At 41.0% G+C, this 144,179-nt stretch overlaps 8 protein-coding genes, 1 long non-coding RNA gene and 6 other non-coding genes across 18 annotated transcripts in view; 7 read left to right on the top strand and 8 right to left on the bottom strand.

Annotated features, from left to right (window-relative positions):
* Positions 1-2,154, bottom strand: part of LOC120573489 (pyruvate carboxylase, mitochondrial-like) — a 156,925-nt gene extending 154,771 nt beyond the window's left edge. The window contains exon 1 of the mRNA XM_039823244.1: positions 1,694-2,154. Within this exon, the coding sequence (XP_039679178.1) occupies positions 1,694-1,695 (2 nt within the window). The 5' untranslated portion in view covers positions 1,696-2,154. The remainder of the gene's footprint in view (positions 1-1,693) is intronic.
* Positions 2,155-11,576: 9,422 nt separating this feature from the next.
* si:dkey-19b23.10 lies at positions 11,577-29,901 on the bottom strand. 3 transcript variants are annotated; one of them, XM_039821352.1, is made up of 12 exons: positions 20,969-21,160; positions 20,784-20,872; positions 18,813-20,257; positions 18,165-18,406; positions 16,115-16,320; positions 15,843-16,003; positions 15,363-15,466; positions 15,037-15,097; positions 14,187-14,275; positions 12,937-13,062; positions 12,401-12,501; positions 11,577-12,265 (listed from the first exon to the last, which is right to left on the bottom strand). In XM_039821352.1, the coding sequence occupies exons 2-12, from the start codon at positions 20,789-20,791 to the stop codon at positions 11,734-11,736; spliced, it is 3,075 nt and encodes a 1,024-aa protein (XP_039677286.1). In that variant the 5' UTR covers positions 20,792-20,872; positions 20,969-21,160; the 3' UTR covers positions 11,577-11,733. The 3 variants fall into 3 exon arrangements, with proteins under 3 accessions (XP_039677286.1, XP_039677288.1, XP_039677287.1); XM_039821354.1 differs by lacking the exons at positions 20,784-20,872; positions 20,969-21,160 and adding an exon at positions 29,737-29,901; XM_039821353.1 differs by lacking the exon at positions 20,784-20,872.
* A 12,700-nt stretch (positions 29,902-42,601) lies between these two features.
* Positions 42,602-49,001, bottom strand: slc3a2a (solute carrier family 3 member 2a). Its single transcript, XM_039823145.1, has 11 exons — positions 48,845-49,001; positions 47,475-47,697; positions 47,162-47,346; positions 46,065-46,238; positions 45,856-45,956; positions 45,597-45,724; positions 44,956-45,065; positions 44,453-44,652; positions 44,287-44,361; positions 43,923-44,142; positions 42,602-43,432 (listed from the first exon to the last, which is right to left on the bottom strand). The coding sequence occupies exons 2-11, from the start codon at positions 47,669-47,671 to the stop codon at positions 43,290-43,292; spliced, it is 1,533 nt and encodes a 510-aa protein (XP_039679079.1). The 5' UTR covers positions 47,672-47,697; positions 48,845-49,001; the 3' UTR covers positions 42,602-43,289.
* Positions 49,002-53,275: 4,274 nt separating this feature from the next.
* Positions 53,276-53,347, top strand: trnam-cau. Its single transcript has one exon. It is a non-coding gene; the product is annotated as a tRNA-Met (tRNA).
* A 2,878-nt stretch (positions 53,348-56,225) lies between these two features.
* snx15 (sorting nexin 15) lies at positions 56,226-63,038 on the top strand. The gene is made up of 7 exons (XM_039822860.1): positions 56,226-56,459; positions 57,053-57,209; positions 58,126-58,241; positions 58,526-58,808; positions 58,884-59,057; positions 61,114-61,311; positions 62,859-63,038. Exons 1-7 carry the CDS (start codon positions 56,361-56,363, stop codon positions 63,002-63,004), a joined length of 1,173 nt encoding a protein of 390 aa, XP_039678794.1. The 5' UTR covers positions 56,226-56,360; the 3' UTR covers positions 63,005-63,038.
* Positions 59,634-59,715, top strand: trnal-aag. Its single transcript has one exon. It is a non-coding gene; the product is annotated as a tRNA-Leu (tRNA).
* Positions 62,489-62,570, top strand: trnal-aag. Its single transcript has one exon. It is a non-coding gene; the product is annotated as a tRNA-Leu (tRNA).
* A 7,774-nt stretch (positions 63,039-70,812) lies between the features above and the next one.
* Positions 70,813-82,817, top strand: prox3 (prospero homeobox 3). Its single transcript, XM_039822859.1, is given in 8 exon segments — positions 70,813-71,225; positions 73,635-73,724; positions 74,420-75,953; positions 75,955-76,240; positions 76,352-76,459; positions 77,098-77,210; positions 77,724-77,829; positions 80,641-82,817. Coding segments are annotated over 6 exon segments (2,319 nt in total). The 5' UTR covers positions 70,813-71,225; positions 73,635-73,724; positions 74,420-74,421; the 3' UTR covers positions 80,815-82,817.
* On the bottom strand, positions 78,593-78,666 carry trnai-aau. The gene has a single exon. It is a non-coding gene; the product is annotated as a tRNA-Ile (tRNA).
* On the bottom strand, positions 79,402-79,475 carry trnai-aau. The gene has a single exon. It is a non-coding gene; the product is annotated as a tRNA-Ile (tRNA).
* A 2,137-nt stretch (positions 82,818-84,954) lies between the features above and the next one.
* On the top strand, positions 84,955-92,220 carry tmem179ba (transmembrane protein 179Ba). The gene is made up of 5 exons (XM_039822733.1): positions 84,955-85,090; positions 86,124-86,320; positions 87,010-87,147; positions 87,642-87,720; positions 90,785-92,220. Exons 1-5 carry the CDS (start codon positions 84,995-84,997, stop codon positions 90,983-90,985), a joined length of 711 nt encoding a protein of 236 aa, XP_039678667.1. The 5' UTR covers positions 84,955-84,994; the 3' UTR covers positions 90,986-92,220.
* Positions 91,218-91,299, bottom strand: trnas-gcu. The gene has a single exon. It is a non-coding gene; the product is annotated as a tRNA-Ser (tRNA).
* Positions 92,221-97,995: 5,775 nt separating the features above from the next.
* On the top strand, positions 97,996-98,528 carry LOC120573191. The gene is made up of 2 exons (XR_005641657.1): positions 97,996-98,128; positions 98,354-98,528. It is a non-coding gene; the product is annotated as an uncharacterized LOC120573191 (long non-coding RNA).
* Positions 98,529-103,965: 5,437 nt separating this feature from the next.
* Positions 103,966-114,444, bottom strand: brms1 (BRMS1 transcriptional repressor and anoikis regulator). Of its 2 annotated transcripts, none has more exons than XM_039822731.1 (10): positions 114,323-114,444; positions 112,522-112,738; positions 112,330-112,420; positions 112,089-112,216; positions 106,955-107,034; positions 106,733-106,829; positions 104,772-104,858; positions 104,581-104,645; positions 104,347-104,386; positions 103,966-104,255 (listed from the first exon to the last, which is right to left on the bottom strand). In XM_039822731.1, the coding sequence occupies exons 2-10, from the start codon at positions 112,730-112,732 to the stop codon at positions 104,248-104,250; spliced, it is 807 nt and encodes a 268-aa protein (XP_039678665.1). In that variant the 5' UTR covers positions 112,733-112,738; positions 114,323-114,444; the 3' UTR covers positions 103,966-104,247. The 2 variants fall into 2 exon arrangements, with proteins under 2 accessions (XP_039678665.1, XP_039678664.1); XM_039822730.1 differs by having other exon boundaries at positions 114,191-114,326.
* Positions 114,445-115,580: 1,136 nt separating this feature from the next.
* ppp1r14bb (protein phosphatase 1, regulatory (inhibitor) subunit 14Bb) lies at positions 115,581-140,948 on the bottom strand. The gene is made up of 4 exons (XM_039822732.1): positions 140,306-140,948; positions 118,710-118,793; positions 118,577-118,609; positions 115,581-118,456 (listed from the first exon to the last, which is right to left on the bottom strand). The coding sequence occupies exons 1-4, from the start codon at positions 140,504-140,506 to the stop codon at positions 118,388-118,390; spliced, it is 387 nt and encodes a 128-aa protein (XP_039678666.1). The 5' UTR covers positions 140,507-140,948; the 3' UTR covers positions 115,581-118,387.
* Positions 140,949-144,179: the final 3,231 nt, after the last annotated feature.

Raw genomic sequence — 144,179 nt, 5'->3', positions numbered from 1 at the left:
TCGCCACACAAACCTCTGACTCTGAATCATCATCCGACTGTGACATATTCTGGCACTAGCACACTAGCCGCAGGTCGGAAGAACGAGTCAATAGTTGGCTTGCTCATTGTTCAGACGCACAGGGCAGGTTGTGATATCTGTCTCCTTCCCACAGACAGACGTTTACGACCCTCCCCCTCCACACATTCCATATCCTTCTCACACTCATTGGCCTGCCACAGATTACGGATTTATTGACGCGCCCCATCCACGTTTAACGTTGTTTTTTAAAAAACAAGGGGGAGGGAAGAGAAATTACTGGTCACACAGGTGCGACTGGATGTAAAATTCAGTCGCACACTCTCAAATTTTGCTCGCAAAATGCGACCACTTGGTCGCAGTCTGGAGCCCTGTACTACATAGTCCAAACTTAAGTATCTGTGTTTATCACAGTTAAAAAACAACTGATGGTAGTAACACTAGAAGTACTGTCAATTGATAAAGTACCATGTCAAATTATCTGACAACTCAAAATGGGCTAAAATAACTTTGCAAATGTCATCCTTAGAGATTCCTGAGGTGGAATGTGTGTTCATGAAAAAGGGAGCACTAAACCTCTGATAAAAAACTATGATAGATGTCATGTGTCCCAGTTGCCTTGAACATTTTCAGTCTATTACCTTGGCACTACTGCAACAAGTAATAACATCAAGGTGAATAAGCGAATGGCACATGTCCATCAAACACACAAGGCCATGGCAGTCACTTTAAGAGGGCTAATACCCCAAAAAAAGCTAACTACAGCCCTTTCCTGTCTGCATTTTTCTGAACACATCCCTGCTAGATGATTGACTACAAGTTCTGCTTATGAAAATAACCATCCTTTGCTTGATCACTACACCGCTCCCACTGTGCCTCCCTGAGGCTTGGGATGGGACAGCTGTTCTACATGGACCGCTCTTTAAAGCAGAGTAAAGGTTGCTTTGAGGATGAACAAACCGTGCAGTCAAATGATTCTGACACAACAGATACACATGCACGGGTTCAAAGGTGAAAGAGCACAGACAAAATTTCTGCAACACAGAACAGGAGGGGAAATCAGGTCACCACATAGTTACAAGCTCCTTTTGTTGTGCAATCTACAAGTTTTAACATGTAAACAGACATTTATTCCTTTCTACTGAATGGGGACGTAGTCTCTAATGCAGTGCATTCCACTCTTAAAAAACAGGATTTCCATGTAAATACCTACATCTGGTAAAGAAGCCCCACAGTAGCCTATATTATTTTTACCTCACTATCCATTCGGCAGGTGTGAAAGTAAAAGTGGGTAACCCGTGACAATGTTTGCATGCATGTTTTGCCATGCTGCAAACTCTACTAATACAAAACTCCATTTAAAAAGTTCCTAATTTTGCGAGGGACTTCTTGCAACAACCTCAGAGCCAGTTGACCCTTTGGTAACTACTGCTATAGTTTTCTTGTGGACATTTAAGGTAAATATATAGGCAGCTATGATAGCTGGACTCACTACACTTCTAACATCTTTAACAACGTTGACAGCCAGACACAAGTAACCAAAGGCTACACGAGTCGAGTTGAGACACCCAGGAAGAAAAGGGGAATGGTTTGTCTTTAAGTCAAATGCACTAAATGACACCCACGCACACGACTCATTCATACTCGTGCACACACGTTATCCAACAGTACTCACATGCTGGTGCTGAGTCGGTGTCAGTAAATGATGTGAATCCGCTGGTTACCGGACACGGAATGTTGACAGTCGACTATCAGTGTTTATGTGTGCGTTTGCTTCACTTAGTGCTAACCTCGCACACACAATCACAGAGACGATGACTGCTCAGTAGAGGAATAGGGGAGTTTATACACACACACTCGCGCATGCACACACTCACACACATGTACACACAAACACACGAAGTGACTTCGGGATGGCCAAACGGGCACTCAAGCGTCGACACACCCTATCACACACACACTCTTGCTCAAGCCCTTATATCATGTGTAGTAAAGGCGCTAAGACTCTGAAGCTAGTTGCTAACGTTAACTGTCTACTATAGCTAACTTAGCTAGCAGCTGGCACCGTCCGTCTCCGTGTCGGATATAGGAGTCTGCTACTGCGCCTGCCTGACATTAATTCTCTCTCTCTCTCTCTCTCTCTCTCTCTCTCTCTCTCTCTCTCTCTCTCTCTCACACACAAACACACATAAGCTTCATCCCTTGCTTTGACGTGACGCAACCGGCTACGCCCCCTTCTGCTCCCAACCAATCACAGAAGAGGGCATGTCAGCGCGCAACGAGCGGCACCATTTAAAGAGCTCGCGACTCAACGACCATAGACTGCTATATATACAGTCTATGCTAACGACAGACCTATGTGGTTAAATGTAACGGTGTAACAATGGAGGTTAGGCTACCGTACGGTACATGTAACAAAATATAGTGTTAAGAAGAGCCAGCATGCAGACTACCATGACCCTGAAAAAGTGAAGTCATAGCCATAGTCATTTTAACATTTACACCTGTGTTTTTTCTACTGCAGCATGTCAAAATGGCTTCAGAGGAAAATGTCAGTTAGGATTAAGTCTTTCATAAAACATTTAAAATAAATTGATAAATTGGGGACAAATGAGATTATAAAATTTTATTTTATTTAATCATCCATATGAAAATTGTATCCACATTTTGACAGCAGAAAAAGATAATAAGCGGCTGTTAGGAATATTGTTATTTCATAGTGAAAAGGCTCCAAATGGCAGAAAGACACAATTATATATTATCATAGTGGCACATTAAAGAGCCACATATTTTTTCAGGAGTCAGTGGAGACCAAAACAGAGCTTAGAGGAGGGTGAATATTGGACTTACATTCCTCGGGTGGCCAGAAGCACAACTCCTAATGAATGCAAATGTTCCGTATTTGCCGGTTGTGTAATGATTAACTGTTATTAGTTACACCAAACTGCTTTTCCTGTCATGACAAGTTATAATGTCTGCTGTAATGTGCTACTAATTATAGGGAAAATGGAGGCAGTGTTCAGCTCCAATTCATTGCTAGCCTGAGTCTTTTAGTCAGTGCATAGCAGGTGAGTTGTACATGCAAACAAGTGGTATATCTATACAGAGAAGCATTTTCAGTTCAACACAGAAAGAAAGAAAGAAAGAAAGAAAGAAAGAAAGAAAGAAAGAAAGAAAGAAAGAAAGAAAGAAAGAAAGAAAACTGGTGCAGGAAAGAGTTGAAAAGAACAGGATTTGATTACAGGCTCTTAAAATGGTTCTTTGTAAGTCCTGCTTTGTAAAGTGGACAATAGACTTTTATATCAAGAACCATGCATCACACACAGACACAACTGTGAGGACATTGCATTAAAGCAATTCATTCATTACCTCCTTATTCTAACACTGATCCTGACCTGCAACTTGATTTAAAGGGGAAATACACCCAGTAGGCTACAGCTTAATATTAATATAATATTTCAATGAAAATCAACAGTTAAGCCAGGAAGACATTTGTACAACCCTAAACCGCAATCAAGACTTTTTTTAACATTGTCTCTTATCAAAGCCAAATGTCTTTAATTTGTTGGATTTTGTGCATCTATCCACGTTTACATGTAGTGGCGTAATGACAGAAGTTCAGCACATACACAGACACAATGACACACAGGGTACACTCATACCTGATTGTTTCTCAACTCTTGTGTGTTCTCTTATCAGTTTCAGATAACAGAGTCTGTGTCAATGACATTCCAAAGAGGACGCATTCAAAATCAACCAGAATTATGGCAGGGGCAAAAATGAATGTTACAATCAGTTATGTCTTTAAAGGAGTAAATTAGAGACACAAAACTAATCTTAGTTACATTAAGATTGGAATTCCTAATCAGTTAAAATAGCCTATGATTTGTCTTAACTTTGACCTATTTTTTTCTGATAACCTTACACTGTCACTATTATAATTATACTGTTCTCTCTCTCTCTCTCTCTCTCTCTCTCTCTCTCTCTCTCTCTCTCTCTCTCTCTCTCTCTCTCTCTCTCTCTCTCTCCCTCTGCCTGTCTTTAGGCAGTCTCATTGCACCAACAAGGATTGTTAAACCCGATTAAATCATTGTTTAACTTGAAATCATTATACCAAGCTTTAAAACTAGAGATAAAATAAAAAGATTCAATTTAAACCTCTCTTGAAATGTCAGTTTAGTTATTACTCTAATAATTTAATTATGTTGCACCATAACGTTAATCTCCAATTTCAAATAAATTTTTTGATGGATTGAGACAAATATTTAAGTAACAGTAAGAGACAGACTCAACCCAATGGAGTTATTTAATGCTGCTGAATTTCTCTCAAGATACTGGTTCAGCAAGGGAACTGTTCTGGAGCTGCACAAAGATTGGACCAACTGTCAAACATGGCAGTGAAAGGATTGCAGCTGTAAAGTCACCAATGCTTCAACTCAAGGTGGCCCTGAGATCTTATGCCACCGGATTATTGCCAAATATTATTTGGCCATATTGCTCCATTAATTCAGCCAACAAGTCTTTCTCAAAGAAAGAAATTAGAGCTTCTGTGCTCTAACTGACCTTTTAGCTAGCTAGCAAACAATGTAATGTTTTGTTAAGGACAGAGCAGGCTAACTAACCGACTTTTTAGCTAGCTAGCAAACAATGTAATGTTTTGATAAGGAATAGAGCAGCCAAAAATTCTAAAACATTTTATCCTGATGGCCTACTTACTACAGCACACACAATTATTTATTTATTTTAATTTAGGTTTAGCTCCAGCTTAATTTTTGTTCACATCAATACACTTGCATTTACTAAACAAAGATTAGTTTTAAATTGTGCAACAGCGCTCTGCTTAATTTTAAATCTGGATTTACTCATTTTAAACCTAGTTTTTTAATAAGAACTAACCTTAGATTAAATTAATCCTTGTTGGTGCAACCCAGCCTTAAAGGTTGTGATTAATACCATAGTCTCATAGTTTCTAACACACCTCCTTTAGAAGCAGAGAGAGTGCTCCTAGTCATGCCAAGTGGGCCAACCATAGGATGCAAGTGTTACATCACCAGTGCTGGTGTAGCTTGGACACATTGGACCTAGCCAAAAAGAATTTGTATGGGGCCCCTCACTACACTTGAAGATCACAGGGTACGTGAAAGGGTGCACAAATGTCAGAGATGTGTTTGGCCGTGGTCAATTCTTACCGTCCAAGTGACCTTTCACCCCCCAGTGTTCACCTATGACAATGTTTTACTAATTTAGTTTTGCTATTTGTTGAACTGCTGAATAAAACAATCCATTAGAATCAGAATCAGAAAAGGTCTTATTGCCAAGTACGTTTTTTACGCATACAGGGAATTTGTCTTGGTGTTGTTGGTGCATGTCACACATTCTCTAAATATAAGAAGGATCAGAAGAACATAAACAATATAAGTATACATATATACACACAGTATGTAATAACAAAAAAATAAAAATTAGAATAAGATAAATAAAATAAGTTAAGTAAAAAGGAACGGTACAGCCATTACCTTAAAGTAAGAAACAATGATAAAATGTTTATCAGTGCCTGACCTGGTATGTAAATAAGTCACCTGAGAACACTTTTATAGAGGCTATATGTATACCAAAGTATGCTTCAGTGAGTGCAGCTACAGATATTATTAAGTATTACGCCTTGTATAGCTTTTGCAGATGCTTACCCCACCATAAGACATCAAGTGTCAGCAGCAGAGTATAGTGAATAAAACTTTAAAGTTTCCAATTTAACCATAATAATGTAATGGCTGTGCCAACTATTACATAACAGAGCCCAACCTCCACTGTGTCAATGACAGCAGTCAGCCTCCATGTACAGTATCTCACAAGTGATAAACTCTTAACTGTTCTCATATACATGTTCTCATTTGTCCATGAAAGACAAAGGAAGTTATATTCTATAAAAGTAAAACAGGAGTGAATCATTCAATCTTCTTGAAGGAATGAGATAATGTATTGGGTAAGAATGTGCAGCAGCTGTAATAAAAACCCCATAGACTTTCCAAATACGGGGTCAATTGTATGCTGACTTATTTGATTTTGTTATTATAAACATGTCCGGAATTGCATGTTAAGCAACGGGATATGCAAACTGCCATTAAATACAACTGAAAAATATATATCATGTTGTCTTTTGTTGCTATTCTTGTTTGTAACTTCATTGTTGGGTTATTTCTGAGTGACACATTCATTGTCAACAATACTTCTGTGTATGACAGTAAAAGTGCTGTATTGGTAAGGCATGCTTAAGCGTAATATCCTTGCCACAACAGGAAAATGAGTGTAAAATCTTTTTTGTTTACTGGTACCTCTCAGACCTAGGAAAAAAAGCAGAAAATAAGAGAAAGTGGGCATGGGTTGTGTTGCGGGGCATGAGCTCAGTCAACTGGCAAAGAGCTGCTCATCATGAATAGGTGAATGGCCACTGCTTAGTAACTTCTCTGTTCATTCTCTGCCCATTCCCCCCTTCCCTTGCCCCATTGGTCTGGTCTCCCTCCTCCTTTTGTATCTACATGCTTGTGCCCTCTCTCTCTCTCTCTCTCTCTCTCTCTCTCTCTCTCTCTCTCTCTCCCTCTCTCTCTCTCTGAAAAAACATTCATGATTGTTGCTGGCTGCCACTCCCCTTCTGATTTCTCCCTACTCATCTCACTCATCTAATAACTTTCCAATTAAAGTATGAGAACAAAATCTTCAATTCTGGGAAGTTAAAACTATTAAAACAGGAAGTTATGGACCAAAGAGCAAAAAAAGTGGACGAATCGGACACTTTTTAAGGACATTTATTGTCTTGACACTGCTCATGCTCTATATTACAGAAGTGGAAAGTGTCAATCAATCAATCCCTTTTATTTATTTGTCACATGAAACTGTACGAGATACAATTCCTGTGAAATGTTATCCCATCAGCTCCTTAAACTTGTGCGTGACTCATCATAAAGCAAAATGTAGCCATCAGATCGGCACACAGAAAAGCATCACTCAGTTAAATGGCACAGGCACTCTAGGATCCAGGCAAGTCTCGGTGAAAGGTCCCCACAGCTCCACACATCCCACTGGAAACTGACACAGGCATGACCCAGTGCCCCCTCTGATGTTGGGATGGAGATCGACACACAGATGGTCTTGCTTGTCCACGTAGTCACTGTGTTTACTCTGATGTTTAAATTTGAAAACTTGACAGGCCAGCAGGCTTGCTAGCCTGGGCTAAAAGAGACGGCAGGAGACTGGCAAGTTGATGTCCCGATCCTGATTACGGAATCATAATGCCATCACCATCCAACGTCAACCACATAAAGCACAACTAATATTTGTAAATTAGACAATTCAGCATAAATTTGGCGGAGCTGATAGAGAGTCAACAGGAAAGTTGCACGCCTACAGTTCGAAAGAATCTGAAAAAAAAATGGGTGTCGGACTGAGAAAAGAGGGCAGACGCTGACAAACTATGCCAGACATTTTGGACCTTTGTCAGGAGGAAGAAGTGTAACAGGATGAGGGACCCTTTTAAAGGCCGTTGTTAACTTTTAGCAGGAACACATATGGTAAACACATGATGCTCAAAAATACATGTTTACTTTAAAAAAGAATACCTTGAAGGGCATGTTGCCCATTACTGTATATAGACCACATGAACAAACAAACACACATACATACCATACACATCACTCTCACTCTCACTCTCTCACGCACACACACACACACACACACAAACACACACACAAACACACACACACACACACACACATACACACACACACACACACACACACACACACACACACACACACACACACACACATTCTAACACTGTTATCACTATCACAGTGGCAGTAACACTCTCAAAGATATGGGACCAAAGAATACTTACCGTCCTGAGAAATGCAATCGAGCCCCCAGATAGACAAATACTGTATGTAACTGATGAATCAGTACAGATGAATTGTAAGTAAACGTGAAAGAGGAGAGAGTCAATATGTAGATCCTGGAAATTTGCATCAGTTACAGTTTTTTTTATTCGCTTTGGTACTATTATCGCAAGTATGTGGTAAAACCTCACAACTGTTAGTACAAAACTCAAAGCAGATCATCAAAAAGTTTTTTTTTTCAAACATGTAATCACATGTTCAATTGACTAAGTACAACGCACAAAATTACACATTCACTTTTTCACCACACCTAATCAGTGTGTCATCAAGACTTACCTTTCATATGAAGTAATTGTCTTTCACAATGCAATGCTCACAGTACTTTTGATATGCTTCTCATCTGATTTGTGTAAATACATTTGACCAACACTTAATCCAACTGATCTTAATGGTTAATCACTTAACCATTTGGTAAACCTATATATTTCCATTTCAACAATACAGTATATGGATTTTGAGAACTATAGAAATAAAATATGTGTTTGTAAGAACATATAAAATAACCACACCTGATGAGAACTCGTTATTGCTAATTGATTTCAGATGGGGTAACCACAATTGGTCATTAGATATAAGTGAGGGTCTGAACACTGGCAGTTTCTTTCAACATGGACCAGGATAGACAGCAAGGAATTGGAAGAGCTCGAGGACGGGGGATCCGTCAGAGAGGTGGGCATGGGGCCCATCAAAGGGTTGGTCATTGGAGAGGGGGAGGCAGAACTGTTGTCTCTAATGAAGTCCGGGCCATCGTCGTTGATCATGTGGTGAACCGAGGCCTTACTATGGCAGAAGCTGCCAGATTAGTTGAGCCAAATCTAAAAAGATCAACTGTCAATTCTATCATCCGAACCTTTCGCCAAGAAAACCGGTAAGTGTGGAAGATGTATACTATTACATTCACAGTAAATTGTAATGCATGTTAACATGTTACAGTATTTGTACAGCATGATCTATTGATAGTATTCTCCGTTCTATGCTTAGAATTAACAGAAAACCCCATAGTGGTGGTCGTGGCCGTGTGCTGACCGACAAGCAAGAGTTGGCAATGGTGGAAATGGTGAGGGCCAGGAATGATATACGGCTGTCAGAAATAAAGCAGGAAATTGAGGAGAACAATGACACCTTTGCCAATGTGGCATCCATCAGCCTACCAACAGTAGCCCGCCTTTTAAAGCGGCACCAAGTATCAATGAAACACATTTACCTGGTGCCTTTTGGGAGGAAACAATGACCGGGTGAAACAACTAAGGGCTGAGTATGTTCAGGTACAGCACTATACTGTATATTGTTTTACTGTTACTATTTGAAGCATCACTTGCATCATATGTATATTGGAACAACACTGTAAAAAGAACTAACCAAATTATATTTTTCAGAGGGTTATGGTGCTTGACGCTGATGTGAACCATCACAAGTACGTTTTTGTTGATGAAGCCGGGCTTTAACCTTGCCAAAACTCGTGCCCGTGGACGCGTAACATTATCGCCAACGGGCCACTGTCCAAGTGCCTGGACAACGTGGAGGAAACATCTCTATGTGCGCAGCTATCTCTGAAGATGGTGTCCTAGGACGTAGGCCATTACTTGGCTCCTATAATGCTGCTAATCTTATTGAGTTTCTCAATGAAATTGAGCTGGCCTGTCAAGGTGAAGGGGTCACATATGTAATTGTGTGGGACAATGTCAGTTTTCACCACGCAGAGGTAGTTCAAGCATGGTTTCAGACCCATCCTCGATTCATGACCCTCTACCTGCCTCCATACTCTCCTTTCCTCAACCCTATTGAGGAATTTTTTTCAGCATGGAGGTGGAAGGTCTATGATCGCCATCCCCTTGAGTGTGCCACCCTACTTCAGGCCATGGATGATGCATGTGATGACATCAATGTAGACCAATGTCAAGCATGGATTCGTCATGCCAAAAGATTTTTTCCAAGGTGCTTGAACAATGAAAACATTCATTGTGATGTGGACGAGAATCTATGGCCAAATGCTCAAGACAGGCTTGAGCCAAATTAATGTAATGTGTGCACTAATTGTTATGTTTTGTTCTCATTTAGTTACATTATAGAAAATATAACTATGTTACAATTATATCTGAAAAATAAAAACTAATTTGCCCAAATGATTGTAGAGGATGTCTTCATTGATCCTTCACTTGATTACACATAGGAGAGATATTTTGGAAATGATAGATTATGTAAATGTTAGTGTATTGCCTAATGTGTAACTGTGTAATATGTATTTTATAGTACTATAGCATATTGATTTCAGCACTTCTAAGGCTGATTTGAAACATGTATATTGCATTGTTTGCTGTTGGATGAACTGACTGTTAAAAGTACTAAACTGAAAGAAGATCATACTGTTGTGTTTCGGTGATTAAACCAAATGTTCTCATTACAATAATCTTGTGTTTGAAACGATGACCATGTGGACTGAAAACATTACATCAGGTTTTGAAAGAATGACTAGCTGCGTTACAAGTGTGATCAGTTTGGATATTTGTACTAAGAGTTTTGAAAATGTACACCTTACTTGTGAAAATTGTACCAAAGCGATTAAAAAAAACTGTAAATAATGATGGACATGACGCTGTTTATGTATCTTTTGGATTCCATGTGTTACATGTGTTTGTGTTTATTTTACTTCATTTTAGATCAACCTCAGTCTGAATTTAGCAGGCCTACCCTGTCACACAGACACTGTACACGCTACCCACGCACACATTCACAAGGCCTCTTTCCTGGCATCTTTCACAAAACAATCACTGTAGTTAACCATCAACAGGTCAGTTCTGGGCACACACGTACTCAGACAGCTAAAAGAGAGGAGATGGTCTACCAAGGTCAATATTAGCCCATTATAGTGTTATATCAAAACCTTTCAACAAGCTTTGTGTTGAAATGGCTCTGCCAACTGTGTGTGTGTGTGTGTCTTTGTGGATGTGTGCGTGCTCATGTTTGTCTATCTTTGTGAGGACCACTTTGAGTTTTAGACTTTAAAAGCGAGGACATTACTGGAAAGTGAGGACTATTTGGCTTATCCTCACTTCTCCAATGGGCTGTGTGAAAGGAATAGAGTGTGATGTTTTGGAAGATCGATATCACTCTCATGTATGTCTGTTAAATATGAAGCCTGACTGGTGCCTGGATAGCTCACCTGGTAGAGTGTGCACCCATAGAGGTTTACTCCTTGACGCAGGGGCCGCTGGGTCGACTCCAACCTGCGGCCCTTTGCTGCATGTCATTCCCTTCCCTTTTCTCTTTCATGTCTTCAACTGTCCTATAAAAATAAAGGCCTAAAAATGCTCCCCCCCCCAAAAAAAAAATAAAAAATAAAAATATGAAGCCTGACGATTGCCTGGAAGACAGCTTAGTACAAAGACTGAGAACAGGGAGAAAAAGCTGGCCTGGCTCTCAACAAAGGTAAAAAAAAAAAAATACCCTGCCTAAGCACCTCTAAAGGTCAGAAATTAACATGATATATCTTTGTTTAATCCATGTAAACAAGTTTTTACTGAAGTCAGAAACATCGAAAACTACCATGAGTTTAAAAAATTTATTGAAATGTCAAATGCATTAAACATTTCAATATGTAACACATTTAAATACACAATTAACAATAAAAACATTTTATTATGAAGATATTTTCTTGAAATATGTTTGAAAAAAGTACTGAAGTTTGAATTGAAGTCTAGTTGGAATTAAAAAACAGTTTGCGTGACTCATACCTTGGGGGTAGTAATGCTTTTGGGAGAGTTAAACACTACTGCCAGTTGATTGGCTCTTTTCCCCCAACTGTCCCAGCTCCTACGTTGTCTTTCCCTTCTGTGTTGCAGTAGAAGATAGCAGGGTCGGAGCCATGTCCAAATGAGCCCCATGATTGGTGGAAAGGTAAGACAGTGGTGGGCTCTCTTTGATTTAAGTCACCGCCATCAATATTGGTGATTCCGTGAGAGTTTGAAGCAGCGATGTTGCTATATGTAACCATGGCGCCGGGATCGAGGACACTGGCATTGCTGCGAGTGATCCCGTTGCTATTGGTTACAGAGTTGAGGACATTGTCTGCATTGGTGTTGTTGCTTGACATTCCAGCGAGGCCAGAGGAGGGAAAGGTCAGAGCTGCTGCCTGGGGTGGGAGCAGGCTACTGCCTGGGCTAGGCATGAGGTTGGTGGGGCAACTTAGAGCCAGACGCTGGGTGAGGAGCTGGTGCTGCAGCCGCTTGTCGGTCCAATCCTCCTGAGGCTGGCGATGGATCTTCATGTGAGCATTACGGGACTTGATTTTATAGAACATCCTGTAGAGAGGAAAAACAGGTTTTAAAAAAAAAATAAAAAACTTGAAAATCTAAACCATCTGTTGGCTTGCCCTGAAATCAAACACAGAGAGAGTTTGCATTGGAGTTTCCTCGAGTATGACTGGTCCTACTCACTTGCCACACAGCTTGCAGGGGAAGAAGCTGGCCAATGGGGGCACAGGAACTGCCTCCACCAGTCCAAACTGTCTGTTCACTGGCTGACAGATGGGTATTATCTATGAGAACAGGACCAATTGTGAGAAACTGTGCTGTGACTGGCTTGTTGAGCTGCATTCCACAGCGGATAAACATTTAATGCCCTTAACCGATTACACAAGACTCCAAAATACTCCATATTCTTTCCGACGCAAAGTTAACTATTCTATTTGTTTGTTCTAGTTGTGTCTATGTATCAGACATCAGAGATCCGAAAGCATGACACAGTAGAGCCCACAGAATATTGTGGGAATAGAAAAATCCCCAGAGGGCAACAATAACCGGAAAAAAACAGAACAATAGAAAGAGGATGAGAACTAAAGCAAAGGCCTGATACTAAAACACAAACTAAAAGACACAATGAGGACATCAGTGGGGTCATAAGCTGGGACATCTTGACAAGGCCAAAAAGATTTAATACTAAATTCCGATTGCTTCTTTCAAGTGTTCCTTACACTTTTCTGCTGCTGCTCCATCAATGCATCTCTGTTCTCCTCCTCCTTTTGTTTCTTTTGCTTGTCCTGGAGCTTCTTGCTCAGGTAGTAAAATTCAACACACAGGCCCACGGTCTTAGTCCTCACCTTCCAACACACACAAACAAACACATAGTCAATACTGAATCGACCTGACATTTCTCACATCAGCTTGAGTCCAAATATAATATAACATATATCTAGAAAACATATTCAAGATGACACAGTCTGTGCCACTAGCACACTATAAATGGACATTTGCAACCTTTTATTGGGTCAGTGAGTTTTCAGGTGCTAATTTTGTGAATCAAGTTGCAACATATGTGGTGGTGCACTTTTGGTAATAGTGTAGTAGACTTAAGCTATCCTTTATTCCAACGTCTATCAAGCTGCTGAACTCCAACAGTAAATCTTAGCACAAAAGAGCAACAATAAATACACCAGCACTTTTTGCACTTCGCACTTTAATTATGACAGTTACTGTTTAAGATGTCGTATTGTTTGTACGGTCATTTGTGTCCTTCTTTTATGTCCTAAGATGTTTCGTTGATCTTATGTTCATGTTTTTATGTTGATTTTAAAATGTTTTTTCTGTTTCATGTTTGTGTTGTGAAGCAACAGATGTAGCACAATGCCTAAGACAAATTTCCCCTCAGGGACAATAAAGTGTATTCTATTCTATTCTAGTTGCTTATGACTTCCTCAAAACTGTGCTTTTTTTCAGTGCTGTTACGTGTGTCCCTGCGCCCTCATTGAAATGCACGGTGGGTCATCAAAAACCAAACGGTCGCGGGGGAGGAAAAGCACACTGCACTCACTGCACCTTAGGCAAATACTACTTCACCTTTGTGTATTGATCCTGCACACAAAAAGAACACTTTGTAGTCAAGATCAGCACAAAATAAATAACCACTAAGTGGTGTAGTGGTGGACCAGTTCATCGTGAATGCTTGACTTTCCATTTCCTATTCCATGTTGGTTTGAACATCAAATGTATCTCAGTAAAGCTGTAGTACAGTTGTCACACTGGATATATGGCTGACTGTGACAGCATCTGGTTTCACAGTACTATTTGAAAACAAAATGGGTGTAGTTATGGTTATACGTGTGCACATACATACAGTGCATGTCACATTTGGGCTAGGACAACGACATGTTAAAAGAGGAAAACATGGAAAAGGTAACCATTAAATGAATGCAGCAAAGGCACAGGCAATGAATAATAGTTATACCATTTTCTGTATGACTGAAAAGTCTTTTCCATAATTGTCCAGAGCTGCAATGAAGATACTCTTTTCATTGTCTGTCCAACATTCACTACCTACAGAGAGAGAGAGGGGGAAACCAGTTGACTTGCTAAATTACACAGATAGCACAGTCTGCTTGATGATACACACACACACACACACACACACACACACACACACACACACACACACACACACACACACACACACACACACACACACACACACACACACAAACATTATTAGAGTTCTTCCAGCATGCTTCAGACAGACAGATAACCTGGAGTCATTCAGGGGTTCAATAGCTGGAGGAGAGTCCAGAGACATGCCGGGGATTTCAAACATCCAATATGTTGTTAAGCTACCATCTGGGGGCCAAAACCTTTCACGGTACCCCTGTCTACAGGAACACACCTACCTGAGTGAACACTACTATGCAGAACAATGTCAACTCTGTACTTTACATGTCTCTTGGTGGATTTAAATGCACCAAAGAAACAGAGAGAGAGAGAGAGAGAGAGAGAGAGAGAGAGAGAGAGAGAGAGAGAGAGAGAGGAGATTGTATGTGATTAAAGTGGCAGGAGGTTTGAGCTTCTACAAAGGCGACTATTGTAAAAACAGTGGGAATGGTTACTCCTTTGCTGAATCACTTTTTGACATGCAGACAACTGTTGGCTGTTGTAGAGAAACACTATACTTCCTTCACTGCAACACCTTTTAGTTCATTTTACTTCTCTTCTAAGCCCAAGAGCTTTCTGAACGTCAGGTGATCATTTAGGAATGATCCATTAACGGGCATAGGAAACCCATGAGTTAGAATGAGGCCAAAGGTTACCAGAGTAGTGGTAGTCCCCTGTTGGCAAGGGCTGTGAGAACAGCAGCATCTCCAGTGTGGCCTGCACAGGAGAGAGGGACGGAGGAGGCAGAGAACAGACAGATGAGGCATGCAATGGCTCTGAAGAGAATCAACTGGACATGAATGTGTGAGAACGAAAGACAGGAAGAAAGAAAGAAATGAAAAAGAGAAGGAGTTGGTGAATGCATGGAAGTGAGTCATGATTGATGGAGTAAGTGTGAAAATGATTGGATGAGTGCATGGTAAAATAATTAGTGAAGAATAACAAAAGAAAGACAGCACAGATATTCCCCTGCACTGCTTACCATTGTGTTCCCCTGACAGTAGTGCAGACAGTGGAGGGCCAGCTCTGTGTTACTGCCCCCTCCTGGTACACAGCTGGAACTACACATGGACAACAGCTTCTCCACTGCACACACACACACACACACACACACACACACACACACACACACACACACACACACACACACACACACACACACACACACACACACACACACAACACACACACAACATGGGAAGTTTTAGCAGAGAGCAATAATAGCAATAATAGATAGATTTGTTTATGTTGTAATGGTCTTTCTTACACTTCTCTGCCTCAAAGTTTATTATAGGTATACTAGAATATTTGATTCATTTTCCATTGGGTCGCTAAAGCATTGACCCTTCAATCAGTTGAACGTAACAGAGAATTCAGTAGCATTTTCTGTGCAATTAATACTCCAAACAGGTCTATTCTTAAATGTTTGTGTTGGAAAGCTGTATTTTGGCATGCCATTTACCTTGGTCTTGTATGTTGGTACTCTCCTCCAGATTCTCAAATGGTTTCCAGAGCAACTGTTCCCTAGGGGAGTCCTCCTTTGGTGACCACACCCTTGACCCTTCCCCATCCACAAAGCATGGAGGAAGCTCTGCCTGGAAATCATGACCCACGTTGACATACCTGGAGAGAAGGAAAAGAAGAGGTTCTTGGCCTTACTCTTCACCATGTTTTTGAGACATCATGCTATCTAATAAGATTGTAAACAAACAAGACCTAAGGCATTTTCCTTACGGTAACACAACACACTCATCTTCTTCTTTTCCACATGCTGTTTCCTCCCCTCTGCCACTGAGAGATGAGATGGAGGAGTAAAGCCCCGACCCCCTACGAACTGGGTTGAGAAGTGGTTGAGGAGTGTACCGACCCCTCCTCTGACCTCTGCTGGAGTGAAGGATACTGGGAAATGGAGTTCCAGTGTAGATTGGAGAGGCTTGTTGCTGTAAGCGTATTAAGAAAAATAATTTTAGACAGCTATCAGACAGCGCCTCTGCAAAATAGCCTAAGGGAAGGTACTTGTTTCAGTGAAACATGTACGTTCAAAAGTTGTTTTAGTCGTGCAACAGAAAACTCAGATTGGACAGATAGTCTAGCTAGCTGTCTGGATTTACCCTGCAGAGATCTGAGAAAAGGTTAACCATAGTCCTCATAAATCGACCAGAGTTTAAAATGCCAACACAAAAGAAACCCAAGGCAACGGATATCCGGCCTAAAAGAGTCAAATCCGGCGGAATTTCTGTTGGCGACGGAGCAATCCCGGAAGTGGAACGCCGTGGATATAGACTAGTCCGTGAGAAACAGCTCGCCTGGCTCTGTTAAAGGCGAATAACATGCTCTTCACAAACTCCAAATCTGTATTATTTACACCCTTCACCCATTCAACATGTCTAAAAATACAGACCGAGACTAAGTCTGTGGTTTTAGAAACAGAAATGCAGTTGGAACTAACGTAATTTCTTGTAAACAACCATTTACAGTATGTGTCTGCCCGCCCACTACTTTTGCAAAGCTTATCCATGCTTTAACGAGTGTTGCCTGAAATGCAGTCGTTGTTCACGAAGAAGCATAATGTCTTGTTTTGACATTTTAAATTTACTTTTTACTCTGAATAAACTCATAAAGCCTGAACTTACACATTTCTGTATGTAATTAATAGATGGTTTTGGCCTGGATACTTCCTGTAAAAACACTTCCTTTAAAATGGTTTAAATAGTCAACAGAATGGTCCTTTCTGACTAATAAAAGAAAAAGAGCTAAAAGAGTCTACGGACACACTAGCGGATCTGTGAGGCTGTACTAAAGTCGTTTTTCCACAGCATGGTACTTCTCGACTCAACTCGAGTCGCTACAACTACATTTCTCTTTTTGTTTTCCACTGCGGATACTCCCTCACTGTAGGTGGAATTTTCACCTGATCGCCATGACATCATCTTCCCTGTAACACACATTGAATCCTTTCACCGGCAACCAAACAGAGAAATGTCTGCACTTTGTCAGTTGTAAGGAGTACTTCGTAGAGTACGGCGTAGCGTACAACAAATTTTGCAGGCTGCCATTGTTAGGTGAATGAAAAAAATTATAATTGTGGGCATTAGTGATGGTAGCTTGGCCATTTAAAAATACTGTGTTTGTGCAGGATGTCCAGTGTCATGCTAATGTCAATTCTCTCTGACCAATTAGTGGTCTGCAGTGTTTTGACTCCACCTTTTAGTATCAGCTCAGCCTTATTTGGAACTTTGACTGAGGTGGTACCAAAAAAGGTACCAGGTACTGTCCAGAACTTTTGCTATTGGAAAACCAAAAAAGAGTAAGTCTAGTAGAGACGCGTCAAGCCGTACCATGCAGTGGAAATGCGCCATTAGGCACAGTGGTGCTAACATCAGCATGATAACATGCTCAAAATGACAATGCTAACATGCAGCTGTTTAGCAGGTATAATGTTTACTATGTTTATCATCTTAGTTTAGCATGTAAGAATGCTAATATTTGCTAATAAGCACTAAATACCAAGTAGTTACTTGACAAAATGACATTAGCCAACTAGTAGAGGATATGCATCAACTGAAGGTTTTCTTCACTTAAATGTAGCAACCCGATAATCTAGAATTTTACCTAAAATTAATCTCACTTTTATCTTATACACACACGATATACAGTATATCACTTTTCTTGTCTCACACTCAGCAAGCACAATGCGCAAGCATACTTCCTCAAATGGCAAACTTCTATATATGTGCTTTAATTGTTTCCTGTGGTGAAAAACAGTAGAAGTGCCATACTGTACCTGCAGCTGTGATTGGTTCGGATTAGCTTGTTCATTCTTTGCTTTCTGGGTCACAATGTAAGGAGCTAACTTTTCTGCTGCTTCATAGTGTTGCCCGGAAAGGTGAGATGGACGAGAGGGAAGATGAAAGGAGGGATGGAGGGACGGAGTATTGGAGGGACGGAGGGCTCTGGATGGATGGACGGATGAAGGGTGGGGTGCGGAAGTGAGGAATGCCGCTTCTGGAGACTGAACGTGGGAGGCTGGAAAAATAAGAATGGGGAAGACAAGAGCAGTGGAAGTTAATGCCCCGTGATGAACTATCCGACAAAAAAAGTCAGAAACATGACTGTTATCTGTGCAGACAGGAAAGCATTACACCGCACACTGACAGAATCTCTTTGTTATCTGGAGACACTAATCAATTCTTGTGAAACCCCACATATGAACTCAAAGGCACATACTGTAATTCTTCTACAATAGTACAAATGGTTTTATATGTGAAAATGTGAAAAGTGAAAATGTAATTTGCATACAGGAAACGCGAAATTTCACAACCTCACTTACAAAAACCCACATGTCCCATAAATTTACATGTGGGTATTAACCTGTGTTTTTTTTTGTAAGGGGCGGAATAAAGTTCACAAAAATGCACACACAATGCCTTACCTGTGATGTTGCCATAGTCACTACCATGAGAAGGTCTCAGGTTGCCCTCGATGATGCTGGGGTCGCCTGACGACTGTGGAAAGTTGTGCGACAGCAGTGGAAACTTCCATATCATCCCAGAGGAATGGATGGATGGGAGAGGCTGAAGGTGCGAAGTGAAAAACTGGAGCGTACCAAGTGAATCTCCACCCTGGGACAATGAATGTCCGGTTCCCCCAAATGCACTGGGAGAGTCCATTTTGGAGGGCGAGTGGGAAGGAGGAGGTAGAGGTGTGGGAGGAGGACTAAGAACTGAAGACATGATGTGAGATGATGTGGGAGGAGAAGGGAAGGACGGAAGAGAGGGGTGAGCGGGTGAGAAGGAAGGAGGCAGGTAGGAGTCTGAATCAAAAGCACAGCTGTGCCTTGAATTTACAAATCCAGGGCTTTCTCCTCTGCCTACTCCGAATTCCCAGATCTGTCCGGAGGAATCTCCACTGGGAACCACAGGGAATTTTCTCTTACGCTGGGAGAGGAAAGCCTCAGAGAAGGAGTCCAGTTTCTGTGTGTACGTCCCGCTGCTGATGCCGATAGGTGATCTCTGCGGTAGGCACCCTGAGTCCAAAGCGTGGGTGTCCGCTGATCCTCTCCACCTGCCCTCTCCGGTCTGGCTCGAGGGAGAGACACTGAGCCAGGGACCTTCAACTTCTGCTGGTTGGAGCTGATCCTCACCTGAGCCACAGCTGGACCCATAATCTTCTTCCCTTCCCAAATAATTATCACTCACTCTTGAATAATCGACACTGCTGTCACTAAAGCTCCCCGCAGCGGTTCTGCCGTAGGAAGTAGTTTGTTTAGTATAGTGGCTAACGTTAGCCTCCCTATTGTACACTGTTTCACCTTTAGCTTCACAGCTAACATGGGCATAATTATTATAGTTTGCTCTGAGTTTACGCCTGACTACGTCCTCACCGCCACAATTCACTGTGTAGAAAACATCATTTGCGTTACCGTAGCAATCACCTTTTCTATAAAAATCGTCTGCAGCGCTTTCACAACTCTCCCCATCCTCCCAAACATCCTCTTTTTTGCTACCACTATACCAAGTGTCAGCAAAATGGCTGCCCAGCCCGCTTTCTCCGTCAAGATGGCCTCCCAAGTTAGCATCTCCGTCCAAACCGCTACCACTTGTGTTTAGGAAGCCTCTGTCACCTCCACTGCTCCCCCTTCTTCCCCCTGACGAGGTGCTTGAAGACAGAAAGGTGTTTGTGGATTCTTCCCCTCTGCCTCCATACTCCTCCAGAGGGTCCCGGGAAGGCTGAGAGGACGGGTATCCTACTTCGGGGCTTTGAAGGCTGGGCATGGTGAGGTGAAAGGATTGGCGGTGGCGATGGTGGTGGAGGTTGGGGAAGGGTTGGGTGGATGAAGGGTCGTCCATGATGGCTCGCTGGGTGTAGCTAGAGTGCCTAGAGGAGACAGACAGAAACATAGTGGAGGTATAAATGAACAAACATAAAACCATGTCACATTATTAGCGGTATCGCTTTAACTAGTACCAATTTAACAGTAGATTAGGCATGTTAGTTAGTTATCTTCTAACTGAGTGTTGGGCAGTATGGCCAGATCAAGTCACAAGAGTTGGCAAGAGTTGTCAATTCTCCAAAATCCCCTGTCAAAATAGTTTGTACAGAGCCCCATTTTATGATAAGTTTATGCTTATACTAATCTACCTCGCTTGATGCAATTTGGTTTTGTTTGCCTTCAGATTAAACAGATTAAAAGACGGGTGAGAGATTCTCAATTGTGTGTGGAAATGTCTGCAATGTGGTTTTGAAGAAACACTTGCCAAGAAGCTAAAGAGAAGGTCATTTTGCTAGCAAATGCGATGCTACGCTAAACAAAACCCTTGCAACCTATTACGTGTTGGACAAAACCATTGTCTTTTCTGTTCTGTGATTGACTTGTGAGCTTGTAAGTAATTAAACTACAGACTTGTTCATTGCGTTGCATCAAATCTTGAAGTCTTCGTTTGGTCTTTCTTTCTTTCTTTCTTTCTTTCTTTCTTGAAACCACATTCAGCTCTAAATAGGACAGTGAGTGAGTCAGAAAGAGAAAGTACGAAGGAAGATGAGATGAAGAGACAAATACAATGTATATGTCTTGAGGGTTGTTTTTACCAGTCCTTGGCGCTTTATTTCCTTTTCACATATGTTCCTCCTCTGTTGTTCATGTTTTCGGGTCCTGGTTGTTCTTCTGATTGTCTTCATCATTCTCTTTGACTTATTTATGCTCACTCGCTCTCCACTGTCTCGAGTGTTTGTATCATTATTTCCCCCTTCAGATTTTCAGCCTCTCACATAGTCCTTCTTATCTCTCTCTCTCTCTCTCTCTCTCTCTCTCTCTCTCTCTCTCTCTCTCTCGCTCTCTCTCTCTCTCTCTCTCTCTCTCTGTATCCTTTGACAGCACACACACACACACACACACAGTCTGTTGCATACTTAAAGCAAAATGGACACACTTATGATACACAGACCACGTACACTGTCTTTACACGCACACAAACACTCATTTACTCATTCAATTGCTCTCTGAAACACACACACACACACACACACACTTTCACACTCATATAAACTCTTGCAGGTGTCAGAAGGGACCAGCGAGTGATGTTGCCCTCTCTGCCTTTTTGTCGTCGTGGTAACCACATCCTGAGGAAACAAACGCTGACGGATCTCCCTCCTTTCAGCTATCTTTATCTCTGCCCCCCTCCTCCATCTCTCAGTCTCTCTTTCCGTCTCTTTGCCCATCCTTATCTCTCTCTCTTTGTCTCTTATTCTCTTTCTCACCGCACGCGCAACTTTGTTTTCTGTCTCTCTTTCTCTCTTGTCCTGCCTTTCTTTTTCTGTCTTTTACTTGCTTTTTTTTTATCCCTCTGCTTTGTATACTGGTTGACCTTTGTAATGGTATCTGACTGCGTAAAGTGTGATAAACATGTGTGTATGTGTGAAAATCTGTCTTTCAGTACTCAGCGTGTGCCTCTGTGTGAATGTACATGCATACTTGTTTGTGAGGCTACATAGTGTGTTTTGTGAATTTATGTGTGTGTGTGTGTGTGTGTGTGTGTGTGTGTGTGTGTGTGTGTGTGTGTGTGTGTGCAGAAGGTAGCGTAGCTGTTTACCAGATCAAGATTCTCCGGCTGAGTCAGCTGACAGGAAATGAGAGATATTGAAACAGGAAGGAAGACGGCGACAAACGATGAGGTTCAGGGAACCCTCTAAACACCCTGCACTCCCACCTACTCACCCGCCCACTTACCCACCACACACACACACACACACACATAGTTTGCACCTTTAACTTGCCAACAAGCTGTTTTCTACCTTTGTTATGTCATAGGCTATAACTTTAAAACACTTACTCACACATGCACACGCAACCTCAAACAGGACCGCTGACGGTTTTTTATAAACTGGAAGAATGCCTGCAAGATTACCTGTTGTCAGATTAAATTATTGTTGTTAAAAGTGTCATTATATTTTACTAAAGCATATACAGTCAACTATAAAATGCACAAAGTAAATGTATACGATCTTAGAAAAATAGAAGTACTCAAAAGAAGTGTCACCGCCTCTTAATTAGACGTACACCACTCGAATTAATGTACTTCATCATTCTAAATCTAGAACACTGTGTGAGTATTGTATAAGAAATGACAGTATCTGTTGTAGATAACTGCATGAATAACTGTGTGAAATCAGGGATGTATATCTTTCTGGTAACAGTCAAATCCCCAAAACTGTTATTTAACATGAAATTCCCCTGATCTATGATAACCTATTCTGACAATTGTTTCCCTTGTTGACTTAATACTTGGCCCGTTGCATCAAATTTGCAACACAAGATCATTTTCTTCTTGACACATTTCACTCATCAAAACAAACGCCATACTTGCGACACATGCAAGACCCTGTAGGACTCACAAATGTATGTGCAATTTGTGAGTGACAGTTGTTCGTGAAACGCCACCATTTGCGATCTGTGTGCATATGGCCCTCGCAAATTGCATGAAAACGTGTTACAATCCTAAACGATTTAGTGACTTTCAAATACAGTCCTTGAACAGATATTTATTGGTAATAAATGAAGGATAACAGTTACAAGTAGAGCGTGAAATCACTTTGCTTTACCAACTTCATCACCTTCTGGAGAGTGGACAAAGAGAAAAGGAGCATTTGTGAGTGTCAGAGTGTGTGTGTGTGTGTGTGTGTGTGTGTGTGTGTGTGTGTGTGTGTGTGTGTGTGTGTGTGTGTGTGTGTGTGTGTGTGATCATGTTAATGCTGAGGTGACTTGTACAGTGTGACTTCTTCATCGCTCGAAACCTCAGCATTAACATGCATAGTAGATAATAATGTGGTACCTACACAACCCGTTTAACACAATAACCTCAACATTAGCATGTGTGATCATTTTGGCAATACTTTATTGATAGATTATATCACCTTATTTGAGCTTGATTTAGGCTTGTACAATTAACCTCACTACATTACATTCCCTGCAAATATTTTAGGTTGAAGGTTCCATGGTCAAGGCAAAGATTTCAGCTGCTGTAAAGCATTTTCCCGTCATCAATAAAAAAAGATTTTATCAATGTCGATATTTGAGTCATCTTTACATTGCTGCGGGTAGGACTTGAGAACCAGGAAGCTTTTTTTTTTTTTTTTTTTTTTTTTTTTAGGAAAAAAAAATAGAGTTGTTTGACAGTGAAAATTCTTATTTTTTTTTTTTTTCTTTTTAGCCAAAAAAAATGTAGTTGTTTGACATTGGGAAAAGTGAGATTCTGCTGCTCCACAGTTTGACCAATATTAGACAGATCACACTAAAAGGGAGTTAATAGCCTACAGTGCATTTCGTTCATGCTCACTAAACATTGAGATCACTTTGCTGAATTTGAAGTGTCAACTTAAAAATCCTCCTCAATAATTAAGAGTAGAAAATACATCAAAAAAGATTAAAGGAGAGATGAAAACTCGTCAAATGCATTTTTGCAAAGCGCTGCACCCAATAAGGCGTTAAGTTTAGCCTTCAGAAGCCTAAACTGAAAATAAAGTGGCTTCTTACAGTTTGTTTGACTTTTTGTTCCCTGTATCTAAAACCCATCCTACTTTCTTTATACCAGTGATTCTGACATGCTCAGCGAATTTGTCTATGTATCCTGTGTGTACACATTTGCCTACATCTGTGCTTGTGTGTGCACATAACCTTGAGAAAAATGTGTGAATGAAAGAATGTGAGAGGATGGAAGGGCCGTACGGAGGAGTTTGTACGGGGGAGACGCTTCTCTAGTTTTCTCTGAAATTCACCATAAAAACCTGCGGGAGCAGAGGAGGGGGAACGAGAGAAGCACTTCTGGACTTTTTTCTCTCAGCTTTTTTGTTTTATGTTGTTGCTCCGAACAGTCTCTCTGTCTGCCTTCCGTCACTGAGAAAAGAAGTGATGACTGGCGGGAAAAGATTAACTGAATGGATGAGGGAGAAATTAGACAGCCTAACAACATGAATCATTGTGTGTATCACAAAACACGAAAAAGGCTATTTTGCTGAAGGTTATCCTTGTGGACTATCAGCAGTAACGATGCTCATTCCCCCTCGACAACCTTAATAACAAGTGACGATGTTCCATGTGAACGCTGTAGGTGTATGCGTACTGGCCAGCACAAGAAAGTGTAGCATTAGGCTACCTAAAAAGCATAACGGTGTATGAAATACTGAACCCACAGAGGTGAAACTGCTACCAAGAAGTAGGTGAACAGGCAACCATTTGAAGCTAAGAGATATACTTCAAAAATAGTGTATATCAAAATTACCCCCATTTGGTAACAACTTTGGAAAAACATTAAAAGTGTGTTCAAGACAACATTATGTTGAAAACACTGCCAGACAGTGCAGTGACATTCTATAAAAGAAATACTTAATAGTAGACAGAAACCTTTTTTTTTATCTTAAGGGTACATTCACAAGATTTAGATTTATGCAAAGCTTCGGTGCAGTGAAAATCTCATTTCTGGGTCATGCTTTTTGGTTGTAGCTTGGAATGTAGGATGATGTATTTCAGTCATATACAGAAGCCAACATAGGCGAAGATACACACCGTGTGCAGAAGTTCTAAAACAGCTATATTGATGAATTTTAACTAAGAAATAATGAGGTTGGAAATATAGCATATTTTCCTTATAATGCATTCGATGCTCTTACATGCCGGTCTGACAATCACATGCATCTTGATAAGAGCTTTTGCATCTAAAACAAGATCACAGACCAGAAGTTTTTCAGGGACCCCACTGTGCAAATACATGACAGCAATGCTACACACTTCTAAAGACTGCTACATGCTTCTTTCATGTAGAATTAACAGTCTTCACCACAGCAGGAGCCCTAAAAGCATTTATAAAAAGTCCAGAAAACGAACAAATACTACAGCACAGTTTTATGTGGTTCCACGGTGGATATCAAGGGCCATTCTAATGTCGTCACCTTCACATTACTTTTATTTATTAATACACATAGTAAAATGTGCCAAAAGTTGGGTATGCATTCCTATGGAAGCCCAGTACAAAAGCAACAACCGTGTTCAATCTGCAATCTAAAACCCACTGATCGATCAAAACTGTCTTAAACGGTTTACTGTAGTCTCCAATGACCCATAAGTCCACTTTTCAAGAGCTAAGAAAATGATCAAGCTTTGATTTGAGAGTGACAAAACAATTCATGTGCAATATTATTCATAAGCTAAAATATAGAATTCCAACTTTGTACAGCATCATTTTAAAGATGTGCATAATAGCACAAATCAATGGCAACTTTATGATCATGTTCATCTATTTGCTTTAACGTCCATAATCATTTTCTGATCGCGCCCACACACACTGCTGGTGCAGTCTGATACTGATAATATGATACTTTACCATACTTTGCCTCCATAGAAAATACCAACATTTGTAGTTCTAATTCATAATGGCAAAGGACGGAATTTAGAATACATGAATCAATTCAAATGAGGGTCAGAGGTCAACTGACGGAGAACTGAAAGAAGTAATCAGCACATTTTGTGAATATACAAACAGAATGAACGTGATATCCCCATTAGAAGGTTTCTTCCTTTCCTTTAAGCTATCACAGCATTCAAACTGATAATAGATTTTTGATGTGAAGTATGTAGCATAATAAAATACAGTATTAATTATTTTTGGGCTTCGTAAAAAACATATTTCCTTTATACGATATTACTATAAATGTTGAATTGGCCGCTGATGCACTGCTAAACATGCTATATTCTGGTGAATGGCTAAACCACCAGTAATACAGAAATATTGCATTTTTAGAATAAAATGAATTACAGTTGATCTGTTCTCCAGATTAAAAAAAATATATAGTTTTGATGAAATTTGCAACACCTCTTCGTTATTTTGGTGGTGATATTTGAAGGCAATTATTTTATTAAATTAAATTTTTTTAAACAGTAACACAAATCACAGTTCACGGACAAGGGTATTTAAAATTGTCATTTTTCTGAAAGCGACAAAATGGAGTTGCACACGTCCTTATCTTTGCGATCATTACTGGTATATTCACCATAACCGACTTCCACATCAGGATCATTGGAGTTTTATTGTATTTCATGTTAAATAACAACAACACAAAATCTGCAGATGAACTTAATCGTTGACATTATTTCATACTACTTTAGTATAAAAGAAAATAAGCATTTAAAAAGTAATTTTCCTATGGAATTTTGCAGGCCGTCATGCCTTTCTTCAAGAAATTATCAAACTATTTTGGAAATTATGCTTGATGTAAAAGAGTTCATTCCTCCCAATGCACTGTGACAAAGAATTTCTTAATTATTTGAAGGATTTGTTTTGTTTCTTTATAGCAGAAATATATAACTACTAGCCGCCCAACTGGTATGTGAGCAGTGATCAGGCAATAATCAGTGCATTCATATTAAATAAGATCAACGGTGAGGAGGCAAAGCACCTTGTATTCACACCTGCCCACAGTCTGCCTGCTGCTAATTAGATGGCTGTTTTTCATTACTTACCTCTGATGGAGTGATATCGCTGACCTCTGTCCTGTCTCTGCGTTAGTGTAGAGTTCTACACTCCAGTTTTCCTACTGTTGCAGTTTTACACTCAACTGTGACTACAATACCATTACAATACAGTAATATAGCAAATATGACCAAGTCAAAATAGGAAAGAAATATTAAGTTAAGATAGAGTGCCTATAGCATTTTTCAGATATTATTTGTCACCGCTTTAAATTACTCTAGATGTAACACAAATTGATCTCAATTAAATGCAAATATTAAAGCAGTAAATAGTAGATTTCACAAATATTTACTCCCCTTTTACTTTAACACACCTAATTCATCACAGGTGCCGCCGATTGATTAGAAGTTGCATACTCGTTTGAATGGCGATCAAATGTTTGTTGTCAGCGTGTGACAAGCGATTTTACGTTACACACGCTCAGTGTCCTTGCCAAAACTGCACCATAAAGATAAAGGAACATTGTAGGCTCATCTGCAATGACGGTACCCAATCAGAGTGGGAATATTACAACATTTCCAAAGCCGTGACTGTAGGTGTGTGAGACGCTAAGGTGTCAGGGAGGCCTCAAGGAAGTCAACAGCAACTGTGAGGGAGCTACAGGCTTCCATGGTTGAGAAGGGAGATGCTTCACCAGCAGCTTGTATGGCCTGAGGGGACAAAAATGTAGTTTTCTGGCCATCATACTAAAATGCCAAACACTGCATATCAGCAGAAACACACCATCCCCATGCAGCATCATGCTGTGGGGATGCTTCTCTGCAGCAAGCCCAGGAAAGCTTGTGAAACATAAAGCAATAGCTACACAGAAATATATGCAGTGCTCAAGTCACAATTCAGACCTCAGTCCAATCCAGAATATGTGGCAGAACTTTAAATTGTTGTTGTTGCCTTAAACAGCCCTAATGCTGCTTAACAGAGGTTGAGCACTTTTGCAAAGAAGGATGGGGAACGATTGCAGCTTCAAGATGTTCAAAGCAGATCTGTCACAAAGACTGAAGTCTATCATTGCTGCAGGTACTGCTTGGGGCAGTACTTGAGCGGGGTGAATTGTTATGCATTCATTTACTTTGCGTTTAAGTCCATTGGGGTGTTTTGCATACTACAGACGTTGTAAATCAGAGGCCCCAGTAACTTAACAGTTGCATATGTCTTTGGATCCGAGTTTGAGCGTTAGACGTCTCTGGATAGAACTGAAATGTACTGCAATGTTTTTTTCCTTTTCCTCATTTCACCCCTTTTTCCAGTGAAAGTGTGTGGAAGCTCATGGGCACTGTTACTAAAGCCATTTAAAGATGAATACCATTGCAACACGAAAGCAACATGACTTCATTCTGCTTCCTCAAGCTTTGATTTTCATGTTGAGCAGCGCAAATGTTCAATACAGATGTTTTTTTTTAAGTTTAACTTCATAGTGTAAAAACAAGAAAGCAGTTGTTGCCCCCGTTCTGTCTGCAGATGTCGAAGGAGGTCACAGACTCGAAGGAGGTCAAAAATAGCAACAAGAATACAAACTCTTCTTCTAAGGTTTTGTCTGCCTCATTTAAATCCGTTTGGATAGACTACATATTAGAAACACCTCTTCGACACAAAGGACAGCCTCCAAAATGACTAAGAAGTTGAATAAACATGTCTTTTTTCAACAAAAACTGACCATTATAACAGCAGTGGTGGAAGAAGTATTCAGATCCTTAACTTAAGTAAAATTCCTGCCTTGAACAATCCTCACATTTAAGAGACTCGAAACGATCCAAATAGTTCTGTCAAGTGTTTAACAGTCTAATCATTTCAGCTGGACTTGTAGGCCTATATGATGTTGGGTAGTTTAATTTATAATAGAGCATCATATTTTATAAACTACTGTTTTGTGTGCAAAAATCTTAATTTGTAAAATAACTAGTAACTAAAGATGTCAAATTAATGTAGTGGAGTAAAAAGTACAATATTTCTCTCTGAAATGTAGCGGAGTAGAAGGAGAAAGTGGCATGAAAAGAAAAGACTCAAGCAAAGTAGAAGTACTTCAAATTTGTACTTCAGTAAATGTACTTAGTTACATTCCACCACTGGGTAGGAGTTAGTACAGGGATGTTATATTAGTTTTAGTTAGGTGTAACAAATTAACTGCTAACAGCATATAGCATATCGATGTATAAGTATAACTAAAACACTCTTATCAAAGCTTGGCAAATGAATGGCTTCTATGGTTTCATCACACACTTCAAATTACGTGTGGGCCCTTCGGTGACAGATCACCTGAATATGTTTTACTGTGCCCGGGTCAGGTTTATCATTTCATGATATCGTTACAAAGTGTTCACAATGAAGAAATGCATGCCTGTGGTTAAGGCTCTCTGTGTAAGAGCATGTTTGGTGTAACAACATTGCAATGCTACAAGTATTGTAGAGGCTCAGAAGGCTCAGAAAAATGCACGACTTTGTAGCTGCTAGAGCTAAACCATGGGCCTATGCATCTGTAGATGGACTTTCAATCGGAGCACATTTTAAAAAAATAATCAAAATGGCACTTTCATTAGAATGATTTGATATTTGTGACTTTGCGTAGCTTTGTATTTTAACTGGATTTATCTACATTTACATGTATTCATTTGGCAGACACTTCCATCCAAAGTGTCGTTCAAATCTAATCATTTAACCCATGAAATTCCTTAAAATGCACCTTGAGTTAGTTTGAAAAAAACTAATTTGCATAAAAGGAATTGTTTAGTCATGTTAAAGAAGACTCAGGGGGCTAGGTGTGTTTTAGTAGTGTACTATAATAACTTTAAACTTTCTCATTCTAAAAAACTAAATAAGGCGAGAATAGAAAAGTTGTCTTACCTATTAAGTTGTCATAACGATGAGAGATGTACCAGTAGCAGTGAAGTGCATGTGTGTATGGTTTGCTGGTAGGTAGACATGTGTGTGAGAAAGGGGGTGGAGAGAGAGAGAGACAGCGAACAAGAGAGAGCGATGTAGTTTCACCAAAGACGGTCGGCCACTGTCGCTCTTTCAGTTGATCTTTCAGCCTTTTATCCACTTTGTCATAATGGCACTCTGCATGTGTGTGTGTGTGTGTGTGTGTGTGTGTGTGTGTGTGTGTGTGTACAAGCTGTGTCATAGTGATGCTGGAAACAAGAGAAAAACACCCTGGTGTGCGGCTTCAATCTGACACACACACACACACATACAGTACATGCACATACTTTCAGTTTGAGTGGGTGTTTTTTTCTCTCTCTCCCCTCTCATCCCTCATCTTCTCTCTTACGGTCTCTTTGGTCTGTTAGTTTTTAAAAGGCCATTTGGTTTGTCCAGGAAGGTGTGCATTTGCAATCGAGGTCTGATGTCAATTAGGTGAAAGTATGCACCATAAATTCAATTTCTCGGTAGATGTTTGCAAATGAAGTCCTGTTCTAGTTTTTGGAAAAGTCAAAAAAAAAAGGCTTGGCATTTATTCTCCTTAATGCCGACAGTTGATGGGGATGATGAGGCGATCAATACCACTTTCATGGTAGTACAGTAAATACAGTATGTAGCTACAGCAAGCAGCCGGTTAGCTTAGCTTAGCACAAAGACTTGAAGTTTGGGGGAAACAACTAACCTGTCCACAAACAAACATGTGTACTGAGCATCATAGGTGCTGGTAGGCAAAATGTTGTTACCTTTGGACAGAGCCAGGCTAGCTGTTTCCCTCTTTATGCTAAGCTAAAGATGACATCTTCTCATGCTCAGCTTCTCATCTATCTCTCAGCAAGAAATGTATTTTCAAAGGTCCCATGGCATGAAAATTTCACTTTATGAGTTTTTTTAACATTAATATGAGTTCCCCCAGCCTGCCTATGGTCCCCCAGTGGCTAGAAATGGCGATAGGTGTAAACCGAGCCCTGGGTATCCTGCTCTGCCTTTGAGAAAATGAAAGCTCAGATGGGCCGTTTTGGAATCTGCTTGTTATGAGGTCATAACAAGCAAGGTTACCTCCCCTTTCTCTGCTTTGCCTGCCCAGAGAATTTGGCCCACCCATGAGAGAGAGACATCATGGCTTTCAAACGAGAAAAGTGGCAGTTGGTCAAGGCCACACCCCCACCCTCCACCTTGCCCCTCCTACTCTCCTCCTCAATAGCTTCAGACACAGAAATGGCACATACTAAGGAAAGCTCATTGTAGGACTGGCTCTAGTGGCTGTATTTCTGCACCAAAGCTGAATTTCGGGAAAGAGACTTCAGATACAGTATTAGGGGACCACTAAGGTCTATATAAAAGCATCCAAAGAGCACCATGTCATGGGACCTTTAAGAAGTCTCCTAAGATTTAACTTTAGACTGAGCTAACATACCCCAAGTTAAGGTCTCCACAGTAGGCTAAGAAAGAGGGTTTGAGAGAGGGAAGAATGGAAGCAAATTGGATAGGAGTGGAAGAAATAATTAGTGAGATTGGCAGATACCTTTGGACAGAGCGTCTTGATGCTAAGCTAACCAGCTGGTGGCTATTGTCTTGAGATGGGAGTGCTTTCAGTTCTCATCTAACTTTTGGCAAAGAAGCTAATAAGAATATATTTCAAAATGCCAAACAATTGCTTTATTACTTTTTGACTAATATGTCAAGGCGTTAATTATTTCAGATTTGTGCTTATATTTTGTATGTTCCTAAATATTTATTTGCATTTAATTAAATTACCACACAGCAAATCGGGGTTGGTATTCAAGCACTGTGTAAGTGTACACAATGCACAGTGAGTGGGTACAGTTGTAAGCTTCAGTTTGCAAAATTAAACAGAACACAGAAGAACACATAATGAACATAGCAAAGAGTGTTCAAGCTGAGAAAACAAACAGAAAAACAATAGAAAAGTTTGTTCATTTGATGAATTCAAGGGAAGAAAACTATCCTGTAGCCACTCTAGACTGATCCTCTAAGAGCTGTCTGGTGGAAAATTTAAATTAAAATTTGAATTGATATAAACCTTTAACAGAAAATGCTCAAAATGTTTCTAAAATCCTCAAGTTTGTCCTGCAGAGCATATCTGATTATTTGAAAGTGGAGGATACTCGACAAGTCCTTCAGCCAATGCTGTACTGAGGTGGTTCTGGTGTTTTTCAGTGTTGTATTGTTTTTGCTGCAGAAGTGGGGGGTTAATATGCGCCCAGCAGCTCATTCTTGCCCTGACATCATTCATCCAGCCATGGTCAAACTGAACAGGAGTGACCACATTCTGACGCACTGACAATAATCATTGATGGAAGTCAGAAGAGAGGATCACGAAATACCCTTGAACAAGTCACCAAACCTCAAAATGAAGCAGAGATGTGGACTTGTGACTTGGTGACCACGACTTGGGTCAGTTGGAGTCACCGTTTTTTTTTTTTTAAGATACATTTTTTCACTCTCCTCTAATTCTTGTGACGCTGAGGTCATTAGGACTGATACTTGTGCTGCTGCACCTTTCCATAGGTCTATAGTCGATGATCTGGCTTTGTTAATCCTTGCTGTAGAGAGCTCAAGCATAACTATGTCCAGAAAATACGCCAACCACTGTCTTATACAAAGCAAGTGGGGGGGGGGGAGCCAGCACTGAGCTATCATTTTCTTGGTCGCAGCTGATCTGGCTAGCCAAATTTTCTTCTGTCTCCCAAGTAGGTGTAATTTAGAGTCATCATTAAGTAACAAAACAATTGGGTCAGTAGGAATTCGACATCCTATCACATCAGATATTATTGATGTTGTTTTTTTACCAAACTCATGCACCTGTTCACACTCCCAGACCATGTGCAGGAAAGTTCCAATTTGTTCAGGTTGACAGAACGTGTAATAGTGAGTAGGAATAGCTTTACAGACATATCTCTTCTGAGGAGTCCAATATGTCCTATGGCATGTGTTGAAGTGGATCTGCTGGTGATTTGGGTTCTTGCAACAGTGGGAAAGGTTGTCCCAAACTGTCTCCCAATTAATTACGTTCCCCTAAGGGCTCAGCTCTTGGTCCCATTTCTTTACTATTGGGAGTTCTCCTACGGATACTTGCATCAGTTTAGCATAAATCTTGGATACTAATCCTCTCACAGGAGAATCAACAAGCCATTTAATGATTGGGTGCATCTCAAGACCGTAGCGATGCCGGCAGCGCAGACCAATTGGCCAGATCCCATTGAACACTACTTAGTATAGTTTCATAGTTGTCCTGGACACCTCGCTGTAGCGATGCGTGAATGGTGATGCCCAAATATGTAATTTTGCTTTGGGTTGGTATCACTAATAGCTGATGTCACCTGTCTGTTGTTCAACAGAAGAAGATTAGATTTATTCCAATTGATTTTATAGCCGGAGATTGAGCCCAAATCGTTAAAGATCTTAAGAATTTTTGGAACAGAGTCCTCAAGGTCAGATTTGTACAGCAAAATATCATCTGCAAATAACGATATTGAGTTGTTATTGGATTTAATCTGGACATATTTTATTTTGCCTTATGGCCTGGGCTAACGGTTCAAGAGAGATCGCAAATAGCATGGGAGATAGCGGGCATCCCTGCCTCGAGCCCCACGCGATGGGGAATGGCTGTGAATGCAGGCCATTGGTTGAGACTATGGCCGTGCGATTCGCATATAAAGTACGTACCATGTCAATGAATTTGGCTCCCAAATCAAGCCTCTCCATTACTTGCCACAAGGAGTTCCACTCTAGGCGGTCAAATAAATAAAATAATCTGCATTTATTGAATTCAATTTCAATTCAATTTTATTTATAGTATCAAATCATAACAGAGTTATATCGAGAAACTTTACAGATAGAGTAGGTCTAGACCACACTCTATAAATTCCAAAACCCCAACAATTACTGTAATTCCCTCAAGAGCAAGCATTAGCAGTGGCTATTGCGACAGTGGCAAGGAAAAACTCCCTTTTAGGAAGAAACCTCGGCAGACCCAGACTCTTGGTAGGCGGTGTCTGACGGGCCGGTTGGGGGTGTGATGAACAGTAGCAAATAATAGTCACATTAAAGATAATGGAACAGTGACTTCGAAGGTCATCGTGGAAGTTCATGTCATAGCAGGGCACATTGTGTCATACTGAGTAGTGCAGTCTCCTATACCGGATCCTGACTACTCTGTGCGTATGAACATCACAGCAGGGCGTTGCGGGATGTAACGTGGCGCTGCAGAGCATGGGTAGATGCGGCTATGCTCTGCGATTCTCTGCAAGAAGAAACATAAGGACTCCGGGGAGTAAACTCCCCAGAGCTAGGTTAGTAACAAGCATTTCTGGGACAGGATGCATACAAAAGGAAACGAGTGGAAACAGAGATGAGAGAGCAGCTCAGTGTGTCATAGGAAGGAAGGAACTTCCCCAGCAGTCTAGAATTATAATAGCATAACTAAGAGAGGCAGGTTAAAGAGAGGTGCCTGGTCGGGCTAGAACTCTCCCCAACCGGATCGGGCTGTACTGGCCTGCCTCCCTCTACTCTCGCTATATTATTGATTATATAATAAATAAAACTGATGACTACAAAGAGGAGCAGATGGGCCGGGTTGTTGTCTGCAGCTTGACGCTTTGGTATAAACCCTGATTGGTCGGGGTGGACTAGCTTCTCAATGAAACGTTCTAGGCGTAGTGCCAAGACTTTGGAATAAAGCTTAATATCAGTCCCAATGAGGCTGATGGGCCTGTAGTTCGAGCACTCTAGGATCTTTGCCCTTTTTGTGTATGACTGAAATTAGTGCAGTGTTGGCTTGTTGATGAAAGGTGCCCCTCACTATGGCCGAGGTTAAAGTTTATAAAATGATAGGTCCTAGTGTGTCAAAGTACTGTAGTAAAAGTTCTGATGGAATTCCATCCATGTTTTCCATTTATTAGCTGTTTTTAACACTGATTTGAGTTCTTCTAACGTAATAGGTTGACCCAGTTCTTCCGCCTCCTCTGAGTCGATCAAAATCTGTGTTTTGGAGAAGGAATTATTAAATTGCCACCTTCTAGATCTTTCTCCAAACATATCACAATGGAATGTGGTTATCAGCGCATTGTGATCAGACAGGATTGCTGGTTCTATTGCTACTGAGTGGAACATTGCCTTAAGTTCACTGGAGCACAAAAAATAATCAATGCGTTTGTGGGTGAGGTGACGTGTGGAAAAAAAGGTGAAATCCTTGCTAGTAGGATTGTGCATCCTCCATATATCTGTAAGATGGTGGGATTCCACAACTGCATTGAACATGTCCAATATGTGTTTTTGGGCTTTCGTGTGGTTATCTATTCTGATTTAAATCTAGTACTGCATTCATGTCTCCCCCTATAATTAGTGAATATTCATTGAGAGAGAGCAATTCATTGGTTAGGCGCGGGAAAAGGCTATTTTCCTACTCCTTATCGTAGTACATATATATGATATCCTGCCTGATAGGTCTTTACTACTTTTGTCTATTGTGAGTGCGCATTTCCGTGACAGCAACACAATGGAGCCCTTGGTTCTGGTGTCGTCACTAGATGAAGCAGCAACTTTGAAATATTTATTTTGTAAACGATTTACATCTCTTTTACGTAAATGTGATTCTTGAATAAGTGCCACGTCTATGTTCTTCCTTCTTAAATAGTCCAGGAATTTAGCTCGTTTGATCGGTCCGTTTAGCCCCCTGATGTTAACTGAAAGGATTGAAAGTTCAGCCGTCTTCAAAATTTACACTTTTAGATGTCTTGAGTACCCTACCGGAATTCACTGATAAATTTGTAGCAACGGGTGAGCTGTTAGATCTAAGCACAGTGTGGTGAAAACACAAAAAAATAAAATAAATCCCCTAGCTCTCCAAGACCGCAGATCCCCATCCCTTTCTGCCAGATAGGGGGCCGCATCAAACGCAGCTCACACAAAAACTCCAGCTCAAAACTGCCCCTCCTGTCTAAAGTCACAGGTTAACTGAAACAGGTCTAATGCTTTCCTATGTTAAACATGAACAATGTTACAAAAAAAACAACCTTAAAACTAAGTCCCAACCATCTATTAAGTTCTGAAATGTATATATGAAAAACAAATCATCCATGTAGGAGTAGTAGACATAGATTATAAAATGCAGTCTAATCAAATGCTTTTATAACTCGGCTCCCAAGCTCATACATTATCGTTTCCAGCTACTACGCTCTGAAATAGGCTGTGTGGGAAACAAACCATGCAAGAGTAGTAAATATAGATTATAAGATAAGTGTTTATCATGTTCATTCAGTCTAATGAAATATTTCTCTCCAGCTTGACACCCACCACGTTCCAACCAGCTACCAGTTTCTGGAGTAGGCTATGTAAAGTGAGCAGTCCATGTCCATCATGTTTTCAGCCTCATCAAACTTTCCTTTAAAGTCAGGTTGCCAAACTTACATGCAGTCTCCTCGAGTCAAACTTGCACAGTGTTCCAGATACGCTAATCCACAGCCGTCGGGTCCGCCCACTCAAGCTCACCGCACCAGACAAGAGGTCACGTCCCCCTCCTCCATATCCAGATCCTGACAGAGCCTGTCCGCTTCCTTGGGTGTAGTGAATGTGAGCGTTCTCCCACCGTGGTTTACTCTCAGAGTTGCGGGATAAATAAGAAAGTTTGGGATGCCTTTAGCATGCAGCTTGCGCTGCACTCCTATAAATTCCTGGCGCCGTTGGATGGTGAAAGCGGTGTAGTCAGACTTAAAGCGCAGTGTTGCGTTGGAATCACGAATCAGGCCTTCCTGCTGCACCTGTCTCGCTCCCTGGATAATTGCCTGACGGCCCTGGTATCTCAGACACCTGAGAATCAGCGTGCGCGTCATTGCATCCTTGCCGTAGATTCTGTGTCAATTTCGATGGTAGCCCTGTTCCGTAAGGAGGGGATCCATTTTGGCAACTGGTTTTGCTAAAATCCAACTTTTTCTCCATCTTTTTCGCTGCCCTATTTCAGTCCAAAGATGCGCACATTGTTTCTTATCGATCTGTCTTCCAATTCAGCCAACTTCAACTCAAATTTCCTCTGGTCATCAATGCAGGCTTTCACCGTGTTTCTCATCTGTCTGCTGTCCTTCTGCACCTCGTCTAGTCGCTGAAATAGATCTCTTACTGTAGTTCCCTGCCTCTCCAGCTCTGTCCTGATGTGTTGAAGCGAGGTGTCAATTTCTGCTAACGCTTCCTTTACTGCGATGCGGACTGCTGATTGAAGCCCGCTTTGTTGCTTTTCCAGGACCCTGGTCATAGCCTGCTCCATGCGTATGTCCACGTTAGCATCCGAATCCCGTCGCTATGTTAGCAGAGGTTGGCAGAGTTTTGTGCTCGGTTAAACGGCAGCGAGGCCTGCTTTTTCGCTCCTGTAGGCATTCCACTAAGTTACCATGGTGACAAACAAAACGATTGACGTTGAATAAAAAAGAATAGACCTGGTTTTCAATGAAAATGCGGAGATGGGGTGAGGAGCTTTAGCCTCGAGCAGCCATGCGATTCGTCGGTCATGTGAACTCTCCGAGTCACCGTTTTGATGACTTGCGACTTGACAAAAAATAAATGACTTAACTTGGACTTGTGAGTTAATGACTTGAGACGATGATGACTAGGATGACTTGCGTTTAAATGTGAAGTTTAAAATTTGGCTGTACAATATAAAATTATATAATTCAATGTTGTCCTGTTTCTGTCCATCAAGTATACTATGCAGCAGCAGCAGCACAAACTGCAAATCATGACTGGACTTAAAAAGCTCCCCGGTATGGGACTGTCATGATTGGATGACTGGCTGTCAGTCAAACTCCTTGCTATGGCAACACATTACATCAAAGACTCCTAATGAAGCCACATTAGTACATCTGTGTAATCACTTTTGTTGACCAAGTTGAATGTTACAATGTTTGATGTTGTAGACTGGCTGTCAGTATTTCACTGTTTTCAAAGTGATGGGGAGGGAATATGAAATAAATAAGTAATAATATGTTTTTGCTTTGATTACATTCATTTTACTGAATATCAATAATTACTCTTTGTACTAGTTATACAAACTAGCCAATCATATTATTAGATGGGCTACTAATACCTTGTCTTTTATCTCTATAAAGACCAGATACTACAGGTAAGAGTGTTTTATACTTTTTTTACTGTAAGTTCCCATTTTTGGGATCAACAAAAAAATATCTATCTATCTATCTATCTATCTATCTATCTATCTATCTATCTATCTATCTATCTATCTATCTATCTATCCATCTATCTATCTATCTATCTCTCTCTCTCTCTATCTATCTATTTTTATCTTGGGAGTAAAGTGACTTGATCTGGGACTTGACATGCCTTAACTAAGGACTTGACTTGACTTAACATAACCTGTGACGTAACTTGACTTGCCCTCACAAAAATAACTCGAGACTTGCTTGAGACTTGGACCAAATGACTTGAGACTTACTTGGGACTTTAGCAACGATGACTTGGTCACAACACTGATATGAAGCATACCAAAATAAGCTTTGGAAACAAGCATTCACACACACACATATATATATATATATATATATACACAGTGGGGCAAAAAAGTATTTAGTCAGCCACCAATTGTGCAAGTTCTCCCACTTAAAAAGATGAGAGAGGCCTGTAATTTTCATCATAGGTACACTTCAACTATGAGAGACAAAATGAGAAACGAAAATCCAGAAAATCACATTGTAGTATTTTTAATTAATTAATTGGTAAATTCCTCCGTAAAATAAGTATTTGGTCAAACAAGCAAGATTTATGGCTCTCACAGACCTGTAACTTCTTCTTTAAAAGGCTCCTCTGTCCTCCACTCGCTACCTGTATTAATGGCATCTGTTTGAACTTGTTATCAGTATAAAAGACACCTGTCCACAACCTCAAACAGTTACACTCAAAACTCCACTATGACCAAGACCAAAGAGCTGTCAAAGGACACCAGAAACAAAATTGTAGACCTGCACCAGGCTGGGAAGACTGAATCTGCAATAGGTAAGCAGCTTGGTGTGAAGAAATCAACTGTGGGAGCAATTATTAGAAAATGGAAGACATACAAGACCACTGATAATCTCCCTCAATCTGGGGCTCCATGCAAGATCTCACCCCGTGGGGTCAAAATGATCACAGGAACGGTGAGCAAAAATCCCAGAACCACACGGACCTGCAGAGATTTGGGACCAAAGTAACAAAGGCTACCATCAGTAACACACTACGGCGCCAGGGACTCAAATCCTGCAGTTCCAGACGTGTCCCCCTGCTTAAGCCAGTACATGTCCAGGCCCGTCTGAAGTTTGCTAGAGAGCATTTGGATGATCCAGAAGAGGATTGGGAGAATGTCATATGGTCAGATGAAACCAAAATAGAACTTTTTGGTAAAAACTCAACTCGTGTTTGGAGGAGAAAGAATGCTGAGTTGCATCCAAAGTACACCATACCTACTGTGAAGCATGGGGGTGGAAACATCATGCTTTGTGGCATGCTTTTACGGCAAGTGTTTACCAGGGACGACGACTGATCCGTGTAAAGGAAAGAATGAATGGGGCCATGTATCGTGAGATTTTGAGTGAAAACCTCCCTCCATCAGCAAGGGCATTGAAGATGAAACGTGGCTGGGTCTTTCAGCATGACAATGATCCCAAACACACCGCCCAGGCAACGAAAGAGTGGCTTCTTAAGAAGCATTTCAAGGTCCTGGAGTGGCCTAGCCAGTCTCCAGATCTCAATCCCATAGAAAATCTTTGGAGGGAGTTGAAAGTCTGTTTTGCCCAGCGACAGCACCAAAACATCACTGCTCTAGAGGAGATCTGCATGGAGGAATGGGCCAAAATACCAGCAACAGTGTGTGAAAACCTTGTAAAGACTTACAGAAAACGTTTGACCTCTGTCATTGCCAACAAAGAATATATAAAAAAGTATTGAGATGAACTTTTGTTATTGACCAAATACTTATTTTCCACCATAATTTGCAAAGAAATTAATAAAAAAATCCTACAATGTGATTTTCTGGATTTGTTTTTCTCATTTTGTCTCTCATAGTTGAAGTGTACCTATGATGAAAATTACAGGCCTCTCTCATCTTTTTAAGTGGGAGAACTTGCAAAATTGGTGGCTGACTAAATACTTTTTTGCCCCACTGTATATATATATATATATATAAAGACCTACAGTAGTGGAATATTAAATGGTAAAGTTAGTGTCGGTATATTGAGTGGAGTGACTGGCTTTCTGATTGCTTTTTGAATGTACAATATCGTGTTTTCACTCACAGGGCTTTCCATTATAAGGTGACAGGTAAGAGTGGATAACACTGCTGTATTTCAGTGTCAAACATCATTTGTGTCTCTGCGGTGCTCCATGAAAGCTAATAAAAGGTCATGTAGCTTCATGTCACCGTGATGTAAAAGGTGTGTGTGTGTGTGTGTGTGTGTGTGTGTGTGTGTGTGTATGTGTGTGTGTGCAGACTCAGACTGAGAGTCAGTCATGAGTGTGCATAGCGGTGGGTGAGGCGGTGGTTGGGTTTCACAGCGGCGTGGGGAGAGAGAGGTGCCGAGACGGGCTGTGATTCCCGGTATCATCGACTTCAAACCTCCCCTGTGATACCACAGCACCACGGCGGCCCTGTATTGTACCAAGACCCTGAAACTCTGCTGAGACTGAACTAGACTTTCAGCTGTTAAAGGGACTGTTTGACATTCTTCATCAAAAAGATGGTTTTAAATCAATGTTTTTGAATGAGAAATTACCAGGTTTCATGAGATTACATTATGCAAAAGAGGATAATGAAACTGGACAGAAATGAACATTTCTTTAAACTGAAAGGATACAGCATAAGATGTCAGCGTTTCATGAATACACTTTTTAGGTTGGATTGCCAGTGTAGTTAGTTTGTTGATTTGTATATTTTGTGTGGAGTCAAACATTTTGCACATCTCAAATGGGATAACAAGACACCTTTTAAAGATTATAAACTAAAATTTGCAACAAGCTATCTTAGTACATTTACTAACCACTACCACTACTAATCACAACCAAAAGAACAGAATAGATTAGATTCATACATAAATACAAAATCACAATTTAAAGTGCTTAGTGTGCAGAATGGCCCCTTCTAGAGAGGTATATTATCATATATGCATATTGTATTACTGATGCCTTAATGCGTGAGTAACATTATAATGTTGTAGCTTGTTGAGGTGTAGCTAATTTTACTTTAAATACCATTGGGTTGTTTGATTAAAACCAGTGTGTCATTTCCCAAAAGCTTGTATGTTTTGTATTAAAATTATAATTTACAAAGGAACTAGTAACTGCAGCTGCCAGATAAAGCACATCCGTATTGTTCTCTCAGAATTGCAGTGGAGTGCTGTAGAAGTAATAAGTAACATAGAATTGAAAAACTCAAGTAAATTACAAGTAGCTCAAAATTGTACTTAAATACAATCATGGTACAAAATTAACACCATCCACCAGCCAAATGCTGGTAAAATATGCTCTAAATGCTGCAGTGGCTGGTAGATTTGCTTCACTCACCACCCAGAAAAAAACATTGTCACCTATTGAGTGGCTGGTAAAACAGTGGACAAAAAAGTTAATTTTGCACCTTGAATACAGTACTTAAATAAATGTACTTTCCATGTCTGAAAAAAAATTGTTGTATAATGTTAAGTCAATTACTGGAGCGGTGTCAGGCTGGGCTATAGTTCATACAGGGTTAAAATGAATAGTTATATATCGTCATCTAGCATTTATATATATATATATATATATATATATATATATATATATATATATATATATATATATATTATAAATATATAAAGTAAAAAGATGAAATCAGGTCAAGTAAAGACTGCCAGCCAATGTAAAGACAGACTGTGTTTGTTGCTAAAGATAAAACCTTGATGGTTTACAGGTAGTGTTTTTCTTGGTCCCTCTTTTGCTCTCCTTCTGTGCCACTCTTAACTAAACACATCAATACTTAAAACAGAACAGAAAATCTTAATTGTGTGGATGAAAAAAAAAATAAGACTATTCTTCCCGTAGGCAATGTTTCAGTCTACTGTATATGAACCCAACATCTAAAGCATCCCAGAGTGATAATTCAAGCAATAATATTGAGAAAAGAAATGGCAAGTTTTCAATCACACAAATGAAATTTCTCTCGAAACGTGTCCCAGTGCATTCAGTCCTTTTATTCACAAGATGAATTATTCATATATATTATATATATATATTCATATAAAAACAACTGTGGGAAATACAGGACACACCATTCATCTACTTGATTTTATAAATGCTGATTCATCTTACAGGAAGAATGTTTATAAATCACTAAATTTAGGAGAATGGTCTCGGAGACCACTATATGAGACACGCTGTGATGATAAAAGGTATACTGCAAGTTATCTGGGGTTAAAGCGTTGCTTAGCATATGTGACATAATGTTGGGGGGGGGTTATAACGGTAGTTACTTTAAGACAGTCAGTGTATGACCCATTTAGTGCCACACAGAGGTATGTGCACAGCGTACATTTTAGAGTCAAGTATAATGAGCCGATAAAAGCCATCTGAGGAGGTTTATCAAATATAGAGACGTGCTGCTTCCTCTGTTAACATCTGTGACACACTTCCACACCTGTACGTCCTGAAAATAGTGAACGTCTCATCTGATATTATCTTTGTCATAAAGAACACGCTTAAGCGCAGAACCCACTCTTATAAGAATGTTGTCAAACATTACAAAACACATGAGCACACAGGAGTCGGTACAGAATGTTGTTTATTCATTTCCAGTTCTGTTCATTAGACAGACTTCATGCCATTCCCAACCATTTTGTTTACTAGCACTCTGAAAAAGACTTCAAATCGAGTCACCATACATGTTCAAACTTAAACTTGTTTTTTTCTGTGTGAGGAATGCCTTTCAGTGAGCACAAACAGGCTCATGAAAGAAAGTAAAACTGTCACTAAAACAATTTCTAAAAGAACAAAAAAAAAAAAAAAAAAAAAAAAAAAAACGGACTGCTAAAGAAATGGAATGTCTTTCACATATTTGGACAATGGTCAACAATAAAAGTTCACAAAAGAACAAAATGCTCAGTTGGTGAGTGCATGTCTGAGGTGGCTGCATCTTTTCCTAGCACACAACAATGACAAAAAGTCTTACTAAAAAATGTGTTATAAACATTATTTAAAAAAAAAAAAAAAAAGTAAAAACCTGAATTGAACAAAGTTTGTAATGGCCAACATTCTGTATTTGTATGGCAGATTTCCTTTGACCCAATTCATTTATGTTCCGACTAAATAATCTGATAGAAAGTCCTATTTATTAAAAAAGGAAGATCCTGTATCTTTTGAATGTGCCATCTTATTCCTAAAGGATTGGACTGACTTGAATTTCTTTTTAAAAACACTTCTAATGTGTAGGTTCCTATAGTTTGGCTCCCTCTTTAGCCTGTGTAGGGGAACTGCAGCAGGACGCCTTGTCCAGGTCCTAGGGTGACTTGGTCCAGGCTTACGGTGGAGTCAACCTCCAGCTGCTCTGGGTCAGTCGACAGCTTCACTGTGGCTTTCTCTGGCAACTCCACTCCTTCTGCAGGAACAAGGATCGTGGTGTTAAAAACGACCGATTACTGTTAATAAAACGTTATTGGGGTAGGACACGTTACACCTTAACTCAGCGGTTCTCAAACTTTTCGTTCAGTAACGTACCCCCTTTGAAATATTGTTTTAATGCAAGTTCCCCCTGACCAGAACAAAATATTTTTGGTAGTAAAATAACCTAGTTATATAAAAGAGGCACAATATAGCGCTGCACCATGACTGTCTGATTAACTGAGCAAGAATATTATAACTGAAAAACACCTAAAAAGCTAAATTTCAAATATTAAGAGTCACTAGATGAATTCATTACTATACACAGTGTATAATTATTTTAAGAATCACGCTTCAAAAGACTTCTGAAACTAAAATTTGAAAGAAATCTCATGTCCCCCTTGCAGTACTCCATAGGACCCCTAGGGGTACGCGTACCCCCATTTGAGAAACCCTGCCTTAACTAGATCTTTCGGTTGAAAACTTGCCTGTAGGTGCCAGTTTGAGTGAGAGCGTCTCAGCTGCTGCTCCCCAGTTGACGGCCGTTATGTATCTATCGCTCTGGTCCCACAGACGGAGGAAAGAGAGCGAGGAGGCGGAGGAGAAGAGAGGGTAGTAGTCGCCGTAGAGGAGAGAGCGCTCTTTGACTCGCTGGTCGCTGAGGGATTTGAACCACTTCTTTACAGCAACGCGCTCCTTCCGCTCAGCCTGGAAAAACGTGAGAATTGAAGAAAAATGGTAAATATTTTTTAACCATGTCCTCACTACTTTGCTCAAAGACTCCATTCTTTTATATTCCCCCCCCCCCGTTTCCTTTTTTAACACCGACGCTCACTGTGAAAACACTCTTACCTCGGCCGTGTCATTAGCAGAACCTTCAGCAGGCTCGTTCTCTATGTCCCAAACCATCTTAGGAGATGCTGTACCCTGATAAGGAAATAAAAAATAAAAGGTTTACACTCAAACTGCGGTAAGCTCATAGAAACATTTGAACAGCTTCTCCGCTTTATTAGCTTACGACTGCCTGAAGGCCGATCTCATCTCCGTAGGTAAAGACTGGGGTTCCAGGCATGGTGAACAGCAGGAGCTGGTAAAGGCGGATCAGGCCCGGAGTCGTTGCTAGCTTCGACAGCTGGTCCTTTTGGGCTGCACCGAGACCCCAGGCCACATTTCTCTGCTGAGAGTGAAGGGTGTCCATGGCCTGGATGCGCGCCACACCTGTACATAATTAGATAAAATGATCTCATGCAATGCACCATTTTTTTGTTGTTGCACCAACTACCTGGTTTTCACACAATAAATGGACACACTGTAAGCTCCTGATTTAAAACACTGAGAAAGTGGAGATTAAATACACAGAATAAGGAGAGATGACGTAAAGATGAACATTAATGGATGCATTCTGTCCAAAATATTAAGATAGTGTTTGGAATAATTATAGAAACCAGCCCAAAAGTGAAAAAGAGAAATACTTGATACACATGCAAGTATGGTGAGACAACCGGGACACTCCAGCCTTACCTCCACTGCGGCTGCTGAGCAGGTCAGACAGGACCAGATCTACACCTGTGGTATTGGCGAGCTGAGACACCTCTGCAGCCGAAATACCTTCAACCACACCCATCAGCAACCTGAGACAGAGAGAATGGGGTAAGATGACACTGCTGACACTGGTTTCACTTAGTTGAAAATGTTAAGTTACGGTGAAACTTGTTTTAAGAATAGTATACAATTCTATTTATTTTTTTTATTTGATTGTGCCATTCCTCAAACCGTCCACAAGGTGTCGCGTCACCACAAGTGTGTGTAAAGAGCAACTGGCCCGGAGGCCTTTCTTGTTGATCTATGGACCCCACCCACAGTCCCCTGCAGCACTGGAATGCTTTTCATCTCCACCTTCCCTCAGGAAACATATTCATGCTCCGAAAAAATTACTTTCCTAAGATAGAACTGATTTTTTTTTTTTTTTTTTTTTTTGCCAAACTGAGCTTCTGGTAATATTCAAACCAATTGTTCTTACCAGTGTAGTCTCCAAATTGCTTTCCCTATCTGCAGCAAATAGATTTCATTCAGAAATCTTGCAAATTAAACACTCGTGTGTTCCTGCACAGATTGTCTGCTTATGCAGAACCAAAGAGTCAGAAAATGGCAGCCGTAGTTACTTTTTATTGGTGCGGTTGCCATGGACGGCAGCCTGCAGCATTGACCAATCAACAGAGCTGGTGGCTACAGTGAGAGCAGGTAGCTTGATGCCATCGACATCCAAATTCAGCCAGTACTCTGCTGCAACCTGAAAGAGAACAAGAGCACTTTAGAAAAACAACACAGGCAAGAACAGTTCAATGACATGGATTCTTTTCAGCAAGGAAATAACAACTTAGGAAATAAAAAGGATTACAGAAGAGTGTTTGTGTGTCCTACCTTGACTTTCTCTAACACATCATCCACATCCACATCCCCAGTCCTGAACCAGGGAACGGCTCCCAGGTAGTTTGGAGTCAGGTCAAGCACCACAGAAATGCCTAAGAAGAAAAGTAAACAAAAACAGTTAGTGAGCCCAACATTAGGGGTTCATACAAATGCTGGTGTAAACTTTTAGACCCTAACTTATTTGTTTTATGATGACCTACCCTTCTTGTGGGCTTTTTCCATCACAGCCACAAAGGCTTTCTCATTTCCCCGGGTCGGGTTGAAATCTTTAAGATTCAGGGTGTCCGGTTGGTCGGCCTGGACGTTGTGAAGCGGGCCGAGAACCAGGCCTTTCACCTTCAACTTGTTGATTTCGTCCAACTTTGCCTCAACACCTGCAGACAGACAGAAGGGACAGGAATGGAGAATGAAATGCTGTGTCAGTGTGAATTTCACATGGGGAAAAGACAACTTGGAGTTGATGTGTGAAAAGGTAGCAGGGTCAGAGGGGTAGGAAGAGAGGGCAAAAGGGCTAGAGAGACATTTTGATGGTTTAGGAGACAGCGAAGTAAAAAACAATGCTGCGCTTTTGGCATGGTATTGAATGCAGGAGCATGTGAATGACCCCCTACTGGCAATGTGAAGTCTGAGCACAAGGAGGTCCTTTATGTGAAAACAGCACCAAGTCACGTGCTGTTGTTGGAATTCTGCCCAAGGCCTGTTGAAAACCCCAGTGCTCCATAGTAATTCACTTTAAGAACAGCAGTACAACCTGTCCTTCCTGTCTGCCTCTTTAAAAAAACATGTATAGTTGAAATCCAAGTAGGAAAATGAAGGCTTATAATTGTGTCGGCTATGTTAAGCGGCATTTTGGGGAGAATAAATAAAAGCCTGAAAGAAAATTACTTAATCACTTTTGAGATCTAAAATGAAGCCTGAAATACGTTTGCACACCACTCAAAAAATGTACGGGGTTGCTTAACCTCGACCTTAAATCTGAGAAGTAGAGATATGAAAGACATGACTCGTAGGCTTTTTGTGTCCTTTAGACTTTGAGTCACTCGTTGTCAGCAGCTTTGTCATCTGACCAGCTGAAATAGGCCACGCAGAACTAAAGAAACCCAAGACTATGTCACAAGATGTGAATACGTGGGTTACCAAGGCCAGACCACTTTGTAAAAGATAATCTCAAATCCTTATTTTGGGAGTGAGGAGGCACCATAAGCACACACGAAAAGAACACGCAAAGAAAGAAATGTAACATAAATTGTCTGAAATGCACGCTGAAAATACATATTCACTAAAAAAGGTACTCCACCTTCCAGTCCCTCAGAGAAAGCATCCAGGTCAGAGATTTGGTACAGAGATCCTTCGTTCCACCAGTTCATCTCAGGGATGGGTTTACAGCGAGGGGCCTGGACTATGATCACTATGGCTCCAGCCAGCATGCCTACCCAGCCCAGCCAAAACAGGACAAGAAGCACCCAACGGGTTCGCACCCATCTAAACACAGAGGATGGAAATAGGAAAATAAGATGTTATGACCACTGATTGTATGCCACACACCAATACAAGACCTGTATTTATTTTTTTAAAAGGTTGTTATAGCGACTCTTGTCCATGGCTCTTACCCTGGAGTGCCAGCAACCCTCATCAGCTCCTCTTTGGACAGACCGGTGAATGTCACCTCGTCCTCCGGAACCTTTAGCTTGACGCTGCCATTTTTCTCTCCGCCTGCAGTCTGGCCATCGCCCGTCATGGGCTCCTTCTCAGGGTCCAGCACATTGAGCTCCACTTCCTTCATGTCGATCTCCGTGTCCTTATTCATGGTGAAGAATCGAATTTCTTTTAGATCTGGAAGTACGGGTTGGAAACACAAGGAGAGAAAGAAATAATGGATTGTTAACGTTAAGTTAATTTAGCTTGTCTCTTCTTAAGGGCAGTCTTGTTTCACCGAAAAAACCAAAATACTAGCTATGTGACCAAATAGGCTACATAAAACAATAAATGATGAAAAGAGAACAAAGTCACTTAAAGTGTTGGGTCTATTACAAGCAGTACAGTTAAGGCAAAAATTAACTAAAGTTAGCTAGCCGAATCCAAAAGCTTAAATTAATATGGGGGTGACGCTAACGTTAATTAACACTAGCATGTTAGCTAACGTCGTTAACAGCTTCTAAACCCGCTGGAAATTAACGTTAACTAACTAGCTAGCTAGCTACTTAGCTACATTGCACTTTGTATTAGAGCATTTGTTGCTCATACAAAAATTAAAATGGGCAGACAACTCTTGAAAAAAAAAAAAAAGTTAGTTACGAGTTGTGTGTGTTCAACAGTTGAGTGATGTTACACGATGCATTCGGCTAACGTTACAATCAGCGGCATCAACGGAAACAACAATGTAGCTAACCTTCACAATAAAACGGGATTGTTGCATTTATCAAAGAAGTGCAACGAATAATAATAATGGATGTATTATATTAGCATTCACTTCTGTGTTCACATACTTCCATATGGGCTTGTAATAAAAAAAAAAAAGCAGGAAATAAAAGGATATTGTTGCAAAATGCATCCTTATGTAGCTATAACTTCTGAAATGTCTCGTTTTTTTCCCCCGACATATAAAATAATGATGTAGCTAATATCTGTACTCTACCGGAAGTCTGTTAGTTTGCCGGTTTGCTCTATTTCTTAACGTTTCAATATTCGTTTGACAAAAACTCTTCAACTGAAATATTTGCCCAACTTCTTTAAAGTCAGGTGAAATTGACCTAACCCAATCATCAACAGGCCCCCAACAATGTTTATCCCGTGTAATTTGTCTTCTATAAAGATGATGAAATCAAGCCCATTTGCTACGTCATCTGCTGGTACACGAGGCTGTTGACAGAATTGTACTTTACTTCCCAGTGATGATGAATCTATAAAGCAGTTCAATTCGGAGTTACACATTATTGCGCTTGTTCTGTGGCTCAACTCGAATAAACAGATTCCACATTACCTGTTAAAAAGCAACGTATACCGTCCGGGTTTGTTTTCACCCCCTTCCCAGTCGTTAATCCGGTGGCCTCTTCTAATCTTGTTACAGGGAGGCTTCGGTCTGTATTTGTAGTTGCCCTGGTTTCTCCGCCTACTAAAGGGACGACCTGATACTCTCTCTCTCTCTCTCTCTCTCTCTCTATTTATCTCTCTTCTCAGAAACAAATATTAGCTACTACACCCCATCCTCCAAACCAACAATCATTTTAATACCTACTCTATTCTATAAACCCACTTATGTCTGTGTCTGTCTTTTACACAGTTTCAGCATTTGCCCCAGTTTGTACAAAAGACAATGAAATGCAGATACTTTTGTGTGTTTTGTGTTTTTATTTCAGACTGGTGTACAATTGTTGCCTGTCACTCAGAATATAAATAGGGGCTAATGGATATGACATTGGGGTGAAAGACAGTTGCCCTCACAAGTTTTAGTTCTGTTTGGTCTTGCAAGCTTTTCCTAAAGATTATATAATCAGTTAGATAAGCCATGCTGATGACCAGCTGATACTGATTGATTGCATAGTCGCCTATCTAGGTTGATGGTGAGGCCTTTATTCTCTTTTGATAAATGGAGATTGCCATTCTGTTCTTTAATCTAATTTAACCCCCGCCTCATACCCGTTTTCTTCCTTTTGTTTTACCATACAGCCTTCATTTGCACCATTTTTGTCTTCCAATAGCAAGTGACCAGTAATCTATTCAGTCTGATATGATCATTATCTCACTATAGTGCTCACAAATGCATCAAAGTAAAGTAAAAAAATCCCTTCTGGGATGAATTGGACTTGCATTACTTTCCGATTTTCTTGAAGGAGCAGAGCAACAATGCTGCTGTAGTAAGCAAATTATTAGAAAAATTACTTATATTACAGTTTTTTTCAAGTATAGGATTCCATTTGTGCTAAACCAGGTCCAGAGAGACCATCTCCCTAATTACCATAACGTACAATAAAACCTTCTTTATATATAGCTCGTTGTGTCAGGTTGTTGTTGACATTGCTGCCGGTTCATTTAGTCACGTTGCCGTTCCGTCCGTGTTTGTGCTCTGAGTCCTTCCCCAGCTGTTGCTGACCTTCGTAGAGTTTCAGTAGTAGCAGACATCTAAGAAAAGCATCCAACAAATGAAATGTACATACAGTACTGTGGGATGTTTCAGGCCATATTTGTACAGGTCAGTCACAGTACAGCATGCACTGCAGCTGATCTTTTAATGTGTTGTAATTATTACAATGAAGAGTAGGAGAAGGAGGATATGGTTGCTGTTGCTGTTGCTGTTGCTGTTGCTGTTGCTGTTGTTGTTGTTGTTGTTGTTTATCTCAGTTAGGGACAGTATGCAACCTGAGATAACTTCAGGAACATGCTCCACCACTTTGCTCTGCTGTAACTGTATACCTTTGCCCGTGTGTGCTTGTTTTGTCCACTATCTGTCCTAATTGCCCTGAAGTTTTTTTTTTTATGAATTTGTCTTTTTTTGACAAAAACTTTAAATCAAATCAAAATACACAGAATGGCACATTTTCATTCACTTTTTTCCTTCTTATTCAGAGCAATTTCTCAATTTTTGTAGAAAAATATAACTCGTGGGATAATAACAACGCATTTGCTATTATTTTATGTGAGTGGTTCTCAAATTGTGGTCTGTGGACAGTTAGTTACAGATAGTAGCTTCTGCAAAAAAAAAAGGATATTCTAACGAGTATTAGTTTTACCAGAAATATTGCTACTGAGAGAATGTGTGTAGTGCAGAAAGGTCAGTATAAACACATTCTCAATAACACTTTTCTAAATACCTTTCTATATTTGGGCCTGGGATAACATTTTATTCAATGGGCATTTATGGGCTGCTGCTGTGTGTCTATTTGTGGATCTGTGACATCATAATCTGTCATAAACATCATTGCCAGCTTTTGGAAAGTGTATCAAAACCTAGAACACTTTATGTGATGACCATTTAAATTTAGCCTTAAACAACACGTGTTTGGAAGTTGTATTGTAGAGATGGTACTATCTCCCTCCTCTAGACAAACTCAAACACACACACCATCTGTTTCTGTTTTTAGCTCAGCCTGTGGAGCATGTTTATGTTTGGCAGAGTCAGGTTGTAACAGAGCTGTTGACTGCTGGCTGATGTGAACACGTGCTGTTGATCCAGGAAAATGAGTGGTGGACAGACATGAGGAAAAGAAGTAAAGGGAAAGTCTTTGTTTCTTATTCATCATCCCTCCTCTTTTTTTTTCCAATTTGTCTGCTGTCATAGACTAAAGACAACACTGTTTGGAGAGACATCAGGGAAAAAGAGGAAAGAGGAAGAGACAGAGGAGTGGCCGACTCAGGAAATAAGAGTAAGGAAGAGGAGACACGTGAGACAGACAGAGAGGAGGGGGCAGGCACGTGAAAACGTGTTTACGAGCTGAGGTTGTAGTAAAACTCAGAACGGAACATGATCGCAATTATTAAAGGAAAGAACACTGAGCTTTAGCAAGACTTCTACCCACATGTTGTCTGAGTCAAGTTGATCGACACATCTCTAACAACCAGAACTAACAGGATAACAGAGCAGCATTTCAAACTTTCTGTGACCGTGTATTAATTCAGACGTTTTACAAATTGGCGACTATGTCAACCACTAACAATGGAGATAAGTTCTTGGAGGACACCAATGAAATAATTCACTCCAAGACTGTTCTGTTGTCTAGCCTGTGTGCTTTCTTTGTGCATTTGGCAGTAGAGCAGGGCGCGGTATCGCTAAATCCATCAGCAAGCATGCACACAGTCACACACATAGAACGAAGAGAGAGAGAAAGAGGGAGGAAAAAGGAGAGCAAAGTTGATGGATAGTTTTGTAGGCAGGAGGGAGAACAGGCAGTGATTACTGTCCATTGGAGTACACTGGTGGTTCAGAAAGACATACACGCTTACTGCAGATATCAGTTAAGTTATTTCAACAGCAAGTGTTATATGGTCATACACAAGTAGTAAACTTCTTTTTATTAACAGTTGGATACACAGCTGATTCTGTCACTTACATTTTGCCAAATTCTTACAGCATATTCAAGGTTATTCCACTTAACACAAAAACGTGTCTTAACACACAGTTTTGAGTGTAGTAGACCTATTAGATTGGTAACTGAGACAAATACAGCACAGTTTTGGGGCTTAACATAATCACAAATATGGGTAATAAATCACTTTTTTCATCCTAAAATCAGTAAGTGTAACTTTTAGCGGTGCCTGCATGTTCCTGTATTCTTCTGTAACAAAGTCTGCCGGGCTGGAGGGACACACACACACACACACACACACACACACACACACATGAATACACACACAGGGCCTCACTATAAATCCCCGTCTGATCCCTCTGAGAGAGTTTATTTTGCAAGACAGCGTGAGTTTGGAAAAAACAAAAAAAGCACAGCAGAGCAGACCTGGACTGGTTTTAACCAGTTTGGTTGGGGTCTTGTGCTTTCATCCCATTGTCTCAGGCTCACTGCAATGTGCATTCCTATAGTTCAAGAGAAATCCATAGATCACTACTATATCGCATTGATATTTAGTGATTAATTTACAGAGAAAGTTGCGAGGGAAGCATTTTATGAGGTCATGCAACACAAATGTTCAATCATATTGGGTGTACTTAGAGACTTTGCCATATTGTGTAATTTTATTGCTTTATGTTCTGCTCCACTGATATCATTGTAGGTCTACATTAAACCACTGGGTATAACACGCACATACACACACACACACACGCTATGCCTTGCTTGTACATTTTAAATAACTGTTCCACCTCTAATCTCTTTCCTTTTCTGTTTGTCTGAAATACATTCCCTCCTGTTCTTTCTTTGTTCCCTATGTGTGGCCTAGTTTTCTCTCGCAGACAAAGGGGAGACTGTTGAATGTGGAAAGCCTGCCTCTCTCTCTAAGTCTTTAATGGCATAAATGGAGAGCTAATATGGACAGAGCAGACACTAATGAGTTCATCACATGAGTACGTTCACATCAGAAATACATGAAAAATATATAAAAGAATAAATCACATTGAGTATGGCACTATATGTGGTACAAACTGCATATTAAAAAAAGACATAATGTCCAGTACTGCTGGTACGATATGGTATATATAGGCAATACACAATATACAATAGGTTAAGTCAAAGTCAATGTCATCCTTGGGTTGCAGCCCCCTCTCTCTCTCTCTCTCTCTCTCTCTCTCTCTCTCTCTCTCTCTCTCCCTTTCACTCTCTGAACCTTGTTCCCCCTACCACCAACTCTTTCTGTCAGCAGGAAACAGAGGGAGCCCATTATGTAAGAATGCGCCTCTCTGTGAGAGGAATGCTAAATGGCTCAGTTCACAGATGTAATGCTCTTTGTCTCCCCTCCTCCTCCACCAAGCAGAGTGGCGCAGCGGAAGCGTGCTGGGCCCATAACCCAGAGGTCGATGGATCGAAACCATCCTCTGCTATTTTGCACATAATATCCTGTTGTACAAATGTCTAACCTGACTGTATGTACCTATATGCCAAAAGCCATATATGCTCACAAAGACATCCATATACCTTCTGTGTGTGAAAATATAGAAGGTTGTCATAAATACCAGCAGTGGAAGAAGTATTCAGGTATTTTACTACAGTGTAGAAATACTCTGTTACAAGTAAAAGACCTGCATTCAAAAGTATTAGAATCAAAATATACTTAGGAAAGTAAAAGTAGGTATTATGCTGAATGTCCCATTTAAGAATAATGTACATTATATTATTGTAGTACAACCATTGATGCATTAATGTGTACATCACTTTAATGTTGCTGGTTGTAAAGGTGGAGATAAGTTTAATAACTTTAGCCTACATACAACTGGGTAGCTTGTGAATTTGATTTTGTGATCTCCTAAAGTGTCATGTTATCCTTTGATATTACACTGCTTGAGTAGAAGTACTTCCAGCATAAATGCACATTAAAGCTGTAGCCTGAACACAACCTGTTTGACTTCTGTTTACTGAGCGTGTTAGTTTTTCGTCAGTGAAGCCAACCTATAGTGGTCAAGCAGGTTATCTCGTTACCTCATTTGTGTCTGCAGCACATTTCACCTTCAATTTAGCAGGCAATTACGGGGAAAGAAAGCAGCACTGACCTTTGGCCAACAGCCTGTGGGATATATACAGTCTATAGATATAATCTCACACTCTATCTCTATCTCTTGTTCAAGGCCTTGAGGAGGTTTTACAGACTACATAATATAAAACACTTACACAAGGGTCTGCTGAAAAGTTTCATCATTTCAGTTCACTTATGTGTCTGTGAATTAAAGTAAAAAGTAAATAGTGTAAGGCCCTCTGACCTACAAATCATTACATCATAGAGAAGAGCTGGGAAATAAATAAAAGCTTGGGAAAGGATTGTTGCACAATATGAATGCACAGCTGGAACTTCCTCAGCGCAGTGATGTCTGATGTTGCTCTCTTTGTTGCATTGTCTCAAAAAGGGTAAGGCCTAGACCTTTACGTGCTTATCTTATTTTAGCGTCTTTGACACAGAGACACAGACAATATGAATACAGATTTACATTAGTTATATCAGAAAGGAATCATCAAACAAGTCATTTTTATTTACTGTAAAGTCAATTTTCCAATTAAGTACACTTCAATGGGTAAATTACATGAACCTTTAGCGCCCCCTGGAGTATTCCAATGGTCTCTACACTGATTTGAAATAAAAGGTGCAAAGAAAATACTGATGATGATCACACATCTCATGATACATTTGACCTATATTATGACTTTGACTTCCATTTTAATCAACCATCGTTATATCAGTTGATTTTTAGCTAAATGCATGCTTTTACATACCTTCCCTGTAGTGAAACACTATTTTAACTAAAACGTTCTCACACCTCAACAGTATATGTACCAACTTCTAATGTGTCAAGCCCTGATCTATTGTCTTGATTTATCAATGTTAGAGCATTATATAATATGGTCTGAATATGTCAAAATATAATTACATTGTTTGCAAAGAGATCACCCTAATTCCAACAGCATTTCAACTGCATAAGCACACAGACTGTACTGCAACTTACAACAGAACAGAATTTTTTTTGCACGCCTTATGTTATTTTGAATATGTCAGTTTTGGTGAAATATTCCAGAAGGGGAAAAGATACAAAATAAACTGAAAGCCAAATTTAAATGTAATTAGTGCTTTGCCATCAAAATTATTACAAGTAGGCCAATTATGTTAAAAAATATACTTTTCTTTACAACATTAGACAATAAAGAAAATATAAAATGCAAATATTTAACCACTGCTACTGATGTTTGACTCATGTTTAAGGTCTCGTAATAAGTGCTTGACATAATTTGTTTTGCTTTATATTCAGTGACTTCACCTATTTAATGGGGACAACAGGTAAACATAAAATGAACATGATTATATATTTGTTATGTCCTGTATGCATTTCAAACGCATCCGTGTTCTTTGGGATCAGTTTGACCCCAGACTGTTGGAGCTGGGTTAGAGTATAGGGTATAGGGTTTGGGTTATACATGTATAAAACATAAGAAATATGACATTTCTACACACATTTGTGTAGGTTGTTTTGGCTGACAATGAGGTCCCTATCACATGCAATGTTAAAGTCTTTATAGGGCCCTAATTTGCCCCACAACCATACCTGTAGTAGTGCGAGAACTCCTGATATGTAGGGGAACTTTGGTGAAGGTGAAGCTGAAACTGGAAGGGTGATGTTTTCCAGCCACCATGTCTCTGAAGACCTTCCATTTTTTCTCCATGGTTTTCTTCTGTGTCCTATGCGACAAACTCGCAGCTTTACAGAATTTATAGGGCAAGTAGGTCTCTTTACAAGCCAGGCACCCCCATGTGACTGAGGATACATACCAAAACAAACCGGACAAATACAAAATATGGGCTTCATGCACCGTCCAGCTATTCTTGGAGTATGCAGGTGTACACTGGGAAAGCACCTGAAGAGAATCAGGGCATGAGGGTGGTACTATGGAAGATGGACTGAATGGTCATACAATTACGTGTGATATTTTTTTTCACACTGGACGCCCTGCATGTGGCACTGCGGAAAAGGGGGTTATGTTTTATCTTGAGGGATATTTAGGTACTCAACAAAGAGACCTAAAACACTCTTTTGACATTACACATAGAATTGGGTGATCTTTTTAATTACAATCATTTTCTGGAGGTTTAAATTGTTGGGGTCACATTGACACCAAAAATAAAAGATGTTAGTAAATTTCTCTCTATATCTACAACTACATCTTTCATTTGGCGTCGAACTTGAAGCCTCTGCACAACGTAATCACGCATTCGCTGACGTCACCAACCAGGAAGTGAGCGGAGAGGAGGGAACAGCCGGGAACAGCAGAATCACAACAGAGCTACTGCAGCTTTGACAGCTCTGTTTTGTGTCGCTGAAACACGCTGTTTTTCTGTTGTTGCCGGTAACGGACATGTCTCGAAAACCCAAAGATGAATACTACCGTTTTTTCACCGTTACAGACCCACGCACACACGAGAAGGGACACACCGAATACAAAGTGTCAGCAAGGGTAGGTTTAACACTCTTTATCTCTCTTTTGCTACAATACCAGCAACGTAAACCCACATTGTTACTCTACCCAATGACTTTCTGTTAAGCTAATTTTACTTGTGGTTTGCCTTTATGTTTTGTTATTTCACTTAAGTACGTAACACACACGTTATTGTACCATTGTTAGTCTTTGGTCAGTTAACGTTACATCAATCAGAAGTAACTGACTTTGTATTGTTATTCGTTTCTAACACAATGAAGTCACATAGTCATTAAAAAACAAAGGCTCTTTCACTCAAGTGAAACAACGCGAACTTGTGATTCAGTTCATGAGAACCCCCATGACCGCCCCAAAACCCCGTGGTCTAAGCAGGCATGCATACACAATCTGATTGGATCACATCTTCACAGATTCAAGCCTTCATCACGCTCCCTTATATTCATACACAAACAATACTTACACATAACAACTGTACTGATCCAAAATGTTGCCTGGGTTTCAACCACACTGCCCTTTGAGATGTCCAAAGGTGCCAGAAAAACTGGTCCGCAACTTAATGTTAAACATGTTGTTCATGTAACAATCCGTCCTCTCTCCTCTGTGGTTTGTAGTTTGTGTCCAAGCGTCATCCAGAAGATGTGAAAGAGGTGGTCGTGTGGAGGAGGTTCTCCGAGCTGAAGAAGCTCCATGGGGAGTTGGCCTACACTCACAGGAACCTGTTCAGAAGACAGGAGGAGTTTCCATCTTTTCCCCGCGCACAAGTCTTTGGTATGACGGGCAAAGATTGTGATACGCTGTAGATGGATACACTCAAATCCAGCATGCTTACCAGGTTTTAATGATAAGGTTTTTTTTTTTTTCTTGTCCGGCCGGGCAATTAAAAAAAAAAATTCTATTTGCCCTTAAGTCAATTTTTATTTGCCTGTATACAAAAAAAATCCAAGAAAAAACGTTTGAAAACAAAACCCATCAAAATAAACGTAAAAAGAATGTCAAACTTTACATACTACTTACTTATTACAACTTTACAAAATACGTTAAAAAGAAAAGCATAAAAACTTAAACATTTTTAACAAAAATGTTGGAAAAAAAGTCAAACTTTGATAGCATCAGTACATTTTTTTTTGAAAAAAACATCAAAAGCATTAAGCGCCAAGGCAATTCTTGGTTGGCCAACGGCACATCCAAATCAAATGATTATGATACGATGGGTTGTTATATTTACTTGCCCGAAGTGGCGTTTAACTTGCCCCGGCCATCGTGCATCCCTTATTGTCTAATCCTGCTTACTAAGTGCTAAGATCACTGACTAACTGAGTTGTTTGGTGTTCTGCAGGGGCTAGATAAATAACATAAATAACTCCTAATAGGCTACACTGCAGAGGTTTTTACACTGTCAGAGATGGTAATTCAATTCAACTAGGCAGTGGTTTGTAGCCTTTCTATACATTGAGCCTGTTGAATGTCTTTCAGTCATCTCTGGCGAGGATACTTGTTCCAGTTTTGCCTGTTATTGGCATATAGTTGTGACTCTTGTGACACTTCCCCTCAGCCTATTACATTATTATTATACATTATTACTTATATTTCTGCTGTTTGTTTCTGTTATTTTTTTTCCATGCAACGTAATGTCCTAGCATCCTAATCCACATTTCCATTATTATATTGTCTGTCTCTGTTTCAGGAAGGTTTGATGAGGCCGTGATTGAAGAGAGGAGGAATGCTGCAGAGGTCATGCTTCTATTTACTACCAGCATACCTGCACTCTACAATAGCCCACAGCTAAAGGACTTTTTCAGAGTAAGACCCACACTTACACAGAAAGTTAAACAGATATGAAATAGCCACGCACATCTGCACACAGGAAAAGATGTGGCAGACCAGGAGTCGTGTTGTAATGGACTCCTTTTTATTTTCCTTCTATTGTCCTGCCTCTCACCTTTCTGTTCCAAATGCCCTACCTATCCTCCTTATTTTCTCTCTCTTTGCTCTCCTTCTACCCCACACCACCTCCTTCCATCCTACCCCTTTCTCTCTCCCTACATTTACCCTGATGTCCTCTCTTTCTACCTCTCCTTTCTCAGGGTGGTGAAGTGACAAGGCCTCTGGATGCCACCACTCTGTCCTCTGCTGGGCCCCTGCCCCCACCTCTCATCCCCCTTCCCAAGCGCAGGGCGTCAGACTGTGAACCCGCAGAGGAGGAGGAGGGAAGGGAGGCTCCCACCTTACCCCAAGACCTGGGCATCAACCTGGGCTTAGAAGAGGGAGAACCGGAGGTGGCGGCTGAGGCTTACAGCGAGATGGGAGGCTCTCCGAGAGAAGAACAAGAACAAGAGGAGCTTAGCGATACAGAGCTGGATGACAGAGGTACAAAACATCTGCCATACATTTACACTGGCGTGTACTTTTCTTTCCTTTATTAATCTTGTTTTCCCCCTCCAGTTCCGTCTCCTGACCCTTGCCCAGCCAGAAACCACCAATCACAAGAGTCCCAGGAAGAATTTGATTCACTGTTTGACTCTGTGGCAGAAGAGCAAGTTCCACCCTCCAAAGAGGAAGGTCCACCTCCTCTGACTGATAATGACTTGGCTGTCTTTGATCCCTGCTATAAACAAGGTGAAAATAAATGTCAATGGATGCACATGAAACAATACCAATGCCCTAAGCCTTCTCAAATCTGTCTTAATCTAATTACAGCCTGGTTTTCCAGTCTTTTGTGTTTTTTTTCTCAAAATTTGTCTCTTGTGCCGATTCTATTATTTTTACTCCTGATTTCTTATAGGCTGAGTGGCTTTGAGAAGTTATGTTGAGCTGACACTTGAACATCATAATCCCAGGCTGTGGACCAAACACACAAACACATAATTTGCTCCGAACTGATATCCTTTACTTGAGCTTGGTTAATAATTGAGTTATGTTTAACAAATGAATGAAAAAGCTCTGTGGTATAAATATTATTGCAGGCATAAAAACATGCTTGTCTCCCTTTCATATCTAGCTGTGGCAGAGTATAGCTGACCCACCCTCCCCCAAATAAGCTAGTGCATCAGCACAAATTACATTGTGCATTTAACTATAATGCCTTGTTTACCAGCAGAACATGTGTGGCATGTCAGTGTCGGTCCAAAATCAAAAATAAATCTGTTTAGTATTTACTGTCCATTATCAAAGGTTATGTGTAGCTTGGTATGTGGTAGCGTGGCCGAGCGGTCTAAGGCGCTGGATTAAGGCTCCAGTCTCTTCGGGGGCGTGGGTTCGAATCCCACCGCTGCCAAAGGAATATTTTCAGCTCAGTGTTCTTTCTGTGGCGCCATCTTAAAATGTAGACATTGGATTTATTCAGGTTATGTTAATGGATTTAAGTCATTTCTGACTTGTGATTTGTGTTTAAAGACTCATGTCTTGCAGGTCATGGTATATCCAGCTGCCAGTGAGCTTTTCCTATCTATGTAAGACAGAGAAGTAAGGAAATGTGTCAAGCAATCTGACGTTTTTCACCTCTAACGGGCTTTCTGAGGAGCTGGATCTTAAACTGTTGAAAGAGTATGTTAAACTCTTATATACACAGCATAGCATGTTCTTTGGGCTCAAGTCATTTCCAAGATCATCTTTTGGTAGTCTGGTTGACACCAGACCCTTCTCAGTTGTAACTGAGAGTGGGTCTTGGAAACGTTCATTGACAGTTCATTTCCAAAGGGGCGTCACCAACGGACGCCGCTCAAATGCCTCTGGGTGCATTGCATAGTCCTTCAACCAATCAGACCAACGATCCAGGTGACGCTGCGCTTCGGTAGCCGTCATGTTGAATGTAAACAAAAAGCTTCTCACCGTAGCTGTGCTATCGTCGTCGCGTAAATCCCGCCTTAACGGTTGTGATTGGTGTAAAGCCCGCCTCAGCGGTTGTGATTGGTGCCTCAATTTTGGGGACATTGGAAATGGGCTTGAATGGGCTCGTCGCCAGACTGACTTGCAAAGCTCATATTTGCCGGAAGTTCGTCTGGGTTTATCCAGGCTAATCTTTTGGTACACAAAGGCAACATTTGAATAAAGAAATTAGCCAATTTTGAAAGAACTATAGAAGATGATACATGCATTTTAATGCAGTAGTTTGGCTGAGTGGTCTAAGGTGCTGAGTTAAGGCTCCGGACTCTTCACGGAGAGTGGATGGAATCCCACTGCTGTCAAGGGAATTCTTCCTGCTGGACATTTAGAAAGAGCAGTTGATTGTGGATTTTGACTTTTTGGTGTATAGTCATGTCTAAGTAGGGCTGCAACTAGCAATTATTGTCATTATCTGCTGATTACTTTCTTGACTAATTAATTATTTATCTAGCTATTATACATCAAACATTGTAAAAGGTGTAGATGATAATTTCCCAGAGCCTAGGTGACTACTTCACAGTGCTTGCCGACCAACCGCCCCCAAATTAAAATATTTCTGTTAAACATTCTATTAGACAAAGAACATTAGCAAATTCTTAAATGTGAGCTGGAACCAGACAATGTTTCCCATTTTTACTTGAAAAAAAATACCATCCAGTGACTTCTTAGAGTCACTCCATACATTTTGGAGTGTTACAAATATGAAATCCAACCTAATCTTACAATTGGCTTGTTGTAATTATTTCTCTGCTAGTAAATAAATAATTTGCTCTTTTTCTCTCTATTCCAGATAAATCCAATTCTTCCAGTGACCACTCACAATTGTTCTCACTGCCACCAGCCAGTCTGATAGGAGGGGACGTGGGTTACTTAAACCAAGCTGCCACTGAGCTAACAGCTGCAATGAAGAGGGAGAAGGAGGGAGAATTTAGCTCTGCCATTCGTGGATACAGGACGGCGGTGGATATACTGATCACTGGAGTACAGGGTGAGAAGACGTATGAAGGGATTGAGGAAGTTGGATTGCTGGGAAAGGCTAAAGCATTCAGTTCAGCAGAAGTCCAATAATGTTTCCAAAATATTAATCAAAGACCCACATGCTAATGAAAAAGGGAAAAGTTAGTGATGAAATGAAACAACACTGCAGCACTTTCTGTGTTGTCTCTTTTTTGTGGTTATTTACAATCTTGCATGTGAGTCCAATTCACCCATTTCAATATAGCATTTTTACTTGAATGCACTCTGTCATAAAGCCATGAGCCAGCTTTGTTGCTATAGTGACAGACCATGGACTCGTTTGCAAAAACTGCAAATTGCATGACAGTGCTCCATGTGCAAATAAGCTAGTGCATCAGCACAAATTACATTGTGCATTTGACTATAATGCCTTGTTTACCAGCAGAACATGTGTGGCATGTCAGTATCGGTCCAAAATCAAAAAAAATCTGTTTAGTATTTACTGTCCATTATCAAAGGTTATGTATCACTTGGTATATGGTAGCGTGGCCGAGCGGTCTAAGGCGCTGGATTAAGGCTCCAGGGTTCGAATCCCACCGCTGCCAAAGGAATATTTTCAGCTCACTGTTCTTTCTGTGTTGTGCAATCTTAAAATGTAGAAATTGGATTTATTCAGATTATGTTAAAGGGTCATTTCTGTCTTGTGATTTGTGTTTAAAGACTCATGTCTTGCAGGTCACGGTATATCTATAAGTCAAAGGCAATTTCCTTTTCCTTTAGATTCTTGAAGATATTTCACCTCTCTTTTGAATAGTTTTGACTCTTTTAAGTAATTCACTTCTTTTTATAAATGACTTCTTTGAGAAATATATTTTAAGGGACACCACTATATTCTATTATACATGCTGAACCAGCTTATAGAGATTTCTCAGTTTGTCAGAAAAAGAGGCATTTGATGCATGCATTAATCAAACAAAAATTAACTTTGGACCTTCTGGTGTGCTGTCTACAACAAAGCCAGTCATACACAGATCTAAATTAGCTAAGTATGTGTGTTATCTGCTGCTGTGCTAACATGTGACAGCCCTCTAATGGGTTATCTAGGGTTACTTTGTACCCTCTCAGTTGTCCCCGAGATCTTTGGCCAATGAAACATTGACCTGTCCTCCCCTATGATTTGTAAAACAGTGACAAGACAGCTGTCAAGAGGTAGCGTGGCCGAGCGGTCTAAGGCGCTGGATTAAGGCTCCAGTCTCTCCGGGGGCGTGGGTTCGAATCCCACCGCTGCCAAAATACCTTTTGAGCTCAGCTGTCCTCTATAGATGGCTTCTTCTTTTTTTAGCACTGCTGTTTAAATTGTTAATAAAGTTAAAGAAAATCTTTTTTAAGAAAGCTTTGACATACCTTATTTTCTTTCTCTACCTTCCGCTCTCTTTTCTCTAAGTCCTCTTTACACTTTCGCAGCAGCAGGATCAGGGACACTAATGCCATTATTGGACAGTAATATTGAAAATAATCATATTTGTCTTCCTGTCTACGTGTCTGTCTGTCTGTCTGTCTGTCTGTCTGTCTGTCCAGGAGACCCGGATCCAATACGCAGGGAGTCTGTGATGAGAAGGACAGCCCAGTATCTGAAGCACACTGAGATGTTGGTTGACAGGCACTCCTCGCCCACACACACTCACACACTGACACACACACACACACATACACAGGACCCTTAGATGCACACTTTTTTTTATATACACTGTTCACACACATAAAGACAGATCAAAGACAAAGAAGCTCAGGGTTGTGACATACAAATGCACACACACACACACACACACACACACACACACACACACACACATACACACACATACACACACTCACTCACTCACTCACTCACTCACTCACATACTCATAGGCATACTTACACAAATGCACAGTTATATACAGTATGTATGTTGACCACAAACATACAGTTATAACAAAAAACACATTTAAACCATTCAGAAATTCAGGTGCAAAACAACTACCAGCACACACACACATACATAGGCACACACTCCTGAGGTACACAATACACTGCAGACTGCTACTTTAGCGGTCTTTGTGTAGGGAAAAATATAAATAAATATAATTAAAATAAAATACATGCATTAATGGGTAAATAATCCATTTATCTCTATCAATCTCTTCTCTCGTTTGATTCTTACTCTCCTTTTACAATGTGTTCTTGTTAAATACAGTAATGTGTATTGTATAACAGTAATTTGCATTTTGCACAAACAATGTTTTGATTAATAAATCTGATTTCAATTGAAAGTCAAAGAGATATCTCTTTCCCTGGTGTTAAAAGTATAGAAGGAGCGAGTTTGCTGCAACCAACAGTGTTTGGTAAGAGTCTAACTGCAAAATTTGGATTAAATAATCAGATGGTCAAAATAAGTGACACAAGGCCAGGATATGTTAGTAGGTCTAACCTCGTTAGCCCAAATCACTTACTCAACATCAACAATAAATGCACATGATTTGTTTTGGTGACAAATCGTGCTTTATAGCACAGGGGCTGCAGGTACATGTTTTTGGTCGTCCTCAGTGGTAAAAACTACTGATTTGAAACTATACATACACCTTTTATTTATTTATTTTAATGTTACTGTAGTTCAGTATACAGCGGCCGCGCAACACAATCAAAGAGCTGTTGTAGATTTAGCAGGTTTGAAGTTTTTTTTTTAATAATTTTTGGGCTTTTCCACCTTTAATTTGACAGGACAGTTAGGTGAGAAAGGGGAGAGAGAGGGCGAGGACATGCAGGAAATCATCACAGGTCGGATTAGAGCCCTGGACCTCTGCGTCGAGGCATAAACCTCCCAGTATACGTGCGCCTGCTCTACCACTGACCCAACCCGGCCACAACTGGGTTGAAGATTTGCGGTAGCAAGGCAGTACCTCTGGGAGGCGCTGTTGGCTATTAGGTTATATTAATTACACTTTATTGCAGGAACTCCTCATTCCCGGTGTTCTCCACCAATAAATCAGATAAATCTCACATTAGTTTTTCTCAGCTGAGCAAGTTTGACAGCAAAGCAGCAGTTTAGCTAGCTAAAACAAGCTGTTGGACTGCTGATCAAACCAGGACTTACACTGCGGATGCACATTTTTTTCAGCTAAAATAATCAAATGAAAAACAATGGCAACTACTGTCGTGTTGTTGTTTTTTGTTTTTTTACATAAACTGTATGTACTGTAGCAAGTACAAGCCCTCCAGTGCTGCAAAGTGACAGTTACAGTTAGTAAAATAACATCGCTAACATCTGTATCAGAGCTGCTGCTTTCTTGTTATTGCTGATGTTAATTGTGCATATTATTTATTGTTCACCAGTCTGTTTGTATGCCAATTTATTCTTGGTCCACTCATCCCCCTATTCCCTGTCAACAAGTATGTTTCCTCTTTCAGTGCCCAATGCTGTACCTGGTTAAAGAATAGTTACAAGATGCATTAGAAGAACAGTAATAGATTATACATTTTTTTTATTAATACCATATCTAAGATTTTCACCTGAATACATTATTCCTGATATTAGATCATATTGTTTATTATTTGTTCTGCAGGAGTTTCAATGTGCCCATTTCCAATAATATCTTAAAGAACCAGACTAACCTCCTTTGAACGGTTAAGTTTTGGTATTTCAAGTATAAACAAAAGAGGAGAGGGGAAGTTTGATGCAAAAGAGAGGGAAAAGAGGGACGAGATCAGTGCCATACAGCAGAATCCCTTCTCTGGAGAGGATAGAGGGATGGAGGGAGGACTGGAAGGACAAACATATGGAGAGGCGACAAAAAAGGGAGGCCGGCGTGAGGAAAAGGCTACCCTTTCTCTCACCAGATGAGAAATAGAGGGGTTGCGGGGAACGAGAGATAACAGAGAGGACGGAGGAGAGGAAAAAAGAAGGGATGTGATTAGAGGATAATCAGAGATCATCCCTCCATTGTTAAAGGGATGGAAAAACTGACCCTCCCTCTTCCTCTATTTTTTGTCATCCTCCCGTACCTCTTTTTTTCCCTGCATGCTTTGTTTTGAGCATTGTAGGGAGCTTGAAGAGGATGGAGGGATGGCAGAGAAAGCGAGAGATAACATTGCTCCATCCTGTTATGTATCCCTCCTTTGCTCTCATCTCTCTACCTCTCTAGCTTTCTGTCCATCTCCCCCTCTTTCTAGTGCTGCACCTGTGAAATGCAGAGGATGTGAGATACATAGGAAGATGGAGAGACAAAGAGATGGATGGAGGGAGGGATGAAATCGGGGGGGGGTTAGAGCCTCGCAACATTAGCATGCTGAGAGTGTCAGCACTCTCCTCTTTTTCTCTCCCTCCATCCCCATCCCTCTTTCCATCCCTCCCTCTGTCTCTTTCTCCTCACTGGTCACTGCAATTATACCATCAAAACACTCCAGCCTGAGAGCATAATAGCTTCCCCCAGTGTGTGTGTGTGTGTGTGTGTGTGTGTGTGTTGTGTGTGTGTGTGTGTGTGTGTGTGTGTGTGTGTGTGTGTGTGTGTGTGTGTGTGTGTGTGTGTATGAGAGAGCAAATATGTGTGTGTGTGTTGTCATGAGAGATCAAAAGAAAGAGATGTGTGTTTGTGCATAATTTAGTGCCATGCATGGTGCATTACATGTGCATGTATGACGTGAAGGGCAGCTGTTGGTGTGTGTGTGTGTGTGTGTGTGTGTGTGTGTGTGTGTGTGTGTGCCAAAAACTGGATTTGCGGCATGTGTGGGTGCACATGAGAGTGTTTGAGTAGGTATCTATTGAGTCCTACCAGCTAAAAAAACTGCTTCTCCAACCTCTGACCAAACACACTCTTATCAGCACGCTAAGAGACCCACTTTACATGCGTGTATCTAGTGAGTTTCTATATACGCACACACACGCACACACACAACACACACACACACACACACAGACACACACACACACACACTAATGGATGCACACAGGCATACAGTCATGGCTTTGAGACACAAACCGTTATGACCTACATGCCCAGTGGGTCATCATTAAGCCAAATAGCACACGCTGACACCTTTGGCTGTCCCCACAAACACATACACACACACACACACACACACACACACACACACACACACACTCCCACTCACACTCTCCCCCTGTTTTTGTTTTTGTACCCTCAACTTCCTCTATCCCTCTCCCCTTCCGCCCTCTGTCTCTTCCTTTTTCTCTCATTCTCTAACACACACACACACACACACAATCCCCCCTCTATGAGCTTGTTATCCCTCTCTGTCCGTTCGTTTCTCTCTGTCACCTTGCCCTGAGCTATTTGAGTACACTTCTGTCTCTCTCACACAGACACACACACACACACACACACACACACACACACACATAAACACACTCGTCTTTCTGCCTGTCTGTCTGTCCCACTGAATGATCTGTTCCAACCCTGTCTCTCTCTTTCTGTTACTGTCAATCTTGACATATGTTGTCTGTCTCTCAGCGTGTGGTTCACTTCAACTCAGGACCTGATTGTTAGGTGAACATCCAAATACCATTCAGTAAATCAACACTCAGTACAGTTTGAGAATTAAAGACGCCATCCACCATGACGTTCACTTTACACGAAATTGAGTTGCATTATGGGAAATGTAGGATCCAATGTTTTTGGAGAACATTTTGGCCATTCTTTTTTAAATCCATCTCTTGTGAGCCCCCCAACTATACTTAATTAAGCATTAACTGTTTTTTTTTACCTTGTGGGGGAAACAAAACAAGCTACTGTATAACACCATTGACATATTACCATATAAAGCTGTTACGGCTAATGTGTTAGCAAGCATATTTACACACCCAGAGCTGAGGGGAACTACAGAATTGGTGGTAATTCTCTGCAGGTTCATCACTATGAGCGAGCCCATCACATTACAGTCATTTGACCCATTGCTAATGTTAATATATTGATTTAATGCAGCTTTAATTAGGTCTCTATACCTCACATAGTCCCTCGCTTTATAGTATTGTTCTGACATGGGTGTAGTTTCCTCTTGACAGTATTACAACTGATTCTCCCTCTCTCTCCCTCCTCTGCTTTCCCCCTCCCTCTCATTCCCTCTTTCTCTCCCCATCGCTCTCTCTCTCTCTCTCTCTCTCTCTCTCTCTCTGTAAGTAAATCAATGAACATACACTTTATGCATCTATTGATTCTTTCATATCTATCTGTCCTCGCCCCCTCCTGTTCTTGCCCTCTCTATTTCTCTCAGTTTTTCACTCAACTCTTTCCACCATTTTTTTCCCTCACCCTTTTCTGTCTTCCGCCCCCCCCCCCTCTCTCTCTCTGTCAGTCAGTCCCTTTCTCTTTATATCTCTCGCTCTGGGACGTCCTATTTATATGGCTGGCACCTTCATGCTTGTACTGAAGTGTGTGTGTATGAGTGAGAAAAAGTGTGTGTATGAGTGAGCGAGAGAGTGTTTGATGCTGGTCTAAGTGGTTAAACATAATATGAGCCCTCAGAGAGGTGATGTTCCCGCACTCACTCACTCACTCTCACACACATACACACAATTTTAGGCTCTTTGGTATAGGCTTTTCTGTGAACAATTTGTGCTTTTTAGAATTCTCTAGCTTGTGCAGCAGATCCATGTATAATGTTTCAATTGCATTCTCTGGCTCTGTCTCTCTGTCAAATACATGCACACACACACACACACACACACACACACACACCTTTGTGGCTCAACCGCCTTCCTAGAATGACGATAACCCGGTATTATCTTTTGTTATTTATTATTGCAGATGGAGCCATCATTTCATGACCTCGCCGTCTCTCGCGCTCCTTCCTCTGCATATGTTTATATTTATTCAGACCTCTCTGACTTTCTCTCTTTCCAACCCTCTGATCCTCTCTGCATGTTTATGTTTATTCAGACACATCTCTTTTTCTCTCCGTCTATCCCCCTTCTCTCCCCCCCTCTGTACCCGTGTGTCCAGCTTTTGTTACGAGCCTCGTTTCCATAACAACTGCGACCTTTCAGTTAGTGCCTTACCATTTTTTTTAATCAGAAGTAGAGAAAGACAGAAATGAGATGAGATGGAGAGGGGGAGTTATTTTGGAAGGAGAAGGTTACTCGATGCGTTTGATGGACGAAAGAAAGAAATGATTCTCAAAGGGAGGATCTGAACAAAGTTGGCAATGGAAACTGGCCCTAGTCTCCTGGTATGATTGTGTGAACAGTTTGGAGGCTGGCTTACATGGGCAACATCCCCAGCAACAGGTAACAAAGTGCTGCTGAAGGTCAAGCATCTATAAGTACTGTCATGTTTTTCCTGGAAACAAAATGTCTCTGTGTGATTAAAGCAACAACGTTAAAGCTAAATCAGTGTGGATAGTTCAAATGAGACTTCACTAAAAAATGTAATGGTACACCTGAAAGGCGAATGACGAATAGGGTATTTTATCTCCGTTGTGTCACTACTACTCTTCATTTCATCCTCTGGCACCTGGACTCCTCAGGATCCAGGATAGGCCAGGATCCAGGATGTGGACTTCAGCTTCGCCTTCAACACCATCCTCCCGGCTCTGCTGCAGGACAAGCTGTCCCAGCCGCACGTGCCTGACTCTACCTGCAGGTGGATCAAAGACTTCCATGTCTGACAGGAAGCCGCCTGTAAGGTTGGGGAAACGTGTCTCTTGACTCGCTGACCGTCAGCCCCGGTTCCCCTCAAGGCTGCGTCCTTTCCCCTCTCCTCTTCTCCCTGTACACCAACAGCTGCTCCTCCAGTCACCAGTCAGTCAAGCTCCTGAAGTTCGCGGACGACACCACTCTCATTGGTCTCATCTCTGATGGGGATGAGTCTGCCTACAGGTGGCCGATTGACCATCTGGTATTCTCGCTTTGCCAGACCTTCCTCCACAGCACTGCAGAGGAGGGTCCGGTGAGTCCACACAGCATTCCGGGATGAGAGAAAAAGTTGCTCTGGTTTATTGGCATTTCTTTAAACCAATCACAATCGTCTTGGGCGGCGCTGAGCGCCGGACGGAGCAACGGTGCCTCTGCAAAATAGCCTCGGGAAGGAACTTGTTTTGGTGGAACGTGTGTACGTTTAATAAGTTGTTTTAGTAGTGCAACAGAAAACTCAGATTGGACAGATAGTCTAGCTAGCTGAGGAGCAGTTGTGGATATAGACTAACCATCTAACCATCTGGAGCTAAACGCTCTGAAGACGGTGGAGATGGATGTGGACTTTAGGAAGGACGCAGCCCCACCCGTCCCCATCACCCTGGGTGACTCCACAGTCAACATTGTGGAGTCCTTCCGCTTCCTGGCTCCATCATCTCCAAAGACACCCAACTGGGCGCTGAACATCAGCTCCCTCATCAAAAAAGCCCAGCAGAGGATGTACTTCCTGCAGCAGCAGAAGAAGAAGTTCAACCTGTCAAAGACAATTACGTTGCATCAGCCGCCATCCTGGACTAATACATCTGTCCATTGCACATACTAAATATTTTTTGCACATTCTTAACTCAATCCATTCAGCCTCCTTTTTCTTATGTGAAACATCTATTTTGTATATATTTGTTTCTGCATTTATTGTTTATTTGATATTAATATTTAATTATGTTTGTTTGTTAATGTATACACCAACCACCAAGGCAAATTCAACGTAAGTGTAACTTACTTTGGCAATAAACTGTTCTGATTCTATGAAATCTTTAAATTCTACAGCCTATATTTTAAGTATTGGTAATTTTATTTATGTCATCAAAAGATAAGTTTAAATTTGTGATCATTTACAACATCTAACATAATCTTAATAATCTTTTATCTTCTTTTAAGTTCACAAAATGTTCCATTTCCACCGCTTTTTACATTTTTAACTTAAATAAAGCATTACTTTTTGTTTACGTATAGGCTATTTTGGAATCAGATTAGTTCTACAGTAATTTTATTTAATTTTGACCTGTTACCTTAAGTCCGAATTGGTTTATACTTACATTTAAATTTAAAAGCTCAAATTGTTGCAAACTGTGTGAAAATTAAATAGTCAGTTCTGTGTTGGTTTTTGTGCTTGGTTTCAAGGGAAATTCCTGTGAGATAAAACTGTTAATAAATGACCTGACATTCACCGGTAAATATAACCTTTACAGTACTGTAGGTGAGAATATGCTGCTAAAAAATCTGACTCCATTATTTAAATCTGCCATTACAGACTTTGTTTGGCCTTTAGAAATGCTCTTCAGTCTTGGTCAAGATATAGTAGACTTCCCATCTCCATCTGTGGGTGTATCTGGGTGTTGTGAACAAGTAGCCATCTGCAACAAACTGTTGCTATCGTGACTTATCAAAAGAGGTAATTGCATTCATTTGAAATCAGTTAGCATTACTTCTGACTATTTAAACCAGCATCCTGTGTGTATGTGTATGCGTGTGTGTGTGTGTGTGTGTGTGTGTGTGTGTGTGTGTGTGTGTGTGTGTGTGTGTGTGTGTGTGTGTGTGTGTGTACACACACTGAGGGTCATGCCAACATGGGAGGGACCGGACCGTCAAGTGGCCAGCTCTCGAGCCCGCCCGCCCACCGCGCGCCCACCGCGCGCCCACTCTACACCACACCGGGAGCAGCGCGTGATAGGGTTAGGCTTAGGATGATGCCAGGGAAGGGGAAAAAAATCTGCACAGTGACACAACTCGAGTAAAGAGGAGGCGGTTGATGAGTGAGAGTAAAACTGAGAGAGTTACGGAACAAAGGACAAATAAAGAACACAGAGGGACAGAAAATAGCCGGAAACTCGCTGCAGGCTGGTTCTTTTCTGCCCGCACCGATGTCCGAAGCCCGACCGGTGCTATAGAAGACAGTCGACCGAGGCAGAGCGCACAGGAACGGCCACTGGAGTGGAAGGCTTCGGGGTTCGGGCACCGCTGGAGCTCTTCTCTGTAACTGAGTGTGAGTTATTTTTTTAAACTTCAAACACATTATGTTTGACATTTTACACGTTGAATAGCCTAAGCAACGAGGGTCAGCTCTGCTGGTCTCTCTGTGTGTTTATTGTTTCTTTCATACTGCGACATTATTCCACCGCTGCCAATTAGTCACAGGACGCAACACAAGCGCGCGCGCACACACACACACACACACACACACACACACACACACACACACACACACACACACACACACACACACACACACACACTGACAGCTCGTGCGTCAGACTGGCCAAAGCGGATTCCTCTCGCGTGGCAGAATCGGCAGATGTTACCACGAGGAGGCTTCAAACATAAGCTTCAAACATTACATAAATTATTTAAAGTAACGTTATTTCTACCAGCATAGATAGATAGATAGATAGATAGATAGATAGATAGATAGATAGATAGATAGATAGATAGATAGATAGATAGATAGATAGATAGATGAATGAAACATTAGGCCTATATAAGCAACATATATAAAAATAAATGTAAAGAAAGTTATAGATACATAACCTGTGTAGGGATAATAATCACAGACAAACCAACACAAAAATAACTCACCCAAAAAATGTTGCCTCCTTATTAAATTGTATTTATTTGAAAACTCTATTGTTGAAACACACATATCCTACTTTCTGAGTATGCTAAATGATCTGCAATTTAGGTTTACATGTATCTATCCTGATGTAATAGCCTACAGTTTGACCACAAAATTATATTTTTGAATAAAAAACTGCTTGTATGCAAATAGGCCTATACGCCTAATATTTGATACAGAGGGAAAACCTGTTGGCCTATGTGATTTTTTCCAATGTACTAGCACATCAGCACATACACCCTGATTATAATTTACCAATATACATTATTTAATCCCAGTGAATTGTGTGTGCTTTACTTAATGTGAGTTCCCTCTCTTGTTTTCCCAGTGACAGCTACAGCAGTCCAAAAGTACCAAGTCTTAAGTCTAATCTAGTGGTTAATAACTTTCATTTTCATTGCTCAGTGTTCATATTTTGTGCAGCTTTCTGCTGGCTTTAAAAAGCTAATCTGTCCCTGATATAAGCGCATTGGCTGCTTTGCCATCTGGACTGTATAATAGTAGAGAGGACAGGGCATTTGAATAATTGATATTTAGCTATTTATAGTAGGATTATTCTCTTCATGTTGCACCGGGGGACCTATGCACTGAGCTATCTATCTATCTATCTATCTATCTATCTATCTATCTATCTATCTATCTATCTATCCATCATCCATCCATCCTTCCATCCATCCATCCATCTATTTATCTTTAATTTTAACTATTGACAATCAAGTAGCTCAATCAGCCTAAAATTTTAAATACTGTCTGTGTTCACATTTTGTCTGCCTACATTAACTCTTTTAGTCTGTCCCCACATCTGTCCATTTATCATCCATCATTCTTTCTGTTCGGTGAGCAGTAGTTTATCCATCTGAAGTGGATTAGGGGTGTTATCAATGCTAAGTAGGACTGCTGTTCACACACACACACACACACACACACACACACACACACACACACACACACACACACTCCCGCATATGCACACACACACATAGACACATGTACATGTTACTCTCACTCTATTTCACTCCCCAAGGACCATTGACCATTGTCAGCCCTCTCTCAAGCCTCTTTCTCTTTTGTGTGAATGTGTATGTGTGTGAGTGTGTTTGACGGTAAACACTCTGATCAAACAGTGCTTAACAAGCTGCCTGCACTGATAACAGATAGAGGAGGGAAAGAGAGGATGAGAGAGGAATAGAGAGAAAGGAAAAAGGGGAAAAGGGCGTCGGGACGGAAAGGAGTATACGCACTGAAAAAAAGCACTGGGGATGCGTGTTTTTCATCTTGATTAAATAGTGAGATGTACTGTTATTCATAAGCCCAGCAGTCGCTATTCTGTTTTACGAGCTTTTTCAGGTAATGTAGGGAGGCCATGCAGAAGTACCTACTGCCAGTATTTTAATGACCTAATATTTTTCCAGCTACAAAAACATTTTCCAGCAAAAAATATCCATGTCCAGCCACAGTTATCGCCCTCCATTTTGTCACATGTATTTTGTGAATTCTTAGACAGCACACAGTTGAGAGAAACAGGAAAGACAGTTTGAAGAGAAATGGGTGATATGTTGTTAATGATGTTAACCTATACTGCAACACCAGCACTATAGCCTCTTTCTCTCTGTCTCCATTGGGTTGTGATCAGTTCTGCAGTGTGCAGTTTCCTCCTATGACATGTTCGAAAGCCAGGGAGGCCAATATCAACCTTTTGAATAACTGTTTGGACCATTTGGGAATTCATCTTCTCTGTGCTCCGCTAAACTCAAAAACTGTCACCGTGTTTGTATTTTGCAGCTCTATGCAAGGACATTGCAGCTCATTGTTATTACAAGTGGAAGTAGCTGTGTGTCCTGTAACAGGCCGGTGACCTGTTTTGCAGTCCAGGTAAGCGGAAGTTATGTGCCAGTCACATCAGGATCTGCATCTATTCATTTGTCAACATGGTGTAGTCACGAGTGCCATACAGAACATTTCATGGCCCTTTAGTTCATTTAAGTGTTAAAACCATTGAAAATGTTACCAAAGTAAAAGTATATAATTATAATCAGGAAAATGTACTCAAAACTACTTAGCAAAACTACTTGCAGATAAATGGCCCCTGTTACAGTTATACTATTACAGGTTATTATTACTTATGCACTGATAAAAAAACAACAGGATTTTACTGTTGCTGGTTGAGGTTGAGCTCATTTTTAACAGGATCGCATCATTCTAGATCAACCAGGTGATTATTTTTCAATTTACTGTAATAGACTGATTGTTTGATTTGTAAAAAAAATCTGAAACAGTGAGAAATGCTCTTAACAGTTATCCAGAGCCCAAAGTGACACCTTTACAATGCTTTGTTTTGTCCTACCAACATGAACCCAGCTAAATCAGTGTATTGGTAAATTGGTTTGTGGCCAAAACAACCGAAACATCAGCAACAGTAATTCTTATTCTTTCTTATTCTTATTCTTTATTTATAAAGGACAACACACATTAATCAACATTTCTGTAAATGTGCCAGTGTTAGCCAGCCGGCTAATTTTCAACTGTAGTCTGAGTCTCTCTTTCCTCCTCTGTGTGTCTCTCTTCAGTGATGGATTCCCCCACAGATCTTTTCGATGACTCTGCTCCCCAGATGCACACATTTGCTCCCACTCACAGCTCCACAGATCTCCCTGGAGTTCATCCTCAGCCCAGTGCAGGTCGCCCTGCTCCTGCCTTTAGACCCTCTGGCTTCCCCCTCATCCACCACCTCCTCCAGCCAGGTGGAGCCCCCAGGAGGATCGGAGGGCAACTCAACACAAACCTGAACACACGCCGACACCTGGAAGACAGAAATCTGGAGGAGGACAGGGGGGAGAGGAATGGACAGGTGGAGCAAGGCATGGAAGGAGAGGAAGGAGTGATGAAAGAAGAGGACAGCTTGTTGGGGGTTAAGAAGAGGCACAGCGATGCCACCCTCGTGGCCGAGTGGAGTCAAGACATCTTGAAAGTGAAGAGGATGAAGCTGGAGAGCCGACCAAGAGATGGAGAGGCAGAGGAGGGAGGCAGGAGGCGCGAGGGAGGGAGGGAGGGGAAGAGAAAAGAGAGGGAGGAGCTGAAAGAACAGCTGGAGGAGGCAAGAGAGAGACTGCAGGCCCTGCAGGAGAAAGTATGGAGGGCTTTTGGGGAAAACCACATGGCAGAGGAGGAGGAGAAGACAAGGAGGTGTAGAAACAGAGGAGGAGATGGAGGAGAAAGAGATGCTGGGATGATGGAGGAGGAGGACGTGACAGAAGGGATGTACGATGAAGAGGACATTGATGGTGGAGAGATGGAAAAGGAAACGTTCTCCCTTCTTTCTGTTTCCCCTTTTGACAACTTCCACAAACAGAGAGAAGAGAGGCAAAAAGACCGAGGAGAGAGAGGAAGTGGAGGAGGGCTGCACTTGGAGGGCGTGATGGAGGGAGCGGGGTTGTGGCTGGACTGTGGAGGGCTGGTACGTGGAGATTGGCATGGAGGGATAGAAGACGAGGGCGAGGAGGGAGGGCAGAAGTTTGCCCAGGCGCTGAAGCTGGAGTTGGGTAGCGCTGTGGCTCGAGTCATCGACCGAGTCCTCCGCCTTTACACTGAGATGACAGACGTCACTTCATCCTCTCCTCCTGCCGCCATCTCTTTCCTCCCAGCCGACGCAGGAAACGATGAAGGGAGGGAGAAGGGGGCCTGGATGGGACTATTAACGAGAGGAACAGATGAGGAAAAGATCAGAGGTAAGGTGGAAAAGACGGGAAGGCAGGACGGAGAAAGAGAGCAGCATCTCCAAAAGAGGAGCAACGGGAGCGCCCTGCCTCCTCGCACTGAAGCTTCAGATCTGGCCATGCCATTGGCTGTTCAAAGGTCACCTGACATACGAAAAGCCCACCCACTCCTCGGCCCACCTCTCTCCACTCACCTGAATCCCTCCCATCCCAACCTCTCCCTTCATCCCCCTTCTCTACCTCGCCCTCCTCCTCTTTCTCATCCTCCCCTCCTGCCTCCAGCTTCACAACCCAAGGACCTCTCCTCCTCCTTCCACGTGTCCTCCTCCTGCTCTTCTTCTTCCTCATCTTCCTTCCCCGTGCCTCCCCCTCCTCCTCCTCCTCCCCCTTCTCCACTACTCCATGCAGCAGCTCTTCTCTCGCTCTCTCCACCACCCTCAGCTCCCGCACCTCCCTCCGTCCCGCAAGGACTACTTGAACTCGGACCCTTTCCTGGAGTTCTCGTCTCACCCCTCGTCTCACCCCTCTTTCCCACCACTCTCCTTGCTCGGTCACCTAGACCCCTCCCTCACACGCCACGCTCACGGAGGCAGAGAGAGAGGGATGAGGGGGGATGGGGGGATGAGGGGAGGAGGAGGGATGGACGGAGGAGAGCTCTACCTAACTGCTGGGGGAATATCCTTTTGTCAGCAAAGGGGGAGGAATGAGGTAGGGAGGGAGGGGTATGTTTATTCATGAGTGTGTGTAAAAGGATATGTGTATCTCCTTAACTGGCCTCATGTATACACCCAGGAGGGCTTGTCTCCCTGCCATCTGAAGAAAGCCAAGCTCATGTTCTTCTACGCACGTTATCCCAGCTCCAACACGCTCAAGACTTACTTTCCTGACGTCAAGGTGTGTGTAACCCATCACAGTGCTGGATCAAGATGTTTGTTTTTTTAACAATAGCAAAAGTCTGATAATATTCTATATATTTTAAACTAAATTATTTTATGGAACGGATCACTTCAATTTGGTGTTTGCAACCAGTGTATGCAACCTACAGTAGTCATTTTCTGTCATTTCGTCTGTCTATTATTAAACTAATAGATTATTAGATGATATAATTATTATTAGTGCTCCCTCAAAATCAACTTGGCCCATACAGGGACAGCCTGCAATACATTGAACTTAAATAAGAAAAATTAAAGGTCTAATATACATCAAATGTGGCATTTAGAAAAATGGATTTACTGTTGATACCAATATATCTGTAATATAAGCCTATATTAGCAGCTAATACTGGCAGACATTATCTCTAACTGTGAAACGTGGTACTGTGGTGAAAATACAATGTTGGAAAGGGTTTTTTATTTCTTTAACCAATTATAAGCTAAGGTTGTGTTCACATATTTGTGATATCGATATGTGAGTATTAACATTTTCCATTGTCCCTCTTTCTCTGAGCTACTGGCTAAAGCTCTCTTTGAAGTTAAATTTGCTGTCCTCACCTGCTCTCTTCCTGTCCTGCTGTTTTCCTGTCCACTGTCTAGTTTAACCGCTGCGTGACCTCCCAGATGATTAAGTGGTTCAGTAACTTCAGAGAGTTCTTCTACATCCAGATGGAGCGCTTTGCACGACAGGCTGTCCGCGAGGCTCTCACCCGGTTGGTTTGAGTTGGCACTGGTTCATGCAAAGCTTCCATTGATTCAGTGGCTTTTATAGGAGCTAGCATGTTTCCACTGAATCTTTACATTAGCCGACACTCTGTCTGATTTATGCATCAGATGCATAAACTGATCTGCAAATTTGGTCATTTGTAAAAAAGAAAGAAGGAAAGAATTACAGATTGAAGTATGACAAAACTTTGTTGTGTCATGCTCCAGGCTTTCCTGTTGTATGCTCACAGTTGCATGAAACAGGAAGCAACAGTGTTTTTACAACATAAGTGTATACGTAATGTCCATTAATATTTCAAGTGGTCAAAACTTGCCACAGTGCATGCATTGTATAACCTCAGGACTGTTAGGAAAAAAAACATAATACAACGCTAGAAATGATTCAGGAGGAGGTTTGTGAAGAATAATTCTAGTACTACAATTAAATCTCAGCATTGTCAGGCTGGATTTTTATAATGATTCAATTTAAATGAGTCTATTTGTCTGCCTGTGTAATCCAGGGATGGTGCACCTCGTCTGGGCAGAGAGAATCAGATGCGAGTGGGGCGCGATACAGAGCTTTACCGCATACTGAACATGCACTACAATAAAAGTAACGTCTACCAGGTAAGGAGAGTGTGTCTATAAGCAGCATGTCTAGTCGCTGGGTGGATGCTTTAATACCTGTATACGCTGTCGCTGTAGTTAAAGCATGATGCTTGGGGACCTTGAGTCTGGTTAGCTGAAGTTTTCTGTAATGGAAAGAGCAACCCAAGGTGCTTTTTTTCATGTAATCACTGTTACATAATGTATAGAATAATACACAAACAGGATGTACATCTCAATCTCTAGCTGCTGTCTATTATGACATTAACCCTTGGTTTGTCCAATGCAGGATGGCTGGTGCTCTGCCAGATAGAGAGCTGTTATATTTTTACCTTGTGAATAGCGGATTAGCTAAAGCCTTGGTAAAGACTGTAAAACCAACTAGATGAAAGAAGTGCTAACTTTTTTTTACTGACATTTTTATTTATTTTTTATTTCATTTTAACGAACTACTGTGAGTATTTATTTTCACGTACATACACAAGTTGTTTTTCTCCAATTCTTTTTTTATTTTTATTTTTTTAAGTGTTTAATTATTTCTCCCCAGGCCTGGTTGTCAGCTGTCCTAAACAGTTAAAGAGCTGCTTGATATATGTCTTTCAACTACTGTAATATAAGATGGCTGTGTACATGTAAGTGAGAAATGGATCTTGGAGTTACGTGCACCTGTTAACGTTACGATGTACACTATGGGCAAATAGTGAGCCAGATTATAGTTGTCTCCTCACTGATGTGTGTTGCGTGTTAGAACTACTTCATGATTGCTTTCACCGAAAAACTATGATGGCCCGTACGGGGATCGAACCCGCGACCTTGGCGTTATTAGCACCACGCTCTAACCAACTGAGCTAACCGGCCATGTTAATGTGTTGTATAATGGTCAATCTGTCGGTAATTGTAATGATATAATTTTGATATTATTGTAATTGCTTTAATGGGTAAGCCACAAGCAATACATACACTCTCAATAAGCAATACAGTGAAGTGAAGGTGGTATTGGTCACCGACGATTCAACTTGAGCTGACACTCTCAGTGAGTGGAAGTAGAGCAAGTTCGTAATCAAATTGGAGTTACTGTTCAATTAATCACAGTAAGGATTTTCATTATTTACTCATTATCATGTATGGTGGTTCATATGGAATGATAATTTGGGAAATAGTGTTGTTCTAGAGAACTTGGCTTAGATGTATAACCCCTCCATAGTATTAACACTCTCAATGTCATAAATAAGACGAAATAGGAATTTAGAAATAACAACAATCATAATAATAATAATAATAACAATTATAATAGTAAAACATTTTCACAAAGGTCATAATTGTTGATTCCTAGTCCATGTTCTCTAAACCTCAGTTTACTTCAAACATAGATGTGACAAAATGTAAGTGATTTTAAGGGAATCTATGATAAGACTTCCAGAGTTCCAGAGTTCCATAAATAAATACAGTTTAATCATTGAGATGAGTGTACAATGTTTTTTATTCAATTAAGAGAACAACATATTTATATTGCATATTTACAATGAAGTTGGAGTGAGGCATGTTTTTATAGTGAATGCTGAGATCACGTGTTATTTTCAATGAAAAACAGTTTGGCCCGTACGGGGATCGAACCCGCGACCTTGGCGTTATTAGCACCACGCTCTAACCAACTGAGCTAACCGGCCGTGCTTCAGATTACGTCAGACAGCGATTCGGTCAGGAATCCTAACATGTCATAGTCCTCGATTAATCTGTACAGCGTCAGTGTGTATTCTACAGAGATATTTTGAGTCGTGGACAAGGCAGATTTGTGATCAGGATACTCCAATAATGATTAAGCCTTGAAAATGTAATAGAAATGCTTTAGCTGTAAAAAACAATCTTGATATTTTCCACAATGTCCAGGCTATATGTCACAGTTGAAAAACGATCAATCACCTCCTCAGTTAACTGGCTGATTAGTCTTCCGCTCCTGGGAGCTTTTTTTTTTTTTTTTTTTTTAATGCAGAACATTAATATTACAAAACTAAACTGAGAGCTATGCTGCAGATATTTTGACATGTCATACAGCAGGATGAGCACAGGTGTAATTAATAACCTGAATTGTGCCCACGCTCCATTAACAGTTCAAGGGCCCACATGGCTTTCTGTGACGCCTAATGGAACAGAGCTATCATTAATGTTATTCTTCACACCTGTGCTTTTCTTGCTAAAAAAAAGCAAGGTCACCAAACTCCATGCACTGATAAGAAATGATATGTAGAGGTTTATGCCTTGACACAGCGGCCGCGGGTTCGACTCCGACCTGCGGCCCTTTGTTGCATGTCATTTCTCTCATCTCTCTTTTTTTTTTTTTTTTTTTTTTTTTTTTTTTTTTTTTTTTTTGCTTCAGCTGTCCTATAAAAATAAAGGCCTAAAATGGCCAAATAATAATCTTTAAAAAAAGAAATGATAGGGTGTATCTTGTCCGTTTTAACAGGAGAATCAGGAAAATATCAATGAGGCATTGAAAACACCTGTGTGGGTGAACAATAAATGCAAAAGAAGTATGATAGCATACTGTATGAAATATGAATAATAACATCATTTTAGTCTTGCACGTAATGTTTAAATATATGATTTTAACTGGTGGTTGTACATATGACTCAATTTTATACCGTACTGAGCTTGTAGATTTAGTTTGTGGGAATTCTTACTAATTTATCATGTGTGTCCATTATTTCAAAGCCCTAATTTGCTTTTTAATGTGAATACTTACTAATTTCCATGTGTGTCCGTTATTTCAAAACCCTAATGGTGTAGACCTTGAAGTATTTTATCCTTGGACATAATTCACATTTCTGTGTGCAGGTCCCAGAGAGGTTTATCGAGGTATCAGAAGTGGCTCTGAGGGAGTTTTACTCAGCCATTTGGACTGGGAGAGACAGCGACCCCTGCTGGAAGAAAGGGATCTATAAAATTATCTGTAAGCTTGACAGTCCTGTACCGGATGCCTTCAGACTGCCTGGATGTCCTGTTGGCTGATGATTGAACCACTTTCATCTGGTACACAAATGTATGCATGCATGGTATACCAATGCATGCATAAAACACAAACTCACTGAAAAAAAGAACATTTTATTAAAGCATTCACAAACTGTACAACACTATAAGAACTGATAAAATCCAAACAATTCTACTATTCGGTTCATTCATTATACATTCATTTTGAGAAAAAGATAATTTTAGAGGATAATGTATTTATATATATATATATATATATGTATACGACATATTGTGCAGGAAAAGACACATATATGCTTAAATGGACAGACACACACAGGGTGAATAGTTCTACTGACACCCTCAGTGCTGTGATAAGAGTCTTGTGACTGCAGTTATCATGGAACGTGACCATGCAATTGAATTAAAACAGGACAGAACAGGAATTCCCTTTCAAAACATTTTTCATCAGTCAGATGACTTGTGAAATCACAGTGCTGCTACACGGGGGTGATAAAACTGTCATTAAAATAAGAGTTGCTGTAGCCACAATGCTGGAATAGACTGATTGACTGGTTTTTTATTAACAATGTCATGGAAATATGCATAGAGTGTGTCTGGTGTGTTACCAGGAGATGGCTACTGTTTCAGATGTAAAGTTTCAGGAGCATCATTCCCTGGCTTCATTCACATGAAAACATAATAAACATTCCCTGGCAGTCCCTTGCAGAGGATTGCCATTCACCCAAAAATGCCATTCTATGCATTCCCTCAGTAATCAAATGTACTGCAGACTGTTTACCAAGCATGGACGCTGCTGAACAAATACACGTTTCAGATACTTTCAGACAAAAAGTCCACAACCTGAGCACATACCAACTTTCTCAGATTGGGTGCCCCATTTTCCTCAACATCACTTTCACTGTGAGCAGTGTTCCTACTCGGAAAAACCCAGCTTCCTGATGGACATTTCTTTTAAGAAAAGCGTAATATTGCTGTGTAATCATTAGCAATCTTGCACAACCAGCACTCAACTATCACACCCAAACATTTCAATGTTGCTCTCTCTCAGGAGTGTGTATACAGTTTTACATTAGAGACTTGTCAAACCATCAAATATGATTGTTTGCTAGAAATAAACTGCAATTGTTGCCTTGTGTGTGGGCTTCTCTGGAGTGTTAGAAGGAGTACCTTTTTTGATCAGTGTGCCCCACAGCATTTACACTTTAGTTACAGACATGTTTCCACATCTGTAAGGATGCTTTGTATCCACTAAAGAAATCAGGCTTGGGAATCTTTGAAGAAACCATGAGGACCAATCATCATTAATGTTACACAATATATTGGAAATGTACTTGTAAGACTTAAAAAAAGAAAACATGAAGCTGCCCTTCGTCAAGAGAAGTGGTTTCAGTCATGCCCTTCGTCAAGAGAAGTGGTTTCAGTCAATGGATTTATTTTGCTTGTATATCCATCTCTTTGTTCAATTTTGAATTATTATATAGCTTTTGTACATGATGGCACAATGTATTTAAAATTCTGCCAGGATGGGAGAATATATTGAATTTAAAATATTAAAAATAATGTTCTGTTGTTTTTTTTGATGTACTCTTATTGTTGAAATATTCACTTCTGTTTTTGTATTCCTTAAATGTGATGCTAAACTAAATAGGCCGGTTGCACAGTTAGTATATATTGACATTTGTTTCCCAAAGATATTTGCGGAAACTTTCCATCTACTGTATATCATGACTCTTTTATCTGGAAGAAACTTGGGTTTCTGTTCATTAAAATGTTGCTCCTCTGGCTTATTCCCCCCCTCTGTGAAACCGAGCCCATATGTAAACTATTTGTGACGTGTTTTCAAGTGCATGTTTCCTATATTTGCATAACATTTTGTATTGTTATCTCTTTCTCTCATGGCTTTTATTGGTCTCTCTTTTATATTGTACTTGTACATATTGTATTCTTTAGAGCTGTGCCTCATTCAGACTTTGGTGAACTTTGGTGTGTAGACTTATCAGTGAATTAAAGTGATACCAGGATTGTGTTGTGATGTCTGGATTCACACATACACACACACACACACACAAGCTCTCTCTCTCGCGCTTTAGTTTTCAGGTCCTGGTAGTCAACATTAATGCCATCATACTTTAAGCCTTTAATCTAACAACACTACCACACTAAAACACACACATACACACATTCTAACTGACACTAATACTTAGATAATGGCTGTGTAAGAGGCTCAGTCCTGCACTAAGTCTAGCCACCTGAGACACACACACAGACACACACAGTTTCTCTATGCTAGCGATGTATCCAAACCACAGAAGTCTTGCAAAAAAGCTTCTGTCTTTTGATTAAGAAGCTGGACAATGGGTCTGGTCAACGTGGACCTGGTAAAGCTTAGAGTCATGCTCCACATACTAGTTTCAGTTTGGCATTTTGAACGAAGAGAGGCTGTGCTTGATCACAAGAGACACAGAACACACATATAAATGAAAATATTCCCTAATTAACTTATTTTTGGATTGTCTTTGTCAACATTTGAGAATTAACCAGGTCAGATTTCCGGCATTCAACATGAACAACAAGTTATATAGCTATAAATTATATTAGGATCTGTAAAGGCTTTGTGACACCAAATACAAACCTTATTATTGTGGCATCACTTTGTTTGCTTCCTCTTTAGAGAAATTATTTATGGCTGTGGAATCGTGAATGCACCGCAACAAGGATGCTTTTCACAGTTGTATAGAACTCCTCACAGCACAAAACATCTAAAGGAGTCTGCAGTGGCCTGACACAGAATTGACACAGAACTCAAAGCCTGACTACAGACTGTATAAAGCCTATTTGTGTAAATCAGTAATGATTAGCTTTGAAGGGAAACTCCATCAATGCAGCAGCTTTATTCAATTTGCAAAACCTTTTTTTTTTTCATCATATGACAAGTCTCTCTTGAAAATAAAAATAGACCACATAAGAACATCTTGATACTGTTGTTTCATTTGTGCGATCGAAGGCTATACATATTTATTTTTGCAAACTTGAATGATGTAGCGCCTTCCCTGTGGCTTTGGATATGTGTCAGGAATTTAGTATTTCTACTGCAGAAGTGAACCGAGTGTTTCATCCCCAGAATGCTTAATCAAACCTTGTGACTTGTGTCATATGACCATGCTATTCTATACAGTATGTAACACAATTTTCTGTTAAATCCTGAAGTAGCTCAGCCTTTGACTAAGTCTAGCCACCTGACCTATTCCGTCCACTGAAGGTAAAACACAAACGTACATGTGCATACCACTTCCAGCCAGTTCTTCCTGATGAGCATCAACATACTGTGTAGTGCATCATCACAGATAATAGGACTTATAGTGTAAAAGTTTTACACTTACATAAATAAAAAGGAGATTCATTATTCATTTCGCATCCCTTGTTTCTGCTTCCCACAGCTTTTAGTTTATCTTTCTGGGTTATCAGCTGAAAGCAGCCACTGACCCGAAGAAAATTGCTCCGTATGACAACCAGTGTCCAAGTTCCTCAACCCATCAGTGTGACAAATAAACGATTTTTACGCATTTGTAAGTGGACGTAGCCTATGCGGTGGAGCTCAAGAGAAGCAGTTGCTTATTGAAACTAAAAACAGGACGGATGATAAGGGCAGGCTCGTCGCTTTTAGGGAAACTATGAGTGAGAACTGAGAAAAGCCGACCAAAAAAAAAAAAAAAAAGCCAAAATAACGCCGGAAATCATATCTCTCATCTTCAAATATAAGCGTGACATTTGTTGCATTGCATAAAGAAGAGGCAGGTGAGTTATCGGTATCAAAATGATCTCATCTAGCTTCATTGACAGACTTTTAAATTATGTTTATACAAGCTATGACAAGTTTTTTTTTTTTTTTTTTTTTGTATTTTCCGATTTTTGGAAATCACATTTTTCTGGCTGTATGTTTGCTTTCCGTAGGCCTACTCTAAAACTGAATGGGAGGTTTTATTGATTTATCCAGCTGTAGGCTAATCGCACTGGTCTTCCCTGTTTCTATTTCAATACACGCTCATTATTTCCACGGTTTACCGTAAGTCAATAACCGTTGCGACAGTGCGCTTCATCCAGGATTTTATTTTGAAAGACTCTACCGGAAGTTTTATTGATCTTATTGTGGCTAACTTTATGCTGGTGTCTTCCCAGACAGGAACCTGGCCGCAGGACGATGGCGTTAGCGGGGCTGCTGCTGCTGGAGTTGGGTCTGTACGCCAGCTGCTTCGTCTGTGGGATTGTTACCGCCGCTTCCATCACCATAGTCCAGGTGACTTCACCCAGAAATTAATAAACTTAGCCTAATGTTTCTTTTATGTCCACCCTCTTCCGGGTAGCTAGAGTTCAGATTCAGTGCGTGTGTCGGTGCTAGAAAGGTTCAAAGACACAGACGAAAAAAAAAAAAAAAGGTTGCACTTTTAGCACTTATTTGTACTTCATTTTACAGTTAATTACCTTTCCGATTAATTTGCGGTATGTGTTCTAAAAAGCATCACAGAAGGCTACTTTCTTTGTCAAAACTCATTTCCACCGTTTCTTTTTACGCTCGCGCACAATAAAAAAGACACGCGCTTTCACTTTCTTCTGATTTCCTGCTAACTGAGTGATGTTAAGCCTCGGCTCGGACGCATCTCTTCGTACTTACCTAGGCTCAAACATCCCAGTGGATTGTATCGTACAGTAGGGGACCTACGCTTTCCCTATCAAACACAGACCCTGGGGAGGATTAGGCTACAGAAACATTATTATGATCCGCACGGCGCAGTAACGTAATAGTATTAGGCTACTTATTCCATTTCACTTCATTCCAATAGCTGCACCCATTTTACACGAGGCTACTAAAACTAGATGCACTGTAAAAAAGAAAAAAAGGGGGGAAAAAAGCATTTATTTTGAGTCTTAGATTGCTTTTAACCCAAATTTCTTTTTTTCTTTTATTTCTTTTTTTTTTTTACAATATTAGGACACGTGTGAGCGTATGCAAGTGCGCGCGTACGTAAATGTTGATGAGCGCGCGCGAGAATAATGACAGAGTCATAGTGTTCTCACCATGTGACCAGGTGGACCTCGTGCCCAATCTTTCTCTCTACTTCTTTATACAAGTCAGGTGCTGTGTGTGTGTGTGTGTGTGTGTGTGTGTGTGTGTGTGTGTGTGTGTGTGTGTGTGTGTGTGTGTGTGTGTGTGTGTGTGTTCTATTTTGCTCTTGCAATTCTAACAATGTCACAAAAAGGAAGTTATTGAGTTAGTGAAACTCTGACCGAAAATTACAGTATCAAATCTCTTTTTCTCTCTTGTCTCTCAGGGTAATTTTGGAGGCCGCTGTATGCTTTATGGACTTGTCAACTACAATGCTACAGAAAGCCTCATCGGGGTCCAGTCGTACAGCGCCCCGTCTCTTTGCTATTTTGTGTCGGCGATATCGGTCATAGTAGCGGTGGTGTGTTTCTCACTGTCTCTCTACTGGGTGTACACTTGCTGCATCGAAGGGGAAATCAGAAGGTAATGTCCACACCTGACACCAACACATGGCACTAGTCAATGTTTCCTCTCAAAAAGGGATGCATGATCAATATGATGCGTTAAAGCAGATACCAATATCCCACAGTACTTTCCCATTCATTTTAGCCATCACAGGCATGCATGTGTGGAAGAATTGGATTACAAATGCGTGTACAAAAAAACACGCAGCTGCACATAACACTTTGGAGTTTGTTGTAAAAAAAAAAACAGCAAAATTCTAGCAATATTACAACTGGCCGAACTACAAAGATAAAGCTGGACTTATAGTAATGTTGCTTGTTAAATCTTATATTGGCCAGTACGTTATTTATCTCTACTCCATAGTTGTTTTCTTGTTAGCGTGACACGATGAAAACAGCCTGAAGGGGACACTCAACCCAGACTCATACAAATATTTCGGGCTTCTTAGCGGGATGGCTTTATTAGGCTTTACTTCAAGTTTTACAGACCGAATGGCATCCCTGAAGCTGGTCTAACAGTACATGCTGCAGAACTGGTGAGGAGGGGAAAAAACATTGAATAGAAATCCCAAAAAAGAGGACATGCCATTGTAACACAGTCATATGTTACATAAAGTAGTTTCTCATTTGTTCAGAGGTTGAAGCAACGCTTTATTCTGAAGCTTACAGCCGTGCTTTCGCTCTTTCGGTTTATTCTTTTCTCCACAGGGGGCGGGTGTGGATGAACCTGATTATAGCCGTGAGTGGCGTCTTCCTGTTCTTCCTGCTCATCACGGGGTGCATGCTGAAGATCGGACGTGACTCGCTCTGCAACTCGGTCATACAGAACGTTCACAACATCACCAGGTGGCGCGCACACACACACACACACACACACACACACACACACACACACACACACACACACACACACACAATGCGGCCGTAGACACATGCATGCAAAGGCATGTCCACACAAAACCAAAACCTCTCACAAACAAGTCAAAAATGAAACTAAAAACATTTCAAACCTTAGTGAGCTTTACTTCATGTTTGCTACTCAGAACAGTTTCTCTTTTTCACAGCCTCATTTATCACTATTAAAACTACTTGCCTTTCAGTTGTTCTGTCAATAAAAGCTCCACTTTCTTTTCCCTTGGCATATGAAAGCACACACCAATGGATAACTTACTGTATAACTTCGCCATCTACGTGGATAAGTATAATCTTTCACGATGATTTAGGAGGGACTTTGGCAGCTGAAATATCTCCTGTTAGCTACTGTTCGCATACACGAGATGCGTTGAAACTGTATTACCTGCAACCTTTTTATAACATGTAATCTAATCCTTTTTCTCAAGATGTGAAGAGGCCCAGGCTAGAAAATGGGTCAGTCCATTGAACGGGGAAAGGTTCTACAGCAGTCTATACAAAGCCGAGGTCAGTAGGCTTCATTCAGTTTTTTGTTTCATGTCTAGAATGGATACATACGGAGCCCCCCTGGTCCCACTTTGTCAAAAAATGTATTTATAACTATCTCGTGACCTCAAGATAGTATCTCGTGGCCTCAAGATAGTATCTTGTGGCCTCAAGATAGTATCTCGTGGCCTCAAGATACTATCTCGTGGCCTCAAGATAGTATCTCGTGGCCTCAAGATAGTATCTCGTGGCCTCAAGATACTATCTCGTGGCCTCAAGATAGTATCTCGTGGCCTCAAGATAGTATCTCGTGGCCTCAAGATACTATCTCGTGGCATCAAGATACTATCTCGTGGCCTCAAGATAGTATCTCGTGGCCTCAAGATAGTATCTCGAGGCCTCAAGATACTATCTCGTGGCCACAAGATACTATCTCGTGGCCTCAAGATACTATCTCGTGGCCTCAAGATAGTATCTCGAGGCCTCAAGATACTATCTCGTGGCCTCAAGATACTATCTTGTGGCCTGAAGATACTATCTTGTGGCCTCAAGATACTATCTCGTGGCCTCGAGATACTATCTTGAGGCCACGAGATAGTATCTTGAGGCCTCGAGATAGTGTAGAGATGTAGTGTAGTGCAATACTTCACATTCTGTGCAATATTCTCTGTTTTAATATTCAGTGTGCAATATAGTTTGCTGCAGTTCTGCTTCTATTTATTTACTAGTACTGTTCATCACAATTCTGTTAATACAGTAATGTAAATCTTGTAGGCTGCATATCCATAGTCCTTTATAATTCTTCTTCATATTTTATAGCCTATATTTATACTTTTTACATATGTCACAAAGTGAAGCCAGGCAGCCAGAGTTTTCTTATGTTGTATATAGTGTGGTGTTTCGGGTGTTTTATTTTGTATATAGTGTGGTGTTTTGGTTTGCCTGGCACAGAACTGAAGACTCCTCCCAGCGCACCTGAGGCAGATCTCATCAGGAGAGATGCTGGAAGAACGCGCAACGCTCCACATTTTGATAATGAATGGCTGAGACACAAGGAGGAAAGAGGAGCGGATAGAGAGCGAAAAGAAACGTTGGGGGCGGGAGCACAGATAGACGGGCAGGACAGCCGGGACGGAGCGCGGAGGACAGCTGTGGATGTTTGGAGGATCGGCGCGTTGGCGTTGTGCGAGTGAGATTTGGGCAAAAATAGAAAATCTGATTTCAACCAGTCTATAGAGAAAGGGACTACAGTCTTTACCCTTTTCTGTTTGAGGGAGGGGGGAAGAGGGCCAGCAGCACGCAACGTCCACTCTGCTTTTCCCGTTCGGGCCACAACGCCAACGCGGCGATCCTCCAAACATCCACAGCTGTCCTCCGGCTCCGGCTCCGCTGTCCTGCCCGTTTATCTGTGCTCCGTCCCCAACGTTTCTTTTTCGCTCTCTATCTGCTCGTCTTTCCTCCTTGTGTCTCAGCCATTCATAATACAAAATAAAACACCCGAAACACCACACTATATACAACATAAAACACCCGAAACACCACACTATATTCAACATAAGAAAACTCTGGTTGCCTGGCTCCACTTTGTAACATATATACATGTAAAAAGTATAAATATAGGCTATAAAATATGAAGAAGAATTATACGTATCTTGAGGCCTCAAGATACGATCTCGTGGCCACGAAATAGTTATAATTAATTTTTTTTGACAAAGTGGGACCAGGGGGGCTCCGTAGATACAATAACCAGTTCTAGTAACTCTTTGCATTATGTTGACAACTAAATTCATGTACTAGTCAATAAAGCTAATCTGCTTTGATTACAAACTAGGAACAATACAACATTTGACAAGATTTTCATGGTCAGCCCCATATCATGGGTGTAAAGTTTCGAGCTCAAGCTGAAAACCCCAAACATTCCTTTTAAATAGCATAATGCTCATTTGTAACGTAACATGTAAACGTTTCCTAACATTCGCAGAAACAAGGGGTTTAAAAAGAAAAGTGACCTGAAGGGTTTTCTTTACAAGATGTGTGAATCAAATTGTACACAGCTGCTAAAGCTGTTTATGTACAGAAACTCATTCAGTCAGCATTACGGTTACTTTAAATAGCGACAAAGAACCATTAGTGCTTCAAAGAGCTTCCGTATATAGAGGCAGCTGCTATAAAGTATCATAAGTCTATGGGCCCTATCTTACACACGGCGCAGCGCAAAGCCCGACGCCGTTTAAATAAGAAATGCCCCTGCGCCCATCTTTGCGCCCAAGGGCGTGCTGGTCTTACAGGGAGGTGTGTTCAAGTGAATTCTTGGCGTATTGCTATCCTGAGGCAGCCGGAAGTGATCGCGCCACCGACCAACAAAAACCTGGTCTAAGGTCAATAGCGCCGCATTTCATTGTTATTTTAACAGCGCATTAGCAAAATGCGCCTAGGCTCGCGCACAGCGTGCGCACACTATGCTTGTTACACACACACAGGGAAGCGCAGCAGCACACACACATGCAAAAGATTACAAATAAAAATATTACGGTGCAAATCCGCCATGATAATAGCAATGCGCCAAGGTCCAAACGCGCCTGGCTTTTAAAGGGAATGGGAGATGACCCTCTGATTGGTTTATTGCATGTTACGTTACAAAACACACCTCTGAATTAATGAAGACACTAAGCACAACCCTTTTGAACCATGCGCCCGGCGCACGGACCCTTTTTTTCCACCGTCAAACTAGCAAAAGTGGATTTGGACACGCCCTAAACGCACCTGCGCCAGGCGCTTCACGACGTGCGCTTGGATCGTTAAAATAGGGCCCAATATCTAGATGTGCTGTAGGGGGCGTGTCCATTACCAACTGTCAGGGCTGGCTACCGAATTCAATACTTTGTAGCCACTGACTAAATTGTCTCGTTAGTATCTAGTATTGAAAAATTCCTTGTCGTTCAGTACCAAATTTCAATACCTAAGGAGAATTGGTATCGGTACCGGTATCGGAACATTTTGAACGATACCCAGCCCTACGAGCTGTTGAGATTCGGATGAAAGAGCTTCATGTCCGTCTCGTGTGTCATGTGTTGTCTCCTCTCAGACGGCAGTGTGGGTCAACTTCTTCTTCTGGCTCATCATCGGGGTTCTGGTGCTCGTACAGAGGCGTCAGAGTTCGGGGCCCAAGGCGATTGTGGGAGGGCACGAAGGGTACGGCGGGCCAGCCGGAGGGCTTTTCGGTGATCCGGGGGTGACTGCTGCAGAGACAGAGCCATTTTTCAACAATCCTGCAAGGCCACAGTGAGGACGGGTGTCACGGGATGGCTTACAGCAACACACATACACTAGCACAGCGCCATAATGTGTGAGTAGATGTGGGAAAAAGGGTCAATACATCTGGTGTACACTGCCTTGTGTTCCAGTGGATACTCACACATTTTGTGAGATAACACGTGACACTAATCACAGTAATACATGATCACGTTTGTTTGCTTAAGGGTGTTGCAGCACATAGATACAATAGAAGAGTTTGCCCTCGACGAGGATGGGATTCGAACCCACGCGTGCAGAGCACAATGGATTAGCAGTCCATCGCCTTAACCACTCGGCCACCTCGTCTGGCACAAGGTGTGTCCTGAACCAACAACACACTAGAGCATCTTTGAGGCATGTCTGACAGCCTGACCACATAATCCAAAGATTGAACTGTTTATATGTACATGTACCCGTTTCCCACATTTACTCACGAAAGCCACTTCAAATGTCTAACTACTGGGTCACACAGAAATAAGTGTTTGTTTTATTTTGTTTATAAAATATAACAAGAAATAGGAGAATGCTTATTGCAGGCATTCATTCTTTTTTCTTTTTTTTTTTAATCAATGTGCTCAAATTTAGCATTTTTTATGTGATTGGCAGATGTGTCCTATGTAAAACATGTTTTCACTCATTTTACAAATTATTATAGACACTCCTCAACAGCTTAAGTTAAAAAAAAATAAAAAAAAATAAAAATAGAGTAAACCTTTGAGAAGTTAGTATTCGGATGTTCCACTATGTGCCTATACCAGTTTGATTTCTGTAAGTTGTCTTTATTCTTCATTTGTAGTTGATAAGTTAGTGTGACATTGAGGCCAATCGTCTCTTCTCTTCATTTCGGATAGTTCAGTCTCACTATGTGAACAAAACCACTGCTTAAAGAAGCACCTGAACAAATGTTTACATACAAAATAACTATTGCATAAAAAAAGAGGCTGAATGTTACATTATGCAACGAATAATTCAGATGATTTTTTTTTTTTTTTTTTTACTTTAAGGTATGACTTATGTGCTCCCATCCTAACTTTTACATCTCACATGCTGGTTCACTTATAGGTGCTCATCAAATCCTGTGTTTGGGATATTTCACCTTAGGAGTTAGTGTACCTAAAAATGTCTGTATGTCAAGATATCAGTCACTTGGCTTGTGATGCTACTTGACACAGGGTGTGCTAATTTTTTATGTTGCAACAAATAAACCAAAGAGTTAAAGCACAATGACCCAAATGTTTTTTCTGCGCATGTATTTCAGGAGGGAATGGAGCCATGATAGAACTAGATGTGTTGAGCTGTGTCTCCCTCTGCTGGTTGATAACGAGTAAGGACTCACTTGTACCTGAGATACATTTGTGTTAAATGGAGTATAGTCTGGTGTCAGCTCACTGTCATTTGCAAAGGTCATTTTGCATATTGTGTGATAAGTCATAATGGTATTATTGTGGTTATGAAGTGATGTAATGAGTGACTGAGTCAGTAACCTCTCTATAAACGCAACCTCTTGATATCCAGGCTCTCTTGCTATGCTAGTGCATTCAAAGGAAACTGTGGTTATTCGGGCAAAAATATACAACAGTAGGGATCGACCGATACTTGTTTTTCAAGACCGATAGCAATTGTTAGTAGTTAGTGAAACCGTTAACTGATGTGTTTGGAACCATTATGCATTTACAGTGAAAATAAGTCTTTAAGTCAAAATTAAGATTTTGGAATGTTACATACTCCACAACACAAAACTGTGTTTAAATGCTTTAAAGTGCTCATATTATGCTTTTTGGCTTTTTCCCTTTCCTTTATTGTGTCATATATCTTTTTTTGTGCACGTTATAGGTTTACAAAGTGAAAAAGCTCAAAGTCCACCCCAAAGGGAGTTACCATCTCCAACAGAAAACACTGTTCACAAACTGCTCCAAACTGCTCTATTGTAGTCCACTCTTTACTTCAGAGACAAACATGCGTCACTTTGTAACACACGTTATAACACACGTTAGTACTCGCTCTGGGGCTAATCGCGCCCTCATACTCTGCAACTGACTAGATAGCAGTACTTACTGCGCATGCGCAACTCCCAACAAAGATGGTACAGAAGTGAGATGTCTCACTCTGTAGCTAAAACAGAGGGCTCAACACACAGGGTGAAAAGAGGAGCCGCAGCAACAAAAATGATGGTGTTTTTTTTTAAATTAAACCACATAAACCTATTCTGGTACAACCTCTAAATTCGGTTATGAACCTGAAAATGAGCATAATATAAGCACTTTAAGCAATTATTTAATAAATGACAAAGTTGTAACTTGTGGGCGGGACATGAAGTCAGACTCAGTGGTGAGTGAAACCGAATCAGACGGACAGACACAGAGCTGTAGCGGAGCCAATGTAGCACACTTTTTAATGAATTAACTTTATCGGTTATCAGGCAAATAAAACGCACATACAGATAATCTGAAAAACTGCCAAAACAAACGGCAGATAATCGGTCTACCCCTAAACAACATACTTTTGCCCTTTTCCCTTCCATCAAAAGCCTGTTTCTTCATGGACCCTTTACAAAACAAATAGCACCTAAATCAGTTTTGCAAAGTTTATTAATCTTGTCCAAGACAGCTTCACCTAACAGATTTGATTGATTGATTAGCATCCAATCAGTTCCACCACACCTGATAAGATCAGTCTATATCAACAAGCCCCTAAATACATTCAAAGCTTATAATTATTTTGGTATTATTGTTGGAAATACAGATGATAAAATGTGCATTCATAAATCAATCTGTGCACTGGCAGTGAATTAAGACATACTGTAGCAACATACCCTCAAATCTAGAATCGTTATTTAGCCTTCAGCCTGAGAGGTCCAAATAGAGATCTTACTCCTGTTATTACAACATGACTCCTACTCTCGTTCCATAATCCTCTAATCTCCATGGATTACCTGACCCTGCTTGAGCCCTGAGGTAGAAGATAATGCTCTCCGAAGACCGAGAGAAAGTAGAGACGGGACTAGAAAGAGGGAGACGGATGGCGACGGAGAACGATCAGAAAAATATATAGGGAAGACAAAGCGACACTTTGAAGGAACATTGCTCGTTCTGTAAGTCGATTTCCAACAGCCACTTCCACGATCTATACCTAAAGTAGAATCCATACCTGGAATTTCTGTCTGTTCTTTTTAAATATATATATATATATATATACACAGGAAGTCTGAAAAGGACAACAAAGAAGAGAGAGAACTCTGGAGAACACCGAGGACTGTCTTACACTCGAGTCTCAGAAGAAAACCACAAAGCTTGTGATAAATTTGACTTTGAAGTGTATGGTAAGACCTTTTCACATCCTATTTGGCTGTTATATTGGGCTACTGATTAGAAAAATAAACTGTGGATTGAAACATTTCTGAGGGAACAAAAACCAGAAGAATGGAAAAAATGGAGACTGATGTTAGGATGGGGGTAAAAGAGAAGCACAGACCAGAGCAGTGGCCACTGTAGACTGAGCTAAGCCCTGATAAGCCTCTTTAAGCTACTTCACTCTCTCCGGATCAAATGTTCTGTTTAAAACCTGTGGATCTGTGCTGGACATCTGACTGCGAGCTATTGATTCACTTCATCGGATTTTTTGGTAGGATAGCTGTAGTTCACTGCCAAATCTGACAGTAAAAATAAAAACCCATAGAGAACAAAGTCTTTAAATCTGAAAATGTAATCATAGAGAGTGGGGCTGCACCATATGAGGAAAATATCTAATTGCGATTATTTTGACTGATATTGCGATATGATTCGCGATATTGGAGGGAATGATCGTTTTTGTATCATTATTCTCATTTTCACTGAAAATTATTAACATTGAAAGAAATAAAAAAAATGATTATAGTGTGATTTTTGCGAGGATCTGTACCAAACAGAGATTTTTTTTCTTTAGTCTGTAGGATACGATTTGTAGGCTGGGACATTCTCCGCAACACCACAATACTTTATTCAGAACGGTTTGACGCATATTTTGCCATTAAGAAATATAGCGCCACCCTGCGATTTGGATAATGCACTAGCCCATATTGCGATTTCGATACAGTTGCGATTAATTGTGCAGCCCTAATAGAGAGCCTTTCGAGTGGACAAACATATTTTAAGTCTCTGTTTTCAAGCATCTGACTGCTTAAATGTCTTAAAAGACAATCATTGTATAATGCCCTGCTCCTGTTTTGATCTTTGGCCTCCATCCATCCCTCTGTCTGTCCAGAACATGTCTCAAAGTCAGTGTGAGTCAGTGGCAATGAGTGTGGAGTCCCTCCTGAACGATGCCAAGAGGATGCAGATGCAGTGCCGTGAACGCAGCGAGCAGTTGACCGTGGCCGCCACGCAGCTGAGGGTGGAGTCGGCCACCCTGAGGGAGCAGTGCGAGTCCACCCAGCTCGACATGGCCCTAATTCGCCGGCAGCTGGACGAGCTGATGGATACCAAAGCCGCCATGGAAGCCAAGGAGAGGCAGGCCCGCAAACTCAGCAAGCACCTGTGAGGAAATGAGGAAGAGGGGGATAGGGATGTCATGAACTGTTTTGCAGGCCCCCCGTTGAAACCACTCGATTTGCACTCAGGAGAAAGAAGGGAAGTGGGGGCGAGGAGGAGATGAAGAAGGGGTTCATCTCTAAAAACTTTGAGGGGAGAAAAAGGAAAGGTTGAGGGAGGAAAGGAAAAGATTAGTTGCATGTAGTGTCGATGTGAACTGAGTTACCAGCGGAGGAGTAGTCTCAAATACCACGTGAGTATTAAAAACTTGAAAAAAATATCTCTTTTAAGGTACATTTAGAACAGATAAAAAAATGTATTTGCAAAACGGAGGGAGGGAAAGTCATGGTAAAGAGAGTCAAAGAAAAGAATAGAGCATAAACCCAGACCAAGTGAGCCCGAGGCACCAAAGCCGGGTGGTAGAGTGCCCCAGAGGGGAGGACGGTGTGTTTGCTGTCGAGATCTGAGCAAACTGTTGTCAGAGAAATGGAGAGAAAAAAGCTCTGCACTTTATCGATATTTACAGCTCTTTCTCGTTCTTTTTGGCTTTTGCAGCCATGTGAAACATACATGTGAATATGCACAATATATGTCATCCTTCAAGTTTTCCCACTTTTCATGTCAAATAAACTCAATAAAAAATACACTCTTGTCTTATGCTTTTCTCTGGCACATCGTCACATCCACATTTAGCTTGATTTCCTCATGTTTTCCCACAGTAAATGTAAACTCAACTATATCAGTGTGTATGTGAGGTAAGTGGCTCAGAGTTGATAAAGATCAACCAATGACTGTTAAGGAATTTGATCTTAAAATCTTAACAGACATGTTTTTGTTTTTTCCCACATGAACTTAACCAGATAATCCTGAACGCCTCACCGAGCTGTCTAACTGGTCCCACTGATACAATGGGGAACCAGAAACTGTTGAACATGGGCTGCTAGCTAGCTGTAGCAGCTATAATGATAAATGAAGGGAGCTAATATCAGCACAAGATTCACTTAGCCCCTTTCTTACAACGCCTGGTGTAAATAACCCTTAGGCAGGATAGGACACAACCTGTATATTTTCAGCTGACCGAACCACTCTCTGCAGGGTCTCGCGGTCCTGGAGAAGCAGTAGCAGCAAAAACTGTCCTGTCCTGTTAGTAGTGTCCTGTACACTGTCCTGTGACTCCCATGACTGTCCCGGGACAGTCAGACACTGTCCTGTACACTGTCCTGTGACTCCCAGACACTGACTCCCTTCAGCTCCTGGAACCGTCGACCCTGTCCTCTGTGCTCCCAGACACTGTGCCGCCCCATGTTCCATCGCTCAGCCAGGTCCTGATGAACTACTCTATGACTGCCCGGCGAGACAATCAGACACTGTCCTGTACATTCCCCATGACTGACTGTCCCGGAAGTGAACCAATCGCACTGTCCGCTGATATACTGGTATGACCAATGAATGTCCTGGCCTGTTCCGGACGTATGGAAAGTAATCCGAGCATGGGTTAGATGTACAGGTGGTATCTCATCCGAATATGTGGTAAGGGTTGATATTGTTACTACTAACAGGACAGGCAGTTTTGCTCCACGGTTAAGTGCTGTTTCCGTACCAATCAATCAATCAAAATTTAATTCAAGGTTAAAATCACCATTCAACATTGTCTCAGTGCACTTTACAATTAAAGAAACACAAATAACAGACAGCAACAAAACAATTGAACAGCATTAAAGCAGTAATAAGTAATAACTGAAGCCGTACCAGTTCTTACATACAGGAGAGAAACCATACCAATGCAACCTGTGTGAGTAAAGCTTTCCTAGTCTACATCCACTACATTCCATTTCCGGGATTGGTCCATTGCACGAAATTCGGGGGTTCACTTTTATGGTGGTTTTTTTTGTTTGCAATAAACCGTTACCTTTTGTGGCTGGCGGTCTCAGCTTGGTGTTAAACAACAATATCGCATGTTATCTTAATAAGCAATAAGAGGAAAATGAATAAAATTCTATGTGGGATTCCTGAATTTCATGAATCCCACAACTCTTAAATTGGATGTGTGTGCAAGGCAATTTGCAATTAACATAGGGAGATGCCCCAATAAACCAATAAAAGGGCAGTAGACTTAGGTGCTGTGTGCAAACCACACACAAAACAAGCCACTGACGATAGGTAATATTAAACTAGGTTAATAGAAGAAAAGAGATGCTAACTAAGTGCAGCAAAAAGAAGAAAAATAACTTTTCTTCTATAAAGATAGAAACTATGAAGTGTCATTAAGAAAGAAAATCATATTTTCAAGTGTGAGCAGTGGGGGTTACAGGTCCATAAAAGTGCAAAGCATGGCAAGAGATCACCAGTGCAATTAATGCCGTATATGCAGAAGAAACAACTTTCAGTGAAATAAAAAAAAGAAAAAAAGTTTGATCTAAAAATTGATGCCAAAAAACCCGAGAGGCACTATAACAGCCATGGGAGGGAGCCGGGAAACTGTCAACACAACCGACGTGGATGAGCACATTGGAGCTGCCATTGGAGAGCTTTTTCTGTCGGGGGTGCAGTCTGATATTCTACTGTTCAACCAGGAATCACCCCGTCAGCACCAGACCGCATACCCCAGGATCAACTGGCTGAATACAATGGTAAGCATCAATCCACATCTTCAAAGAATATCATTTTGTTGATTGCTTTATTTTATTCCACATTACAGGTATTTAAATAAATTAAAAAAACGTGAATTTTACCTAATCTACAGCCTGCCATATGCCCATTTGTCTTTAAAGCTTCATGCTTACCATACCATAAATCATTGGTATATGAATAAATGAAACCAAACATGTATTAACGGTCTTATTTTAATTTTTCAGATGCATCTGGCTCCAGTGCGCCATCCCCCGCTCAGAGCGCGGCTGGACCCTCAAGTCATTCCTACAAAATCAACAGAAGATATGAGAGACTCTTCAGCATATGTTATCAACGTTTTCAAAAATGACTGACGCTCTCAAAGAAGAAAAAAAGTTAAATAAACTTTTTTGTAATTAACTGCCATTATACTTATTCTGCCTTGAGTATAAAGCCTAGGTCATTTCACAATGTAACAAAAGTGATCTGCTTACATGTTAAAAAAGTGAACTGAGTCAGGCTCCACAAAGACATCAACCTCCATGTCTTCAGGAAGTGGCGGTTGGAGTTGGAGCACACCATTGTGCATTACAATATTGTGCAGAACAGAGTGGGCCATGGTTATTTTGCACACTTCTTCAGGTGTGTATGAAAGTTGCCACCTGCTGTGTCTTGGCATATATAGTCCCTGGCCTTTAGGCATACCGATGATGTGCTCTACCACTGAGTGAGTGCCCACCAGTTTCTGGTTGCAGAGGGTTGGTAAGTGATGTCATCAGCCATGGTAGTAGCTGATAGCCCAGATCACCAAATTTAAAAGTTGGATTTAGACTTTTAGGATTTAGACTAACAATTCTATCATTATTATAACACTTACGAATAAGGCACCCATCTCCAGCAGCACCTTGATCCAGCCGAAAAAAGCTGTGCCGCTGTGAGCTGCGCTGGAAGAGCTTCGCCACAGATGTCTCAGGATGCATCGGGAAATTCACACAGGAGAGAAACCACACCATAGTGAAAAATGTGGGAGATGCCTCAGCCAGCTAGGGGTAATGAAGACCCATCTGTGTACACTCACTGTAGGAAAATCCTGACGCTGCCTGATGTGCCTGAAGAGCTTCAGGTGGTCAGAAGGAGTGAGGAGACAAATGGTTAGTGTGTGAGGTCAGATGATGAGCGGGGGAAAAAAAAGAAAAAAAACAGAGACGGATAATGGACGCTACGACAGAGACGGTGCGCTGCCAAAACTTAGGAAGGCTTTATGCATTCCCCATAGCAATGCAAGATGAGAAAGGGTGTTTAGCATGGTATGAAAGATTGTTACAGAGAATAGGATGACGTTAGACAACAGAACTGTCTGCGCTCTACTCTCATGTAAAATGAACCACTCTGGCCCAGCCCACAAATACAATTCTTTCAAAACAGTCTTAAAGAATGCAAAGTCTGCAACAAATTTGTATAATAACTCACTAAAAGAGTAAAGAAAAGTTATGTGAAATGAAAAGAAAAACTGTAAAAGAAAAGCAATATGAAATGAAAAGAATGTGTGGAATGAAAATAAAATGTAAATGTAAAGACAAGCAATGTTATAAATTGTAAATGTTTTCAGCATTCTGCATCAAGTGGTGATTTTAGCTTTCTTGTACACCTGTCTTAAAATGTAAGGGATACTGGAGCTTGGTTGGGATGGTGGGACTGCTCGCGGTGGGCGCCGGAAAATTTCCCTTATTTTCAAATCCAAAACTTGACAGGTATGCTCAGAGAACACATCTATCTATCTATTCCACTGTGTGATGTAAACACATTCTCAAGGAAATTTTGTTCATTTGTATTTTGGATGAGATTGATGCTTGAAACTCATTCTAAGTCTCTTTCTATCGACATTTTCCTGTCAGATATAACATGACAAATTTCCTGTCAGAAGTTAATAAATGTGCCTAGCTATGACGTGGCATGCCTGTTAAAACCCTTAATCACTTTGTTCTTGGCCACTTGGTGGCAGCAGAAATGTGTTGTTAACACAACATTACTAGTAAACTAGTAATACTAGTTGTCTTGTACACATCAGGCAGATACGAATGAAATAGTAGGCTAGCATTCATTTGGAGGCGTGTTTCTGGACATATCTAAGTCCAGGGGCGCGTTCAGCTTCGACAAAACGTAGCAAAATGTTTGTTTAAACGGAAACTGTGGCGCTTTGAACGCCAGCTGTGTGCGCAGGCGCATTGCCTTTTTTCATGCGTGTCGTCGTTCAACCCGTGCACAACGTTTTTAAGATTGAACGTGCCCCAGTATTCTATCTTTTTTTTATAGCTCTGTATGCTCTGCACCAACTCCTAAGATATCTGGCCCTTTAGCTGCTTAATGCTCCACTAATGTTCACTACAACTAGTTGCTAACTTTGTCTGGCATTCGGTGCTGGGCAGGTAGTGTACAGTGGGTTGAAAACAGCTAGCTAGGCTGTTAGGAGTGCAGTGGACTGGTAACGTTGAGAGGCACGGTGGACTTGTTGTATGTAGAGGATGGACGAGCAGAGAAGTTGAAGCGAGCAGACTGAGGAGGCCTCTGCTGCGCAGAATGACGTGCAGACAAGTGAGTACAACAACACACACACCACACAACAACTCTCTCTCCAGGTACGTAACAACGCCAACAGCCAAGCAACGTAGCATTGTGTGTGCGCGCTACGCGTTTTTTATTTTTTTATTGTTGACCCATCACATGCGTTGGTGATGTTTTTTTCTGTTGTTGATTTTATAAGAAGTACTTCTTTTGTTGCAACCACACTCATATTTTAGTTTAATTGTCCAAATTGCGGCTCTTCTCTGGGTATTTCTTGTGAGGCTACACTGATGAAGGCTGTTGTTGATAATTCGCTGTAAACACCTGGCTGCCAAGTGCCAATCGGAATTTACTGTTGGTGCGGGACATTTAGGGCTGTGTAGTGTGATGTTGACATTTAATGCAATTTATTTTGTAGCCTAAATATGTTCTTTCATTTAACAGTAGCATTATAACACCATATGCTGCTAGCATTAGCCTCTTTAGCATACAGGTAGGATCCATCATCTCGGTATAATTGTCGGCACAAAAGCGTATTTCCCAAAAACCTTTTCTTTAAATGAGTGAATATAGTGACTTTTTTGTTGTTTAAATGTTTTTAAATTCTGTTCAAACATCTCCTTGGTGGGTATTTGTAAAATCCAGTACATGGTCTTTATTGTTGCTGGTTCAAAATAAATGGCTCATAAGGATGAGTGGAAAATGTTTCATCACTCATATTCAATCTCAGAAATTGCGTGTATTGCTCTAATGAAAAACTTTGTTGAAATTACAACTTTTTACTCATTTCATTAAGACTTTATTCTTGAAATATTTAGACCTAATTCTCAAAATCTCAATATTTCATTTTCGACACAGTGGCCCTAATACTCCCTTATATCAGTGTTGTAGTACTCAAGACTGGTCTCGAAGGATTTTTTGGAGGTCTCGGAATCAACCACATCTTGACTCGGTCTTGTCTCGGGCTCTAAATGAACAGGACTCTGGATTTTATTTCAAGACCGGTCAAGACCACAACTTTAGGGATATCACTAAATTGCCTGTGTATTGTCTGATTTATGTGTTAAAATCATTACTGTGAATGGATTTAAAACTTCCTGCAAATCGTCGGTAATAACATTTTATGTAATTATTTTATTTTATATATATATATATATATAACTGTATGAATAATATACAGTGTATATATGTATGTATATATATACATACATACATACATACATACATACATACATACATACATATATATGTAACGCTGATTGAGACAGCTGGGACCACTAAGTTTTTTTATCGGCACTTAGAAAGGTAAGCTAAGTGTAAGTGACGCTAGCAAAGCTAGCTAACTAAAGTTATCAATCTGCCCCTGTACCAAAACTCTCCAGAAATCTCTTCACCCCTCACCCAAAGGGATTTACCGTATATTAGCTATACATATTACTATTAGCTAGTTGTGTATATACTGTATGTTTTAGTTGTTTGGTCTGGTCTTGACTCGGTCTCGATAAACTCTGGTCTTGGTCTTGACTCAGTGGTCTTGGTAATGACTTGGTCTTCTTGACTAAAACACTCCCTCATCCTTTAAGTAAATATATATATATATATATATATATATATATATATATATATATAGTGTTGTGTTCAAAAATAATAGCAGTGTGATTTTAAAAAAGTGAATAATGCTCAAAATCCTTAGAATAGCTTTTAATTCCATAATATCAATGCATTGAGAACACTGCACATTCAATTCTAAATCAAAACATGACCAAAATTGATCAAGTTTGTGTTTACAGAAAGTGAAGAAAAAGGAATTTTAGGCTGTTCAAAGAAATAGCAGTATTTGCATTTTTCTTTACAAACTCAAACATTTACTGTATAAACCGAAAAATGTCTCAAGGGTTTGCTTTACTTTGAATCACTGCACTAATATTTAGTTGCATAACCATTATTTCGGAGAACTGCTTCACATCTGTGTTGCATGGAGTCGACCAACTTCTGGCACCTGTGAACAGGTATTCCAGTCCAGGACGATTGCACTACATTCCACAATTCCTCTGCATTACTGGGTTTGCCTCAGAAACAGCATTTTTGATGTCACCCCTCTATGGGATTGAGGTCTGGGGATTGGGCTGGCCACTCCATAACATCAATCTTGTTCATCTGGAACCAAGACTTTGCTCGCTTACTGGTGTGTTTTGGGTCACTGTCTTGTTGAAAGACCCATTTCAAAGGCATTTCCTCTTCAGCATAAGGCAACATGACCTCAAGCATTTTGATGTATTGAAACTGAGCCATGATCCCTGGTATATGCGATAAATAGGCCAAACACCACAGTATGAGAAACATCCCCATAACATGATTTTTGCACCACCATGCTTTACGTCGTCTGACAAACTGTCTGCGGCCCCTAGACCCAAAAAGAACAATTTTGCTCTCATCAGTCCACAGAATTTCCTTTGGCCAGTCAATGTGTCCTTTAGCAAATTTCAACCTATTCAGTACAGGTCTCTTTTTCAGCAATGGGACTTTGCGGGGGCTTCTAGCTGATAGCTTTGCTTCACATAGCCTTCTTCTGATCCTAACAGTACTCACAGGTAACTTTAAGTCTTCTTTGATGTTCCTGGAGCTGATCATTGGTTGAGCCTTTGCCATTTTGGCTATTCTTTGATCCATTCGAATGGTGGTTGACCGTTTTTTCCCACGTCGTTTAGGCTTTGGATGCCATTTCAAGGCATTTGAAATCATTTTGGCTGAGCAGCCTATAGTTTTTTGCACTTCTTTATATGTTTTCGCCTCTCCAATCAACTTTTTAATCAAAGTCCGCTGTTCCTCAGAGCAATGACTGGAACGACCCATTTTGCTGAGTATTTCAGTGTGAAATGCACTATAACCAGCATGCACATTTACTTCCTTCCTTCCTTAAATATGGGCCATAATTGACGCCTGTGTCTTCACAGAATCAATCACCTCACTAAGTGAACACAACACTGCTATTATTTTGAACATGCCCCTTTCAATTACAGATTCAATTACACAGAATGAGCAGCATGCATGTCATGACTGTTGGGTCTGTTGATTTTCTATGACTCTACAACCCTTACTAGTAAATTATTTGCCATGTAGAAATATCACTTCTACCAAACATTTTTATTTATGAGGTTAGTTGTGTTGGACTGCTATTATTTTGAACACAACTGTATAAAGAGGATATTTTGGTTACAGTTATCTACATTTTCACAAAAAAAACTGTGTGTGCAGTCATAAACATTGATCGGGACTCGAATAAACATGCAAAACCTTGTCACAAAAGATTAAAATTTTAATCATTATAAATCATTCTATAAATACATTGTTGTCATATCATTAAGAACTTGTTTTAAATAGCAATAGATAACAAACAAACAAGCAGTCGGGTGGTTGGTTGCTGGGGTCAGGCACGGTTCAACACAATCTTCTGGGTCTTGAGGTGACAAAACCGTAACCGTTAGTGGAAGTAGCTGTGTGTGTATGTGTGTGTGTGTGTGTGTGTGTGTGTGGGGTTTGGTTTTTGCCACTGGTCTTCAATAAGATCCTTCTATTATCACCGCTCTGAAAGACAAAATGAGAATGGGTTACAGGAAGAAAAAAAATCTCCCAGCAGTATGGTGTTTGTATGCTAATATATGACAGGCAGACTTACTTTCAACTTTCTTTTTTAGTGGTGACAGAGCTGCTTTTGCCTGAAAAGCACACAGAGACAAAGTTACCAAAGATACAATTAGCTGGTATATTTGTTGGAGTGTGTGTAGTGTAGCATTGTGGCATTGAGGAGTTTAAACCTTAAAATAAGTTTAATGTCAACTCTGAAATTACATTTTAGCTCAAGGTGAGACATGTGGGAGATTGAAAGGAAAAGTAGCTCCTCCTCTTTTACCTTCTTGATAGCGGACCAGTCTTCAAGGATGTCGATGTCTCTCAACATGTAGACGATGAAAGGCCCTGTGAGACAGAGAGGGAGTCATGTTAAATCATCGGTCGGTCTGTCCAGCCGTCAGGAGGCAAATAATGTTAAAGCTACTGTTTGTGTCAGAATAAAAGTGGGAAAAGGAGGATGAGAAAGTTTACCTGAAACCAGAGCTACTTTCTTTTTCCTCTCCGACCGACCCAGCAGGTTCTTTCTTTTACACTTCTTGCCCATCTCATCACTCCACTCTGGAATAAGAAAATATAGCATTCATTACATTACTCGTCTCACTGTTTGGATTTATTTCTTCTGACCAGAGAAGTCTTCAGCGTGTAGAGAAGTCTTCAGCGTGTAGTGATTTTTTACTTTGCGTAATGTATGTAAACACAGTTTTAGTGTTCACTAAGAAATTAGCAGGTTTTTGTCCAAACATTAAAAGGTAAAGTTTGGATTTTTTGAAGTGGGGTTGTATGAGCTACTGATCCATAGTCCGTGTATTACCCAGAGTAGATGGCGGTCGGCACACATGCGAGTTGTGGTCTATCAAGTGTTATTGTGTGACTTTTGGCATTTTAAAAAGGGTTAGGAACTAACAAAAGTAAAACTATCTAACTAATCAAGGCAGCTGTAGACCAGCTGTGTTCTGCAAGGTAATATTACTGTTTTTGTCAATGGAGTCTGGTGGCTGTGAAGAGAGCATCTAATGGCTTCATTCCCCCCTGTCTAAACCAACATGACATCATGGCCCAATCCCAAAGTCCGGACTCACAGACTCACGGACTTTGGTGCGCGTTCTCGTGAAATTCGTAAGGGCTTAGGGTTGTCCCAATGCGGAATTTCAAAGGGCGTGAGGGTTTGAGTACACACTTACCGAGCCCTTTGCGTGAGTCTGCATCGATGCAGACTTCACCAAAGGGAATTACCCACAGTTCAAAGCGCTGTGACATTTACCGCGGAGACGATAGGGAAATCCGGAAATTACGAAGGTAAACAACAGCACGACACACGACCACAGAACGGACCAACCTGTTGTCCAGCTTGTAAAACAAGAGTTTGGAATCAGGTAGCCGTCTCCTGGGCCTTGGCCGTGTGGAAAGCAACAAACTTAAAATGAAAATTCCCAAACCGGCAAGTGTCAGCAACATCTTTGTTATTAAACGTCGCCAAGGTAACATGTGATCTCGTGAAGTGCTGTCCCGATCCCATTTCTACCTATCTGAGCCCATGTGGCCTCACACACTCACTCACTTAGTACCTGAGATCAATTAAGTCTGTGAGTCCTTTAGTCCTCAGGGCTCACTTTGGGATTGGGCCCATGACTTTGCGTAAACATACTTTCTTAAGCCAAGTGGCGTGTTATCTGTATGCATTTTGAGATATCCGCGTGTATGTCTACACTGTATACAGCGGATGTAAACATACACGCCCACTTTCTAAAGCCAAGTAGCATGTTATCTGTACGCATTTTTAGCGCTGTATACAGCGGACGGGTTGGGTTTAGGAAAAGAAGAACTGGTTGGGTTTAGTAAAAGAAAAACGGGGTTGGCTTTAGTAAAAGAAGAAAGCGACTGTTGAGTTTAGGAAACGTGCCACGCGGGACACAAAGGATACGTAACATGCGGGACACCATCTCCGGTCTCCTGGGTGAAAGTCCTGCGTTTGACCCATCCGCCACTCGCTACGGCGTAAATTCACACGCAATCGCAAGGTAATGTAAGTCAATGGAGGCCAAACAGCATCGTTAAACACGCTAAAAAGCGAGTATGCGTCTTGATAACACGCCAACAATGGCATACGAATTGGCGTATCATACATACGCCACTTCATGAGATCAGTCTGTGTAAACTTAAACAGAGCATTTTTTTTTTTGTTGTTGTTTTTTTAAGGTGGCTAAAATACATTGAGCTGCTGCTCCCCATCCCCAGCAGTACATTGCTTAGCTTTCGTGCTGGGAATCCTGCCTGCTTCTCCAAACTGAAGGTTATACACTGACTATGGATTCAACCCCACTTAAAAAAAAAAAAAAATGTAACTATACCTTGAATAATGGCAGCAAAAGGTACCGTAGATTTTGTTCCCTACACCAACAAGACTGATGACGGTGAGGAGAATTTAGCTGTACCTGAGGTAAGGTCTACATTCTGTCTGTCCTCCTCCAGTCTTCTTATCTTCTCCAGCAGTTCGGTCTTCATGGCATCAAACAGCAACATCCGCTCACTCTGTATCACACATACATACATACACACTTTGACTTTTGTAATAATTGTGTTCAATAAGATTGGCTGAAGTGTATGAGAGTCCCGATGCAGTAGGTACTACTGTAATGTGTGTGTGTGTGTATTACCTCCAGGTGCTGCTTTGCTCCTTGTTGTTCACACTCGTACTTGTGTTTGATCACCTGCAGACACAGCTCTCTGTACACTCCTGTAGTTGGAGACAGTTAGAGAGGATGCTAAAGACAGCGTGGCTAATTTTAGATTATTTTTGTGTCCTTTAGTTTCTTTTAAAAGTAGACCGAAACAGATAGTGACACCATACAGCATATTAACCTAATAAAAAAAGTCTTTTAGGGCGCTTTCACTCGTGCGATTTGGGGGTGAAGTTGCAACATTGTTGCATTTTTCATTTAGTTTGGTTTGCGGTCACATCAGTCTGTACTAGAGGTCGACCGATAGTGGATTATACCGATAGCTAGGTTGGGCCGTATTTGCCGATAACCGATTATTCGACCGATAGTATTTAGAATTGATACTGGATAAAACAGTTGACAAAATACATACATTTTTTCAAAAAAAGTCCAGACGCTTTTGCCAATAATCAAAATAATAATGTCATATTTATTGATATTACACCCACAGCAATGCTACACAAGCATGTGTGTTGTCTAAAAACAGTTCTCCTACATATTTGGAGTCATCCAGTGTAAAAATAAACATAATTAGCATTATAATTCATATAAAAGGACAAACTATTTACATTTCTTCAAAAAAGGCCCAAATGTATGCCAAATCTCAAAACGGTGATGCCATTCTTCTCTGTAGAACGGTTTAGAACTAGCCTGACGTGGTCCTAATCAGATTCTAGTCAGAATGGGAGTCTGAAACCGCTTCATTGGGCTGTGATTATGGGGCGTGTTCCAACCGAACCAGGAAAAAAAAATGCCTCTGCATTCATTGGATAAACCTACAACCAATCAGAGCAACGGAACTCAACGCTGTGTATCGTCTCCATAGCAACCACTCTTTGCACAATGCATTTGTTCTAACTTCCGACTTTTAGACTTTTTTGAAGCTGGATATATCATTTGTTGCGTGTAAATATAAATGTGGATAACGTTAGTGATAGTGACATGCTTGCTACAGTCGCATTTCTAGAGATGAATCGGCGAAAACACGTTTTATTTCAATGAGTCACGGCTTTGTTATAACGCCGCTGGGCACTCCCTCTCTTCCCTCACTCTATCTCGCTCCACCATATAACGCTACCGTGCTTTCGGGCAGTTGTTGATGCTCCTCCGCTGAGGATTTTAAAATGAGTGCGCTGTCGATTCTACACATCTCAATTCTCCAGCGGCAGCCACTAGACGGATCGTGCAAAATTTGCGTTTATTTTTGCCAGTGTTTAAAGGAACACGCCAACATTATTGGGAATTTAGCTTATTCACCGTAACCCCCAGAGTTAGACAAGTCGATACATACCCTTCTCATCTCCTTGCGTGCTGTAAAGCTGTCTGACGGCTCCAGCGGCATCAGCCCATCACAGAACATGCATGTGAATGGTTCCAGTAATCCTACTGCTCCGAATAAGTGACAAAATAACGCCAACATGTTCCTATTTACATGTTGTGATTTGTAGAGTCACAGCATGTACAAAAAACAACGCAACATGAGACACAGCCATCTTCAAACCGTAAACAAACCGGGAACTATATTCTCAGGCGGAAGAATATAGTACTTGGGCGGAGTGATATGCTCGCAGCAAGCCTGTCTGAGAATATAGTTCCCGGTTTGTTTACGGATAGAAGATGGCTGTGTCTCATGTTACGTTGTTTTTTGTACACACTGTGACTCTACAAATCACAACATGTAAATAGGAACATGTTGGCGTTATTTTGTCACTTTTGTCACAATTCGGAGCAGTAGGCTAGTTGGAACCAGTTACCTGCAGGATCTGTGCTGGGCTAAGCTAATGCTGGAGCCGTCAGACAGCGTTACAGCACGCACGGAGATGAGAAGGGTATGTATCGACTTGTCTAACTCTGGGGGTTACGGTGAATAAGCTAAATTCCCAATAAGTCGTTGTGTTCCTTTAACCGCTTGAGGTAAGTTAGCCTACTACTAATGTTTAGCGTCATCTCAGCCTCGAAAGCAAACAAACATACTGTTGTGCTGTTCTTTCTCTACTAATGCAGCATCTATTCAACAAATTAATAACTTTATAATGATATGACAAAATGTACTGTATACATACCTTTTTGCGGTCGATGCTTTAAACGCGCATCTGATGTCAGCCTTCTCCGCACAGCATGTGCTCTCCGTGCAGCGCGCAGTAACACGTGTCGAAAATAAACACGAGGCATCAGTGATAGTTTTTATTTTGCCTCTAGAGGCCGCTATTGTAATGCATGATGCCAGCAGACCCTTCTCAGCTCTCGCGTACTGTGTAATGAATGACAGCGCGCGCTTCTCAGCCGCTCCAGCAACGGACGCAACCAGAAAAAACTATCGGTATGGATTTTTGCCGATAACGATAGTTCCACCAATCAACTATCGGTGTCGATTAATCGGCAAAACCGATGAATTGGTCGACCTCTAGTCTGTACATTTTGTGCAAGGTTGAAAATTGCAAGCTAGTAAAATGCTCTATTTTTGGTTCACTTCCTGTATTTGGGTCGGATCCCGTTCTCACCTGAAGTGAACCGAACTCTAGTTCACTTGGAAGTGAACCGAGACCCCCGTTTTTAAGCGGACCAGAGGTTTGTTTGTTTGAGCCCCACCAGAGTTGGGATGAGCTTTCACACCAGCCTAAACCAACCAAACTCTCCAGGGTTCGTTTGAAACGGACCAAACGAGCTAGGGGTGAAATATGCTGGCTGTAATTTAAGGGTGTTTTCACACCTATAGTTTGTTTGCTTTGGTACGAATCAGTTGAGTTTGTAAACTTGGAGCGATTTCTCCTTGGTTCGGTTTCCTTTCACACCTGGAAAAATCCAAGCGTACTAGGGCTGGGCCATATGGAGAAAATCAAATGTGATATTTTTGACCAAATACCTCGATACTGCAACGATATTGTAGTGTTGACTATTGGTGCTTTCACAAAATATTGACACAATGATATTTTTGATAAATAATCATCAGTAATGTGGATATAATGACTAAGTGGGTAAAGGCAAATCATAGAACAGCTAGAACAGTCTGGTAAGTAAGACGATATCTAGTCTCATATCACGATATCGATATAATATCTAGGGGGGTGCAAAAAAATAAATAAAATCGATTCATATTCGAATCTCGATTCAAAATCGATTCATAGAATTCATATTTAAAAAAAAAAAAAATAAAAGAATTACAAAAAATAAAAGAAATCGGTAAATCGATTTTGAATCAAATTGTGAGCCTAAAAATTGATATTGAATCGTGACATTTTCTGAATTGTGCAGCCCTAATAATATCGATATATTGCCCAGCTCTAAAGCGTACCAAAATGCATCATTACAAATCACGCAAGAACGTTCACTCCTTTTTACTGGTCCGATGTGTCTGGGGCGGGAGCAAGAAAGTAAATACAGGAAGAAGGTCCTGTGTGGACTAGTGCATATTTCTTGCATCTCCATGGTCAAACCAGCTCATTCCATTTAAATAATCAGACATTGTTTCGCGAGTGGCGTTGCTTCGTCTGCTCTGGTCACCGAGACTTGGCTCTGCTCTGCCAGTGTGTGTCTCCAACTTTATTGCCGGCTGGTTTGACCACGCAGATGAGAGTGACAGTGAGCTTGACAGCAGTCTATTTCTGTGAGAGAAACACTGTCCTCCATGTCTTTTTCAAACTGCTATGAGGGGCCAACATTTAGAAATTACCTGAAGTACCTCAAAGGCTGATAATTTATACACACACAGTCAAACATGTCAGGGTTGTAAGGCGAATCAGCACTTGGTATAAAAGTTGTCGTGTCCCTGTGACCTGTCTTGAGCGTGGCTCCGGCGAGCTGTGCTTCGCCACAACATTGTGTCGTGCTGACACAATGTTGTCATGGTCATTTTTGTCATGGTAAAGTCTTAAAGGTCCCATGACATGCTGCTTTTTGGATGCTTTTATATAGGCCTTAGTGGTCCCCTAATACTGTATCTGAAGTCTTTTTTCCAAAATTCTGTCTTGGTGCAGAATTACAGCCACTACAGCCAGTCCCACAATGAGCTTTCCTCAGGACGTGCCATTTCTGTGTTTGTTTCTTTAAATGCTATTGAGGAGGAGAGAGGGAGGGCAAGGTGGAGGGTGGGGGTGTGGCCTTGACCAACCGCCATTTGTTTGCAAGCCATGATGTCTCTCTCTTTCTCATGGGTGGGCCAAATTCTCTCTGCGGGCAAAGCAGAGAAAGGGGAGGTAACCTTGCTCCTTATGACCTCATAAGGAGAAGATTCCAGATTGGCCCATCTGAGCTTTCATTTCCTCAAAGGCAGAGCAGGATACCCAGGGCTCGGTTTACACCTATCGCCATTTCTAGCCACTGGGGGACCATAGGCAGGCTGGGTTAAAAAACCTCATAAAGTTAAATTTTCATGCTATGGGACCTTTTAAATTTTCCTTTTTAGAGGACTTAAAAAAGGTCTTAAAAGTCATTAAATTTGCTGTTAAAAAATGTGCAGATACACTAAAACGAATTGCACCAGCGGGGCAAACAAACTCTAGTGCTATACAACCGAACTAAACGAGGCAGGTGTGAAAGCACCCTAACACCCACTTGCTAATCAAAGCAAAGATTTCAAGCTGCCTAACGCAGACCATTTCCAATTCAACGCAGCTAAAGAAACTACAATTGGGCAGAATAGGAAACATTACAACAAGACACCGTTATAGGTGTAGGAATAAATTCCCTCAGATCGCCCCTATATAGCACTTGAAATTAATTAGATCATACTGTAGGCCATCATTTCCATTAAATATGTTGGTGGTCGTCCTGACTCCCTTCACCCTAACAGAGAGATTGATGTTTGCAGCCCCACCCAGAGGCCTGGTTTTGAGAAACATCCACACCCTACCGATGATGTTTGTCTGCTGGAAAAGATATGGCAAAAATCAAATTGTACCACAGGTCCTGCTCAATTTCTTTCAGATACTGTGTGCAGGTTTTTTTTAAACTTAATTTCAACATCATTCCACTGTGGTCAAAGTGACTTGTAGTGTGTATGCCATGATAGAAAAGTTTAGGCTGTTAAGCACATCATATCCGCTCTTCCTGAGAAAAGGTGTGTTTTACTTACCGGCCACTTGTGTTCGTATGTGCATGCTCTCCTGTAGTAAAACCAGTGGTTCTCTGTATTCTCCAGCCTTCCCTGTCAGCACCTCGTCCAGCTTCACTTTCACCTGGTTCTGCCGCTCCCGAAACAACCTGCAATCACACAGTGGAGTCAGCCTTTCCTTCTTTTCTTTTCTTCCATCCTTCAAAAATCACACCAGAGGGACACACTGTCGCGTTTCTTCCCTCGTCCGGGTTAAACTTACTTCTCTTTCAGCTCCTGAAATTGTTTTTCCAGATCCGACATCTCATCTAGACATTCTCCTCTCCTGCGCTCGCAGTCTTCATCATCCATCTCTTCACAGAGGACAGAGAGACAGAAACCGTTTAAAAAAATTTAAAAAACAGTGACATTGCATACAATCAGGCAACAATTTAGCAGAGCACTTGGATTTTACCTGAACTCTCCTCTTCTTCCTCCTCTTCTTCACTATCCTCCAAGTCGCTATCCCTCTCCTCCGTGCTCTCCTCCATGGTCTCCTCTCCTCCTCTGCCTCCTCTTTCATCCTCTCTCGGCTGCTCCACCTCTCCGTTGGTTTCAGGGAGTTGTGACTCTCCTTCTGCCTCCATCTCCTCCTCCGGCTCCCTCACAGGGGGTTGGGCTGGCATGGCTGGCTGAGAAACATGCAGACACACACACAAACTATACCACAATGTGTCTGGGTAAAGGTTTAAAAGTTAACCAAATCTGGTCTGTCCTTCTCTTGAGCCATTTCATCAGTAATTATCAGTTAGTACACTGGGTTACTCGTGTGTCTACTGATGTTTCCACTTTGTTGATCTGTTGAATAATGGGAAGTTCTCTTGTAGTAAACATGCTTACCACCACCAATAATCTAAATACGCTTTATTACAGTTTTTATTATTCCTTGATTTTGTTTTTTTCTTAAGGAGTCAACTAAAAATGACATGCACAACATGCAAATTGCTTAGCTTTTTTGATGTCCCAATTTGAAAACATGTACAAAGCTGCATGAGCATATATTTCCATTTGTATCACAATTGCAATATTTGGTCAGACAAAAAAAAAAGTATGCATCCACTACTGAAGTACATTTACTCCGATTTAAAATACTGAACGACTACATTTGGAAATATAGCAGGTGCCTAGTTTTAAAATCCCTATTTTAGGTTGCACTTCTACTGCACACAGAGCAACACAACTGCCTTAAATATACTTTCCTTAGGTTTATTTTGCTTAATATTGGTGATGTCGATTAATGACAACAAACTCCAGCTGGGTTGCAATAAGAGTAAACCACAACAAAGAGCACTGAAAGCAGACTAACGTCCTACGTTGCTAAAACAGAAACGTGTTTAATTGTCAGTTGTGGCATACAGATAATTTATAATAATAGTAATAATTTAAATAACAATAATTGAAATATAGTAGCACTGGGAAGACCGCGGGACATCGAGCTATCGTGTTCCGTATCTCGGTCAGGCCAGCTAGAAAAACACAGCACAAGACAGGAAACTACCCGATTTTCTTGTCGAAAAGCAAAAAGTGATAGTCTAAAAAATAATTACCTCACACTGCGTTAGGAACGCTTTATGGGAAATAATTACAAATGGAACATAAACTGTCCACACTTCTGTTACATCCATTAATAGGCGTTTGATTTTGTTTCCTTGCCGGACGTCCTATTTTTTTTTATTAGCCCAGCTTGACCACTAGTAGCTTCCGTGATGTCATTCAGTAAGATGATAAACGTTATGGACTCGATGGCGGTATTTAGACTCCAATAACGACCCTGACGGAGTCTGAAGCCCGTCATACTATCAGTATATTTACATGCAACCCCCAAGAAATTAACCGAGGCTCGTCGTTGCATTTTCATGTCAAATTAAGGGCAAATAAACCACAGTGAAGTCAAGTGCAACACAAGCTAACAATTGAAACCACACAGCGAGGGAATGACTGCCTGCTCATCACACTGTCAGACTATTATTCAAGTTAATTTATTGCTAGATATTTCCTCTACACGTATTTGGTAGTAAACAATATAGTCAGCGTTAAAATGTCATTAATCACAATGAAGTATCGCCACAGTAGCTTTCACTGACCCTATCTTCCAACTCTGCACGGATTAACGTTAACGTTATCCCTCCGTCCATGCAGGCAGGCAGGCGATGCTGTTTGTAAACAGATAACCTTCCCTTCCCCGGACAACACCGTGACTAGAGGAGCCTGCTCACCTTCTCCCTCTGCTCGGCTGTAGAAAGTTAAAGTATCATTTTCAATATTTTCATTTTAAAAAGTACTTCCTCTTCACTTCGGTCTTCAGGTCGATACCTCGCCGAACTCCACAACCCGTAAATTCAACCAATCAGCGCCGAGCCGTGATGTGCGAGTGACCAATAGGAGTGACCCCCCCGCCCCTCCAAACGTCGCTTGCCCAATCAAAATGCTAAAGCAGGTATAGTGGGCCAATCATAATCTAGTTTGGTGCAGTAAACCATCAGAATTAGCCAATAGGCTGGAATTTACAAAAAATACCGCGCATCTCTCTTTTTTCAATCGCAATATAATAATATAATATATGATATAATTAATATAAAATATAGCTAGGCCAGACCTCTCAGGTGAGAGTACACATGCATTACATACAATAATTACAGGCTTAAAAACAATACACCTTTTTAATGCAATAGTTCTAAAAATGTCAGTCTATAGGCCTACAAATATATTGTTAAGAGTTATTTACAGGTGTGTATATATGGTTCAACTAACCTGATATATTGGAGGAATTATGTAAACCACTGTGAATGCAAACAGTTTTTCTGATCTTTTTATAGCTAAACTACAGGAGGTGTATTCATTGGCAAAGCATTTGTTGTGGCAGATACATTTTAAGCCAAACATCGACATAAGGATCCAACGTTGTCCCTTAACTCAGATAGGAGTAACGAGCACAATGTGATGCAGCCATTATACTACTGGTGTTAAGCATCATTCTTACTTGGGTTTACATTAACCACCATGAGATTAGAACAGAATATAATTCACAGACTTCACACTCGGGTAAAATGCATACTGCATTTAACCACAAGATGGCCCCAAAGTGATACAGAATGTCTACAGAGCAAATAATGGTGGAATTCATATAATTTGAACAATAGGCCTTTTATCATGGCAGACATTTTGGCTTGTCAATGTAGGAAAACTACAGGTGGAACTAATAACATTAATTAAGTCTAATATTTTCTCATATTGTGTATGCTGGTCACTGACTTACAGGGACAACTGATGTAACTAAGCCCATGTTAATGGTATTAATTACATCTGTGCCTGTCAATATGTCTTCCATGAAAAAGGTGTAAGTGAATTCATCACACACAGATTATAAAATTTCATTAATGATGCTTTGTTGATCTCAATAGCTAATAAATGGTTGTATAATCGCCTATAAAGCATATGAAGCAGAGAACTGACCCAGTGAAGACAGACAATATGTCCATTTTACATGTTTTTATTAAAGTTGCATAAAAGTGTAACAAAATTGGGCAAAAACAAGACCTGTTGTTGCTATTGCTACATTTGTTTGTTGGTTTGATCTAATCATTGTCCAAAAAACACCTCAATCTGCATGGTTTAGCTCTTGTATTTAGCATCACGATGATAATCAGTATATATTTTTTTTGCATTTTTTTTCCCCAAACAGTAAAAAAACAGACTTCTCAATAACAGTCTCAGAAGATATAATCCAAACCTGGATTTAGAAATGAAAATCCACTCAAATTCACCTTCTGATTGAGCTTGCCTGGTACAATCCAATGTCTACAAAAATGCAGACCGTGCTTGATTTGGAAACCCCACCAGGAAGGCAAAAGCAATCGCACCAAAGTGTATCTGAAGGGATTTTTGTTTAACTACATGTTAATCCAAGGCCTGGCATCAAGAAGTGTCATGATCACAATAAAAACAGACCAGTATTCAAATGGAAAAATGTAAAGAACATTGTTTCATCTAAACAAAATCACTGTATAAAGGCCTAAGTATTAAACACTCACTTCTAAAAAACAAAACAGAATCTCATTTTGTTTTTTCAAAACAAAAAAATAGCGACAGAAGGTCCACATGCCGCAGTTCTGCTCAGTAACACACAGGTTTAGCAGTTTGCGTTACCTTTTTAAAAATGAATGTCTCCCGTTTTTTTTTTGGTTTGTGTAACATAAATAATACCTAAGGCAACATCTGTTTTTTAAAGGAAAGGAAAGTGAAGAAAGGATAGAGGGAGGGTGGGCAAAAGGATGGAAATGGGTGGGAGGAGAGAGGGGATGCCAGGGAGTAATAACAGAGCAGCAAGAGGGAAATGGGCCAGTGTGTGTGTGTATGAATGCATGTGTGTTGGCGCTGAGACAGAGACAGACAGTGGAGGTCTGCTGTCACCGCAGGTGTTAGCAATTGGTCACAGGAATCGCAGCAAATGCTACTGCTTCTCCAATTGGCCGATGGGCTTCCGTCTCTGATCTGATTGGCTCAGGATGAGAAACAGATGGCTTATTCTTAGAGATGATTGGCAGCTGCAGCGGAGAAACACATCTCGTGACAGCTATAATGGACCTGTCTCTCTCCCTTTCTTTCTCAGCATTTGGGGTGTGTGTGTGTGTGCGTGTGTGTGTTTGAGAGAAAGACGAAAATGAAGGGTGAATGCATTTAGACAGCTTCAATGTAAAACAGTGGCCTCCATCCCTCCCATTCAGATGTCTCATCATTAGTGGGTCTACTGACAGGCAGAGAACAGTCCCGACACCAACTTGAAGCTCCGAAGACATTTTCAGAGTTGCATGTATGTGTGACTGTTCTGAACTGACGTCTGCCAAGCACAAAACAATGTGGTGGACTGAATAATTCCTAAGACACAAGGAGAAGAGTGAGAAAGAGACAGAGAAAAAAAGGCAGCTTTGTTCTGGGTCCCCCTGTCGGACTGTCAGTGTGTGTGACAAAATGCATCCAGAAAAACAAAACAGGAACCAGTCCTCTACTAAAAATCTAAATTTGTCATACAGAACAGCAGAATATACAGGCCAGAAAATAACACTCCTATTATGACTGTTGCTGTACATTATGTAGCAACATGTAGCATTTAGCAACACACAGACATACATACAGTATGTATGTGCAGGCTGGACAGCAGCGACTTCTAAAGAGCCTCTCTTACAACTGCACTACACATTTGAGGAAAGAAAAACGTACTTTTTCACCCCCAAGAATTTGAACTCTATTCAAGAACACCCAACCTAAGAGCTACTTCTACACAAGCCTCAAAGGAAGATTTTTAGTCTAAAATTGGTTGGACCGTATGACCACCGCAGCCAACCAGTGACTCTTTTTTTTTTTTTTTTAAAAGGTTCAAGCACTATTTCCAGGGATCCAATTTCCCTCTTTGTTGGACTAAAGATATACCACACATATTCTTTGTGGTCAGAGGTTCAGATTTTCTTCCCAAAATGACAAAGTGGAGAAAAAAAAGCACCACTGTAGCAAATGCCTCTGATTAAGGGGGGTAATTATCTGAAAAGACTGCACCACCCCCCCCCCAAAAAAAAAGTTTAAACCCCTTACAAATAAGATAAGGAATCTCATTGGTAGAGACCTAAGCAATGATTAGGCCCTGCTTCAAGCTGATTGGCTGTTTCCCCCTTCGTCGTTCTCCCTTCCACTCTTTTCTTTGCTGTTGCAGACTCTTTCTCTTGTTCCTCTTCCCACTCTCAGCCGCTCCAGTCTCAGTAATTATGGGACTCGTCTCGTCTCTGCTCCTCTTCTCTCTTCCTCCTCAGACATATGGAGGGTGGTATGAGGGAGGGTGGGAGGAATATAGAGCTGGATGAGGAAGAGTAAAGCCATACAAAGGGTGAAGGAAGAGCAGGAGTGAGAAAGAGGCGGAAGGAGAGTGCCTGGATTAAGACCAACGAATCGCTCCTTGTTGTTTTCGCCTGCTTATCATTACGCGTTCTTTACTTTTTCTTCCTTGCTGATGTTTTTTTTTTAGTAAGGGAGTCCAACAAACAACAAGGGAAGGTCACAAAATAATGAAAATTAAAAGTGATTTATGGGGCTGGATCCGAGGCAAAGAATAGATTAAAAGAAAGGGGTTTAGAGCGGAGGGTGTAATGCAAACAAGGTTCAGTGAAAGAACCTCAATGGAAGAAAACTGACATCAAAATATAAAAAAAGATGGAAAGCACATGAGGAAGACGAGAGGTGAGGGCTGAGGGGGAGGGTGTGGGTGTGGAGGAGGAGGAGGAGGAGGGACGCCATCATTTCTTCTGAGGCGTGGAGAGCTTCTGCATCCCTCGGATCTTGTCAAGCAACTCTGAGATAAAGTCCTACGGGGAGACAGGAGGGACAAAACACATGAGGGGAATTCAGAACCAAAAGAATCCACAGTGCATAGATAAGGTAAAATGTCAGGGGGCAGGAGGATGGGAGAGAGGGAAAGATCTTACCTCAGTAGGTTTAAAACAGTCAACCAGCAAGTCCTGTAAAACAAACAAGAATATGAATATGAATATAAATCTCGGCTTTTGTGTGTGTGTGTGTCCTTGCGTGCTTTTACACAAGCGTAGAATTGTATGCTACCTTGACCCTGGCTCCCCGCTCAACATCACTGGGCATATCCAGCAGCTCATCCACATCGATCTCAAGCTCTGGAATGGCCTCCTCCTAGAACACGTGGAACAAGAGATGAGCACAGTTAGAGACCACCTACAAGTGTACTTAGAAAGAAGGGATCATGGTTGGTTGGTCAACAGTAGGGATCGACCGATACTTGTTCTTCAAGGCCGATGCCAATTATTAGTAGTTAGTGAAACCGATAACGGATATTTGGAACCAATATGCATTTACAGTGAATTTTTTTTATTTTTTTTATATAATTCAGGTTTTTTCTTTTATTGAGTGTTAGTCAATCAGAACAGAACTGACAGCATTATTGTGGTATAATAATATGTATGACGTCCCATACATACACTTGGATCATCAAAATAAGCAATAATAGTAAGTAGTAACAAAAATTAATTAAAAAGAGAATGAGTCCAGCGACCACAGTGGCACATCTCTTATCATTACTATATACCAGCAATACCATAGGCAAAATAGTGATCCCATGATCTCTCATTTTCATTATTAATTCTGGACAGCATGTGTTCATATGATGCAATTTCTGACATAAGTTCCAGCCATTGTTTAAACTCTGGGGCGGAGGTACTTTTCCACACTTGTAGGATCACTTGAATGGCCGTTACAACCCCAACTTTTATTACTGCCAAATCATATTTTGAAACTTCTAATAATTCTGCTTGGTCCCCTAACAGGCACAACCTCTGTGTTTTAGGTATAATAAGACCTAGGCCTTTCTCTATGCGTTCTACAACTTTTTCCCAAAAGGGGTTTACCAATTTACATTCCCAGAGTGCATGTAAAAATGTTCCTGTCTCTGTCGGTCCAACAGAGGTCATTGGGCATTATTCCCATCCTATAAAGTTTAGCAGGAGTAAAGTAGAACCTGTGTAACACTTTGTATCGAGTAAACTTTCCTCTGGCTTCCTTTATATACCTCCCTGCGTCGGACAGGATTTGTGTTTTCATCACTTATTTCACACTCTAAGTCTTTATGCCAGATGATCTTCAGATTTTCACATGCACCTTTTTGTAACCCATTAAAGATCTTGTAAAAGTGGGATGCCCTGTGTGTTATATTTGGTAGTTCCATAAATTCTATTACTAGGTTTCTACCCTGAGTAAATTTGCCTTTGGTGATACAATCTCTGATTTGCAGATATTTCCAGAAATTACCCTTATACCCCAAGTTTATACTTATGTACCAGATCAGATAAGGTCACAAGTCTTCCTTCTGAATACATGTCGCTTATCTTATGAATTCCTTGTACATGCCATTGATCCCAATAAACAGACCTTTTCCCACTTCGTATATCCGTATTATGCTATAGACATGCATATGATTGTCTTGAGTGTGATATTCCACATAACTTGTGCGCTTCTCTCCAGACTGATTTCGAATGAACCAGAACTGGGTTTGAGGAATGTCCATGTCCGTTCGTCTTTGGTCCATGTGAGAGAATGTCCAAAGGTGTGAAGCGGCCAGCCATTTCTTTTTCAATACTGATCCAGCTTAGTTCATTGTCTTTTCTCCTCCAGTGTTCACGCAGTCTGGACATTTCAAATGCTAGGTTGTATAGCTTTACATCGGGAAGGCCTATTACAATGAAAATTAAAAACATAAAACCCAGTAAAAGATAGTCGGATAGAGTTGTGGGACATTAAGTCAGACTCAGTGGTGAGTGAAACCGAAGCAGAGGGACAGACACAGAGCTGTAGCGGAGCCAATGTAGAGCACCTTTTAATGAATTAACTTAATCGGTTATCAGGCAAATAAAACGCACATACAGATAATCTGCAAACTGCCAAAAAACGGCCCGATAATCGGCCTGGGCTCTATCCCTAGTCAACAGCTCAGTGTTCTCTCTCTCTCTCTCTCTCTCTCTCTCTCTCTCTCTCTCTCTCTCTCTCTCTCTCTTATATTTCATGGACACATGGATAAAAGTCGTCCTCATCATTTCTATTCCTAGTCCCTGTGTTTATGTTATGTGGTTGTCTGCAAATAGTCCAGCACTGGTATTTCTGTCTCTGTGTATGACGTGTTACAGTGACTGATGAATGGCCATTTCTGAACACTAGAGGGCGGTGTCCTTCCATTACCACGCTTGTTGTACATGACGAAGAAAAAAAGAAGAGAGACAAAGAAACTCTGAAAAATAGGCCTATATATTTTCAAATAATATTTTTTCAAGGGTGCAAAGAACAAAATGTCTATTTAAATGCAAAATGTGTTTGCCTATGCGCACAGTTTGTGAACATGCTTGTTCTGTATAAAGAGCAAGCATTTAGTGTTTGCAATGCAAATCACAGCTTCACTTGACGGTTTAAAATCCTACAGAACATAATGGAAACAAAGTAGCGGGGAGGTGACAGTGTTTCAACAGGGGTGCTACACTGTACACTAGGGCTGCAACTAACAATTATGGTCATTATCAATTAATCTGCCGACCTCAATCTGGTCATTTTTACACTTTCTTCTTTCCTCTTCTTTAACTTTTTGTACAAAGGAGATATAACCTGTTACCTAAGGTAGGGTTAGGGGATTCTGTTCTCCTGGGACAGAACCAGGCCAGTTGTTTTCACTTATTTTCAGTCTTTATGCTAAGCTAAGCTAAGTGGCTGCTGGATGAGGCTTCATATTCAGCGTACAGATATGAGAGTGGCATCTATCTTCTCATCTAACTCTTGGCAAGAAATCAAATAAGCGTATTTCCCAACATGTCAAACCTTTGCTTAATAACTAGACTAAGTGCATTATTGAAAGCTTGCCTGTAAACGGCTGACTGTCAAGCTGTTGCCTAAAGTGAAAACACGCTGCTGTAAATCTCAAAAGGGTCAAATCCACTCCAATGAATCATCCTAGATGTTTAGAACTGCACAGAAAGTTAGAGAATAACTTCATCCATTCGTACCTAAACAGAAATAGCTGCAATTAATAAAAATGCACACTTAAATTTCAGCAAAGCAACGATCGCCTGATACTACTATCGCCTGATACTGATGAGCTGACATGTAACAACCTTGCCACTAGCTCAGATATATTTGGCTTTTTAAATAAGTAAAAGTGAGTAAGATGTAAGTTTGTCTTTGTCTCGTTCTTTCCCTTTCTCGCCACGCCTTTTCCCTTTAGCCAATCAATTCCCTTCTTTCTAATTAATCTGTCGCTCTATAAAAAGTGCTTTAATAGTCTCCCTCTCTTTCTCCGTTTCTCCATCTGTCTCACTCAAGCACACTAGCTCAGTGTGTGCGCTATCAAAGTGGTTCACCACTGGCAACAACAACAACAACAACAACACACACACACACACACACACACTAAACACTCGTTTCCCCTTCTTTTGTAGCTCAATTGCTACCCTATATTCATGTCATTCGCTAGGAATCTCTCCCTCGCTCTCGTCCTCCCCCTCAGTTGGAGTTGCCCACACCAGCTGTCTCTGCACCTGCCCAACTGCCCCCTACTCCATCTCGCACACACACGCACGCACACACACACACACACACACACTCTAACCGAATGATACTTTTTTTTCAAGTGACAAGGCTTCAACATCACACACACCTCACATACACATGGATTAAAGAATTATAAAATAAGCATTAATAAGTCTGAGCTAGATCAAGTGTGTGTGTGTGTGTGTGTGTGTGTGTGTGTGTGTGTGTGTGTGTGTGTGTGTGTGTGTGTGTGTTGTGGGGATTTCATTCTGAGCAGGACAGCCTGTGTGCGTGAGATGGAGACTGGAGGTGACAGACATACTTACTGTCAGCAGAGTAAAACACACACACACAGCAAAAATACTGACACAAGTACACGGAGTACACTATTAACACACTCTGGTATTATAGAATTTCAAAATTAAAGCTTTGAAAGAGACACAAAGGTGCACACATGCTTCGACTGCAGACATACTGACGCGGTCTGTTAAAACACACACACACACACACACAGTACAGGCTGTGAAGTCTGACACAAAGACTGTTCTGCACAACATGTGGGCTCCATGTGCTGCTACTACATGATACAGTAAAGAAAGCAAAGACAGAAAACGTGAGAAAGGCGAGAAGACAAAGGAACAACAAATAGAAACTCAATTCTTTACTGTAATCTACAGTTTTAAATGCTTTCCTGCCAATTCATTTCTTACATTAACAGCATTTTATATTTCTACTTTGGGTCTACTTAGAAGGTAAATGTAATGCACTAATTGCCGTTCCTGAAAAGCGTAAGAGCTACACATTGGCTTCCATTTAATACAGCTTACTTGAAGATGATTTAAGAGACCGACTGTTCAATCTGCTGGGGGGGATGGGGGGAGGGGAGGGAACGCCAAGAGGAAGGAAGGTAAGAGGTTAAGGAGCATATCGAGAAGAGAAGAAGAGAAGAGGGAGCAGCTGAGTGGAGCAAAGCGAGAGGGAGGGAGGGATGTTGAAAAAGCCCGGAAGAAAGGCTTCAGAGAAGAGACACAAAGAAAGCAGGGAATCACGAGGGAGGATTTCCAAAACAATCCTCCAGACTGACTTACTGAACCAGTCTAGAGTCTGGAGGGGATTTTACTGTTGGCTGCAGATGTGATCTGGACTAAAAGGTGCCTACAAGATATTGGCAAACACTGCAGGATTGTGAACAAAGCAGTGTGGATCTATTCAAAACCTGATGTACCCTGAACCAGGAACAGTTTCAGCAAATCCACAAAACATCAGCAGTTTGGATGTTTGATACATTAAAAGGAGTCACTGTGTAGTTTATAATAAGACAAGATAAACTGTATTGTATTCTCCCACACTGGGGGAATTCACTAGTCACAGCAACTCAAGAGTCTAAAAAAAGTAAAAAGAAAGACGACTTTTATTTCCCATAGTTACTCTAGACTACTGAACAAAAGGCCAACAGTATTTTAAAAGGCCTATGAAATAATTCCCACATATTAAGCACTTCACTCGTGGTTCTGTTTATGCTACATGTCATTAAAAACTGCCTTTGTCATTCTGGACCACCAGCATTGTCTGAGAAACAAACTGCTACTAAAAAAAAAAAGGCATATTTTATTGTGGTCTTTAAATTTAATTATACTCTGCCCAACGAGCTTGTGAATATGATTCACACACCACCACAACGCAGCTGAGAGACAGCGCTGTCTGTCTTACTGGAGGCTGCCTACGGAACAGAGCAGAATGAGATGTGACAGTATGAGAGCGTATTTGTGTGCATGTGTAGGTCACATAGTACTATTATTCCTCTCGCAGAGGGCTGTGTATAGCGGCTGCAGGCTTGGACAGATCAGATGCCAGATTCAGCTCCCTCACAGGAGAAACATAAGCCAGACACACACACACACACACACACACACACACACACACACACACACACACACACACACACACACACACACACACGTTAAAAGCTTTCAACACTGTGAATGTTTACTTGTGAGACAAACAATGCAGTTACATGCTACGCACAGAGAGAGATGAACTATGCAGATAAATAGTACTACATAGTAAGTAGTAAAATAAGTTAAGGCACGTACGTATAGACACATGGCTAATGAAATGACAATACAGGTCCATATTCAGTGTAATAAGGTGGATATAAGTTAATGCCTTTTTGTGTAGGAAGCTTTGTTTGTAAGTAGGTCACAGAGGCCACCGACAACGATTACACATTATTTCTTCCAGTGCTAACGCACTACATAGCTGATTCCTGTGATAAACTGCGTTTTTGAGTGTACGAAAGAGGGCCAGAGAGAAAGGGAGATGTAAAAAAGTAATTAAAATGTACAGCATTACAGAGAGGTTTACCAAACGCTGGACGATGAGTGACAAATGGCCACTTTTGCTTTCCTACCGCCGCAGTAACAAACAAGAATAAAAATAGTCAGACTTCCGGATGGCCAGTCGCCCGTTTTGCAATAAAAACAATGTTTTGGCCAGTTACAATGAGGGAACGGGGAGGAAGTTGGAGACAGAGGGAAGTGATGGCTGGAGCTGGCAGGATGGAGGATGAGGAAGGAGTAGGAAAAGTAGGCCGCGTGGCGCTGTACAATGTCGCCACTCACTCCAATTTCCGTGTGTGTGCTTGTTTTGACTGGGGAAAAACAGACTCCTTTCTACGCCATTTGCTTCTTTTATGCTACTTGCTTGTTATTTCTTTTTATTGAATAGTTGTAGAGAGAAATACAGATGCAGAGGGGGAGGTTGACAATTGGAACCATTTTTACACTGCTACACTAACACTATGGGTCTTTCATTTCCAATTCTATTTTTAATGTCTTACTGTATTGAGGTCAGCCCAAGCAGGAAAGTGTGTTTTTGCGGAGTGTTTAATCGGTTTGCATTATAGAGTGGGTGAGTGAGTGCATGTTGAAGCATGCTGCTCCATTAAAACTATTACCCCATGCCGGTTGACTTGGCTCAGTGACACGGGTACAAAATATGTGTGAATGCTGACAATGACAAGTTACAGACACAGCCACTCTGCAGGCAGTGTGAGCACAGGCATAGCTGTGATTGTTTGGCTCTTAAGTGTGTGTTTCGGTTCTCACGAGTTGAGAGAAGTATCCACACAACAACTTTACAGCTCCACATCCCTGTCACCAGAGCAAGAAGGGTGCTAGTATCAATCTGTTTCAATTGGTTTGGCTCAGTCACTCAAGAGCTAAGAGTCTGAAACCAAAGCATCTGCTTGGATTTTCTGCCTATTTGCACTCAAAAAGCATGTAGAAACATTTTTTTTATGGAGAAAACCGGATTGTTCTTTACTCATATTTGTCTAATGGTCCAAATCAAAAGGCCTGGGCTATGAATCATTCAGCGCTTCGTCAATACTTGAAAGCTCGGTTGCGATTGTGAAAAAGGATTATTGGTGCGTCACAGACAGAGAGAACATCAAGTCACCCACTGAGGTGTGCTAAAGGACGGACAAAGGCGAGGGAGGGAGAGAGAAACGAGGGAGAGAGAAGAGAAGAGAAGAGGCGAGCGCAGGTGGAAAAACAGAAGCGTGGTTAAAGGCCAATGAAAACGCTCGGATGAAAGAACCTAGAATTTTGATTAAATATTCTGTAACATCCAAGTAAAAAAAAAAAAAAAAGGAGATGAAATCTGACAGTCAATTCGAAACTAGTGTGGTCTTGTCTACCCCACAGAAAAAAAACAAGTCCTGCATTGTTCAAGTTCAGAATAGTGGCAGCTTAAAGATGAAATATGCTTGTGCAAAAAAAATCACGTAAATCTATTTGACTAATTATACAGAGACTCGCAGAGCCGATAAGCACACCTTTGAATCCACACGTCGTATGCATGTGCAGGCCCGTTTCTTAAATAAACACGATTGGGCCAGAAATATTATGCAAGAAAACTAGAGTTGAGTCACACCGAACATGGGACTAAAACAGACAGTAAAGACAAAAGCATTTTGTGATTTATTTTGTAATTGTTCAACTTACTTCCCAGAACAAGCTCATAGAAATGTATTAAGGAGTTAAAGTTATGCTGTCCGATAACGTGCAAATACCTGCGGATAATATCTGAGCATTGGTCATGATGAATATGCCAATATAGAAACATCGTACTTGATAATATGACTTAGTCACCTATTTATATATGCTATAAAAACTAGAGTCCAGCATGGAAAAATAGTGGAAAAATACTGGGCTTGAACCCGCTTCCTGTCATGCTCTCCCCCTCTGTCTCTTTATCTTTATGTCTCCTTTGATGCCCTTCCTGTCTGCTTGGCATTACCCCTCTGTGCTGCTGTCCTATAAATCACTCTCAGTGCATCTCTAACAGGGCAATTCATAGCATGTAGGCCACCGTGCTGTGGGCACTTGTGAGCGAACGAGAGAGAGAATATAAGAGAGAGGGGTCAACAAGGGTGTGGAGATTAGGGATGCATTGTGTCAGTCATCGGCTGCTGCTTTCCATCTTCTCTCTATCTCCCTCTCCCTCACACGATTGCTTATCAGGAATCTGCAGCTCTTTCAATAACAGACATTGTTGGCTTCCCTCTCCAAACACTTATTTTCCTTCCTCCCAGAACCAGTTTGGCTCACAAAATATGTGACGCCACCCCCCCATCCCCTCGAACATAAGATTAAAAAGGTCTCCTTTTCATTCTTTTCTTATGCAATGAAGGGGTTAAAACACCAGAGCACCCAGCTACTTCCTGTCTGGGCACGTGACCTTGGGAGATAGCGGGGGAGGGGAGGTAGAACGATATCTGTGGGAAGTGGCTGTGTGTGTGTGTGTGTGTGTGTGTGTGTGTGTGTGTGTGTGTGTGTGTGTGTGTGTGTGTGTGTGTGTGTGTGTGTGTGTGTGTGTGTGTGTGTGTGAGAGAGAGAATATTTGTGTGTGTTTGTTGACAGTGAGTGTGTCTGCGCACGCAATTAATCTAAGTGGTGATTGGCTACTGTATGCACACAATGATAAACCACAACAATCCATAATCAGTACAATGCAATGTACTTAAACCAGTCTGTAGTGTGCATGTAACATTGTGTGTGTGTGTGTGTGTGTGTGTGTGTGTGTGTGTGTGTGTGTGTGTGTGTGTGTGTGTGTGTGTGCGCACCTTTTGTTCATGTGTGTGTGTAATCATAATCTCTATTGCACATCTAATCAGCTGAATGTCTTTCCTCCCAGGAAGAATATATTGTCCAGTTTTAAATAAGAAAAACAGTAGAACTGAACTAACTGCTTTACAGCCATGAAAGATACTAGCAAATAGAACTTTTATCAGTCAGATTTTCTGTCCCCTTTCACACACCTTGCAGTGAGTAAGGATTGTTTTTGTTCTATTAAAAACCCCTCCTAAAACAGCATGTACCCCTCATTGAGGACATCCTACCAGAGCCTCCATATGTTTAGGCTCTGCAGCCCTGTCAGCCTTCCTGCTATCTCACTACTGATAATCTGTCATGTAAAGTAAAAAGAACCAGAGCCTCCAGAGTCTGGTGGTAGTGATGTGGGCTTGCCATTGTGTGTGTGTGTGTGTGTGTGTGTGTGTGTGTGTGTGTGTGTGTGTGTGTGTGTGTGTGTGTGTGTGTGTGTGTGTGTGTGTGTGTGTGTGTGTGTGTGTGTGTGTGTGTGTGTGTGTGTGTGTGTGTGTGTGTGTGTGTGTGTGTGTGTGTGGCTTCAGAGTACTTATTGCAGGAGAAAGCCAAACCAAACAGGCTCCAAGTACACAGAACGTATCTTCATATGATGCCAGGAAACATTCATCACTATAATTAGAAGGCAAGAACAGTAGTTTTGGCAGTTCTTACACTGTAATAAGGCAACAATAGCACATATACATATACACATATATACACACATACATATACACACACACATATATACATATATATATACACACACATACATATATATACATATATATATACATATATACATATATACATATATATATATATATATATATATATATATATATATAAAAAGACATTTAATATAGAGTAAAGTGATATATTAGTAAAGAAGAGAGTGGCTAGCTAAATCTAAAGTTGCTAAAAGATATGGATTGGCCTTGCATGCACCCAGAGTGTGCACACATGCACACACATTGCTACAAATCTATTTGGAGAGTTAAAATATAGAGTGTCACCCAAGCTTGACTCCCCCCAAAAGCTGCCCAAAGTCATAGCTGCTCGCAGTACGGTTGAATGATTCACACATCGGCTTGTTTGGCCTGACTGAACGGTTCAGTGGTTTCTGTGTGTAGACTGGACATGTCTGTGCTGCAGCTACTCCAGGGAAAACAGGCCGGCTGGTCCCTCAGGGTCCCAACCAGCCTCGGGAGGACTTGTACTGGCAACCGCGCCGTAGCGCCAGGGCCCGAAGCTCTGCTGCTGTATCACGCTTACTAACTACTACATGAGGGCCACAGGTTGTCACTGCTGCTGCTCAGTTTACACCCAACTGTGAAGTCAAATTTAAAGCAAAAAGAAAAATCCCTGGAAGTGATGCATTTCACTTTTCCAGCCACAGCAAGAGGCACATTCAGCATTGATAAAAAGGTTAGGATAGGCTGAAAGAGCTACCATAGCTTGTCAGGCAAATAAAAAGCATCATCTACGTAAACTTTGTCAAAAGAAAACCAAAGTGTAAAGACATCACAGTACCGCTGGTGATCACTGGTGAAGCAGCACAGGGACAAGTGGTTAGCACTAAGGACTGTAAAAACATCAGAGTCTGAGGAGCATATCATGAGTCAATCCTTGTAATGGTGTAACATTAAAGCAAATTCATTGCATTTCTGTCAGTTAGGTAAAGGCAAATACAGTAAATGTAACACAACACCTTTGGCTGCTAACTTTTAACATTTCAATTTCCATGCAGCTCTTTACAGCTTCTATCTGTACCTCTCTCTATCATACACACACGGTGATCCCGGCAGCATCTCAAGTGCCCACTTTTACCCTCCACCTCCACTCTCCATCTCCTCTTGAGTCTGTCATTTCTGCAGCAGAAAACGGAGGACAGATCTGAGGAGGAGTCATGGTGCTCCGCAAATTCATACAGTCTGATATCTGTGTGTGTGTGTGTGTGTGTGTGTGTGTGTGTGTGTGTGTGTGTGTGTGTGTGTGTGTGTGTGTGTGTGTGTGTGTGTGTGTGTGTGTGTGTGTGTGTGTGTGTGTGTGTGTGTGTGTGTGTGTGTGTGTGTGTGTGTGTGTGTGTATATCTTGGGACCGTTAGAGAAAAAGTAGCCTGAGGTGCTCTAACAAATGGATTTTTCCTTTTCCTTACATCAATTACAAGTCATCAACATCAAGTACAAATAAAACAAACTCAGGAACAATAATTTACAGATAAAGTAAGGGAGGAAGGACAGACACACAGACACACACACACACACACACACACGAGCCAGAAGAGTCATTACCACTACAATTGGACTGAAAACAAGATTACTTGCAGATTAAATTAAGAATACAATACAAGGGATTAGACCAGATTATCACGATGTCACTCTTGGCGGGTACTACACACACACAACCAAAGGGCCCTTAATTCATTTGTTGATTTTGCCGTGTCATGCATTGAATGACTTATTCCTTTATTCTGGCAGTTTGAGGCAGGAGTGACATTTGGCAATCCTACAAGGTTGTTCAGGTTCCATTGAAATATTTTTTCCCCCATTAATTTGCACACACTTTTCCACAGAAATGACCCTGTTTATTTGTAGAGCCTTTTAATTCATTCTGCCATTACTGAGATGTAATCCCCACGTATTTCAAAGGGGATTAGACTTTAATACAGATCAATCATCAACACAACCTCTGACGCTGACTCAAACACTGGCAATACATTGGGAAATCTAATAAGTGGATGTTATGGTTCAATTCCATATTCAGTCAAACAGTAACAAGTTTTCAGCAGATTATATAAAACAAACACGACAAGACAAGACATGGCCTGAAACAACAACCCTAATAAGAAACGGTATGTCCAAACAGGATCATTCATTTGCTTCTCAAACTGATTTCTTCTTTTAGCAGCCTGGCAATTCATGTACTCTCCTCAGGTGTGTTCAGTACCAGGTTCACCTCCAGGTGTTGGTGGGTTTTATGGCAATTACAGAATCCAATTGTAATAGATTAAAGTGATAATCCACCCAATATCACATTTCAGATATCAGATTTTATAATATGGAAAAGAGGTGAATGACGAGAGAGTGTGTAAGAGAGAAAAAAAGAGAGTGACCCCTTCCTGATGAATCAGTAATATGTAAGTCAGAGTCTTTGCCCAAATATGGTCATTTTTTCCTTCCTGCTCAATGACCAAATGCAAATTGAAGGAATAAACGTATGTAAAGTAAGTAAATGTTTTTATGATTCACTACTGAATTAGATGAACAATATGAAACTACATAATTAGAATTTCATATACTATCATAAATGACATTATTCCTCCACCTCATTCATCTTTTATCTCTACAGTATCTGCCTACCAGCCGTCTGTCAACACATCCAGTTCTTCCCATCGCCATTTTAACAAGAATCCTGCCGCATGACTTCCACGTTGCAATACAGTGAAAGCTTACGTTCCCACAGCGGTGACATCATGGAGGACATATGAAGCCAACATTGCACCGATGCTCTAACCTGGCAAACTCTTGATCAGTGTCTGCTAACACAGTGCCACAGCTCTGAACACAGTCTGTTCCTGTAAACCCATCTGACCCTATCATCCATCAACTCCTCTGAATATACATTAGCAGGGAAGACACTGTGCACAGCTCCTGCACTGTCTGTTATTGGCGTACAAGAAGTACAATAAACACATTATACAAACACAATCAGATATATACTGAAATATGCTTCCCTGCAGTGCAACAACAGCTCCACTGGCGTCTGCTCTAATGCACCTCCTGGGACTAAAATACACTCCTGAGTGGATCTGTGTTGCCTCACTCAACCTGCAGGCACTTGGCTTTGCTTACAATGAGACTTCATGAGGACGACTCTGTACCAAAGATGTATGTATGCCAGGCAGCTGCTGCCAACTCTAGTCGCAACTATTCAATATTGGGACAATGGCTTTGTCGGTTTTAATTTAGTTTCAGCATGCAGGCCAATAAAAACACGCATCACCAAAACCTCATATTCATCTCTCATTTAAAAGCACTATTACAGCAGCAGCAACACCCTGGAGTCACATATGGTAATAACACTGGCCTGTGTTCCAAACTACATCACTATTATACCCATGCTCTCTTTAAAAAGCCTCCTCAGGGGTGCTAGAGCTTTCACATAACAGCTACCAAAAGCATACGTAGTCTTAAAATGAATGAATTAAAAGAAATGACAGTGAATAGACTTTGGTTTGGACCAGGAAGAGTTTTTGTCTGAAAGTACCTGTGTGATACCTTGTAGCTCATTCACAATAATGTGCAGAGAGGCACAGGGGTGCTTTAATACATCAGTCATTATATTTATGGAAGCAAAAATCAACGGTTTCGTAGGACGATGTGAATTAACAACCGGCTTTCAAGTCTGTAAACTGTCTCATAACATTAAACAAGTTACCGCCTGCTATTAGACTTGCTGCAAGCAGCCGCGTTCCGTAAAACATGCTCCAAATTTGCCCCGCTTGACATGTGATCATTGAAAGGTGAAATGGTTTTGTTTAAACCTTTTACACCTGGCTGACAGCCCAACGTGTGTGACAAGAGGATGGAATGATGAGTTCATCAGGGTTAGCTAATGCTGAAACATAATACTGAAGGCTTTTACATGGTGCAGAGGTGTTGGGCAATCAGTACTGTACATGCAGCTTACGCTGGCGAACACATACAGACAGAGCATGTGCCAAGGATCATGACAAACAAAAAAGAAAATGAGACAATCCAAAAAATATAGAAGAATAATGTATGCATACACGCCGCACACACACACACACACACATACACACACACACACACACACACACACACACACACACACACACACACACACACACACACACACACACACACACACACACACTTTGTTATGCTTGTATATTTATTATCCCCTTTCTCTGCTTTGCCCGCCCAGAGAATTTGGCCCACCCATGAGAGAGAGACATCAAGGCTTTAAAACGAGCAAAGTGGCAGTTGGTCAAGGCCACACCCCCACCCTCCACCTTGCCCCCCCCTCTCCTCCTCAATAGCTGCAGACACAGAAATGGCACATACTAAGGAAAGCTCATTGTGGGACTGGCACTAGTGGCTGTGATTCTGCACCAAGGCTGAATTTCGGGAAAGAGACTTCAGATACAGTATTAGGGGACCACTAAGGTCTATATAAAAGAGACTTCAGATACAGTATTAGGGGACCACTAAGGTCTATATAAAAGAGACTTCAGATACAGTATTAGGGGACCACTAAGGTCTATATAAAAGAGACTTCAGATACAGTATTAGGGGACCACTAAGGTCTATATAAAAGAGACTTCAGATACAGTATTAGGGGACCACTAAGGTCTATATAAAAGAGACTTCAGATACAGTATTAGGGGACCACTAAGGTCTATATAAAAGAGACTTCAGATACAGTATTAGGGGACCACTAAGGTCTATATAAAAGAGACTTCAGATACAGTATTAGGGGACCACTAAGGTCTATATAAAAGAGACTTCAGATACAGTATTAGGGGACCACTAAGGCCTATATAAAAGAGACTTCAGATACAGTATTAGGGGACCACTAAGGTCTATATAAAAGAGAACTTCAGATACAGTATTAGGGGACCACTAAGGCCTATATAAAAGAGACTTCAGATACAGTATTAGGGGACCACTAAGATCTATATAAAAGAGACTTCAGATACAGTATTAGGGGACCACTAAGGTCTATATAAAAGAGACTTCAGATACAGTATTAGGGGACCACTAAGGTCTATATAAAAGAGAATTCAGATACAGTATTAGGGGACCACTAAGGTCTATATAAAAGAGACTTCAGATACAGTATTAGGGGACCACTAAGATCTATATAAAAGAGACTTCAGATACAGTATTAGGGGACCACTAAGGTCTATATAAAAGAGACTTCAGATACAGTATTAGGGGACCACTAAGGCCTATATAAAAGAGACTTCAGATACAGTATTAGGGGACCACTAAGGTCTATATAAAAGAGACTTCAGATACAGTATTAGGGGACCACTAAGGTCTATATAAAAGAGACTTCAGATACAGTATTAGGGGACCACTAAGGTCTATATAAAAGAGACTTCAGATACAGTATTAGGGGACCACTAAGGTCTATATAAAAGAGACTTCAGATACAGTATTAGGGGACCACTAAGGTCTATATAAAAGAGACTTCAGATACAGTATTAGGGGACCACTAAGGCCTATATAAAAGAGACTTCAGATACAGTATTAGGGGACCACTAAGGCCTATATAAAAGAGACTTCAGATACAGTATTAGGGGACCACTAAGGCCTATATGAAAGAGACTTCAGATACAGTATTAGGGGACCACTAAGGCCTATATAAAAGAGACTTCAGATACAGTATTAGGGGACCACTAAGGTCTATATAAAAGAGACTTCAGATACAGTATTAGGGGACCACTAAGGTCTATATAAAAGAGACTTCAGATACAGTATTAGGGGACCACTAAGATCTATATAAAAGAGACTTCAGATACAGTATTAGGGGACCACTAAGGTCTATATAAAAGAGACTTCAGATACAGTATTAGGGGACCACTAAGGTCTATATAAAAGACTTCAGATACAGTATTAGGGGACCACTAAGGCCTATATAAAAGATACTTCAGATACAGTATTAGGGGACCACTAAGGCCTATATAAAAGCATCCAAAGAGCACCATGTCATGGGACCTTAAAATGTTTTAACTAGTCACCTTGATTTTACTTTTTACTACTTGATACATTTGTTGTGCTTTTATTATTGTTTTTAATAATGTTGTAAGGTGTCTTGGGTGTCTTGAAAGGCGCCAACAAATCAAATGTATTATTACATTATTATTAATATTATTATGAGTGATATGTGATCTGCAGATAGCATGATCTGATGCACTCTTGAAATGTAAGCAAACAGATTTGGTAAAAGGAGGATGCAATGTGACAAATAAGTCACAAGGGAGGATTTCTTGTCGGCTAAAATGATAAATCTGCCAACAGAACTGACCCCCACACATGTGGTGCATTACATTCCTTTATCTCTTATCTTAACATTAGGCAAACCTTCACCTCAAACCTGACTCACATGTTTAAAACAGCCCTTTTAAAAAGGGATTGACAGCTAAAAAAGAAACCCTAAACTGCGCATAACGCAACTGCAAATGTACTTAACCAAGACCGACATGTGAGTGTGTTTGTGTGAATCAACAGGTGTGTATTGATTGGTGTGTTAATATTCTCCATTTTCCTATGTACTCTGTGTGTTTGTCTCTCGCACACATTTCCTGTGACAACATACATAGACATTCCCCTGGATGACTCACATCCCCCATTTTCTCTCTCTCTCTCTCTCTCTCTCTCTCTCTCTCTCTCTCTCTCTCTCTCTCTCTCTCCATCCCTCTCTTTCTTCATCCATGCCTTCTCTCGCTTGGCGTTCTTTACTTCCTTCCGATCTTAGTCACACACAAACCAAAACACACGCTTGGTCTCCCTCACTCACAACGTTCTCGGCAGCCTCCCTCCTCTCTTGCCGGGTGGATTTATTCACTCGGTGTCTTAAAACTGCTCACATGGTCAGTCAGTGGGTCAGGCTACAGTACATGCTGACTCACCCCTAATCAAACAGGAAAAGAACTGTTCAACATGTAGGACCACATGTAAGCTATTAACACAATGTGTGCATGCCTGTGTGTGTGTGTGTGTGTGTGTGTGTGTGTGTGTGTGTGTGTGTGTGTGTGTGTGTGTGTGTGTGTGTGTGTGTGTGTGTGTGTGTGTGTGTGTGTGTGTGTGTGTGTGTGTGTTGTTGTTGTGGGGGGTGTTTACAAAGACACACTGGAGTCTTTCACTCCCGCTGTGTAACAACCACTCTTTGTAGTCACCCTCTTACGCACACTGAGTGAAACAGGGGAATACTGATTGGTATTCAGACCTTTAGGTGTAAAGGTTTAAGCAAATGTTGCACACTGTGTATGTGTGTTTGTGTGTGTCTGTGTGTGTTTGTGTCGGCTGAAATGGCTTACTTGCATGGACACACAACACTTGGATGCATGTTGTGTTTTTATTGACATGGCTGTAGCCATCGCTTCTTTAATTTTCTATTGATTGAGACCACGATAGATAATCAATTTACAAACTTCCTTTACTGCACTGTTAACATTAGACTTAAGACTTAGACTTTTTTTGGGTGAGAAAAAGTACTTTTGTTCATTTACTCAGCTGTCAGAAGTCACTGGATTGTTTTTAGTGCCTGATCCGAGTGCTGCCTCAGTAAAGAAAAGCGGGCTTTAGGCACTACTACTATATTAAAGCAATAGCAGAGGACACATGTTACAAAACACTTTCTCCCTATGTGACAGCCCCACCTCCTCCTTCAGATTTTTCCTTCTCTTCTTGCCATCCCCTCTAGCTTTTTTTCCTTCTCTTCCCCCGTTTATTGCATTCCTGCTCTCCTTTTCTGCATCTGTTCTCTCGTGTCCCCATCTGTGTGTGTGTGTGTCTGTGTGTGTGTGTGTGTGTCTGTGTGTGTGTGTGTGTGTGTGTGTGTGTGTGTGTGTGTGTGTGTCTGTGTGTGTGTGTGTGTGTGTGTGTGTGTGTGTGTGTGTGTGTGTGTGTGTGTGTGTGTGTGTGTGTGTGTGTGTGTGTGTGTGTGTGTGTGTGTGTGTGTGTGTGTGTGTGTGTGTGTGTGTGTGTGTGTGTGGCCACGTAGGGCCCTGGAGTTTAGGGATTGGACCGCCCACTCGCCCAACTGTTAACTATGTAGCTTCTGGTCAGCCCCAGTGTATTATAAGCAGAAAACCCAGCGAACTGAGAGAGAATAAGTCTTTACTGGCAAATTAACAATTAGCAGCACAACTGCCATGGAAATGATACCAAGGCTGCTGTGAAATTTGATCAGTTTTACTAGAAGTGGAGTTGTGGACTTGATGCGGGTAATAACCCCCCCCACACACACACACACACACACTTCTCTTTTCCCTAGAGTGAGCTCAAAACTCACTTAGCACCTGTATATACAAAGCCAGTAATAGAGTGTAGGCTCAATAAACAGCACAGAAAGTGTACACAGTTTAAAAAGGCATCTATCCTTAAAGAAACACTCCCCGATTTTGTTATGTGCCCAATAACACTTTTAAATCCTAACACTTCCTGCCAGTTCAGTGTTTATGTTTTCAACCTAACACAGTTTACCGTTGGGTTTAATAGAATATAAAGTGGGAGATGGGCTGGAGTTGTGGGATTCTGAGCCTCTATATTGTAGTCTTATGTAACCCCACAACCCTATCAGATGAATTCAAGTAACCCCTTTACTAACAATGGGAATTACTGCTCTATTGGGCACTATATCAAAACCAGTGTTGTTGTTTTTTTAACAAAGCAAATGCCACATTAACATCAACTGCAGGAATATAATACGTAACTGAATGGATCTAGTTCTAATATTGCATTGAAAGAAAATAATAAAAACAGGTGCTTCTTGGAAATTATGATTTTACTTTTACTAAATGGACCTTTTTTTTCCACTGCATGGTTAACCAACACAAACATTTATCCCCGCCTTGTTGCCATGGAAGGCTCGGCTCCTCACTATTACCCATAGCAACTCTGACTGATAGACTGACTAAGTGGCTGGATGAATATCTGACAAGCCAGGCTGGCAGAAAAGACTGGCTGACTGCTTGTAGCATGTTTTAAAGGGATTATATGAATGGGGAAAATAGCTCATTATGAATTCCCTGTTGAACAAACCCCATGCCGTCTTATTAATAGCAGAAATATGTGTCCAAGACAGGAGAGAAATAAAGTGAGACAGGAAATAATGAAGGGTGACAAGGCGGATTATGGCATGACAAAAAGACAGACACAGCAAGAAAAATGAGTGAAAGATGAAGCAATGGAGTGATATAGGGAGGTGAAAGAAAAGGAGTAAAATCCCAGGCCACATGCTTCAGATCTTTTGTCAGTGAACAGGGTTCTCCCACTCTGCTCCCTGACCGGCTAAAGCTGCCTCTCCAGTTACACTGTTGAGTAGCACGTGCTCCACATTTCCCCATCTAAATGAGCCCAATGTGTCTCTATCAGTGACTGTAAATTAATCTCTTTGTTGTCTAAAAGCCTAGCCAGACACAGAATCAGAACAATGAAAAGCAAAAAAATAAATAAAAATAGGCATCAATATTTGAGATGAATGAGAGATGTGTCCAAAAATGTGAAATAAATCAATATCCTCTATTTTATTTAGAATAATCTCATAATCCCATAACCTCACTGTTACTGCAACACCTATTCCTAAGGCTTTTATGGACTCTATGTGATCCTGTCTGCTCAAAAAAAAACAGACAAACTAAGCAACAAAGCATCTGTGCATTAAAAACATGCCTGACTGGATTAGTGAATGAGAGATGGATGGATGGATGGATGGATGGGTGAATGAATGAATTTATCTACACTAACAAAAGAGAAATATTCATCCTTGAAAATCCTTGTGCACTGTCTGCTATCACTCACCACTTTGATTGTCTTCTGGTGAATTATAAAAAGGTCATACTAGAACACAGTACTGCAGACAATCACAGCACATTGATTTTAAAATCCTCTCTAGGCCATTTAATCGCCTCTGCTGGCATGCAGGGCTCTGTGGTATCCGTACTACTTTATTATTATTCATATGTCACAGGATATCTCTATACCTGCCGTTAAAACCTGATTGACAGTTGGATACAATCTGGTTTTCACACCAGATGATAAGAGAGGTGTTGTGTCTGTCAGACTGATCTCATGAAGTGGCGTATGTATGACACGCCAATTCGTATGGCATTATTAGCGTGTTATCAAGACGCATACTCGCTTTTTAGCGGGTTTCTCAATGCCGTTTAGCCTCCTTTGACTTACATTACCTTGCGATTGCGTGTGAATTACAGGACTTTCACCCAGGAGAGCGGGCATCGTATCCCGCGTGAGAGGTTTCCACGTTTGTTCTTCTCCTAAACCCAACCGGTTCTTCTTTTCCTAAACCCAACCGGTTCTTCTTTTCCTAAACCCAACCGGTTCTTCTTTTCCTAAACCCAACCGGTTCTTCTTTTCCTAAACCCAACCCTGTTCTTCTTTTCCTAAACCCAACCCTGTTCTTCTTTTCCTAAACCCAACCGGTTCTTCTTTTCCTAAACCCAACCGGTTCTTCTTTTCCTAAACCCAACCGGTTCTTCTTTTCCTAAACCCAACCCTGTTCTTCTTTTCCTAAACCCAACCCTGTTCTTCTTTTCCTAAACCCAACCGGTTCTTCTTTTCCTAAACCCAACCGGTTCTTCTTTTCCTAAACCCAACCCCATTCTTCTTTTCCTAAACCCAGCCCGCATATCACGTTTCCTAAACCTAGCCTCGCGATAACACGTAGCCTCGCGATAACACGCCACGTGGCATGTATGTTTGCGCTGTGACGTTGCAGACTGCCGTCCGCTGTATACAGCGTAGACATACACGCGGATAGCTCAAAATGCGTACAGATAACACGTAAACATACACGCCACTTGTCTTTAGGAAAGTGGCGTGTATGTTTACACGAAGTCATGATATCACGTTGCGTCTGTTGTTAATGTCCAGCCTGTCTGCAACAAGACAACTCCACTTTTATAGCAACAGCCAGGCCATCCCTTTGTATGTCTGTGTGCGGCAGGGGATGCTGAAGAGATAAGTAGAATGTTTTGAGAGTTGTTGAAAGTTTTGCTCCGAAACGGCAAAAACTTTTTATCCTCTATAGGCCAGCCTATGTAAATATGAGTGGATTTTCTTCCAGCCTCTTGCATTCCTTGCCTTTTTGTCCCCGTTAGCCTACTAGGAATTCTCCAAACCTGTTAAGTCGTTGTGTATTCGTCACGCTAGGAATAGAATGTGGGTCAATGCCAGCTCAGCAGAGACGACATGAGCTTAGCAACTACTGACGCCAGTAGCTGCATCACCGCTGCCGCCAGGTTACATTAGAACTGCATGGCTCTCCATGTGTCGCAATGACCAAGTGTAGGATTTGATGTGTGATAGTGCAGAGTGACTCTAAAGTTGGCTTCCACTGATGGTTATACTCAGTCATTATTATAGCCAGGGGTCATTATACATCCCCCCGCCCCTCTGACAAGACAGACAACTGGACCCCCCACCCAGACTCATCAGTATCACCTCATTTGTCTCATTTGCCCCCAACACACCTTCCTGAAGAAAGTATCTCCCTCACTGCCACCTTCACTTTCCTTAAAAGTTTGCAATCAGAAGAGACAAGAAAGGTGAGAAGGGCGTGCAACAAGGGTCCCAGCCTAGATAAACCAAAGATTTCTTCATTTCTGTATTGGAATGATGTGCTGCTTGCTTGGTTTTCCATTCAAAACAGCTCCCAAACAGCAGCTAAACAATGCATTTAATGACAAAAGTATGATTTACAGTCAGCTATTAATACTTCATTAAATGAATTCACAGGTGTGCTTTAAAACGACTTAAGCCAATCAGAACCGAGAGCAGAGGCGGTCCGTTTCATGGTAAGGCTATAAAGCTGCATCAGCTGCACTGAGCCTACCTGTGGGTGTGGGGCTGAAGTTAAACCACACGGTCTTTATTTGACTGTTAATGTCTGACATGAAATCTTTATTTCCTGTCATGTTCACACTCTTTCATAATGTTCCGCCTTCACTACATCATCTACTTGCATATGGCCCAGATACTATTATAGGCTATAGAAGAAGCGAGGCTAGGCCAAAATCAGCGACAAAGGGCCTTTTAATGTTCTTTTATCAACAGTTTGCTTTAGGACTGGACAGACAGACAAGCCCCAGAGCTGATAAACTGATTTATTAGGCTATACAGTAGAGCTCTATTACTTAGAAGGGCCGCCTGATCGATACGTTCGATCGGTTTCGAGGCCGGTTATTGTTAGGGTCTTTACCTCACAGTCGTAGAGGTCCGTTAGCTGGTCGATAATCCACTCCTCCAGGTTCAGTCTCTTCCTCAGCTCCTTACGGTCGTATTTGACGGTTACGCGTCCCTGCTTGCGAACGGGTGTCTCCGGTTCCTCCGTGGTCCCGGCCGGAGTCTGGAAATATACCCGGGGTTGAGGGCTCGTCTCCGGGCTTGTAACTGCAGCCATGGTCGCTCGGTTTGGGAGAAAAGAATCTCCCCTGGAGGTGTGGAAGTGTGAAAGCGGCGACGGAAAGGAGGCGAAGCGGTCTGTGGACGGGCTGCTGCTTGATTTTCCGCACTGGAAAAAAAAAAAAACCCGGCTGATAAACGTGAGAGTTGGAATCCCCGAAGAAACAGCGTTGGACCTGATGCTTTTGTTGTCCAAAATCGTTCAAAGGGACATTGGCAGTAGCTGGCCGCGTCTACAAAACAAAACGGGCCGACGGTTACGGCGAAACGAACAGTGTAACCGGCTTATTGGGCTATTTACAGCATGCAAACACTGCTTCTATATAAAAAAGGAGAGGTGAGCAGTAGCAGAGCCGGCCTCAACTCTTCATTCAGTAGTACAAAGAGAAATCACACGTCTCTCTCTCTTTCTCTCTGTCCCCACGAGAGGTGCGTGCGCGCTCTCTGACTGACTCGAGCGCATCCGACGTAGCGCGACTGAAAAAAAAGAAAAGAAAAGAGCAAATGTTGATTCCCCCCCCCCAACTTTGAAAACCAGTTAACTCCCCCTTTCTCTGGTTTCCTTCTCATACCCTATTTCCCTTAACTTTAACATGTGGCCCCCCCGGAGCCCATCTGTTCTCATGTTAACACAGTTTCACACACTTGGCAAGAGAAGAATATGCTCTACTGCTTTTCAAATTCCTGTGTTATTCCTATATGGTCTACAGTCCTCTCTCACAACTCCAAAAACTAACATGCTAAAACTCAAATTTGTGAACAAGTATAACGTGACTGCTCCAATGAATTGGGAAAGATGTTATAGATGACACTGAGAGCGCTAAGGAGAATGTTCTGACTATATGGGAACATTTTCTGTTTGAGAAATGAGAACACTATAATAGAATAAAGCTCATTGGGTATAAAAAAAAAATGAAAACAAGCATTCTGGGTCCATGAAATTCATTGTCTATGGAGCAGCTCCAGACTTTATACTTGATGACATCACAGTTACATCTCTGGTTTCTGGCTGAGAGAGAGAGATAGATAGAGAGAGAGAGAGAGAGAGAGAGAGAGAGAGAGAGAGAGAGAGAAGCTCATGTTCACGAATAGGCTATTGATTGCACTTGCCTAGGCCATGGAAATAACATATAGGAATTCTCAAATAAATAAGTCTTTTTCCACTGTGACCAAACTTCGACAAACCTTTTGACTTTTACACGACCTATTATTAGTCATAGAGTTCACCAAGAGCCAAACCATGATACACTAAAGACATACTTTGCCCCGGACTACACAATATTTGCACAAATTGCCTGTGTGGCCAGGGGCCTAACTGCTTCAAACACATGGTATTTGAATGCTCATTTGACTAGTTTACGACAAATGTCTCCTCTGGAATGTGTAAAAAGGTAAAGGCCTACAGACAAAATGTCACACGGTCACACCTTGATGAGGTAAGATAAGAAAAGATAATCTTATAATTCACAGTTTACAAAAAAAGTAATTGTTAAATGTATTCCATGTTTGCAAAATGTTGTTTTTCTCTTCTAAGATTATAAACTGTACTGTGACTGCAGCAGCTGGATTTTCAAGTTTTGGTTCAGTTTTTTTTTACTTTTAAGTTTCATCTGTAGCTTCAACAGAGATAAAAATCCACTGGAGGTGTTCCATTAACAAGAAACCAGTCCCATTTTTTTTTACAGTCTGTCCATTGTGTTGTCACAGCAGGGAACCCCACACCCCGGCTAGGCTGGTTAATAACAAGAGTTGTATTAATAATAGGAGTGTGAAGTGAAGGGGGTGGTAAAGACAGGGAGTGAATTCATAATGTCTCTCTCTTTTTTTTTTTTTTTTTTTTTTTTTTCCCGGAGTGTGTATCTGTCAGCATGCTCATATTGGTATGTGTGTGTGGGTGTGGGTGTGTGTGTGAGTGTATGTGTGTGTCGGTCGTACTGGCCCAAGCAGCCATTTCACAGACAACCATGGCAACAAGACATAAAAAAACTGAATTATTCAGTAAGCATGTCTGAAACTTACAGTTGAGTAAGCACAGACAGACCAACACACACACACACACACACACACACACACACACACACACACACACACACACGATAACTCACACATTCACATCACACACACAACACACACAACACACACAGACATGCAGTCACTGTTACACAGAAACACAAACCTAGTGTGTCACCAGGTAAAAGAATACAATGCATATGCAAACCAGCTGCATACATCTGCATGTAGACTTGTATGACATGTTTGGAATATTTGGGTCTTTCTACTTCATGTCAGACAGATACTAGACTAGCCAGACCCTCCTTCGCGGCGCTGTGGAGGAAGGTCTGGCAAAGCGAAACTAGACAGATACAGACCTCTTGAGAGGAAGTCAGTATAATGTTCGCATGCAACAATGAAACTGTGATGGCCTTGGGGAGAGTGAAAAGGTACAAGGCCAGTATATACGGTATGATGCATAGGCCATGTCATGAGCTCAAATAATCTCACTAAGAACCTCGAGCTTACAACTAGCCATAAAACTGAGCTAATTAGATTGTATAGTTACTATCCCGGGGCTTAAGCACTGTGGGAGACCTATACACGGCACAGATCTGCTATTACCTAACACTGTATGTAGCTGTGTCATATACTATAGGCCTGATCAGTCCATGGCTCCACAGTGACATGGTTATCTTCTGTGAGAAACCAGTCAGGAGCTCCCCTATTTAACTATCTCTCCCCCCCATTTAGTCTTTAAGTGTGCAAAAGCAAAACTTAAGAGCCAAGAAAACCTCTTATCACCCACCTTATCATCCCCAAAACCATTATCACAATGCACCAAAAAGAATGGAATTCACTTCTCCAGACACTCCTAAGTAAGTTGTCAACAGTACAAAGACCTCTTTTTGCTCTGACATTGTGAGCTTTGGGAATAGGCAGCCAGGTAACAGCAGTGGGGGAAGTATTCAGACCCTTCTTAAGTAAAAGTAGCAATACTGCAATCTGTGGAACATTTCTTTACAAGTAAAAAAAAAAACAAAGGTCACTACAATAAAGTACTGCAAGGACATGTACAGTAAGAAGATAAGCGGAAGAGACAAATTCAGTAGCCTACTCTCAGTCTCGACTTCCTCTTCGGTAGGTTTGACACTGTAAACCAGCCTTTCACCTGCTATTTATTTATGTACTTTCGGAACTTCATTTAGAGAACTGCTCTCAGAAATACAGACCTCTCTCCTTTGTTACATACAAGGAGCCAGCCAGGACTTTAGGAAGTCATCCACCCACAGAGAGTGACAGTTGAGCTGTTTCCACTTAGATGTTAGCTCTGTGAGAACCAACCTGGATGGTTTTGTCCCAGTACATTTATATTCACCTTGTTTCTTGCCATTGCACATGTTCCCCCATAAGTAATAATAAGGCGACACTTAGTTTATGATTACACATTCTTTTTACTCTATCCTTCTTCCACAAGTTCAGAGGTGAGCATCAACTACACAACAAACCAAGTCAGACCAACACACTTTGAGCTGGACTGAATTCACCAAGTAGACATTTTTATATAGTCTTCAATTGTTAATGGAACAAATACATGATACAAATACAAAAAAAATACACAAACATATGAAGTCAGCATTGAAGTGTATTGCAAAAATAATTTGAATCCAACATTGTAT

Source organism: Perca fluviatilis, chromosome 14 (assembly GCF_010015445.1).
Source record: "Perca fluviatilis chromosome 14, GENO_Pfluv_1.0, whole genome shotgun sequence".
NCBI classification, from domain to species: Eukaryota; Metazoa; Chordata; class Actinopteri; order Perciformes; family Percidae; genus Perca; species Perca fluviatilis.
The sequence above is the reverse complement of the archived record's forward strand: the minus strand, read 5'-3'. Positions and strand labels throughout refer to the sequence as shown.

Coding starts and splice junctions, on each gene's coding strand:
- si:dkey-19b23.10 (XM_039821352.1), bottom strand. Junction 15,098..15,362: donor ACTGTCAGGGGAACACAATG/GTAAGCAGTGCA, acceptor TCTCCTGTGCAG/GCCACACTGGAGATGCTGCT. Junction 12,502..12,936: donor TGGAGCAGCAGCAGAAAAGT/GTAAGGAACACT, acceptor CTGTTCTCATAG/ATAATACCCATCTGTCAGCC.
- slc3a2a (XM_039823145.1), bottom strand. CDS start 47,671: ATGAATAAGGACACGGAGATCGACATGAAGGAAGTGGAGCTCAATGTG. Junction 44,362..44,452: donor AGATCGGCCTTCAGGCAGTC/GTAAGCTAATAA, acceptor TTTCCTTATCAG/GGTACAGCATCTCCTAAGAT. Junction 44,143..44,286: donor CTGCTAATGACACGGCCGAG/GTAAGAGTGTTT, acceptor ACGTTTTTCCAG/GCTGAGCGGAAGGAGCGCGT.
- snx15 (XM_039822860.1), top strand. CDS start 56,361: ATGTCTCGAAAACCCAAAGATGAATACTACCGTTTTTTCACCGTTACA. Junction 56,460..57,052: donor AATACAAAGTGTCAGCAAGG/GTAGGTTTAACA, acceptor TGTGGTTTGTAG/TTTGTGTCCAAGCGTCATCC. Junction 57,210..58,125: donor TCCCCGCGCACAAGTCTTTG/GTATGACGGGCA, acceptor TCTCTGTTTCAG/GAAGGTTTGATGAGGCCGTG.
- tmem179ba (XM_039822733.1), top strand. CDS start 84,995: ATGGCGTTAGCGGGGCTGCTGCTGCTGGAGTTGGGTCTGTACGCCAGC. Junction 85,091..86,123: donor CTTCCATCACCATAGTCCAG/GTGACTTCACCC, acceptor CTTGTCTCTCAG/GGTAATTTTGGAGGCCGCTG. Junction 87,148..87,641: donor AACGTTCACAACATCACCAG/GTGGCGCGCACA, acceptor CTTTTTCTCAAG/ATGTGAAGAGGCCCAGGCTA.
- brms1 (XM_039822730.1), bottom strand. CDS start 114,241: ATGGACGGAGGGATAACGTTAACGTTAATCCGTGCAGAGTTGGAAGAT. Junction 112,739..114,190: donor GTGCAGAGTTGGAAGATAGG/GTCAGTGAAAGC, acceptor CATGTTTCTCAG/CCAGCCATGCCAGCCCAACC. Junction 112,217..112,329: donor TTTCAGGAGCTGAAAGAGAA/GTAAGTTTAACC, acceptor GTGTGATTGCAG/GTTGTTTCGGGAGCGGCAGA.
- ppp1r14bb (XM_039822732.1), bottom strand. CDS start 140,506: ATGGCTGCAGTTACAAGCCCGGAGACGAGCCCTCAACCCCGGGTATAT. Junction 118,610..118,709: donor AGCGGGGAGCCAGGGTCAAG/GTAGCATACAAT, acceptor TTTGTTTTACAG/GACTTGCTGGTTGACTGTTT. Junction 118,457..118,576: donor ACTGTTTTAAACCTACTGAG/GTAAGATCTTTC, acceptor GTCTCCCCGTAG/GACTTTATCTCAGAGTTGCT.